We start from the raw sequence: 144,179 nt of genomic DNA, 5'->3' as shown, positions 1-144,179 counted from the left end.
GGCAGACTCCTACCCAATTCCTTGCTTGGAAGACTGTATTGACAGTTGGCAGTGCCACATTTCTTACAAAAATACATTTGTTAAAGGGATACTGGCAGACTCCTTTGGCACCCTGAGCTAAAGAAATTTCAGCCTTTGTCACACCAGACGGTCTTTTGCAATACCAAGTGATGCCATTGGGGTAAAAAATGCCCAGCCACTTTTCAGAAACTAATGAACCAAGTGGTAGCCTGCGTTCCTAACTTTGGTTTACCTTGATGATGTGCTGATATACAGTGACACTTGGAAGGTCCACTTGAAACAACTAGAAGCTCTGTTTAGAAAATTACAGTTGCCTGATTTGGTTATAAACCTAGCCAAAAGTGAATTTGCAAAAGCGTGGGTAACCTACCTAGGGCATAGAGTAGGGCAAGGACAAGTGTTGCCAAGAACATCAAAAGTATAATGTGATGGAAATCCCACATGCCAAATGAAAAATATTAATTTTGTTGTATGGAACTTTGCCTGAGACTTTTTACTGGACATCATTACAAATAACTTTTAAAAAGCAGAACAGAGCAGCTAAAGATGGCCACACAGTATTTGCATATGAGAAGCCAAAGGCCGGCTGGGAGACGTAGGTGATTACCCAGTCTAGCCAGGACAATGGGGATGCTCTCTGATTTAATCACCTAGAATGGTTTTGTCAATGTTCATCATCAAAAGCCATCGACACCCATTGACTTTGAAAGAGCCACCACTGCCCCCCCACCCCGCCATCAAGTATGTCTGAACAGCCTTGAATTTCAAAGATCATTCCAGAAAATTCTGTTTTAAACTAAGAAGTGGACACATGACATGACTACCTGTGTAACTCGGAGAGTTTGTGAATTTGTGCCTGAGAAGGCAGACAGTAACTGAACTCCAAAGAAGGAACTCTCTTTCTCCCCCTCTCCAGCAAAGTCCCAGGGGAGCCTCGGCTGTAGCTAAGCCTCAAATCTACAGATCCTCACAGTCAGCAACAAGGAGGACGGAAAAAGCCTCTCTTTCGTCTTCCAGAACCAGAGAAACAATCTCAAATTGTGCACAAGGCCCAGTGAGGACTTCAAGACTTCAATTTCACCTAAGGGCACTGGGACTACACTTCTGTATTTAAATTCCATTTTTTATTAAGGACTCTACTCCAACCTCCCAAATCTGTTTTGTCCCCTCTGTATCTATTTTTGTGTGTGTGTGAATGTGAGCGTGGCTGCAACACGTATTTTAGTAATTTTAACAGGTTTAGAGTGATAAGGTTAATAAACTTACATCTTCCTTGTTTAAACTCAAGAAAACCTGTCTGATTGGTTCATTTACAATTATAATTAGAGGAACAGGAGCAAGTACTCACTGAATTGGTAAGTTAAATCACTATGTTAAAAGGATAAACCCTATTGTGGTCAAATCAGAGGTGGGATGAAAGGGGAGCTTGAGACCCCCTTCCTCACCCATAACAGTAAGCATTGATAGAATTCCCTGACCCTAGGACGAAAAGAGAAGTCATGAGGTTTTTGGGGATGTGTGGTTTCTACTGCAAGTTCATACCAAATGTTAGTACTATAGTTGCTTCACTGATGGATTTATTACAAAAAAAAGAAAGCCAAGGTAAAGTGGTCAGAAAATGTCCAAGCATCTTTTGAGAGGCCGAAAGCCATTTTGATCAATGAACCAGTGTTGGCTGCCCCAAATTTCACTAAGCCCTTCAAGGTAGCAATTGATGCGAGTGACCTAGGGGTCAGTGCAGTCCTGTTACAAGATGATGAATCAGGCATAGAAAGGTTCGTGGGATACTTTTCCAAAAAGCTAAATCAACACCAAAAGAGATACTCAACAGTGGAAAAAGAAATCCTGGGCTTACTACTAGCTCTTAAGCATTTTGAAGTATATGTCCACCAGGACTGCAGACAGACACTGGTATATACTGATCATAACCCTTTGTGGAAAAATTCAAAAACCAGAATGCCAGACTATTTCGATGGAGTTTACGATTGCAGCCCTATCAGTTAAAGATTGTTCACACTGCAGGGAAAAATAATGTAATTGCTGATGCTTTGTTTACAATTTAACTTTGCTTTGAGTAATCTGAGTACAAAGATGGTACAAAGCAGAACTGTATTAGTTACAGGTAGTGAATGAATGTGTAAATGTGTTTTAATATTTTTCATCTTCTATTTTTCCACACTTTGTAATGAAATGTATTTAAAAAATGGTGTTTCATTCCTCCAAGAATGGAGGTGTTAGGAAAGTCCGTCTATATTTTTTGAGGACTCTTGTTTTAGAATTGTGAAGATGGATTCAGTGGAGGACTGAAAAATAGATGCTGGACTTTTTTTTTAAAGGGTCACTGGAAGGACTCTGTTTAAAAACATTTATTGGATGTCACATGTCTTCAGCTAAGTAAACAACAGATGCCTTCTGACTATGGGAGTTGTTTGCAAGAGAAGTGATATGTCAAGATTTATGGTGCTCAAGAGTGGGTTTCATTTTTGAATACTGTTTTGAATCAGTTTGGAGCTCAGCCTGCTAAAAGAGAAGACCAGTTCATCTTTTCTCCACCTCTTTGAGAAGCCCTGAGAATCAAGTGTAAGAAGTAGAGAAACTGAAGCAACATTTCTCCTGAGAAGCTTCTGGAAGATTTCCTCTCGACATCCTCTGAAAGAACTGCTTCTGAAAAGATCCCAGTGATCAGTCTAAGTGTACTCAGATGCCAGATTGTATGCCATCTGGAACATAACATATCTTATCCTTTTTCTTCAAGAATGAACAGGTACTTTGGCCAAAGAATCTTTATATTTCCGTTAACTGGTGTGTGTGTGTGGGCTATTTAGAAGGGAATATATATATTTACTGTCATATTTCAAACTGTGTTAAAGCTTTGCATCTTTATTGACTAAATCTTGTTTTATAATAAATTAATACTTCTGTTGTTTATTAAAGATACCTAGTTGGTGGATTTTATTCTGAATCTAAAAAGATAGAGTATATAATTGGCCGCATTGGTAACTGGGTACACATTTAAATATATGTTGTGACCAGTGGAGAAGTGGAACTAGAGAATGACAGTTCAGTCCTCTGCCTTGGTTGTAACAGTTCCCACATTCCTTTGAGGGCTCAAATAAAAGCAAAAAGCAAAATGACAAGTAGAGCGAGGCGGTGACTTACTGGTATTATCACTGGACTGGTGACCCAAGGTATTGCTCTGGGGACATGGTTTTGAATCCCACCACAGCAGAAGGTGGAATGGAATTTTAATTCAATTAATAAATCTGGAATTTAAAAAAAGCTTGTCTAATGATGGCCATAAAACCATTGTCAGTTGTTGTAAAACCCATCTGGTTCACAAATGTCCCTTAGGGAAGGAAATCTGCTGTCCTTTTCTGGTCTGGCCTACATATGACTCCAGACTCACAGGAATGTGGATGGCTCTTAAATACCTTCTGAAATGGTCTGGCAAGCCACTCAGTTGTATCTAAACGCCAAGAAGTCAATAAGGAATGAAATCGGACAGACCACCTGGCATCAACCTAGGCACTGGAAACGACAACAGCAAACCCAGTCCTGCAAAGTCCCCCTTACTAACATCTGGGGGCTTGTGCCAAAGTTGGGGGAGCTGTCCCACAGACTAGTCAAACAACAGACTGACATAATCATACTCACGGAATCAGACCTGACAGACAATGTCCCAGCCACCGCCATCACCATCCCCGGGTATGTCCTGTCCCACTGGCAGGACAGATCCAGCAGAGGTAGCAGCACAGTGATATACAGTCAGGAGGGAGTTGCCCTTGGAGTCCTCAACATCGACTCCGGACCCCATGAAGTGTCATGGCATCAGGTCAAACATGGGTAAGGAAACCGCTTGCTGATTACCACCTACTGCCCCCCTCAGCAAGATGAATCAGTACTCCTCCATGTTGAACACCACTTGGAGGAAGCACTGAGGGTGGCAAGGGCGCAGAGTATACTCTGGGTGGGGGACTTCAATCTCCATCACCAAGAGTGGCTCAGTAGCACCACTACTGGCCAAGTCTGCTAGACTGGGTATGTGGCAGGTCGTGAGGGATACATATATTTGACCTCGTCCTCACCAATCTGCCTGCCACAGATGCATCTGTCCATGACAGTACTGGTAGGAGTGACCACCACACAGTACTTGTGGAGACGAAGTCCTGTCTTCCCATTCAGGATACCCTCCATTATGTTGTGTGTCACTACCACCATGCTAAATGAGATAGATTTTGAATAGATTGAGTAATGCAAAACTGGGCATCCATGAGGCGCTGTGGACCATCAGCAGCAGCAGAATTGTACTCAACCACAACCTGTAACCTCATGGCCTGGCATATCCCCCACTCTACCCTTACACCAACACAGCTTCAATGAAGAGTGCAGGAGGGCATGCAAGGAGCAGCACCAGGCATACCTCAAAATGAGGTGTCAGCCTGGTGAAGCTACAACCCAGGACTACTTGCAGGCCAAACAGCATAACCAACAGATCAGATCTAAGCTCTGCAGTCCTGCCACGTCCAGCCGTGAATAGTGGTGGACAATTAAACAACTAACTGGAGGAGGTGGCTCCACAAATATCCCCATCCTCAATGATGGGGGAGCCCAGCACTTCAGTGCGAAAGATAAGGCTGAAGCATTTGCAACAATCTTCAGCCAGAAGTGCCAAGTGGATGATCCATCTTAGCCTCATTCTGAGGTCCACCAGCATCACAGATACCAGTCTTCAGCCAATTTGGTTCACTCACGTGATATCAAGAAATGATTGAGGGCACTGGATACTGCAAAGGCTATGGGCCTTGACAACATTCCGGCAATAGTACTGAAGACTTGCACCCCAGAACTTGCCGTGCCCCTAGCCAAGCAGTTCTAGTACAGCTACAACACTGGCATCTGCCCGGCAATGTGAAAAATTGCCCAAGTATGCCCTGTACACAAAAAGCAGGACAAGTCCAACCCGGCCAATTACCGTCCCATCAGTCTACTCTCGATCATCAGTAAAGTGATGGAATGTGTCGTTGACAGTGCCATCAAGTGGCACTTGCTTAGCAATATCTACTCAGTGATGCTCAGTTTGGGTTCCGCCAGGGTCACTCAGCTCCTACCCTCATTACAGCCTTAGTTCAAACATGGACAAAAGAGCTGAACTCAAGAGGTGAGGTGAGAGTAACTGCCCTTGACATCAATGCAGTATTTGACCGAGTATGGCATCAAAGAGCCCTAGCAAAACTGGAGTCAATGGGAATCAGGGGGGAAACTCTTCGCTGGTTGGAGTCATACCTAGCACAAAGGAAGATGGTTGTGGTTGTTGTAGGTCAATCATCTTAGCTCCAGGACATCACTGCAGGAGTTCCTCAGGGTAGTGTCCTAGGCCCAACCATCTTCAGCTGCTTCATCAATGTCCTTCCTTCCATCATAAGGTCAAAAGGGGGGATGTTCACTGAAGATTGCACAATGTTCAGCAGCATTCACAACTCCTCAGATATGGAAGCAGTACATGTAGAAATGCAGCAAGACCTGGACAATATCCAGGCTTGGACTGATAAGTGGCAAGTAACATTCACGCCACACAAGTGCCAGGCAATGACCATCTCCAACAAGAGAGAATCTAACTATCTCCCCTTGACATTCAATGGCATTACGATCGCTGAATCCTCCACTATCAACGTCCTGCAGGTTACCATTGACCAGAAACTGAATTGGAGTAGCCATATAAATACCATGGCTACAAGAGCAGGTCAGAGGCAAGGAATCCTGTAGTGAGTAACTCACCTCCTGACTCCCAAAAGCCTGTCCACCATCTACAAGGCACAAGTCAGGAGTGTGATGGAATAATCTCCACTTGCCTGGATGGGTGCAGCTCCAACAACACTCAAGAAGCTCAACATCACCAGGACAAAGCAGCCCGCTTGATTGGCACCCCATCTACAAACATTCACTCCCTCTATCACCAATGCACAGTGGCAACAGTGTGTACCGTCTACAAGATGCACTGCAGCAACGCACCAAGGCTCCTTAGACAGAACCTTCCAAACCTGTGACCTCGACCACCTAGAAGAACAAGGGAAGTAAATAAGCAAATGCATTGGAACACCACCACCTGCACGTTCCCCTGCAAACCACACACCATCCTGACTTGGAACTACATCGCGGTTCCTTCACTTTCGCTGGGTCAAAATCCTGGAACTCCCTTCTAAACAGCACTGTGGGTGTAACTACCCCACATGGACTGCAGCAGTTCAAGAAGGCAACGCACCACCACCTTCTCAAGGGCAATTAGGGATGTGCAATAAATGCTGAGCTTGTCAGTGCCAACCACATCCCATGAACAAACAAAAAAAAGTATAACCTTCCTTAGCTAAGGAGATCAAAACCGTACACAATACTCCAGGTGCAGTCTCACCAAAGCTCTATACAATTGCAGCAAGACTTCTTTACTCCTGTACTCAAATCTTCTTCCAATAAAGGCCAAAATACCATTTGCCTTCCCAATTGCTTGCTGCACCTGCATGTTAGCTTTCAGTGACTCATGAACGAGGACGACCATCACCCTTTGGACATTGACACTTCCCAATCTCTCACCATTTAAGAAATACTCTGCATTTTTGTTTTTCTGACCAAAATGGATAACTTCACATTTTTTCACATTAGACAAGAACATGGCCGATGGAATATAATCACTTAGCCTGTCTAAATCCCCTTGTGGTCTCTTTGCATCGTCCTCACAACTTACATTCCCACTTAGTTTTGTGTCATCAGAAAACTTGGAAATATTACATTTGGTCCCCACATCCAAATCATTGATATGCAGTGGGAATAGCTAGGGCCCAAGCACTGATCCTTGTGGTCCCCACTAGTCACAGCCTTCCAACCTGAGAATGACCCGTTTATTCCTACTCTCTGTTTTCTGTCCATTAACCAATTATCAATCCATGCCAGTATATCACCCCTAATCCGATGTACTCTAACTTTGTTTACTAACCTCTTGTGTTGGACCTTATTGAAAGCTTTCTGAAAATCTAAATACACCGCATCCACTGGTTCCCCTTATCTATTCTAATCGTTACATCCTCAAAAACCTCTAACAGGTTTGACAAACATGATTTCCCTTTCATGAACCCAAGTTAACTGCCCAATCCTACCATTATTTTCTAAGTGTCCCGTTATCACATCCTTTATAAGGGATTCTAGCATTTTCCCTACTATTGATGTCAGGCTAACAGGTCTGTTGTTCCCTGTCTTCTCTCTCCCTCCTTTCTTAAATACTGGGGTTACCTTCCAATCTTCAAGAACCATTCCAGAATCTATAGAATTTTGGAAGATGATCACCAATGCATCTACTATCTCTACAGCCACCTCTTTCAACACTCTGGGATGTAGATCATCAGGTCCAGGGGATTTATGAACTTTCAGACCCATTAATTTCTCTAGTACTACTTTTTTACAAATAGCAATTTCCTTCAATTCCTCATTCTTGCTAGTCCCTTGTTTCTGTAGTATTTCTGGGAGGTTTTTCGTATCTTCCTCTGTGAAGACAGACACAAACTGTTTGTTTAGTTTTTCTGCCATTTCCATATTCTCCATCATAAATTCTCCTGTCTCTGCCTGCAATGGGCCCACATTTATCTTTGCTAATCTTTTCCTTTTTACATATCTATAGAACAGGGTTGTCCAACACATGGGCCAGGATCCGGCCCGCCAGAGATTTCCATCCGGCCCACAGATGTATTTCAGAGATGAGAAATTTCCCATTGTCGTCTTGTTTCGGACCGGCTTTTTAAAACGTCATGCTGTCAGTTTCTGAACTTTGGACAACTTCCGGGCTTTCAGACTTTTTCCAAAAGGCTGCCTGAAAACCCCGAGTCTGTCTGAAATTGGGGAACGGCTATTACCGCTTTCATGCAGCACCTGTCAGCTGTGATACTGACCGACCACAAAGCTATTGTGCTGAATGCTCCTGTGCCCTGCAACTGTCAGAGAGACAGACGGGGGCGCGCATGGGGGGGTAAGAGAGAAGGGGACAGAGAGAGAGGAGGACAGAGAGAGAAAGAGGGGGACAGAGAGAGAAAAAGAGTGGAGCAGAGAAAGGGGAAACACAGAGTGAGGACAACAAGGGGTAACAACACAGAGAGGGGACAACACAGGGAAAGAGAGCATCAGAGAAAGAGAGTCAGAAAGAGAGAGAGAGAGAGTGATCAAGATCCCTCCTGACAGATGGACATCTATATGGAATATTCCACATTGCTACAATAAGTGTGTGGGCAAGGAACAAAATGCCAGATATCTCACTAAGTCAGTGTCCAATATAGTGATGAGAAAGTGAGTCAATATGTTAATCTTATTTAAAGCTTCTTCACAAAAATGTACATTTGTTGTTTTGATTAATAGTAAGATAATTTTTTAATGCCTTTATCTTTCTGAAATTGTCTCACTGGCCCCACCATATAAGACAAAAGTTGTAATTGTGCCCCCCATACAAAAAGGTTGGACTACCCTACTACAGGAGCTTTTACAGTCCATTTTTATGTTTCTCGCTAGTTTACTTTCAGTTTCTTGGTCCTCATTTGCTGAATTCTAAAATGCTCCCAATCCTCAGGCTTGCTACTTTTTTGGCAACTTCATAAGTCTCTTCCTTTGATCTAATGCAATCTTTAACTTAGTCACAGTTGGATCACTTTTCCTGTTGGGTTTTTGTGCCTCAAAGGAATGTCTATTTGTTGTAAACCATCTATTAATTCTTTAAATGCTAGCCTGTTTACTGTCATACCTTCTAATGTAGTTTCCCAATCTACCACAGCCAACTTTATAGTTTCCTTTGTTCAGATTAAAGACCCTAATTTCGGATTGAACTACATCACTTTCAAACTTAATGTAAAATTCTATCATATTATGGTCACTCTTCCCTTAAGACACCTTTACAACAAGATTATTAATTCGCTCTTCCTCATTGCACAATACTAGATATAAAACAGCCCATTCTCTGGTTGGTTCTTCAACATACTCTTCTAGAAAACCATCTGTTATACATTCCAGGAATTCACCCTCCACAGCATTAGTGTTAATTAGGTTGACCCAGTCTATATGTAGATTGAAGTGTGATTACGATGTTACCCTTTTTACATGCACATCTAATTTCCTGATTTATACCGTGTCCTACATTACCACTACTGCTTGGTGGCCTATAAGCAACTCCCACCAATATTTACTGCCCCTTGCTGTTTCTTAGCTCCACCCAAACTGATTCTACATCTTGAACTTCCATAGGAGGCACATTCCACTTGGCCGAGCTGCCCTGCCATATCTTAACTTTTCAAACTAAATGTTGTTAGTGTATTAAGTAGAATAGTTTACCAGTTACTTGCCAATCAGCTTCTTCCCCTGTACAAAAATAAGAACCAAATAGTGGAGGCTGAAAAGGCAGAAATGTAAAGGATGAGACAAAGGAAAACCTCCTTCTCCTTGTCATTGAACTCCCTCACACACAAACTCTCAGCTTCACACTCTGTCCAAACAGCACTTTCTTTTTAGTAATTAGTAATAAATTACATAGAAGTATAGAAAATAGGAGCAGGAGTAGGCCATTTGGCCCTTCGAACCTGCTCCGCCATTCATTATGATCATGGCTGATCATCCAACTCAGTAACTTGTTCCCGCTTTCCCCCCATATCCTTTGATCCCTTTTGCCCCAAGAGCTATATTTAACTCCTTCTTGAAAACATACAATATTTGGCCTCAACTGCTTTCTGTGGTAACGAATTCCACAGGCTCACCACTCTCTGGGTGAAGAAATTTCTCCTCATCTCAGTCCTGAAAGGTTTACCCCATGTCCTTAGACTATGACCTCTGGTTCTGGACTCCCCCACCATCAGGAACATCCTTCCTGCATCTACCCTGTCAAGTCCTGTTAGAATTTTATAGGTTTCTGAGATTCCCCCCTCAATCTTCTGAACTCCAGTGAATATAATCCTAACCAACTCAATCTCTCCTCATACGTCAGTCCCGCCATCCCAGGAATCAGTCTGGTAAACCTTCGCTGCACTCCCTCTATAGTAAGAACATCCTTCCTCAGATAAGGAGACCAAAACTGCACACAATATTCCAGGTGTGGCCTCACCAAGGCCCTGTATAATTGCAGCAAGACATCCCTGCTCCTGTACTCGAATCCTCTCGCTATGAAGGCCAACGTACCATTTGCCTTTTTTACTGTCTGTTGCACCTGCATGCTAACCTTCAGCGACTGGTGTACGAGAACACCCAGGTCTTGTTGCATATTACCCTCTCTCAGTTTATAGCCATTCAGGTAATCATCTGCCTTCCTGTCTTTGCTACCAAAGTGGATAACCTCACATTTATCCACATTATACTGCATCTGCCATGCATTTGCCCACTCAACATGTCCAAATCACTCTGAAGCCTCTCTGTATCCACCTCACAACTCATCCCACCCAGTTTTGTGTCATTTGCAAATTTGGAGATATTACATTTAGTTCCCTCATCTAAATCATTAATATATATTGTGAATAGCTGGGGTCCTAGCACTGAATCCTGCCATTCGGAAAAAGACCTGTTTATTACTACTCTTTGTTTCCTGTCTGCCAACCAGTTTTCTATCCATCGCAATACACTACCCCCAATCCCATACGCTTTAATTTTACATGCTAATCTCTTATGTGGGACTTTGTCAAAAGCCTTCTGAAAGTCCAAATAAACCACATCCACTGGCACCCCTTCATCAACTCTAATAGTTACATCCTCGAAGAATTCTAGTAGATTTGTCAAGCATGATTTCCCTTTCATAAATCCATGCTGACTCTGTCCAATTCTACCACTGTTCTCCAAGTGCTCTGCTATAAAATCTTTTATAATGGACGCCAGAATTTTCCCCACTACCGACGTCAGGCTGACTGGTCTATAATTCCCTGCTTTCTCTCTACCTCCCTTTTTAAATAGTGGGGTTACATTACCTACCCTCCAATCTGTAGGAACTGTTCCAGAATCTATTAGAATCTTGGAAGGTGACCACCAATGCATTCACTATTTCCAGGGCCACTTCCTTAAGTACTCTGGGATGTAGATTATCAGGCCCTGGGGATTTATCAGCCTTAAATCCCATCAATTTTCCCAAAAAGAAAAAGGAAGCATTTGGAAATCTGGAAGGCGAGGAACAGATGAAGCACTTGAGGAATATAAAGACAGTAGGAAGGAACTTAAGCAAGGAGTTAGGAGGGCTAAAAGGGGTCATGAAAAGTCATTGGCAAACAGGATTAAGGAAAATCCCAAGGCTTTTTATACATATATAAAGAGCAAGAGGGTAACCAGGGAAAGGGTTGGCCCACTCAAGGACAGAGATGGGAATCTATGCGTGGAGCCAGAGGAAATGGGTGAGGTGCTAAATGAGTACTTTGTATCAATATTCACCAAGGAGAAGGACTTGGTGGATGATGAGCCTAGGGAAGGGAGTGCAGATAGTCTCAGTCATCTCATTATCAAAAAGGAGGAGGTGTTGGGTGTCTTGCAAAACATTAAGGTAGATAATTCCCCAGGGCCTGATGGGATCTACCCTAGAATACTGAGGGAGGCAAGGGAAGAAATTGCTGGGGCCTTGACAGAAATCTTTGCATCCTCATTGGCTACAGGTGAGGTCCCAGAGGACTGGAGAATAGCCAATGTTGTTCCTTTGATTAAGAAGGGTGGTAAGGATAATCCAGGAAATTATAGGCCGGTGAGCCTTATGTCAGTGGCAGGGAAACTATTAGAGAGGATTCTTCGGGACAGGATTTACTCCCATTTGGAAGCAAACGAACTTATTAGCGAGAGACAGCATGGTTTTGTGAAGGGGAGGTCGTGTCTCACTAATTTGATTGAGTTTTTTGAGGAAGTGACGAAGATGATTGATGAGGGAAGGGCGGTGGATGTTGTCTATATGGACTTTAGTAAAGCCTTTGACAAGGTCCCGCATGGCAGACTGGTGCAAAAGGTGAAGTCACACGGGATCAGAGGTGAGCTGGCAAGATGGATACAGAACTGGCTCAGTCACAGAAGACAGAGGGTAACAGTGGAAGGGTGCTTTTCTGAATGGAGGGATGTGACTAGTGGTGTTCCGCAGGGATCAGTGCTGGGACCTTTGCTGTTTGTAGTAGATATAAATGATTTGGAGGAAAATGTAGCTGGTCTAATTAGTAAGTTTGCGGACGACACAAAGGTTGGTGGAGTTGCAGATAGTGATGAGGATTGTCGGAGGATACAGCAGGACATAGATCGGTTGGAGGACTTGGGCGGAGAAATGGCAGATGGAGTTTAATCCGGACAAATGTGAGGTAATGCATTTTGGAAGATCTAATACAGGTAGGAAGTATACTGTAAATGGCAGAACCCTTAGGAGTATTGACAGGCAGAGAGATCTGGGCGTACAGGTCCACAGGTCACTGAAAGTGGCAACGCAGGTGGATAAGGTAGTCAAGAAGGCATACGGCATGCTTGCCTTCATCGGTCGGGGCATAGAGTATAAAAATTGGCAAGTCATGTTGCAGCTGTACAGAACCTTAGTTAGGCCACACTTAGAATATTGCGTGCAATTCTGGTCGCCACACTACCAGAAGGATATAGAGGCTTTGGAGAGGGTACAGAAGAGGTTTACCAGGATGTTGCCTGGTCTGGAGGGCATTAGCTATGAGGAGAGGTTGGAAAAACTCGGATTGTTTTCACTGGAACGACAGAAGTGGAGGGGCAACATGATAGAGATTTACAAAGTTATGAGCGGCATGGACAGAGTGGATAGCCACAAGCTTTTTCCCAGGGCGGAATGTCAGTTACTAGGGGGCATAGGTTTAAGGTGAGAGGGGCAAAGTTTAGAGGGGATGTGTGGGGCAAGTTCTTTATACAGAGTGTGGTGAGTGCCTGGAACTTGCTGCCGGGGGAGGTGGTGGAAGCAGGTACGATAGCGACGTTTAAGAAGCCTCTTGACAAATACATGAATAGGATGGGAATAGAGGGATACGGTCCCCGGAAGTGCAGAAGGTTTTAGTTTAGATAGGCATCAAGATCGGCCCAGGCTTGGAGGGCCAAATGGCCTGTTCCTGTGCTGTACTGTTCTTTGTCCTTGCAAATACCGGGGCCAATACTTCATTGAGTGAGTGGACAATCAATGAAACCAATTCCCTCGGGATAGGATGGAATATAATATTAGTTAATTCAAATGCAAATTTGATAGGTTTCTTGCCAAAGTATCATTTTGGGATCAATAGAAGAGTAATTTGAGATATGACATGGTAAGTGGACAATGGTTGGGAGGGACAGGTGACCTCAGACCTATGGTTCCCAAAGCTTTCCACCACGGGGCTTTTCTCAACTCATGTCTGGGTCTGTTGTCTACTAATTGTTAGAGATTGATTGCCAGGATTAGTCAATAACTCCATTATTGTTGGATCACTTGACGAATGCACCTTGCCCTTTTCTCATCTAGCAATTCCTATGTTCCTAAGATCTTACAGCTCAATGCCAGCTATGTTGTAATCAAAGTGTGGATTTTATTTCGGTGACGATGGTCCTGGCAACAGACTGGAAGGCGGTGAGCGGGGGCGTCAATGGCAGACAGGTAATTAACCCACTGCCGGGGATGTTATCCCTTTAAGTGACAAGATCCCGACCTAAAAGCTTCCAGCCAATCAGCGGCCAGCAGCTCAGCAGTCCCAGCAGCGCCACCAGGAGCAATGGCCATTGTTGGAACTGCAGGAGGAGGCCATGGGACCAAGGTAAGGTGGGGTTGGGGTCGCCAGGGCCAGTCAGGCAGGCCCCAGTGAGGGGGTGGATGGGTGGTTGGTGAGGACGGGTTGGGGGGGTGGTCATGCTGCAGGAGTGACCTTCGCCGACGGTGGGGGGGGTGCCCTCAGTGGACCGTGGATTGCCCTAGAGGAGGGACCCATTGAAAGCAGATCAGAGAAGGTTTACTAGACTAATACCTCAAATGGGCGGGTTGCCTTATGAGGAAAGGTTGGACAGGCTAGGCTTGTATCTTCTGGAGTTTAGAAGAGTAGGAGCTGACTTGATTGAAACATATAAGATTCTGAGGGATCTTGACAGGGTGGACGTGGAAAGGATGTTTCCTCTTGTGGGAGAATCTAGAATGAGGAGATCACTGTTTAAAAATAAGGGATGAGGAGAATTTTTTTTCTCTCAGAGGCTTGTGAGTCTTTGGAACTCTCTTCCTCAAAAGGCAGTGGAAGAAGAGTCTTTGAATATTTTTAAGGCAGAGGTAGATAGATTCTTGCTAAGCAAGGGGTTGAAAGGTTATTAGGAGTAGGCGGGAATGTGGAGACGAGGTTACAATCAGATCAGCCATAATATTATTGAATGGCAGAGCAGGCTCGAGGGGCCTAGTGGCCTACTCCTCCTCCTAATTTGTATGCCAGGTCTCACTTGGCAGTGTCTCCACGAGGCAGCAGGCCTCTCTGATGTTGGCTAAATGCCTTAATGAGCCACTTAAGTGGCTTAATTGGCCTCCCAATGGAATCCACCACAATGCCAGCTGTGGACAAAATGGCATGGCGGCAGAACAACATCGGGCACACCATCTGACACCACCCTACAACATTTTGTCTGCACCCCTACCGCCCTGCCTGTCTCTAAGGGCTGGATTAAATCCAGCCCCATATATCAGACTCAAGCCCACACATCATCTGATTGGCTGCCTGTTTTACACCTGACATGTCATTTTCCACTGAAAGCTCAGTCAATCCCATCAACTTTCTGCAGGGTGGGTTATTTAAAAATTATCCCCATGGATGCTGCAATGGTGGGATTGTAAGGTCCCCTCCCTCTGAGGGATGGACTAAGAAGGGTCAAATGTTCTTCCTTATTCGTCATTGTCTTTTTTTTTGTTCATGGGATCAGGGCGTCGCTGGCTAGACCAGCATTTATTATCCATCCCTAATTGCCCTCGAGTAGGTGGTGGTGAGCTGCCTTCTTGAATCGCTGCAGTCCTTGGCATGTAGGTACACCCACAGTGCTGTTAGGAAGGCAGTTCCAGGATTTTGACCCAGCAACAGTGAAGGAACTGTAATATAGTTCCAAGTCAGGATTGCGTGTGGCTTGGAGAGGAACTTACAGGTGGTGATGTTTCCATGCATCTGCTGCCCTTGTTCTTCTAGGTGGTAGAGGTTGCGGGTTTGGAAGGTGCTGTTGAAGGACCCTTGGTGTGTTGCTGCAGCAAATCTTGTAGATGGTACACACTACTGCCACTGTTCGTCAGTGGTGAAGGAATGAACATTGAAGGTGATGGATGGGGTGCCAATCAAGCGGGCTGCTTTGTCCTGGATGGTGTCGAGCTTCTTGACTGTTGTTGGAGCTGCACCCATGCAGGCAAGTGAAGAGTATTCCATCACACTTCTGAATTGTGCCTTGTAGATGGACAGGCTTTGGGGAGTCTGGAGGTGAGTTACTTGCCACAGAATTCCCAGCCTCTGACCTGCTATTTTAGCCACAGTATTTATGTGGCTACTTCAGTCCAGTTTCCTGTCAATGGTAACCCCCAGGATGATAATATTAGAATTAGAATTAGAACATTACAGTGCAGTACAGGCCCTTCGGCCCTTGATGTTGCGCCGACCTGTGAAACCATCTGACCTACACTATTCCATTTTCATCCATATGTCTATCCAATGACCACTTAAATAGTGGGGGATTCAGCGATTGTAATGCCATTGAACGTCAAGGGGAAATAGTTAGATTCTCTCTTGTTTGAGATGGTCATTGCCTGGCACTTGTGTGGCGCAAATGTTACTTGCCACTTATTACCCCAAGCCTGGATGTTGTCCAGGTCTTGCTACATCTGGACACGGGCTGCTTCAGCATCTGTGGAGTCTTGTGGCCCACAAGTGGCTTCTATGATCACTAATCTCTTCAATTCATCACCTTCACCACTTCCTAATAATGTTCGATAAACATATATCAAATTGAAGCACTAATGTGACTATTTTCATTTATATTTCACCGTCGAAGGGTTCATTCATACGAATATTTCCCTACGCCGCAAGGAGAAGGATAACGATATCTGTAATTCTTAGCAACAGCAGTTTAGGTTTCTGTCATGCTCCTCACGTAAAGAGATGTATCAGACACTCAGTAGCAGGAACACTTATACATGCACACACACATTGCCTTGATTCCCAATAATAGAAAATAGAAGTTTATTGCCGATTTCCAGCTTAAGGTTGTATGTTCTCTCAACTTCCTCGGCACCCCGATTGAATCTGTCATTGTACAATAGTTTCAGCAACTTAAATTTATGCATTTTGAACCAAATCGCTTACTAATTTAAGCAAGTCATTTGCATTGCATCAAAATATCATTTCAGTGTATCAGGGAAATGTTTTAATTGGATATAAGAACTTACAGGACAATATTTTAGTGCTCATTTTTTGCCACGCAGCTTATTACAATAAATTAAATCTTTTATCATCGCGTTGCAAATATAAAGCCATAGCAAGTACATTGCCTATTACCAAGACTGCTTCTCAAAGCTTTACATTGGATTATACATCTTACAGAAAGAGTGACAATGCTGTCTTTTGGACCAGCTCAATTGGTAAAGGAGCAAAGTGCATTGTAAAACACTGGGAAATTAAAGTGTCTAAAAATATTGCACCACAGGTTTGTGAGTCCAACAAAAGCATTCCTTCACTCTCTCATTTCAATGCATTACAAAAGGCTTGTGTAGTACAAAGTCCACAGTAACATAGAGAATTGACAGACTACTGGAGATAAACATATTATGAACAGCCATGTTTTGCTTGTTAATGAGCGTAGTAAAAACAATACACTTACATAGGGCCTGATTTTACATGACCTTTTTCAAACTTGTACTTGCATGATGCCATTGACACATTTTTGCACTGATTTTGCATATTATATCCATCCATAGAGTTGTGTTGGAGCATTTTCCAAATACGATCCCAACAGGATAACATGTTTTATTACTTGTTTTGAGTCCAATTGGAAAAATTGCGAGTAGTAGCCATTCCCTTTTGAGATTTTTTTTGTTGTTGAACAATTTGATGAAATTTGTGCGAATTATCGTGGAACACCCAGGGATCAATTTCAACTTCAGGCAGGTTTTGTTTTGGTGGGAATCTGGGGTGAATGTAATATGCATTTGCAGATATAAGTTTCAGGGCTGAAGTATTTTAATTTCCAGGCCTAATTTAAATGTTGCCCTTCCACTGTCCTGTCAGGAATGGAAAAAGGCGACCCACCAGCATGCAGATAAGTGGAGGGGCTTTTGGGACAGTCTCATGAAGAGGGGAAAGGGTTGAGTCTGGGGAACGGGAGGCCACAACCTTCTTTGTGGTACCTGGAGGAGCATAAACTGATGGACCTTTTCAGCCTGCAGACCTGTTTCAACCTGGGAGGAACGTCATGGTGGTTTCCGTGCTCAGGCCCCGGTCAAAAGGCAATCAGGGTCCCATTGAAGTAATAGGACTCCAATTTGCATAGCGTCACAAAGCCCTGGCCTGCTTTAGCCAGCAGCCTGACCCTCCTGCAGAACCCTGTAACTTAACATCAGAAATGGTGGGCAAGTGTCCAGTTCTAAGTGGGTAAACTGTTCATTTTTAATTGCCCCTCCCCTACCCAGTTCCTGCCGAGTGGATAGGGATTAACTCAACCACCTCGCAGTGTCAGCATCATGCCACCCCTGGTTAGGTATGGTATAGATACCAAGCTCCCTTGACTATGTTACATGCATTGCGACATTTCTGCAGCTACTGATCTGACACCCCCTCACCTCCAGCTTCACTGCTGTCATCCCCATTAAAACCATTACTCTCACCCTGGCCATTCCCCCGGTGAAGCCCTCCTTTCCCCTTCCTTAAGTCCAAGGGAAGCAAACTTGAACAGATATGTTGGACAACTTGCTTAGTCATTCGCTGTCAGATCTGGATGGACCGCATAAAGCACTATTGGGTCCTGCTCTCATCTGCAAAAACTGCTCACTATTTCAGGATCATCCTAGAATGCAAAGGTAACCCCCAGCCTCTTGTCTCTACTACAAACAGTCTTCTGAAACCCCTAATCCCTGTCTCCTCCACTCTTACCTCAAACAACAAGTGCAAGAAACTCATGGATTTCTTTGTCACTAATATTGAAACCATCCAATCAGCTCTCTCTGCCACTTCCCTCCCTTTCCCTAGATTGCCAGGACAAACTTCCTCTAAGGCTACCCCCTGCCCTACCCATGAACTTGTGTCTTCCTCTAGTTTCTCTCCTACCTCCCCTATTCCCTCTCTGCTCTATTCCCACTAAACTGCTAACAACTCAACTTCCCTTCCTGGCTCCCATGATATTGTCAATGGTTCTCTCTCCTCAGGTTCTGTCCCTCCTTCAAAACTGCTGTCATCATCCCTCCTTGAACCCACCGTCCTTGCAAACTACTGCCCCATCTCCAACCTTCCTTACTCTCCAACGTCTTTGAATGCATTGTCACCTCCCAAATCACCTTTCCTGGAACGCCATGCTTGAATCTCTCCAATTAGGTTTCCACCCCTGCCACAGTACCAAAATGGCTATCAAAGTCACAAATGACATCCAATGTGACTGTGACAAAGGTAACCTATCCCTCCTTAGTTTCCTCGACCTGACTGCAGCTTTTGGTCACACCATCCTCCTCATTGTCCAGCTGGGTGGGACTGCACTTGCCTGGTTCCTTTTTTACCTATCTAATCGTAGCCAGAGAATCACCTGCAATGGCTTCTCTTCCCGCTCCCCCACAGTTACCTCTGGTGTCCCTCAAGAATCTATCCTTGGCCCTCTCCTATTTCTCATCTATATGTTGCCCCTTGGTGACATTATCTGAAAACAGGTCAGATTCCACATATACGCCGATGACTCCCAGCTCCATGTCACCACCACCTCTCTCAACCCCTCCACAATTGTCAGACTGCTTGTCTGAAATCCAGTACTGGATGGGCAGAAATTTCCTCCAATTAAATATTGGGAAGACTGAAGCCATTATCCTTGGACTCCGCTACAAATTCTGCTCCCTGCCACCGATTTCATCCCTCTCCCTGGCAACCGCTGAGGCTGTGCCAGACTGTCTGAAAACCTGCTGTCATATTTGATCTCAAGATGAGCTTCCAACCATATATCCATGCCATCACCAGGATTGCCTATTTCCATCTCTGTAACATCACCTAACTCCGTCTCTGCCTCAGCTCATCTGCTGCTGAAACCCTCATTTTTAGCCTCTGTCATCTCCAGACTTGACTATTCTATTGCTCTACTGGCTGGCCTCCCACATTTTGCTTTCCATAAACTTGAAGTCATCCATGTCCTAACTCTCACTAGATCCCATTCACCCATTACCCCTGTGCTCACTGACCTACATTGGCTCCCGGTTAAGTAACTCATCAATTTTAAAATTCTCAGCCTTGTTTTCAAATCACAACAGGGCCTCACCCCTCCCTAGCGCTGTAATCTCCTCCAGCTCCACAACATTCCAAGATATCTGCGCTCCTCTAATTCCAGCCTTTTGAGCATTCCAGATTGTAACCACTCCACCATTCCTGGCCGATGCTCTGGAATTCCCTCCCAAAACCTCTCCACCTCTCTACCTTGCTTTCGTCCTTTAAGACGCTCCTGAAAACTTACATCTTTGACCAAGCTTTTGGTTATCTGACCTAAGATCTCCTTAAACAAAAACAAGAAATGCTGGATTCACTCAGCAGGTCTGGCAGCATCTGTGGAAAGAGAAGCAGAGTTAACGTTTCGGGTCAGTGACCCTTCTTGGGTCCTTATGTGGCTTGGTGTCATATTTTGTTTTATAATGCCCCTGTGAAGCACCTTCAGATGTTTTATTACTTTGAAGGCACTTTACAAATACAACTTCCTGTTGTTGTTCCAATGCCATGCCTTAAACGCAGTCTTGGAAAATCATTCTATACTGTACCAGTGGGATTTTTCCTTTTCTCGTACTGACCATAGCAATAACAACAACTTGCAGTTATATAGTCTGGCGAGCTCACCTCCAACAGGCTTGGAAGCCACACTGTGATTTTACATGGCCCAGGCCCTTAATTGGCCTCAGGCAGGACTTCCACCCCTCTCAGGCAGCAAATCCCACCTCCAAGAGCTGCTGGCCAATCAGTGGGCCGGCAGCTCTTCAGTCCCAGCAGTGCCACCGGGAGCAGTGGCCACTACTAGGATTGCATCCAGCCAGGACCGACAATATGGATGAGGCCTCGGAATACAGGTAAGTGTGTGGGGTCTCACCAGGGGCAAATGGCTGGATCCCGGTGAGGCAGGGTGGGGGTGGTTTGCTCAAGGGGGGGAAGGTGCTCCAGTGGGAATAGCTTGTGCGGTGGGGGGAGCCCTACATAGGGCATAGTATGCCCGATCAGGAGGGCCCCTCCACAGCCCGCAAGGAGGCCGCCAGGTTTTACTGGGTGACCTTTTGAGCTACTGAACTGCCCACCGACTGCTGGTAATATACCTGCAGCGGTGGGAGGAGGCCCTTAAGTGGCAATTAATTACAGTGTAAACCGGGAATGACACCCCCCGCCTCCCACTCAATTTCACGCCCCCCCCCCACCCCACCCCACCTCCAGCCCATTCCTGCGGGGGCATAAAATTCCGGCCATAGTGTCTTTATCATCATAGAAATGTCTCAAGACAGTTCACAGGAGCATAATCAGACAAATATTGACACTGAACTAAAGAAAGAAACATTAGGACAGGTGACCAAAAGCTTTATCAAGGAGGTCAATTTCACCGAGTGTCTTCGAGAACTAGAGAGAGATGGACAGGCAGAGTGGTTTAGGGAGGGAATCACAAACCTTAGGGCCTAGACTGTTGACGGTGTAGCCACCAAGGCAGGAATAAATGAATTGGGAAATGCACAGTGCAGAGAAATATTACAGTGTTTGGTGAGAAAATGACCGCAAGCAGCGTATTGCTTATTCTTGGGTCATGCAACTCTGCAACGGCAGATCACAGAAAGGGTGCAGCTTTCCAATTGTAAAGGTAAAGGTCAATTTATGTGAATTACTGTTGAAAGAGAAAATAATTCAACAAAGTGACTGAAATTGTCACTCTCTCGCTCTACCTATGACGTGCTTCTGTAAAAGTCTGTACAGAACAATAGAAATATTTATTTTTTACTCTGTTATGGAATTTATGTTCCTTTCATTTTATTCCAAAATATTGAGATTGTAGGAGTTTTGAGCCATTGAATGAAAAACAAGGAACATCCTTTGGTGCTGATTAAAAGCAGTTTTGGCATCCCTTATCACAATATTCTACAGAGCATCACAAAGGTGATTCCCTAATCCAATGTTTCCCAATGAGGGACTGGCAATTGTTGGGAGACTGTAGGCTGAGAGATTGCACCCCACGATTTTCAATATATTAGTTTTAATGGCTGGAAAGTCCCAGGCTGTAAGCATGATGTATCCTGATGTGCATTCCCTGGGTGCAGTACAGCATGGAGTCATCTCCAGACTCCCAAATCATAAGGAGAACTAGTACATGAAAAATAATGGCTTCTGTTATAAGTGTTAGCCTGAGTTCTGGTATGTCAAAAGGTTGATGAGGTGATAGCTAAATTCTGCAGTTTTTATAAATGAGTGAGAGAACTAATGATCTTTCTCACCATGGTCCATTTAATCTCCACCCTAAAATGAACAAGGTCTTTGGCCTCCTTCCATAGATAGAGATAGAATACACACAAGTGTTAGGTAAATTTGTCGGAGAAAGCTTTCAGCTAAATCCTAACCAGTGATGCCTGTCTCCAGACACTGTGAGGAAATTCAATGTTCGTTGCTTAATGCTACAACATGGAAATAGGAGCAGTACTTTTTAATACCATGTTTTTCTCCATTAAGACGAACAATGCCAACATTAAAGAATGGAACATTCTACAGTTTATTGCACCCAGTGCTAATATCAAACATTCCCAAACAGACAGACCCTGAGATAGATGCTGAGCAATAATTCCTATATTTTCTCTACTCTGCCTACTTTAACAACAGCCTCAGAACAAACCCCTTCCCCTCACCTCAGCACATGTGTAGACACACACTCACACATATACATACATGCACAATCATACACACACATGCACACAACCTTTTCATTCATATAAGAGCCATCAGCTTGGTCCCTCTGAGTGAGATTGCCAATTTAGGGTCAACTCATACCAAATGATAAAGAATTTTGTGGCATGACCTAGTTCCCTCTAGGAATTCGATTGAAAACCCTGAAACATGTTAATCCTAAAATCTTATAGCCAGTGGTGAGAAGAAATTTTCATCCGAATACAATGGGCTGAATTCAAAACTCAGTTCTACAGGTGAAAGGTCAGTAATTTAATACACTGTCTATTACCTCTATATGATGAGTATGGAACTCAATGGAACTCTTGAATTACCAATCAGTCGTCAACAGTTATACATCAACATCCAAATATGACGTTGCCTTGCATCAGTTCTGATTGGCTGGCACTGGCCACATGACTTATAACAAAGAGTTATATTGTAATACACACTTGTCTGCAAGGGATGGACTCAGTGCAATGTAACGTACTTGCCACAAAATTCCATATATTTTGGGTTTTTAATTGCATTCTCTCATGCCCACAATCATTACAAATACTGTTTTCTATTGCAAAGGTGAATCACTTGAAAAGCTGAGTCAGACAGAAAACCCTAGCAGTCAGTGTGGTACACTGCTGTGCCATGAGTTTCACACTTAAATCATCTGATCTTCTGCTGCATGCATCTTCAGAGGCTTGCACAAAGGTTTTATAAGTCATAACAACCTCTGTCAAGTTACTGACCACTTCCGCATGATGCTCTGCACAATGCATGCAGGTTGTGAACTGTAAGCATGTCACTGTTAGCTGAATGAGGGCCTGGAAACTTTCTGAAACTCCCAGGAGCATCTCCGCAGGGGCCTGGTCCACTTTTATGCCCTTCTGGCAGGCGGACATCAGCTTTCTGCATTCGGTGTAGAGTTTCTGCTTTGTTGATGAAATAAGTATTGCACATTCTTCCTCTATGTGACTTTCTCTGGGGCATTCTTTCAAAACACTGAGTAGCTCCACGATATCATTCTGTACTAGCCTGAATCCATTTGGCATCTTGTATCTTTTATCCTTGAATTGTGACAGAACAGGACATTCATGCTTTGGTGTAACATCAGTTTTAGGAACACCCAAGCTGTCGCTGGTGAGCATGGTTTCATCACTTTGCCGAGTAAATGTGGTGAGGAATTGAGACAAGGGACTTCCTGAAACAGGTGGAGTGGTCTTTGGTGAAGATCGCTGTGTGGAATTTTCTATATCTTTGTTTTCATCACTAACATCAGTGCCCAATGTTCTAAAACAGTTCCCATATACTATCTGGCAGCCACACGCTTCCTTTCCACCCATTGAGAGCTGTGTATTCATTTGCTCACCTGTGTCAGTTTTAAGAACTGCTGAGATTCTGGAACCAACATTCAGATCTATTTTGTCTTTTGTTGGTTTGATACTGCTTGATTTGGTAGATGGACATTCATCTTGTTGAGTTGGGGTTGGAGATTCCTGAGTCACTGAGTTGTCTACTTCATAAAACAGCTTTGATGTATTTATCAGTGAAGATAATTCCAGAGGAGGGTTTTTGTCTTGTGGGCAAAGTGTCATTACACTGAGCTCATTTATATTTTTTTGTGTGGGAGACACAAGTGGCTCAATCTGGTCAGTGTTTTGTTTTGGTTTTGATAAGGAATCGTTTGAGCTGTCTTTTTCAGGTTCCATATGAAATTCTGAAATATTCGGGGACTTCACTGAGAAAACTTCCATTTTTGGTTCTAATGTTGGTGATGCCAAATGTTTAACCATGCCAAATGTCTTAAAGGACACGCGATTTAAATTCAGGAGCACCCTGCACATGTCAAGAGAGTAAGTGTCTTTGCTTTCTTGGTCTCCCTCAGATGAGTTCCTCCTGCTGGAGATCTCCTCTTCCAGAACTGAGTTTTCTGGGAACGCTGCCTGATCCCCACTGGGCATCACCGAATATATTTGTGAAGTTATGCTGCCGTTGTCATCTTGGTAACATGATCCTCCTCTGTCACAGTTTTCAATCTCTTCTTTGAAGGTGAATGTGTTCTCTTTGGAGTCTATTTGACATGAGGTTTGCCTGAGTGCAGTTCCATTTTGATCTATGTCCACCCATTGAGCACACTTAGGTCCCATTTCTAAGATAGTACTATTTTCAACAATTGCTTCATCTTGCTCTTTGACTTTCATGCTAATGGTGTTCAGGGTTTGTTGTTCATCAGTGCAAGACACAGTGGTAACATTATACGTCTTATCTTCTGTTGGATTCTGTGAGCATGTATATCTAAGCTCCTGAATTACTCCTGAAGGACTGGAACACTCCTCCATATTGGAACAATCTGTTCCAGGCAGCTTTGCATTAAGGAGAGGTTTGTTTGTGTTCTTTCCTCCTTCAGAATAATCTGCTTTTGAAGCATAGCCCTCTATAATGTCTGAGTCACATGGGTAACGGGTAGCTGAAACAGGAGTAATGACTGTTATTGCTTCAGTGACTGACTTAGTTTCCATGGTATCAGGCTCCATCTCCATTAAATCTGATGTGACCTTTTTATTGGCACAGACAGAGATGGACTTTAATGGACCAATTGGCTTGGTTTCCAACAAGGCAGGTTCATTCTCAGTACTCGTCAAAGAAGCAAACGTTGGTGATTGCTGCATTCCTGATGCAAGATTCTCCCTTTCATAACAACAAATGTGATCTTCACCTTTACTTGAATAACACTGGGATAGAACAGCTTTTACATCATACAGGTTTTTGGGTATGAAATGGCCTTTTTCTGTATTTGTTGCATATTTTACATCTTCAAATTCATCTTTGAGGTTTTCAGCAGACTTGCTGTCTATTCCAGTGCCATAAAGGTTTAGACTTGTCCGCGCATTCCATTTCTTTTCAATCCCCTTATTATAGGCAGACTCCAAATCTGCTGAGAAAATGAAAAATATTTAAATTGTTGATGTAGTTCAAATGTTTTCCACCAATGTCAAACAACACATTGATTTTCTGCTAGTTAACACACAGCAGTTTGATTTTCTTCTGCACAACTCCCTTTTTTCATTCTTCCATGGGATGTGGGTGTCGCTGGTAGGCCCAGCATTTATTGCTCATCCCTAATTGCCCTTGAGAAGGTGGTGGTGAGCTACCTTCTTGAACTGCTGCAGTCCATTTAGTGTAGGTACACCCACAGTGCTGTTAGGAAGGGAGTTCCAGGTTTTTGACCCAGCGACAGCGATATAGGTCCAAGTCAGGATGATGTGTGACTTGGAGGGGAACTTGCAGGTAGTGGTGTTCCCAGGCATCTGCTGCCCTTGTCTTTCTAGGTGGTAGAGGTTGCAGATTTGGAAGGTGCTGTCAAAGGAGGCTTGGCAAGTTGCTGCAATGCATCTTGTAGATGGTACACACTGCTGCCACTGTGTGCCAGAGGTGGAGGGAGTGAACATTTAAGGTGGTGGGTGCAGTGCCAATCAAGCAGGCTGCTTTGTCCTGGCTGCTGTCAAGCTTCGTGAGTGTTATTAGAGCTGTACTCATCCAGACAAGTGAAGAATACTCCACTAGTTACACCCTGACAACTTGAAAATGCTCTGTTTATTTCATGTCTGTTAACTAATTCACCAGCCATGCCAATAAATTGCCTCCAACTCCATGAGCCCTTATCTTGCATATTAACCTTTTTTATTTTATTTCGAGAAACAGGACTGAAATAGGCCCTTCGGCCCAATGTGTCTGTGCTGACCAACAACCAACCATTTATACTAATCCTACATTAATCCCATATTCCCTACCACATCCCCACCATTCTCCTACCACCTACCTACACTGGGGGCAATTTACAACGGCCAATTTACCTATCAACCTGCAAGTCTTTGGCTGTGGGAGGAAACCGGGGCACCCGGCGGAAACCCACGCGGTCACAGGGAGAACTTGCAAACTCCGCACAGGCAGTACCCAGAACTGAACCCGGGTCGCTGGAGCTGTGAGGCTGCGGTGCTAACCACTGCGCCGCCCTTTTGCAGGGTATCTGATCAAATGCCTTTGGGAAATCCAAGTCTACTACATCTACTGGCTCCCCTTTATCTACCCTACTTGTTACATCCTCAAAAAACTCTAATCAATTTGTCAAACACGATTTCCCTCTTGTAAAACCATGTTGACTCTGTCTGACCATACTATGATGTCCTAAATGCATTGTTAAGACATCCTTAGTAATAGATTCCAGCATTTTCCCAACAACTGATGTCAGGCTAACTGGCCTGTAGTTCCTTGTTTTCTCTCTCCTGTTTTTCTTGAATCGCATTATTACATTTGCTAGCTTCCAATCCACTGAGACCATTTTAGAATTTAGGGAATTTTGGTAAATCATAACCGGTATCTCTGCAGCTACCTCTTTTAGGACCCTAGGGTCTAGGCCATCAGGTCTTGGGATTTGTTGGCTTTTAGTCCCTTAAGTTTCTCTAATCCAATTTCCCTGCTGATATTAATTACTTTAAGTTCCTCACTCTTATTAGCCCATTTATAACCCTCTATTTCTGGTATGTAATTTGTGTCTTCTACTGTGAAGACAGGCACAAAATATTTGTTCAATGTCTCTGCTATTTCCTCACTGTCCATGATAATTTCTCCTGTAACTGACTCTAAGAGACCAATGTTTACTTTATCTACACTCCTCCCTTTATATACTTATAAAAGCTCTTACAAACTGTTTTTATATTCCTGGCTAGTTTACTCTCATGTTCTATTTTTTCCATTTCTATCAACTTTTTGCTTGCCCTTTGCTAGTCTCCAAAACTCTTCTAATCCTCAGGTTTACTGTTGTATGTCACAATTTTATAAGCCTCTTCTTTTATTCTAATACTGTCCTTAACTTCCCTTGTAAGCCATCGATGGACCTTTATTTCTGAGTTTTTGTTTTTAAATAGAACATATTTTTGTTGAACATTTTGAATCGTTTCTTTAAATGTTTCCCACCGCCTATTTACCACCATACCTTTCAATCTATTTATCCAATCAACCTTAGCCAGCTCTCCCCTCATACCTACGTAATTGGCTTTATTTAAGTTTAAGGTTCTTGTTTTGGGCTGGAGTATGTCACTCTCAAACTTAATATGTATTCTGATCACTTTTTCCCAGAGGATCTTTTACTATGAGACTAATAATTGACCCTGCCTTATTGCACAACACTAGATCTAAAGTAACTTTATCGTAGTTGGTTCCACAATGTATTGTTCCAGGAAAATGTTGCAAAAGCATTCTACAAACTCATCTTCCAGACCACCTTTGCAATTTGATTTTTCCAGTCTACATAAAGGTTAAAGCCTCCCACAATTATTGCATTGCCTTTGATACAAGCTCCAATTATTTCTTGCATAATACTCTGTCCAATGGTACAACTACTGTTAGGGGGCCTACAAATTACTCCCACCAACATTTTCTGACCCTTGTTATACCTAATCTCCACCCATACTGATTCTATTTATTTGTGTCATCCTTTACTATCAGGGCTACTCAACCTCCTTTTTCATTCTCGCTTTCTTTTTGAAACATTGTGTACTCTGGAATATTTATTTCCCAAATTTGGTCCCCTTGTAGCCACTTCTCTGTAATGACAATTAGATCAAACCCATTTATCTTATTTGTGCCACTAGTTCGTCTATCTTATTACGAATGCTTTGTGCATTCAGATAAAGAGCCTTTAATTTATTTTCTTACTACTGTTCTTTGCATGGACCTTATTCGCTAATGCACTGTTACTGTTAAACTCCCTGTTCCTTCCTGTCCCACTCTGCTTGTCTTAACCCAAATTGCAACACTGCTCTATTGTCTCAACTTTTCTCTTTAGATTTCTAAATTTTCCTTCACTTGACCCCCACCCCCCACCTTTTAAAGCCCCATTCACAGCTACAGTCATATGATTCACCAGGACAGTGATCCCAGCTCGGTTTAAGAGGTGCCCACCCCAATGGAAGAGTTCCTTCTTTCCCCAGTACTGGTGCGAGTGACCCATAAGGTTGATAGGTAAATTGGCCATTAGCAATTGCCCCTAGTATAGGTAGGTGGTAGGGAAAATATAGGGACAGGTGGGGATGTGGTAGGAATATGGAATTAGTGTAGGATTAGTATAAATGGGTGGCTGATGGTCGGCACAGACTCGGTGGGCCGAAGGGCCTGTTTCAGTGCTGTATCTCTAAACTAAACTAAACTAAACTAAAAACCTCTTTTTCCCACGCCTCTCTTTCAACCACCCATTTACCTGTCTAATCTACTTGACCCTATGCCAATTTGCACATGGCTCATGTAACAATCCAGAGATTATTACCCTTCAGGTTCTGTTTATTAATTGGCAACCCAGTTTCTCAAACACCCTCTGCAGAGCCTCATTCTTAGTTCTACCTATGTCGGCGGTTCCTACAGGGACCAAGACAACAGGATCCTCCTCCTGCCACTCCATGTTCTTTTCCAGCAGCGAGAAGGTGTCCCAAACCCTAGCACCAGGCAGGCTATACAACCTTCGGAACTCCCGGTCTCAGCTGCAGAGAACAGTATATATTCTCTGACTATACTATCCCCTACGACTACCACATTTCTTTTTACTCCTCCCACTTGAATGGCCTCCTGCACCATGGTCACTTTGCCCATCCACCTTGCAGTCCTTGTTCTCATCTACACAGGCAGCAAGTACTTCATATCTGTTGGACAAAGATATTGGCTGAAGCTCCTCCATCGCTACATCTTGGATGCCTATACCTGTCTAACTCACAATCACACCCTCCTGTCCCTGAACATTGACCAACTCTAAAGTTCTACTTAACTGCCTCCCAGACAAAGTGTCCAGGTAACTCTTCCCCTCCCTGATGCCCTGCAATGTCTTCAGCTCAGACTCCAGCCCAACAACTCTGAGCCAAAGCTCCTTGAACTGTAGACATTTAACACAGATGTGGTTTTCTGGGACTGGCATGTTCTCCACAAACTCCCATATGCTGCAGTTACAGCGCACTATCTGCTCTGCCATGTCTATCTGAACTTTATTTATTTAATTAGTTAAAATTATTGTTCAATAAATTATTTTAGTTCTTGACTAATAATTCATTTATCTAGTTTATTAATTTAATGAAGTAATAGCAAGAAAAAAAATTCTCAGCTCTGAATTTGACATAGCTCTCTAGCTTACAATTCTATAGTACTCAGATTGAGTACAGTTCCATGGGCAATCATATTGGATACAGATCTATGGGTTCACACATTGTTTCATGATTAGTCACTTTGGGTATAGTTCCATGGCTGATCACATTGGATACCTGACCACAGGTATTTATACTGGGGACAGTTCCTTGGGTGTGTGAATACAGTTCTATAGGTATTCACATTGGGTACAGTTGCATGGGTATTTTCATTAGGTACAGTTCCGTGGGTAATTACATTACGTACAATCCCATGGCTACACACAACAATTATAGTTCCATGGATAGACACATTGAGTAGAGTCCAATGAGCACTCATAATAGGTACAATTTCCTAGAACCTAAATTATGTGCAGTTCCATAGCTACTCATGTTGACTACCGTTCCTTGGGTGAGTGAATACAGATCCATGCCTGTCCATGCCTGGGTAATATAAGAACATATGAACATAAGAAATAGGAGCAGGAGTAGGCCATTCAACCCCTCAAGCCTGCCCCACCATTCAATAAGATCATGGGTGATCTGCCCCAGACCTCAACTCCTCTTTCATGCCAGCTCCTCATAGCTCTCAACTCCCCGATATTTCAAAAATCTATCTACCTCCTCTTTAAATGCGTTCAGTGATCTAGGCTCTACAACTCTCTGGGGCAGAGAATTTCATACATTCACTCTGAGAGAAGAAATTCCTTCGCATCTCCGTTTTCAATGGGTGTCCCCTTATTCTGTAACTATGTCCCCTAGCTCGAGATTCTCCCTCTAGTGGAAACATCTTCTCAACTTCTACCCTGTCAACCCCATCAAAATCTTGTACGAATCAATAAGATCACCCCTCATCCTTCTAAACTCTAATGAATAAAGGTCTAACCTGTTTAGTCGTTCTTGATAAGTCAACCCCTTCATCCCAGGAATCAACCTAGTGAATCTCTTTTGAACTGCCTCCAACGCCAGTATATCCTTTCTTAAATACAGGGACCAAAACTATACACAGTACTCCAGGTGCGGCCTCATCAACACCCTGTACAGTTGTAACAAGACTTCCCTATTTTTAAACTCCAACCCCATAGCAATAAAGGCAAAAATTCCATTTGCCTTCTTAATTACTTGCTGCACCTGCATGCTAACTTTTTGTGATTCATGCTCAAGAACATGCAGATCCCTCTGTGCTGTACTTTTTTGAAGTCTCTCTCCACTTAAATAATAGTCTGTCTTTTGATTCTTCCTACCAAAGTGCATGACTTCACACTTTCCCACATTAAACTCCATCTGCCAAGTTTTTGCCCACTCACTCAACCTATCTATATCCCCTTGCAGATTCCTTATGTCTTCATCACAACTTGCCCTCCCACCTATTTTTGTATCATCAGCAAATTTGGATATATTACACTCTGCCCCCTTCTCCAAGTCATTAATATCCAAAGTAAATAATTGAGGCCCCAGGACTTGATCCTTGTGGCACTCCACTAGTTACATCTTTCCAACCTGAAAAAGACCCATTAATCCAGACTCTCTATCTTCCATGTATTAACCAATCCTCAATCCGTGCTAATACATTACCCCCAATACTGTGAGCTCCTATCTTGTGCAATAATCTTTTATGTGGTACCTTATCGAATGCCTTCTGGAAATCTAAATACACTACATCTACCGGTCCCCCTTTATCAACTCTGCTTGTATTATCCTCAAAGAACTCTAGCAAATTTATCAAACATGATTTCCCTTTCACAAAACCATGTTGACTCTGTTTGATTGCGTTAAGCTTTTCTAAATATCCTGCTATTTCTTCCTTAATAATGTACTCTAGCATTTTCCCAATGACCGATGTTAGGCTGACTGGCCTATAGTTTCCTGATTTTTGTCTCCCTCCCTTCTTGAACAGGGGCGTCACATTAGCAGTTTTCCAATCCACTAGGACCCTCCCAGAATTCAGTGAGTTCTGGAATATTTTGACCAATGCCTCCACTATCTCTGCAGCCACTTCCTTTAAAACCTTTGGATGTTGGCCATCAGGTCCTGGTGACTTGTCTGCCTTTAGTCCCATAGTTTGTCAAATACTTTGTCCCTCGTGATTGAGACTGTTACAAGATCTTTCCTCCCATTAGCTCCTTGCTTATCTGATATCTTTGGGATGTTTATGGTGTCCTCCACCATGAAGACTGATGAAAAATATTGGTTTAAATTATCTGCCATTTCCCTGTTCCCCATTATCAATTCTCCAGCCAAGGGTCCCCTGCTCACTTTAGCTACTTTCTTTCTTTTTATGTACCCGAAGAAGCTCTTGCTGTTTGTTTTTATATTTCATGGCAATTTACTTTCATAATCAATTTTCTCCCTCTTTATTAGCTTTATAGTCATCCGCTGTTGGTTCCTAAAAAATTCCCAATCTTCCGACCTACCACTAGTTTTTGCCACATTGTATGCCTTAGTTTTTGATTGGATACTCTCCTTGACCACCTTTGTTAACTACGGATAGTTCATCCTCCTCATCGAGTCCTTCTTTTTGACCGGGATAAATTTTTGCTGAGCGTTAAGAAATATCTGGTTAAATGTCTGCCACTGCTCATCCACTGACCTTCCCCTTAGTCTATCTTCCAAGCCCACTTTAAACAACTCTTTCTTCATACCTCTGTAATTGGCCTTGTTTAAGTTGAGGACATTCTGCCATGTTGTGATCACTACCCTCTCGAGGATCCTTAACTACGATATCTCTTATTAATCCTACCTCATTACACATTACTGGATCCAAAATAGCCTGTTCCCGGGTAGGTTCTGCAATGTATTGCTCGAAGTAACAATCCCTGATGCACTCTACAAATTTGTCTTCCATGTTACCTCTGTCAATCTGATTTGTCCAGTCAATATGCAAATTAAAATCACCCATGACAATTGTAGCGCCCTTCTTATTTCCCGATTTATACTTTGTCCAACAGTGAGACAACTCTTCGGAGGCCTATAGACGACTCCCACCCGTGACTTCTTCCCCTTGCTATTCCTTATTTCCAACCAAACTGATTCCACATCATGGGTAGTCATACAGATGTAATTCCATGGCCATTCACACATAGTTACATTTCCATGTGTTGTCAAGTTGGAGCAAAGAAATAAATCAGACAGAGATCAATATTTGTGATGTATGGAACAATAGAGTGTAATCATTGAGGAGAGTCAGATGGACAAAAGGTATTTCGGGGGAGATCAGGAGAGATATAGGCAAAAGAGCGATCAGCTCATAGAAGGGAAAGAGACTGAGTACACAAAGGGAGAAAGAGATTTAGTTAGGGGAAAGTTTGCACATATACCTCAATGGGAAGAGAGCAGGAGTGGTTCAAAGACCAATTAGGAGAGAGATGTGGGAAAGAGAAACTGAAACAGGTCAGTGACAGAATGAGGTAACACAAAGAAGAGGCAAAGGATTCACTGTAGGGTAGGCAGTGGCGTAGTGGTATTATCACTGGACTAGGAACCCAGAGACCCAGGGTATTGCTCTGGGGACATGGGTTCGAATCCCACCACAGCAGAAGGTGGAATTTGAATTTAATTAATAAATCTGGAATTGAAAGCTAGTCTAATGATGCCCATGAAACCATTGTCGATTGTTGTAAAAACGCATCTGGTTCACTAATGTCCTTTAGGGAAGGAAATCTGCTGTCCTTACCTGGTCTGGCCTACATGTGACTCCAGACCCACAGCAATGTGGTTAACTCTTACATGCCCTCTGAAATGGCCTAGCAAGGCACTCAGTTGTACCCTAACCACTACGAAGTCAACAAAAAGGAATGAAACCATCCGGCATTGACCTAGGCACCGGAAACGATAACGGCAAACCCAGCCCTGTCGACCCTGCAAAGTCCTCCTTACTAACATCTGGGGGCTTGTGCCAAAGTTGGGAGAGCTGTCCCACAGACTAGTCAAGCAACAGCCTGACATAGTCATTCTCACAGAATCATACCTGACAGACAATGTCCCAGACACTACCATCACCATCCCCGGGTATGTCCTGTCCCACCGGCAGGACAGACCCAGCAGAGGTGGCGGCACAGTGGTATACTGTAGGGAGGGAGTTGCCCTGGGAGTCCTCAACATCAACTCCAGAACCCATGAAGTCTCATGGCATCAGGTCAAACATGGACAAGGTAACCTCCTACTGATTACCACCTACCGCCCTCCCTCAGCTGATGAGTCAGTACTCCTCCATGTTGAACACCACGGAGAAAGCACTGAGGGTGGCAAGGGCACAAAACGAACTCTGGGTGGGGGAATTCAATGTCCATCACCAAGAGTGGCTCGGTAGCACCATTACTGACCGAGCTGGCCAAGTCCTAAAGGACATAGCTGCTAGACTGGGTCTGCAGCAGGTGGTGAGGGAACCAACACGAGGGAAAAACATACTTGACCTCATCCTCACCAATCTGCCTGCCGCAGATGCTTCTGTCCATGACAGTATTGGTAGGAGTGACCACCGCACAGTCCTTGTGGAGACGAAGTCCCGCCTTCACATTGAGGATACCGTCCATCATGTTGTGTGGCACTATCACCGTGCTAAATGGGATAGATTTCGAACAGATCTGGCAATGCAAAACTGGGCATCCATGAGGCGCTGTGGGCCATCAGCAGCAGCAGAATTGTACTCAACCACAATCTGTAACCTCATGGCCCGGCATATCCCTCACTCTACCATTACCATCAAGCCAGGAGACCAACCCTGGTTCAATGAAGAGTGCAGGAGGGCATGCCAGGAGCAGCACCAGGCATACCTCAAAATGAGGTGTCAACCTGGTGAAGCTACAACACAGGACTATCTGCATGCCAAACTGCGTAAGCAGCATGCGATAGACAGAGCTAAATGATCCCATAACCAACGGATCAGATCTAAGCTCTGCAGTCCTGCCACATCCAGCCGTGAATGGTGGTGAACAATTAAACAACTAACTGGAGGAGGTGGCACCACAAATATCCCCATCCTCAATGATGGGGGAGCCCAGCACATCAGTGTGAAAAATAAGGCTGAAGCATTTGCAACAATCTTCAGCCAGAAGTGCCAAGTTGATGATCCATCTCGGCCCCCTCCTGAAGTCCCCAGCATCACAGATGCCAGACTTCAGCCAATTCGATTCACTCCGCGTGATATCAAGAAACAACTGAAGGCACTGGATACTGCAAAGGCTGTGGGCCCTGACAATATTCCGGCAATAGTACTGAAGACCTGTGCTCCAGAACTTGCCGCGCCCCTAGCCAAGCTGTTCCAGTACAGCTACAACACTGGCATCTACCCTGCAATGTGGAAAACTGCCCAGGTATGTCCTGTACACAAAAAGCAGGACAAGTCCAACCCGGCCAATTACCGCCCCATCAGCCTACTCTCAATCATCAGTAAAGTGATGGAAGGTGTCATCAACAGTGCCATCAAGCGGCACTTGTTTAGCAATAACCTGCTCAGTGATGCTCAGTTTGGGTTCCGCCAGGGCCACTCAGCTCCTGACCTCATTACAGCCTTGGTTCAAACATGGACAAAAGAGCTGAACTCAAGAGATGAGGTGAGAGTGACTGCCCTTGACATCAGGCAGCATTTGACCGAGTATGGAATCAAGGAGCCCTAGCAAAACTGAGGTCAATGGGAATCAGGGGGAAAACCCTCCGCTGGCTGGAGTCATACCTAGTGCAAAGGAAGATGGTTGTGGTTGTTGGAGGTCAATCATCTGAGCTCCAGGACATCACTGCAGGAGTTCCTCAGGGTAGTGTCCTAGGCCCAACCATCTTCAGCTGCTTCATCAATGACCTACCATCAATCATAAGGTCAGAAGTGGGGATGTTCGCTGGTGATTGCAATGTTCAGCACCATTCGTGACTCCTCAGATACTGAAGCAGTCCATTTAGAAATGCAGCAAGACCTGGACAATATCCAGGCTTGGGCTGATAAGTGGCAGGTAACATTCGTGCCACACAAGTGCCGGGCAATGACCATCTCCTACAAGAGAGAATCTAACCATCTTCCCTTGACATTCAACGGCATTACCATCGCTGAATCCCCCACTTTCAACATCCTAGGGGCTACCATTGACCAGAAACTAAACTGGTGTAGCCATATAAATACCGTGGCTACATGAGCAGGTCAGAGGCTAAGAATCCTGAGGTGAGTAACTCACCTCCTGACTCCCCAAAGCCTGTCCACCATCTACAAGGCACAAGTCAGGAGTGTGATGGAATACTCTGCCCTTGCCTGGATGAGTGCAGCTCCAACAACACTCAAGCTCGACACGATCCAGGACAAAGCAGCCCGCTTGATTGGCACCCCATCTACAAACATTCATTCCCTCCACCACCGACGCACAGTGGCAGCAGTGTGTACCATCTACAAGATGCACTGCAGCAATGCAACAAGGCTCCTTAGACAGCACCTTCCAAACCCGCGACCTCTACCAACCAGAAGGACAAGGGCAGCAAATGCATGGGAACACCACCACCTGCAAGTTCCCCTCCAAGTCACACACCATCCTGACTTGGAACTATATCGCTGTTCCTTCACTGTCGCTGGGTCAAAATCCTGGAACTCCCTTCCTAACAGCACTGTGGGTTGACCTACCCCACATGGACTGCAGCGGTTCAAGAAGGCAGCTCACCACCGCCTTCTCAAGGGCAATTAGCAATGGGCAATAAATGCTGGCCTAGCCAGCAACGCCCACATCCCTGAATCAATTTTTTAAAAAACTGTGGAAAAACACCATGGAAGAGTTCATAGCAAATTATAACCCCTGTTCCCATTACTTTTGCAATGATCTCAAGTTCAGAGGGAGAAACAAAGCTGGAAATGGAAGGCAGGAACTTAATAAGTGAGTATGGAGAACAGAGAAAATAAAGGCTAGAAAATAGACAACAAAGGAGTTGTTCAGTGATTACTTCAATGCAAGGAGTCTAGTGAATAAGGTAGATGAGCTGAGGGCATAGACAGACATTTGGAAGTATGATGTCAAAGCTACTGTTATTACTGAAACATGGCTAAAAGAAGGGCAGGAATGGCAGCTCAATATTCCTGGTTACAGGGTTTTCAGACGGCATAGAGAGGGTGAAAAAAGGAGAGGTTTTGCAATATTGGTTACAGAAAGAATCACAGATGTGAGGAGGGATGATGTGCTAGAAGGATCATTAAATTAGGCCATATGAGTTGAACTGAGGAACAAAACTGCTGGGTATATAATATAGACTCCCAGACAGTCAGAGGGAGATAGAAGAGCAAATATGTAGGCAAATTGCTGAGAAGTGCAGAATCAAAAACTACTCTAATATTAACTGGGATAACATCAGTGCAAAAGGTATAGAGGGCACAGAAGTCTTAAAATGCATTCAGGAGAGCTTCTTTTGCCAGTCTGTAGCAAACCCAACAAGAGAATCATAGAATGGTTACAGCACAGAAGGAGGCCATTTGGCTGGATGAACCTGTGCCAACTCTCTGCAAAGGCAATTTAGCTGGTCCCACTCACCGGCCTTTCCCCATAGCCCTGCAAATTTTTTCACTTCAGGTGCTTATCCAATTCTCTTTTGAAAGCCATAATTGAATCTGGTTCCAACACCCTTTCAGGCAGTGCATTCCAGATTGAAGCCACTCGCTGCATAAAAAATGTTTTTCCTCATGTTGCCTTTCGTTCTCTTGCCATCACCTTAAATCTATGTCCTCTGTTCCTCGACCCTTCTGCCAATGGGAACAGATTCTCTCTATCTACTCTGTCTGGACCTCTTTTGATTTTGAACTATCAAATCTCCTCTCAACCTTCTTTTCTCTAATAACAACATCCCCCGCTTCTCCAATCTATCCATGTAACTCGTCCCTGGGACCATTCTCATAAATCTTTTCTGCACCCTCTCTAAGCCTTCACATCCTTCTTAAAATGCAATGCCCAGAATTGAACACAATACTCCAGTTGAGGCTGAACCAATGTTTTATAAAGGTTCATCATAGCTGCATAGGTGGAAGGGCATTTTGATGGTAGTGATCATAATTCAGTGTAGTTATGGAAAAGAAGAAAGATAGACCAAGAGTAAATGTTTTAAATTGGAGAAAGGCCAATTTTACTAAGTTGAGAAGTGATTTGGCATAAGTGGACTGGAACAGCTACTTGAAGGTAAATTAGTGTCAGATCAGTGGGAGGTATTCAAGCAGGAGATAAAGAGGGTTCATAACAAATATGTTCCCAGAATAAAAAGGGTTGGACTCCAAAATCTAGACACCCTCCCTGGAAGTCAAAGGGCAAACAAAGGAGAATAAGGTAAAAAACGGAAGCTTATATCAGATGCCAAAAGCTCAATACTGTAGAAAGGTCACAGGAGTACAGAAAATTAAAAAGGAAATAAGGAATGCAAAGAGAGGGCATGCAAACATATAGAATCACAGAATGGCTACAGCACAGAAGGTGGACATTCAGCCTGTTGTGATCGTGCCAGCTCTCTACAAGAGCAACTCAACTAGTCCCACTCTCCTGCCTTTTCCCCATAACACTGCAATTTTTTTCTCTTCAATAATTATCCAATTCCCTTTTGACAGCCTCGATTGAATCTCCTTCACAACACTCTCAGGCAGCGCATTCCAGATCCTAATTACTCGCTGTGGAAAAAGGTTTTTCCTCATGTCGCCTTTGCTTCTTTTGCCAATTACCTTAAGTTGGTGTCCTCTGGTTCTGGATCCTTCTGCCAAAGGGAACAGTTTCTCCCTATCTACTCTGTCCAGACCCCTCATGATTTTGAACACCTCTGTCAAATCTCCTCTTAATTTTCTCTTCTCCAAGGAGAACAGCCCTAGCTTCTCCAACCTATCCATGCAACTGAAGTTCCTCATCCCTGGAACCATTCTTATGAATCTTTTCTGCATCCTCTCTAAAGCCTTCACGTTCTTCCTAAAGAGTGGTGCCCAGAATTAGACACAGTACTCCATTTGAGGCTGAGACAGTGTTTTATACAGATTCATTATAACTTCCTTGGTTTTGTACTCTATGCCTCTATTTATAAAGCCCATGATCCCAATGCTTTTTTAACTACAATCTCAACCTGCCCTGCCCCCTTTAATGATTTGTGCACATATGACCCCAGATCGCTCTGCTCCTGCACCCTCTTTAATTTTTTACCCTGTATTTTATATTGCCTCTCCTCATCCTTCCTACCAAATGAGTCTCTGTATTAAATTTCATCTGCCGCTTGTCCGCCCATTCCACCAGCCTGTCTATGTCCTCTTGAAGTTTATCACTATCCTCCTCATAGTTCACAATACTTTCAAGTTTTGTGTCTTCTTCGAATTTTGAAATTGTGCCCTGTACACCCAAGTCTATGTCATTAATATATATCAAGAAAAGCAGTGGCCCTAACACCAGCCCCTGGGGAACCCACTATATACCTTCCTCCAGTGCGAAAAACAACCGTTTTCCACTACTCTCTGTTTCATGTCACACAGCCAACTTCATAACCATGCTGTTACTGTCCCTTTTATTCTATGGGCTTTAACTTTGCTGACAAGCATCTTACGTGGAACTTAATCAAATGTCTTTTGCAAGTCAATGTACACGACATCAAGCACATTACCCTCATCAACCCTCTCTGTTACCTCATCAAAAAACTCAAGCAAATTAGTTAAACATGACTTCCCCTTAACAAATTTGTGCTGGCTTTCCTTAATTAATCCACATTTGTCCAAGTGACTGTAATTTTGTCCCAGATTATCATTTCTGGGAGCTTTCCCACCACTGAGATTAAAATGTAGTTGGTGGAAGTATCCTTACACCCTTTTTTGAACAAAGGTGTAACATTTGCAATTCTTCAGTCCTCTGGCACTACCCCTGAAGAGGATTGGAAGATTATGGCCAGTGCCTCTCTAATTTCCACCGTAACTTCCCTCAGTGCCCTTGGATGCATCTCATCCAGTCCTGGTGACTTATCAACTTTAATTACAGCCAGCCTTTCTAATACCTCCTCTTTGTCAATTTTAGGCCATCCAGAGTCACAACTACCTCCTCTTTCACTATGACTTGGGCAGCATCTTCTTCCTTGTTAAAGACAGATGCAAAGTATTCATTTAATACCTTAGCCATGCCCTCTGCCTCCATGCGTAAATCCCCTTTTTGTTCCCTAAATGGCCTCACTCCTCCTTTTACCATCCTTTTACTATTTATATGCCTATAGATGACTTTTGGATACCTTTTTATGTTAGCTGCCATTCTTTTCTCATTATCTGTCTTTGTTTTTCTTTTTTCACTTCTCCTTTGAACTTTCTATATTTAGCCTGATTCTCAATTGTATTATCCACCTGACATATGTCATATGCACCCTTTTTCTGCACCCTTATATCGTCAAGTCAAATCAAGGAAAGCCCAAGGATGTTTTAGAAATACATAAAGAGCGAAGAGGACAAAGGAAGGAGTGGGGCGATTAGAGACCAAAAAAGATAACTTGTGTGTGGAGGCAGAAGATGTGGACATGGTCCTTAATGAATACTTTGCATCTGCCTTCACAAAAGAGGGGAACAATGCAGACATTGTAGTTAAAGAGGAGGAGTGCGAAATATTGGATGGTATAAATATAGAGAAAGAGGCTGGAACACTCTATTTTGGCTGGTACCGATGTGATGGGCCAAATGGCCCCCTTCTGTGTTGTAGACTTGCTACGCTTCCATGAATAAATCTTCAGTGAATGATCCATGGGTTTATGGTGAATGGGCAACTAGAGAACTAAGTGAAGTAGGTGGTGGGTCAATGGTCGTGATTTTAACCCACCTCGTCCAGCACGAATGGTGCAAGAGAGAGGCAGGCCGAGTTAACTAACTAAGGCCTCCTTGCCGATCACCCGTTCCTGCCCACTGGTCCTGATATCAGTCCTGCCAGTTTTGGGAAGGAGACTGTTTACGTTATGTCACAGACTTGTATTATTTTTTCTCCTCGGATTAAAACTGTGTGTGTGCCTTTAAGACTGCTAAAAAAAAATGCACTTTTAAAGGAGGAGAACATTCTGGAGATACAGTATACCACAGCTGCATTTTTGGTTACCCTGAACAACAGCAGGTCACATGGTATGATGTGTCCATTTTGACTGTGTGTGGAATGGGCAGAAACTGGTTCGAACCAGTTGGTTCTGAGACACTTGCCAGCGAGGAACTGAGGAGAAAAGGAGCTGTTTTATTCTTTCTCAAGGAAAATTCTACAAAGCTACATTCTAAGTTAATTCCCTGAGTAAGGAAGAAAAGCTATTCTTTTTCAACAAATTATTTGTATTGCTGTGCTCATCATTGAAAGAACTGTTTAATGCTACTGCAGCCAAACTGTTTGCCTAACAAGAACAGAGTATTTTCATCAATTCCAGATAGAGAACTTTGATTATCTTCACCTTAGAAGACCTCATTCACCAGGAACATAAAATGAAAAGACTTTCTCATTTTAATTTATTCTTTACAGACAGCTAATCTTAAAACTATCTTTTTAAAAAACAATTAATTGTTATTTTTGAATGTATGTGCATGAATGTGGGAGTTAGATTAAATTGAGAAGTTATAAGGTCTTTAGACATAGGTTTATCTTAATAGTGTTTAAGATTTAGTTTTTTTAAATAAATAGTTAATTGGTTGTTGTCTAAAGGTACCTGGTTTGGTCTGTTTCATTCTGGAGATACTAATGTTTAATTTGGCTGTTTCTCAGATTTCGGTAAAATTAATAAATATGCTGCGACCTGTGGAGTGACGGGACTGAATTAACAGTGCGTTGCTCCTGCCGCGGTCATAACAATTATTTGACTGAGGCCTGGGCCTGACACCAAGATCCCTGTGGGAAGTTCCTTCTTACCCACACCCCCGCCTGTGTCAAACACACTCCTAGTAAAAATCAAGGCCAAGATTCATTATCTCAATGTTCGTTATCCGATTTCACAACTTGCAATAGTGAATTTTGAACTTAACAGATCTATAGAGTACATGTGCAGTGCCAAGGGTTAACCTTGGCTCAGTAGCAGCATTACTACTGCTGTGTCAGAAGGTCATGGGTTGAAGCCCCACTCAAGAGAGTTAAGCACATAATTGACTCCAGTTATAGCTTCACAATAAGCCATCTTTTGATTTAAAGATTTCTCAGTTACCAGTTATAAATTTGGATTTAATTTTTTTCAGTTGAATATAATTTTCTTGTTTTACATGATCTGTTTATTCCTTTTGAATTCAAGTGACTTTACCAGGGACTATTGGTGCTAGATTAGAATGTTAGCAATTCTCAGACAAGATTCATTTTTTGAGTTTCACTCTTTTTCCAACATTGTGAGTAAATTGATTTCACATCACCCAAGATATAGGTTTTAACTAGGAGGACTTATATAATTTCAGCTGCGCATGTTTAATTCAGATCCTTCAATTCACCCAAACACGGTACATGTCCCTCAGTAGTATCATCACCAGTCACTACTTAAAGGGGAGTTAGTAACATTTAAAGTGAATTAAAAATAGACATAAAATATGTTGTAGTTAATCATAACTCATAATTTTTTAAAAATGTTTAAATATATTTGCTGTTTCAAATCACTTTGCCCTGTCGAGTAAGTGAAGGTAACAGGCAGAATGGATAACTGGTTGTCAGCAGTCAAACCCACCTGTTCCAGTTCCATTGAATTTGACGCCAACTGGACATTCAATCTCAGTAAATTTTTCTGCTGCATCAAAAAATTCATCCTCAGAACTGCTGTCCCGAAAGCCAGGGGGAGGGTCCAGAATAGGGATAGTTAGAATCTTACTGGATAGATCCTCATCAGCTGCTGCTTCCTCTGGAACAGGAATGGGCGGTAACTCAGTGAGCAAGCCAAGACCTGTTGAATTCCAAGACCCATTCCCTTGTGCACTGCTCCCACTGACATATTTGGGGCACTGGCCGCAACTTTCCATGGTGTAAGAGTTCCCGCTTTGGCTAAGGTCAGGTGAAGAACAAGTCACCCGTTCCTTTATATCACTGATACAGTATTCAGAGAGGGGCTGGATGGAGGTCTGAGACTCTGCTGAAGACTGATGAAAGCTGGCATTAGATTCCACCATACAGTGCTTCTTTATAACTGGCTCACTTTCACTCGCTCCAGTGACAGAATCTTTGTCATCCTCTTCAGAAGTCTCACCGTGCGATTGTGGACATGATGTGCTGCTCATTGAAGTCTCTGTTTGCAGTTCTTCCATTGAGTCGGCAGAACAACTTCTTTCACAAGTGACTCCTCCCTGACTTGTTGTTTCATCGTTCAGGTCAGATACATCCCCTGTACTACAACTGGTCTCTTCCTGGACATCCTCCCTTAAGCAGTCACTGTCTGTAGCCTCGCTTTCAGTGTTCTCAATATCTTCATCTTCTTCAGTCAGAGGCTGTATGAATCCATTTCTCAGTTTGTGGAGCTCTATAGACATGTCCATCGATGAGTCAATGTCTGACGATGATTCAGAATCACTCAATCCTCGGGACTCATCACCTGTACAATGGGAAGTTACATCTCATGTCAGAGGAGGGCACCAGATAAAAGTTCGTTAAAGACTGTTCTGTATCAGAAATACTTATAGACATATATAAATTGCAATGATTGTGATTAATTTTTGCACCCTTTCTGTCTATTTTATATATCTTGGTTGAAAATTTTTGTTTAGATGAGTGGTGATTAGGAAGACAAATGGCATGTTGGCCTTTATTGCACAGGGATTGGAGTACAGGAATAAAGAAGTCTTGCTAGAATTCTACAGGGTTTTGGCGAGACCACATCTGCAGTTCTGTGTGCAATTTTGGTCGCCACGTTTAAGAAAGGATATACTTGCATTGGAGGCATTGCAACGAAGGTTCACTAAATTGGTCACTGGGATGAGGGGGTTGTCCTATGACGAGAGGCTGAGTAAATTAGGCCTATATTCTCTGGAATCTAGAAGAATGAGAGGTGATCTCATTGAACCAAAAAAGATTCTGAAGGAGATGGATAGGGTAGACACTGAGAGATTGTTTCCACTGGTCGAAGTATCTAAAACATGGAGGCACAGTCTCAGGATAAGGGGCCGATCATTTTGGACTGAGATAAGGAGAAATTACTTCCGTCAAAGGGTTATGAATCTTTGGAATTCTCTACCCCAGAGGGATGTGGATGCTCCATCGTTGAGTATATTTAAGGCTGAGATAGACTGATTTTTGGTCTCTCCAGGAATCAAGGGATATGACGAGCAGGTGTGAAAGTGGAGTTGAATTCTAAGATCAGCCTTGATCATACTGAATGGCAGAGCAGGCTTGTTGGGTCATATGGTCTACTCCTGCTCCTAGTTCTTGTGTTCTTGTGATTTTTGAAGGAGAAGTGTTACTCTCTGGATGAAGTTTGTCTGAGGAATTACCCCAAGGTGCAGCCTTTAACTGGGAGAGCTTCAATAATTATGTCATGTCAACTGTGCATGTTAAATCAGCTCCTTCATGCCACTCAAATTCAGTGCCTGACCCAGGCAGGTCCATCATGCACTGTTTAAAGGAAAATTAGTAACTTTTAAAGTAAATAAAAATAGACACAAAAAAAAGTTAGAGGCTCATCCTAATTCTTGATAAATGTTTGATTTTTGAAAGGTGATTGTGAGATTCCTTCCATATGCTTTCTAGACTGATCCTATATTCCCTAGGGACATGCATCATGAAATGTATGTCCTTACAATCTGGAACATTGTCACATCTTATCGACAATTAGCATTCACTTAATTGGCACTAAATGCAGGGTGAGCAATGTTATTGGAAAATATTTGCCATGTCAGAACAATAAGTGGCTCAACTCTGTCAGACTTGCTTCATCTTGCTGCTGCTGGTATCACTCTGAGTTGGCTACATGTTCAAATTGACCTGAGTTTATTTTCTATCATAACTTCACTGCAAATAGTCACTTTCTGAAAATGATACCAAGGAAACACAATATTGCAAATGTTCTGCAGATCTGATTTGTCTAATGAAAAGATTGCCATGGGAATGGAAGGTATCCATATTGGCATTGTGTTCTCAGTGGTTTAGATCACTGCTGTACTTTGGTTACAGTACTTACAGGAGTTAAATGGTCTGTTCACCCTGATTTCTAATAATCTAGTAAGTATTCGTTAAGAGTCTGACAGAAGTGTTGCCCTAACACTCCTCCAATCTTCGACTTTGTGCCTTTTACTGAATGTGTGGATCAGAAAATGTACACTTAAACTGAAGACTTAACTATCGAGGTGCAGAATTTACAAACCGACCCTTTCTGCCCAGGAAACGGATTGGTTCTAAAGCAAATAGAAAGAGTACAACAGTGAATACTGGAAATCTATAATAAAAATAGAAAATGCTGGAAATACACAACAGTTCTGTCTGTATCTGAAAAGAGAAAAGACAGGCTAGTAATATTTAGACGGCAATGAGGTTCTGATGAACCTCCGCGGTAGAACTCTGAGTCAGAGGGTCATGGGTCCAAGTCCCACTTCAGAAACTTGAGTCTAGGCTGGCAATTCAGTGCAGTACTGAGGGATTGCTGTACTGTTCGAGGTGCCGTCTTTTGGATGAGATATTAGACTGATGCCCCATCTGCCTTCACAAGTGGAAGTAAAGGATCCCCTAGCTCAGTGTTGTCCAATAGAAATAGCTGACTAGTCACAGGTCTGGCTAAGGTAACACTGGTTTAGCCATATGCACTAACTTTAATAAAAAAATCTCTTCCATACAATGCAAGTAAATGTACTTCACATATATTTATTTATGTAACAACCATCGACCACCATTCAGTAACGAAGGAAGTAAAACACTCACAACTGTGCAAAAATATTAGCAAGTTTGCTTTTCATCTTACTGTTTTACCAACAAACATACAAAAAGATTGAAGTTCACATGCATAAGCCGTGCAAATAAGCTACTGAAATCACATGCCCAACGACAGTGTCTATTAGTATCTTTTTATTTAGTAATCAGAATTGCAGTTAGCTACATCTGGATTCCCAATTAGCCACATATGGCTGTTGGCTACCAAATTGGGCAACAGCAGTCTGAAAGTACCGGAAGAAATGCAAAGAATATTCCTGGGCATTAATTATCCCTCAACCCATATAGTTTAAAAAAGAGATTATCTGTTCACTTCCTCATTGCTATTTCTGGGAAAATGTATGCAAATTAGCTACCACATTTCCTACATTATAGTGACTACACTTCAAAAGTACTTCATTGGCTGTAAAGCAATTTGGGATGTCCTGAGGTTATGCAAAGCTCAATATAAATGCAGGTACTTTATTTGTACATTAGGTGGTGTTCACTGATAGCCTGTTATAGTGCTTCTCCCACACCCCCTCTCTCAAAGGCCCATCCAAATGATCATTCGATGTGCATGAGGCCAAATAGTGATTATTAGGATGTTATTTGGACATGGAAGGCATCATAGCAAAGCCTAATTTTGTCCTTGGCCAATGTCGATATGTACATACATTCATTGGGAGGGGGAGGGGTGCGGGGAGGAACCTTGGCCAATTATTTTCCACTCCCTAAACAGAAATTATTGGACTCAATTTCAATGCCTCTACTTCTACATCAGCTAGGATGAGCAATGCCACGCACCTCAGGTTCACTCTTGAGACATTCCTCTGGTATTCTAAGAGGTGACCTGTGCATCTCAGGCCCCCTGACCAGCCAGGCACCAAATTCTTGGTTTCCTCCAATTTTCATCCCTTGGCTGCTGAACGATATCAGGTGTCCTCCAGTACCCAACCCCTCACATTAACAAGGCTAAACAGTGAGTAGAGGCAGGTTATCCCACCATGGGTGGCATCACAACCAAGTCCACTCCATTACCCAGTTGATGATCTCACACATATGTGATTTCAATGAACAGCAGGCATTCTGGCTAAAACAAAAATACCTTCCCAATTACCAAGAAGCCCAAGTCTCTGCCTGACTGAGAACAACTAACACAGCACAGATCCAGAATGGAACACGAAGCCTTGTGGTCTATATGGGTTGTGCTGTAATGAAAGGTGCCTTCATTAGGCCACTATGGGAGTTGAGGGCATCAATCCTAATGCAGTTTGCTTTATATTTTATTTTCCATCTTGCAACAATTATTTTTTGGAATGTAAAATTAATCACTGTCAGCAGTTTCATGCCACTAATACTATTGAAGAGAGAACTTGAAGTTATATAGCAACTTTCACATCCTCAGGACCTCACAGCCAATTGATTGTTTTGAAGTGTATCACTGTTGAAATGTAGGAAAATGCAGAAACCAAAATTATGCACAGCAAGCTCCCACAAGCAGCAATGAGATAAATGAGCAGTTCATCTGGTTTAGTTGAAGGATAGATGTTGGACAAGATACCAGGAGAAACCCTTGCTCTTCAAATAGTGCCATGGGATTTCTAAAACTGCTCAAAAAGGACTTCAGCTTAACATCTCATCTGAAAGACGGCACCTCAGATAGGAGAGCAGTCCCTCATTACTGCACTAAGGTGCCAGCTTAGATATGTGTTCAAGTGGGACTTGACCCCGCACTTTCACAAAGATGAAAGAGCTACCATTTAGCCAAGGCTAAGCAAGATTGCTCAGGGATGCGGTCATCTTCTGCATACATTGAGAACATCCCTGTCCAATTTTCAGTGCCAAAAAATACCGTAAGAAGAACAGTTCTGACTGGGGACAGTGACAATGGAAACAAAATTCACCTTTGGAAGTTTACTTTCTTGGGCAAAAAGAATGGCAAGAATAAAGCTGGAATTACAGTTTAAAAATAAATAATAACCTAAGTATTACCTTCTTCACTTGTAAGCTGCTGACTTTGATAATTGCCAGGCCAGGTGAATATAGAGTCTGTGGAGTTCACATACAGCCTGTGATACCCAGCGATCAAACACACGAGGTCTTTGGCATGGTGAGATTCCAGTAACAATGCCAGGGACTGTAAATAGAAGCATACAGTCAGTAGTTTGTTATGAAAGTGCTTCACTTTTAATATTTTTTGGAGGACTCATGGTTGAAGATAGTGGAGATGGATTCATTTGGGACTTTGTTTTTTTTTAAAAAAGGTCACTGGAAGGACTTGAGCTTTCTGTTTAAATACATTTACTGGGTGTCACATGTCTTAAGTTAAATAAACAACAGAAGCCTTGGTGAGTAGGGTGAATTGTTTACAGATAAGTGACATGTCAAGATTTATGGTGGTCAAGAGTTGCTTTTATTTTGAAATATTGTTTTGAGTCAGTTGGGTTTGTAGCCTGCTGAGATAAGCATGCAGCTCATCTTTTCTCCATCTCTCTGAGAAACCCTGCAAAATCCAGTGTGTGATAGCTGAACCGCCCGATGCTGCATTTCTCCTGGAAAGCCTGCCAGACTAATCCTCGATGTCACCTGAAGAGAACTGCTCCAAAAAGATCCCAGCGACAACCGTCTACGCGTATTTGAGATGCCAGAATAAAGGGAAAACTGATATCATTCCATATCTTCTCCTTTTCCTTCAAGAATTAACAAGTATTTGGCCAAATAATTTTTTTGTCTTTTTTATAAAAGATCTCTGCAGAGAAAACTTTTCCCCGTTGGGCCCAATTTTCTGCACAGGGTAAAGTGCTGTGTGTTAGCTGGGGAGGAATCTCACGGTTTTCATTTAAAAGGCTGTGTATTGGATTCTGAATTACCTAACCAGGATTTTCTCCCTGTGTGTAAAAAGCTGAGATATAAATACAAATAAAAAGCTTGTTAAACACTTTTTGACTGATTGTCAGTGAATCTTGTTGGAAGTCTTGACTATAGATGTCAGCCGTGGCTCTGTGGTTCTGAGTCAGAAGGTTTATGGGCTTGAATCCCACTGCTTTACAGTTTGAGTGATCTTGCTATGTGCAAATTTGCTTCTACATTTCCTAACATTAAACCAATGATTTTTACATTTCAAAAGTACTTCATTTATTGTGAAGCACTTTGGGATGTTGTGAAATGTGCTTTATAGATACAAGCACTTTCCTTTAGAAACAGTTCACATTTTTCTCAGGGAAAAATCAGTTAGAAGATATTCTCAACTATTCATAATAAAAGCAAAATACTGCGGATGCTGGAAATCTGAAACAAAAACAAGAAATGCTGGAATCACTCAGCAGGTCTGGCAGCATCTGTGGAAAGAGAAGCAGAGTTAACGTTTCGGGTCAGTGACCCTTCTTCGGAACTGACAAATATTAGAAAAGTCACAGATTATAAGCAAGTGAGGTGGGGGTGGGGCAAGAGATAACAAAGGAGAAGGTGCAGATTGGACCAGGCCACATAGCTGACCAAAAGGTCACGGAGCAAAGGCAAACAATATGTTAATGGTGTGTTGAAAGACAAAGCATTAGTACAGATTAGGTGTAAATACACTGATTATTGAACAGCAGCAAGTGCAAACCTGAAAAAAACCTGAAAAAAACAGTGGGTAAGCAAACTGAACAAACTAAGATGAAATGAAATAAATGCAAAAAAAAAGGATTGTAAAAAATGTAAAAAAGAATGTAAAAAAAAGAAAAAAAGGAAGAAAAACTAACTAAAAATGAAAGTAAAATGGGGGGCTGTCATGCTCTGAAATTATTGAACTCAATGTTCAGTCCGGCAGGCTGAAGTGTGCCTAATCGGTAGATGAGATGCTGTTCCTCGAGCTTGCGTTGATGTTCACTGGAACACTGCAGCAATCCCAGGACAGAGATGTGAGCATGAGAGCAGGGGGGAGTGTTGAAATGGCAAGCAACCGGAAGCTCAGGGTCCTGCTTGCGGACTGAGCGGAGATGTTCCGCAAAGCGGTCACCCAGTCTGCGCTTGGTCTCCCCAATGTAGAGGAGACCACACTGTGAGCAGCGAATACAGTATACTACATTGAAAGAAGTACAAGTAAATCGCTGCTTCACCTGAAAGGAATGTTTGGGGCCTGGGATAGTGAGGAGAGAGGAGGTAAATGGGCAGGTATTACACCTCCTGCGATTGCAGGGGAAGGTGCCCTGGGACGGGGACGAGGTGGTGGGGGTAATGGAGGAGTGGACCAGGGTGTCGCGGAGGGAACGATCCCTTCGGAATGCTGACAGGGGAAGGGAGGGGAAGATGCGACTGGTAGTGGCATCACGCTGGAGGTGGCGAAAATGGCGGAGGATGATCCTTTGGATATGGAGGCTGGTGGGATGAAAAGTGAGGACAAGGAGAACTCTGTCACGGTTCTGGGAGGGAGGGGAAGGGGTGAGGGTAGAGGTGCGGGGAATGGGTCGGACACGGTTGAGGGCCCTGTCAACCACAGTGGGGGGAAATTCTCGGTTGAGGAAAAAGGTCATATCAGAAGCACCGTCTCAACTATTCACCCTGCTGTTAATTTGTGAATAGAAGGGAAGCTACAAATCTCAGTGAAAGACTGTTAACTTCAGCATAGCTACTCAGTTCATCCTCTCAGGGCGACCCTCAAAATATCCTCCAACGTCAAACCATACATTCTCATCTCAGTCCACAGAGCTCCATAGCGTTAAGGGCAGAGTGGGGGTGAAGGGGAGGGGGAGGAATTCATGGAAAGTGTACAAGATAACTTTCTTGGTCTGTATTTTTTCAGCTCAATAAGGAAGGAAGCCGTGTTAGAGCCAGTACTGGTGAATGAAATGGGTCAAATGGAGCAAGTTTCAGTGGGGGAGCATTTGGTGAACAGTGATCAAAATATCATTCAATTTTGAGTAGATATAGGAAAGGACAAGAAACAAATAAAAGTGAAAATGGTCAACTGGAGGGGGGATAATTTCAGTGAATTGAAAAGGGATCTAGCAGAGGTAGATTGGAATCAAAGATTGACATTTTTAAAAATGACCAATAGGAGGCCTTCAAAGAGGAGATAGTTTGGGTACAGACTAGATACATTCCCATGAGTGGGAAAGGAAGGGCACCCAAAGCTAGAGCTCCCTGGATGGCTAAAGACTTTGGCTGCAAAATTTGGCTCCGTCGTACCTGTATTTTTGGCCTTACAGGTGCTGTTTTGATTGTAAAATGGCATCCGCACTGTGTGCACACAGTTCCGCCATGAACATGTGTTCAACAGCAGAAAGCAAGCGTAATTTAAAGGAATCGTCAATGATTTTCAGGTTAGTTTTCTATTGGCTCTGTCTGAGTTTGTAGAAGTGCTGTGATTTTTTTTTTACTGCTATTTAAAGTTGTTGAAGTCAACAAGGGGTGGTGTTGCACATGGTGAAGGCTTTGATCTGACTTCAAGGGTTCTGTTCAGATCACTTGTTCCCAGTCATGGGTGCTGTAGTTACCATCCCCCTTGGCCTGCAGCATGACAGGGAGAATTAGCAGAGGTGACACAGAGGAGGACAAGCTGTTCACAGAGGGAGGGGGAGGGGGAGAACAGCTCTCAGCAGGGGGCCTTATCCACCCAGGGTCATCAGGGAGCATTTCTTTTACCTCAACCTCACAGAGGAACAGGGTGTGCGACTTCTCTGTTTTATGAAAGAGCTGCTCACAGAAATCTGCCGCCTTTTGCAGGCAGACCAGCAGCCTCAGAGCAGGGCAAGGACGGCGCTGCCAGTGGCTGTGAAGGTAACTGTAGCCATGACTTCTTCGCTTTGGGATCCTTCCAGGCTGAAGCAGGTGACATCTCTCATATCTCCCAGTTTGCCATCCATTGTTGTATAAAAGAAGTCACTGGCACCCTTTATGCCAGGAGAAGGAAGTAGATAGCATTCTCTCTGGCCAAAGAGAAGCAGGCAGGGCACGCACATGGCTTCAGCAGGATGGCAGGCTTCTCCGTGATGCAGGATGCCATCAACTGCACACACATGACGTTGCAGGTGCCGCATCTAAATTCAGAGATGTACCGCAACCGCAAAGTGTTCCACTCCCTGAATGTGCAGTTGGTGTGCGACCATGCTCTGCTCATCATGCAGTGAATGCCCAGTATCCTGGCAGCAGTCATGGTGCCTTTACTCTACATCAGTCCGCTGTTCCTCAGTACTTGAGACATCACATCAAACGAGTGTGGCTGTTGGGCTCCGGTGCACAACCGAAACACATATTGACAGCATATATATAATGAGAGCGCAGACTGCCACATGAAACATCATTGAGCAGACAACTGGGGAGCTCAAGCAATGTTTCCGTTACCTGGACCGCTCTGGAGGAGTCCTGCAGTACTCGCCAGAGCGTGCGTCATGATCTGTCATGAACTTCTGCATCCTGAACAACCTCACCATCATGAGGGCACAGCCCTTGCCACCAGGTATACAGTGGCCTGCTGAGGGGCAAGAGGAAGGAGGAGGAGCAAGAGTAGGAGCAGAAGGAAGGGAACAGGCAACTGACACATCTGCTTTCCAGCTGGGCTGTCTATGATCAGCTCATCTGACTGTGGTACCAGTGAACACAAGCCCAAAACTACATTCTACAACAGTCCCACACCTTATCTTCCCTCTTTCATTGACCATCACAGCGTCCCCTTGGCCACAATGCTGAAATAAAAGTCACCGCAAAACAGCCATTCCAAACCAACTTCATCCAACAAACCATCCAATATTCTGAACAAAGGCAACTAATCACACTTGTACATTCCCTTAGTGCCTGTCTTCCTGGTGCTTTTGCCTGCCTAGTGCTCCTGTGCTATGCGATCCCAGTGGCTGTTGCATGGCTGGCAGAGGTTGCTGGCTTTCAGTGGGTGACACCGCAAATGGCTTTGCAGGACAACCACGAGCAGGTATGGAACTAGAGGCTCAGCTTTGGACTGCAATATTTTGGCATGACGGCAACAGTCTGGGCTGGCTGGAAAATGGGCAATGGCAAGAGGTCTGGCGGAATGGCAGTGGTGAGTGCATGACTGTTGTCATCCTGAGACAGGACAGCAGATGCGTGCTCCACAGAGCCACTGCCAGTCAACAGGGGCGGCGCTTCAACAATCAGTAATCTGTTGGAGGACAGATTGCTGGACTGTCATGAGATCCTGCAAACCCCTTTGAGCACTGGTTTCTGCAGGCAATAGTAGCAGCGGTCTGAGCCTGCATGGCATCATGGCAACAAGCAGTGATTGCATGACTTTAGTTTGAGCTTTCACTGCAGCACTCGGATGTCAGGCAGCTTCTCCTTGTGTTGCAATGGAAGGTGAGACACTGGCCATCAGATACTTCATAATTTTTGGCCACCACTTCCATGCTAGAAAGGATGGGCTCCAAGCTCTACGCAGAGGACTGGACAATTACAAATGTTGCATCCCTATTCAAAAAAAGGGAAAGGGATAAACCCTGTAACCACAGCCGGTCAGCCTAACTGATAGGGGATAAAGCCTGGCTACCTGACCTGAACCCGACTAGACCCGACTATATGTGTCAGGTTCGGGTCGGATCGGATCGGGTTGAAATTCTGAGTCCAGCATTCGGGCTCGGGTCGAGTCGGGCTGAACACTGCTTCCGGGAAGTCACGGGATCAGGCTTACCCATGATTCCCCACAACTCCAACTGCAAGAATAGTCTGCTGCCAGAACAGATGAAGGAGATTCGTGTCGGGTTGGGTCGGGTGTGAAAAAAAATTAAAGGGCTCAGGCTCGGGTCAGGTTCGGGTTGGCTGTGGTCGGGTCGGGCCCACGTCGGGTTTTAATTTTATACCCAAGCCAGACTTTAGTGGGGGAGCTTTTAGAAACAATAATCCAAAATAAAATTAGTCGTCACTTGATAATATGTAGATTCAATTCTGACTTACTTGATTGAGTTCTTTGATGAAGTAACAGAGAGGGTTGATAAAAAGTAGTGTGGTTGATGTTGTGTATATGGACTTTCAAAAGGCGTTTGATAAAATACCACACAATAGACTGGTAAGCAAAATTGAAACCTATAGAAATAATGGGGCACTGGCAGCAAGGATACAAAATTGGCCAAGAGACAGAAACCAGAGAGTTGCGGTGAATGGCTGTTTTACAGACTGGAGGGAAGTATACAGTGGTGCTCCCCAGAGGATGTTATTAAGACCACTGCTGTTTTTGACATATATTAATGACCTGGACTTGGGTATACAAGTTTAAAATTTGCAGATGGCATGAAACTCAGAAATGAGACATCCTGGATGACAGTAAGTTGCTGCCTTATGCACCTTCGCAACCAACTCCTCACCCTCATCCTGAAAAGTGCCATGAAATGGAAACTGCTGATGGAGTGACTATGTGCCTCCTGATTTCCTCCACCCCTTTCCTAACCCCTACCCTCTCTTTATGCTTTTGTGCCTTCAGATGGCCAAGAACTGCCAGCTGCTCAGCCCATGCAGGAAGGGCGAGAGGAGGAAGATAGCTTTGAGGAAGAAACACTGTCACTGGATCTAAGACTTGCAGACATCAGCTCAGATATTGGCACAGCTTGTACTTTAGCGGCTAGTTTCGAGTCAGGATCTGCATATGGTTAATCACCAGGCACGAATGGGGCTGCAGCCAGGACAGGGGGAAAAGCAAGCTCGTGTGTGAGCTCCCTGGAGGGCAAGGTCACACACGAGTTTAACTGCAGGGGACTCAGATAAGGACCTTGTTGGGGTGAACTACACACGCTCACCAACACTAAAGCAAAATACCACGGATGCTGGAAATTCGAAATAAAAATAAATAATGTTGGAAATACTCAGCAGGTCTGGCAGGATCTGTGGAGACAGAAAGAGTTAACATTTCAAGTCATTGTGTCAGTTCTGATGAAAGGTCATCGACCTGAAATGTTAACTCTGTTTCTCTCTCCACAGTTGCTGCCAGACCTGCTCAGTATTTCTAGCATTTTCTGTTTTTATTTTATTTTACATGCACACCAAGATGCTTGGTGCATTGGCAGACCTGCTAGATAGCCTCCAGTCACTGGTTAGGAGTATGGAGAAGTCCAGTTCTACCATGGCACAGGGCATCGCGCAGAGCTTGGAGGTCAGCCTTTCTGGTGTGGAAGTGATGGGCATCTCCATGGCAGCACTGCCAGACCGACCCATGATGGAGCGTCCTAAGATAACTGTCTCAGCTTCCACTGCAGCACAGGCAGAATCGTGCTGATGTATCAGTGCTACAATGGAAGCTTAGACAGGTCATGAAATCCATGGCTGCTGCCCTCCAGTCTGCATCTGCTGCCAACCAGGCACAGAGAGCTGGCTTCGTGGATATGAATCTCAGTGCTCGATGGGGCATGCTGGTGCTCATGGCAGTCCAGCAATATGTCCTCCAGCAGATTATGAGGATTGCTGAGGAGCCATGCCATGAGAGTGGCAGTGTCTCAGTGGAGTACAAACCTGCTGTCCTCTCTCAAGAATGACAACATTCATCCTCCCACCACTGCCACTCTGCCAATGTCCTTGCTGGTGCCTCTCAGCCAGCCAGCCGAGACTGCTGCCATTCAAGCCAAATTGGTGCAGTCCAAAGCCAGGCTCTCAAGTCCCAGAGCTGCTCGAGGGCCTCCTGCAACACCATCTGCTGCCTTCCACCAGTCATGCTGTAGCCATTGGGGTAGCACTGTGTAGAAGCACTAGGACAGGCAAAGACACCAGAAGAATGCACTGTTATTGTATTATTCATGTATTTCTGGATAAAATTGTTGCCTTTATTGAATGATGTAGGCAAAGGGGACCTGGCCATGGGGAGCCTGAAATGGATGCACTCTAAGGGAATGGTGAGTCCATGTTGGGGTGGGGAAGTTTACATAAGAACACAAGAAACAGGAGCAGGAGTAGACCATACAACCCGTCGAGCCTATGATAACTATGATGTCATTCAATACAATCATGGCTGATCTTTGACCTCAATTCCACTTTCCTGCCTGCTCCCCATGTCCCTTGATTCTTTGAGAGAACAAAAATCAGTCAACCTCAGCCTTAAATATACTCAATGATGGAGCATCCACAACCCTCTGGGGCGGAGAATTCCAAAGATTCACAACTCTCTAAGTAAAGTGGTTTCTCCTCATCTCAGTCCTAAATGTTCAGCCCCTTATCCTGAGACTGTGCCCCAGTGTTCTTGATTCTCCAGCATCTATCCTGTCAAATCCCTTCAGAATGTTTCAATGAGATCACCTCTGATTCTTCCAAACTCTAGAGAGTATAGGCCCAATTTACGCAGCCTCTCATCATAATCTTCAGCGAAGCGAAGTCTTACTATGTGGTCCCTCTCGCTCCTTCCAGTTGTAGCTAGTGAATGTGGCCTCCTCCCTTCTTCCTCTTCCTTCTCCTCCTCCTCCTTCTCTGCCTGAGATAGCTTCCAGATCCCAGGAGGGGCTGGGCCCTCATACTTGCAAGAGTGTGGAGGACATAGCACACCATCACAAACACGGAGACCCTCTCAGGCAGGTACTACAGAGATCCCCCCGAGCGATCTAGACAGCGAAAACTCTGCTTTAGCAGACCGTGTGGCTCCATGGCTCTCATTGAAGGCCCTGCGACCTTGCAATGTGGGATGGTGGAAGGGGGTCATGACCCATGTGTGGAGGGGGTATCGTTGTCTTAAAGCAGCCATCCTGCTATCTGTATTGGAGTTCTGAAGATGGTGAGTACTGCAGATTGTCATTGTGGTGCTTCCAGGAAAGCGGGTATTCACCGACATGAATTTCTTGGAGTGATAGCCCTTATGGTTGTGATTCACTCCCTGTAGAGGTAGGGACCCACAGAGGCACATGTGTGCAGTCGATAGCGCCCTGTAGCATCGGGAAGCCCGCTATCCTGGCGAACTCATGTGCCCTCCCTCTTCAGAGAGAAGAGGATGAAGTCCACTTTCCTCCTGTAGATTTCCTCTGTCACCTCCCTGATGCTTCTGCGGATGCGAATTGCACACGTTGTTAATGTGGCCAGCTGCCAGCTGGAAGGAATTGGTTGCTAAGAATGAAAGGGTGAGGGTAATCTTCACAGCCAGTAGGAAAGCCATCCTCGCCCTGGTTTAAGACTCCAGGTCTTCGTGAAGGAGGTGCCACAACTCTGTCACCACCTCCTTAGTAAAGGGGAAGCATCCCGAGGCACTGCTCCTGGTTCATTCCAACATAAGGACTGGTGCTCCCAGAAGACCCTCTCGGGGTAGGGCCTTCTCAGGAATGCCCACGTTCTCCTCCCTCCTCGCAGAGGTTCCCTTCTCTGCCTCCTCCTCTGTCTGTCCTGCTCATGCTGCTAAGCAAGTGAGACTGCAGTGACTGCCCCCATACTTGTGAAAGGCTATGCAATTCTCTTGCCCTGTCTGTGGTCAGCAGAAACCTTCAAACTCCATGAGCAACTCACCACAGTGATCCCAGCAATTTTGCCTGAGCACAAGTAAGTCAAAAGCACCTCAGCTACAACTTGCTGAACGGCCCTTTAAATAGCCCCAGAACAGGTCCATCTTGCTTATTGTTTCAGGAGTGAATAAGGAAGGCATTCCCTGCACATTTATTGGCCAATTTTAATATTCGTGGTTTGCATCAGCCTGTTGACAATGATCTTGCCCTTTCAACCTCTTTGGGCACATAGAGGGATGTACCTGCCTGCTGCCTCACAGCCAACCGCACCTCCTGCATTTCTATGATGGAGGTATATCCACTAGAAGCAGCACGACACATTTGAATTTCACAGCCATTAAGTACAAAGGAAGGAAGTTTTGCTGAAATTTCAGAAATCACTCGTTAGGCCCTAGCTGGAGTATTATGGCCAATTCTGGGCACCACACTTTAGGAAAGATATCAAGGCCTTAGAGAAGATGCACAGGAGATTTTCTCGAATAGGAGCAGGGGTGAGAAACATCAGTTATGTGGAGACCAGAGAAGCTGGGCTTGTTCTCCCTAGAACAGTGGAGATTAATGGGGGATTTAATGGAGGTGTTCAAAATCATGAAGGGCTTTGGCAAAGTAAATAAGGAGCAATTGTTTCCAGTGGTGGAAGGGCTGGTCACCAGAGGGTAATTGGCTAAAGAACCAGAGGTGAGATGAGGAGAATTTTGCTCATGCAACAAGTTGTTATGATCTGGAATGCACTGCCTGAAAGGGTGGTAGAAGCAGATTCAATAATATCTTTCAAAAGGGAATCGGATAAAAACTTGAAGGGGAAAAATTTACAGGGCGATGGGAAAAGAGCAGGGGAATGAGATTAATTGGACAGCTCTTTCAAAGAACAGGTATAGGTGTGATGGGCTAAATGGACTCCTTCTGAGCTGTATTATTTGTCATACAGGCCCCCGCCTGTCAAGAATGAGGCAGATTAATTTCACCACATGGACATTAAATTTCAAATTGTTGCTGGGAAGAAGCGAAGGCCTATTACAAGGGGTTGCCAGGCCCCTGGCTGGAAAGAGATTGTTGCATATTAACAGACAGTTCCAATTCAATCCACAAACATATTGGTCAGACTAGTTAGTCACATGACTAACTGGCTATTGTACAGTTTTAAATTGAAAGTTTGGGCAGAAAGTTCTTTGCTTCTGGATTGAAAAGACCTTTCCTGGCTAGCTCGCCACAGTCTCTCCTGTCTGCTCCCATCTCTTTCTCACGGAACTCCAAAACCCACTGAAGCCACATGAACCCCAAGAGAGAAAGGTCTCCTACAGTGAACAAGGTTTAAGAAGAATACTGGGCCCCAATGAAAAGCAAGATCCACCGACAATCAAGGACTCTACAGTGAACTTGAAGAACCGTAACAACTCTTCATATATTGCCTCAAACCTTTCCACTTTATTTTTTCTACTGCTCTTTCTGTCCCTATCTGCATGTGTGCATCGCCTATGCATGCTAGCGTGGGCATATCCTGTAACCATAGGCATTAACCGAATTAGCGTTTAAGTTTAAGTTTAATAAATTTCAACTTTTATTCTTCAAACCTGAGAAAGCCTGTTTGTGCTGGTTTCTTTGTCTTATAATTGGAAAGCAGTGAACAAGGATTCACCAAGGGGGCACTAAAAACACTGAGTGTTTAAAATTAAACCCTGTTGCAGAAAGACCAGGTGAAGGCTGAAAGGGAACCCTAGACCTCTTTGTCACCTGGTCATAACACATTCTATGATTCTATATTAGCCCGCACTGCCCCATGTCAGTCCACACCACCTCATATCAGTCCACACCACCACATATGAATCCACACCACCCCGTATCAGCCCACACCATCCACATCAGCCCACACCACCCCATATCAGTCCACACCACCCCATATCAGTCCATACCACCCAATATCAGTCACACTACTCCACATCAGCTCATACCATCGCATATTAGCCACACCATCCTATATCAGCCCCACACTATCCCATATCATCCCACACCACCCCATATCAGCCCACACCACCCATATCAGTCACACTACTCCACATCGGCCCACACCATCCCATAACAGTCCACACCACCCCATATTAGTCACACTACTCCACATCAGCCCACACCATCCCATATCAGCCCACACTATTCCATATCATCCCACACCACCCCATGTCAACCCACACCACCCCATATCAGTCACAATACTCCACAACAGCCCACACCATCCCATATCAGTAACACTGCTCTACATCAGCCCACACCATCCCATATCAGCCCACACTGCCCCATGTCTGTCCACACCACCACCCATATCAGCCCACACCATCCCATATCAGCCCATACCACCCCACATCAGCCCATACCACCCCATATCAGTCACAATACTCCACATCAGCCCACACCATCCCATATCTGCCCACACTATTCCATATCATCCCACACCACCCCATGTCAACCCACACCACCCCATATCAGTCACAATACTCCACAACAGCCCACACCATCCCATATCAGTAACACTGCTCTACATCAGCCCACACCATCCCATATCAGCCCACACTGCCCCATGTCTGTCCACACCACCACCCATATCAGCCCACACCATCCCATATCAGCCCATACCACCCCACATCAGCCCATACCACCCCATATCAGCCCACACTATCCCATATCAGCCCATACCACCCCATATCAGCCCACACTATCCCATATCAACCCACACCACCCCATATCAGTCCACACCACCCCATATCAGCCCACACCACCCCATATCAGCCCACACCACCCCACAGCAGCCCACACCATCCCATATCAGTCCACACCACCCCATTTCAGTCCATACCACCTAATATCAGTCCACACTGCCCCATATCAGCCCACATTGCTCCACTACAGAACACACATCCCCATTTCAGTGGGTGGCTGGTTCATGTTCTGTGGCATTTTATGTTCAGGAAGATGGAACTGGGCTGTCTAGGACAGGGAAGGCCAAAGCTTTCCTAGTGGGATCTGGAGGAGCAGTCCTCCTGCTCTTGGCCCCACAAGAACAAATAGCATTTACTTTTACTGGGCTCGATCCGCTTCACTTCCGGTGTTGGCCTGGCAGGAAATATGCAGTGGCTTCCCCAGGCCTGAGTTAAAATTATAGTTGGGTCTCGTGACGTTGGGATCCTGGCAGCACAGGCGGGTAAGTTAATTGTAGCCATTTTATCTGCCAGTTGCCTGGTTTCTGGCAGTAGGCAAGGGTAAGAATCACCCTTGAGTAGCTTTAATTCAACACGTTGGAGAACAGAGGACAGGAGTAATTAACAAGCGAATCTTAGTGCGGCACAGGGTGTAGCAGCTGAGTTTTGACCAAGTCAAAGTTTATATGAGATAAAGCACAGCACCCTTGTCTGGGCAAGGAGTTAACACACACATCCATTACCTTGCATTCCACGAGGTAGATGTTCACCATGCTGACCTTGTCACATTCGAAGGTCAACTCCAGTTTCCTGATGTTGTTGAAGTTTGTTAGCTGATTTATAATATTGAGCTTGCTGTTAATAACCTGGCTGATACCATACTTGGCTCCTACCAACAATGTAATAAATGATTCTCTGTCCTGCAGCTAAAGAAACCACATTTCATTAAAAATTTATTGAAGAAAACAAAAACTGAGTTTCAAAGGAACCTGGTTTCCCCTTTTCTCTACATACCAGTAGGGTTGTGTTAAAGGTTTTCCCTCCATATGCTCGAAGATCACCCAGTATGTTTAGGTAATTCAGCCGGACCTGTGCTGTCGATATCAGTTGCTTCAAAAAGAGTGAAGAACATCTTTTAATAAATCTTAATGCAATTATATTAAGGGGTAAATTTGAATAAAAATCTGCTCCCATCACGAAGTCACTCATGTAGGAGCATTTATCAAAAGAGGGTCAAAACACTTTGGATGGAAAACCATGGGAAGCACTCCTGCAATTTTCCAATATGTGGTCCGAGTACACGGTCATGCCAGCAGAAAACGCCTATCAGGAAATGGTGGCATGCACTCCCAGCAGGTATGGCTCTGCGATTACATGTTCCTCAAATTCACTCTTATATATTAAGATCACACAACAACAATTCTCGTCAATGCATAAAACATTAGTTCCAGCAACTCTTTCCAGACATAATTGCAGTTCTAAATTTGCAGAAATATTTTTAAATTTGTAGTCTTCACATGTTTGGTTCTGTAATTTCATTATTTTGCAAATTAATCCGGCTGAACTTAATAGCATTGCGTGGTGAGGCACGCTTCCTCTGATTTGAAAGAGCTAAATACAAAATCCACTCAATGAATACGCATTACTTTTTATCTTTATTGAATGAATTTAAATAACTGCTTTACGAATGGCTAATGAGCGAGTTTTAATAAAACTGATGTATATTCATGAGGTTCAGTTTCTCAAAGATAATCTTTATATTGTGAAGAATTGGTTGGATGCTCTATAATGTAATGTCCTGGATCCCTGCAGTATATGCTGGGGATCCCTGTACAGTGACTAGTAGATAATGACTGTCAACTTCAGGTGCTGAACAAACTTTAGTCTTTCATACACAAAAATATGGAAATGCATAACTGGGTCCATTGTCTGAGAACAATGCCCATTTTTATTAAAAGTTATGACTTAATAATAAAATTTGGGAATTATGCAGCTTGGAAACTGCAATTCCCAAGGACGCAATTTGTTTACAACAGAAAAAGCAGCCAGTACGACACAGCTGCAACTTACATCGTACTGTTAACAAGGCAATTTCCCACGTCGCTTCACAGGTGTGGGTCAACCTTGAGCAGGAATAGGAGAGGGTCTGGAGAGGGGCAGCAGTGGCTGGAGAAATGGGGGAAGCAGATTCTGGAGCAGTGTTGTCCAACATACGGCCTGCGGGCCAGGATCCGGCCCGCCAAAGGTTTCCATCCAGCCCACGGATGTAAACTGTACCCGGGGCCGTTCCTTATCCTCATCAGGGGTCCGTGACGAGATGTGAAATTTCCCATTGTCTTCTTCTTACGAAGAAGTTTTTTAAAAACATTGTGCTGTCAGTTTCACAGCTGACAGCTGCTGAAGCAGGAACATGCTTCCCAACTTTGACAGATTTTTTTAAAAGCCCGCCGGAAAACCCCGAATCTGATCAATGTTGGGATGCGTGTTCCTGCTTCACCAGCTGTCAGCTGTGAAACTCAGCTTGATGTTTTTAAACAAACTGACCAACCACAAAGCTGCTGTGCTCCGCGCTCCCGCTCAGTGCAACTGTCAGAGAGGTGGGGAGGTGGGGTGGGGAACAAAGAGAGAGAGGGAGACAGAGAGAGAGGGGGGAATCAGAGAGAGAGGAGAAAACAGAGGGGGGGGGGGGACAAAGAGAGACAGGGCGAAAGAGAGAGGGGGGGGAAATCAGAGAGAGAGGGGAAAACAGAGGGGGGAAAACAGAGAGAGGGGGGGAAACAGAGAGCGAGAGGAAAACAGAGAGAGAGAGGAAAACAGAGAGAGAGAGAGGGGGAATAAAGAGAGACAGGGTGACAGAGAGAGAGGGGGGAAATCAGAGAGACAGGGAGACAGAGAGAGGGGAAAACAGAGAGAGAGAGTGGAACAAAGAGAGACAGGGAGACAGAGAGAAGAGGGGAATCAGAGAGAGAGGGGGAATCAGAGAGAGAGGGGGAACGATGAGAGAGAGGGTGACACAAAGAGAGAGAGGGGACAGAGAGAGAGGGGGGTAAACAGAGAGAGGGGGAACAGAGAGAGAGGAGGGAACAGAGAGAGAGGGGGAACACAGAGAGGGGGGAATAGAAAGAGAGGGACAGGGGGGCAGAGAGAGAGGGGGGAAAAAGGGGGATAAAGGGGGGGAGCACAGAGAGCGAGGATGACACAGAGAGGGGGGAAACAACACAGAGAGGGGGAACCCAGAGAGACACAGACAGAGAGAGAGATCAAGATCATTCCTGACAGATGAATATCTATCCAGAATACTCTGCATCACTACATCAAGTGTGCGGGCAGAGACTGACTACTTATGCAAGCAAAAACAATGCCAGATATGTCACTAAATCAGTTTTCAATATAGTGACGAGAAAATAAGTCAATAAATTAGTCTCATTTAAAGCTTCACAAAAATGCACATTTGTTGTTGTTTTTATTAGTAAGATAAATTTTTAATGCCTTTATCTTTCAAAATTTGCTCACAAGCTCCCCCCCCCCTCCCAAGCCAAGCAAAAATCATAATGTGGCCCTCCACCCGAAAAAGTTGGACAACCCTGTTTTAGAGAGACTTTCGGATTGGGCAGGAGGGGTAGGGGGATCAGAAAACAAGAGAGTTGAAGTCTCTTAATGGACAGTAGAGCAGCAGGAAGAAGGAACACATGACTGGGCCAAGAGGATGTGTGTTGGAAGGTCTAGCTGGTGGACGTCCCCAAGCTAGGGAGGGATGAGGCCATAAGCGAGACAAGGGTAGGGACTTTGAAATCGATGCACTGGGGCTGGGTTGCTGATGGAGGCCGGCATGGATCGTGGTGATACAGCATTGGGATTTCACATGGGATAGGATATAGGCAGGCTGGGTTAATGTCAATTCGGAGTATATGTAGGGCAGAGCTCAGGGGGCTGATAAAGCAGAAAAGCCATGTCTGAAGGTGACAATGTGAGTTTCAATGGATGAGGTAGACACCGAGATGGGTGATATATTGTAGGTGGGTGTAGGAAACCTTGATGATAGACCAGATGTGAGACTTGAGGCTCAGCTGAGAGGCCACTGAGGTTGCTTATGCTAGATTTGAACATGAGTGGACTTCGGGAAATGGAGCATGAGATTAGGGTTCAGCTAGAGAGCGTGATGTTGGCCATACAGGTAGGCTTGGGTCTTGCCAATCCAGAGCTGCAAATGAATCTGGCCATCCACAACACTATAATGGACAGGCAGTGGTTCAGCTTAAAGGGTGGTAGTGGAACCGAGGCTAAAACTGTCTCTTACCAGAATTATCAAAAAGCAATATATAGATCAGAAATGAGAGTGTATAGAGCTTTTGGAGATGAGTCTGTGAATACAGGAGAAATGCTGCACTGCTGATAATGTTAGGATAGGATGAACTGGACCATGAAAGGGCGGTGCTACAGTGGTAGACCACTGTGGAGAAGCGGATGAAAGGAATGGTTTGGTCAATAATGTGAAAGGAGGAGGAGGAATAATGCACCACAGTCACATTCACAGCATGGACGACTGACTATCACTGTCAATCTTCATGGACTAGGTGATACACTGCAAACCCCAGACCTCTCCATTCCACCCACTGTGCAAAGAATAAAACTGGATGGACCACCCAGCATTGACATAGGCACCGGAAATGACAGTGGCACGCCCTGCCCTGTCAATCCTGCAAAGTCCTCCTCACGGGATGTTGGCGTCACTGGCAAGTCCAGCATTTATTGCCCATCCCTAATTGTGCTTGAGAAGGTGGTGGTAAGCTGCATCCTTGAATATAACTGAAGGTCTTGCTAGGCCATTTCAGAGGGCAGTTAAGAGTCAACCACATTGCTGTGCATCTGGAGTCAGACTGAGTAAAGACAGCAGATTTCCTTCCCTAAAAGACATTAGTGAACCAGATGGCTTTTTACAACAATCCAGTAGCTTCATGGTCACCATTTCTGATGTTAGCTTTTTAATTGCAGATTTATTTAATTAACAGAATCTAAAATCCCCAGCTCCCTAGTGGGATTTAAACTCATGTTTCCAGATCATTAGTCCAACCTTCTGGATTATTAGTCCAGTAACATAACCACTATGCTACCATGCCACCAAAATAAAATAAAATAAAATCCTGCATAGTGCTGTGCCAACACTTCAAGATCTGCTCCTATGCACCACCAGTGGCTCAATGAGCTTATCCAGTGAATAGCTGAGCCTTACAAACCAGGGTCATATCCTGGTCTGTGCTAATCTATCTGATCTCAGCACAACGGCAATAGGTGGGCTACATAGCTGTGTCTCAGTGGTAGCACGCTTGTCTCTGTGTTCAAAGATCACGGATACAAGTCCGACTCTAAAAACTTGAGCATATAATCCAGGCTGGCGCTTAGTGTAGTACTGAGGAAGTGATACCATTGGAGGTGGTGTCTTTCAGATGAGATCTTAAATCGAGGCCCCATCTGCTGCTGAGGAGAACATGAACGAACCCTTAGCACTATTGAAAGAAAAGCAGTGGAGTTATCTTGGTATCCTGGCCTATGTTTACCACTCAGCCAACATCTAAAAGAGATGTTCTGGTCATTTATCTCATTGCTATTTATGGAGGTTGCTGTGTGTAAATTGGTTGTTGTGATCCCTACATTGCAACAGTGACTACATTTCACAAGTACTTCACTTGCTGCAAAGCATTTGGGATATCCTGAGTGAAAGACGATATATAAATGTAAGTCTTTCTTTCTTTGCAACGAGCCTCAGTGACCTTGGGTTAAGGGGTAAAAAATTGGATCCTGCTCCTGATCACCACCCACTAACTCCTGATGGATTCCAGGTGAGGGTAAGTTTGGGCTTGGTTGTGATGCCACTGCAGTTGAATAACCAACAGACACTCACTGCCAGGGCTCACACATGAGTAATGGTTACTTAGACAAGGTACCAAGGAATGCTCAGCAGCTGCAACCATACCCTAGAAATGAGTGAACACCTTCAAGAGATAGAAAGGGAGAAAACTGAGAAGAGAAAGATTTTTATGTTATCTGCCCCTTTGAAAATTTACCAACTCAGGTCTGACCTGGAGTGAAATCCTAAATTTTTGACCTGACTGTGCCACTGTGGAATGCAGCATAGATTCATCATTAATTAAGTTAATGAGGCTTTAATAAACAACAAATGAACATTTCACTGATTCTCAGTTACCCATTGTTGGAGGGCAAGGAATATTCAGGCTCATGGTAAAGATGGATAAATGGTCTTCTCATACTTCCCACTGATGTTGCACACTCCTGCTTTTTCAATAACTTTAAAGCAGTGAGGGAAACAGCTTCCCTTGCATATAAAACTAGATACTTGTGCACTTACAATAATTACCCCTGCCCTGCATTAAATTGCAGTCGTATAATGTTCAATAGACCTTGCTTTGTGCCCACTTTTTCACAGAATGGAAGAAATAGTTATGCAGAGCGTAAACCAAGGTAAGTAACTATTTCTCTTATTTATCTCATTGCTATTTATGGAGTCAGTATCTGGCCCACCCCACCCTGAAATTGGCTGAACTTCAATCCTGACAACAACTGCAGTCTGTTTCTTATTAAAATTGGCCCTAAAGTCCAAGTACACATGGATCAGGGGCTAAAGGAGGTTAGGGCAGATCTCAGCGACTGCTCAGAGCTGACACAAAGACTTAGCAGCAGCCCAAGGACAGACTCCCAAGTTGATTGCATCTAGTTCTGTAGAAGGTGCTGGTGGACTGAGATTTTGCATATTCCGAAGAAAAAGGCCACTGTCTGCTTTCACGCTTTACAGACGGAGGTCATGGGTCAAAAACTTTGCCGTTTCCACATACGACACAAATTGGTCAAATTAATCTCGGTTTTGTTTTGCGGGTCTATCAGTGGGATGATGGCCCTTTTATTTCAGAAAGCATAGCTCACATCTATATAGTGCTTTATCACACTCCCAGAAGCATCTCAAAGTGCTTCTTGTACAACCAATTATTCATATTCTTGAGATGTGGGTGTCGCTGGCAAGGCCAGCATTTATTGCCCATCCCTAATTGCCCTTGAGAAGGTGATGCTGAGCCATCTTCTTGAACCGTTGCAGTCCATGTGGGGTAACTACACCCACAGTTCTGTTAGGAAGGGAGTTCCAGGATTTTGACCCAGCGACAGTGAAGGAACGGTGATATAGTTCCAAGTCAGGATGGTGAGTGACTTGGAGGGGAACTTGCAGGTGGTGGTGTTCCCATACATCTGCTGCCCTTGTCCTTCTAGTTGGAAGAGGTCATGGTTTGGAACATGCTGCCAAAGAAACCTTGGCGAGTTGCCACAGAGCTTCTTGTAGATGGCACAAACTGCAGTAACAACGCACTGGTAGTGGAGGAGTGGATGTTTAAGGTTGTGGATAAGGTGCCCATCAAAAATATTCTCTGTGTCCTGGATGGTGTTGAGGTTCTTGACTATTTTTGCAGCTGCATTCATCCAGGCGAATGGGGAGTATTCCATCACACATCTGACTTATTTTGAAAAGGAGCATTAATTGCAATATATGTAAACAGACGACAAACTCCAACTGAGAACCCTGTGTACTGGCAGACTGTCTAAAGCAGTGTGTCATTGAGGTGACTATCACCAAAGGCAAGTGTTAAACAAAACTTCAAGGGCTGACAATGTACAAGATTGGAACTCAATGGGTAGGAAATTATTTTCCCACATTTGCTAAGGTTAATGATAGTCAGCCAGAATATGAAGCGACAAACCTCATTTTAAATTCTCACTGACATTAGCAAAGAGAAAGAAAGGCTGACTTGCATTTATATAGCACTTTTCACAACCTCAGGACGTCCCAAAGCACTTCATAGCCAATGAAGTACTTGTGAAGGGTAACCACTGGTGTAATATAGGAGGAAATGTGGCTGTTAATTTTCACACAGCAAGATCCCACAGACAGCAAATTACCATTATTCTTTTTAGTGATGTTGATTGAGGGATAAATATCATCCAGGACACAAGGGAGAACACCCTTGGGGAGGCAGTGGCATAGTGATAGTGTCACTGGACTAGTAATCCAGAGACCCAGGCAAATGCTCTGGGGATGTGGGTTTGAGTCCCATCACGGCAGATGGTGAAATCTGAACTCAATTAATAAACCTGGAATTAAAAGCTAGTCTAATGGTGACCACGAAACCATTGTTAATTGTTGTAAAAACCTATCTGGTTCACTAATGCCCTTTAGGGAAGGAAATCTGCCATCCTCACCTAATCTGGCCTACATGTGACTCCAGACCCACAGCAATGTGGTTGACTCTTAAATTCCATCTGAAATGGCCTAGCAAACCACTCAGTTCAAGGAAAGTTAGGGATGGGCAACAAATGCAGGTCTAGTCATCGACGTTCACATCCCAAAAACAAATAATAAAAAAACCCTGCTCTTCTTCAATATAGTGCCATAGGAATATTTTTTTTTATTATTCATTCATGGGAAGTGGGTATTGCTGGTTAGGCCAGCATTTATTGCCCATCCCTAATTGCCCTTGAGAAGGTGGTGGTGAGCTGCCTTCTTGAACCGCTGCAGTCCATGTGGGGTAGGTCAACCCACAGTGCTGTTAGGAAGGGAGTTCCAGGATTTTGATCCAGCGACAGTGAAGGAACGGCGATATAGTTCCAAGTCAGGATGGTGTGTGGCTTGGAGGGGAACTTGCAGGTGGTGGTGTTCCCATGCATTTGCTGCCCTTGTCCTCTTGTTGGTAGAGGTCGCAGATTTGGAAGGTGCTGTCGATGGAGGCTTGGTGTGTTGCGGCAATGCATCTTGTAGATGGGACACACTGCTGCTACTGTGCGTCGGTGATGGAGGGAGTGAATGTTTGTAGATGGGGTGCCAATCAAGCGGGCTGCTTTGTCCTGGATGGTGTCGAGCTTCTTGAGTGTTGTTGGAGCTGCACCCATCCAGGCAAGTGGAGGGTATTCCATCACACTCCTGACTTGTGCCTTGTAGATGGTGAACAGGCTTTGAGGAGTCAGGAGGTGAGTTACTCGCCACAGATTTCCGAGCCTCTGACCTGCTCTTGTAGCCACTGTATTTATATGGCTACACCAGTTCAGTTTCTGGTCAATGGTAGCCTTTAGGATGTTGATAATGGTGGATTCAGCGATGGTAATGCCATTGAATGTCAAATGGAGATGGTTATATTCTCTCTTGTTGGAGATGGTCGTTGCCTGGCACTTGTGTGGCGCGAATGTTACTTGCCACTTGTCAGCCCAAGCCTGGATATTGTCCAAGTTTTGCTGCATTTCTACACGGATTGCTTCAGTATCTGAACATTGTGCAATCATCAGCGAACATCCCCACTTCTGACCTTATGATTGAAGGAAGGTCATTAATGAAGCAGCTGAAGATGGTTGGGCCTAGGACACTACCCTGAGGAACTCCTGCAGTGATGTCCTGGAGCTCAGATGATTGACCTCCAACAACCACAACCACCTTCCTTTGCACTAGGTATGACTCCAGGTTTTCCCCCTGATTCCCACTGACCTCAGTTTTGCTAGGGCTCCTTGATGCCATAATTGGTCAAATGCTGTCTTGATGTCAAAGGCAGTCACTCTCCCCTCATCTCTTGAGTTCAGCTCTTTTGTCCATGTTTGAACCAAGGCTGTAATGAGGTCAGGAGCTGAGTGGCCCTGGCGGAACCCAAACTGAGCATCACTGAGCAGGTTATTACTAAGCAAGTGCCGCTTGTTCGCACTGTTGATGACACCTTCCATCACTTCACTGACGATTGAGAGTAGGCTGATGGGGCGGTAATTGGCCGGGTTGGACTTGTCCTGCTTTTTGTGTACAGGACATACCTGGGCAATTTTCCACATTGCCGGGTAAATGCCAGTGTTGTAGCTGTACTGGAACAGCTTGGCTAGGGGCGCGGCAAGTTCTGGAGCACAGGTCTTCAGTACTATTGCCGGAATATTGTCAGGGCCCACAGCCTTTGCAGTATCCAGTGCCTTCAGTCGTTTCTCGATATCACTCAGAGTGAATCGAATTGGCTGAAGTCTGGCATCTGTGATGCTGGGGACTTCAGGAGGAGGCCAAGATGGATCATCAGCTCGGCACTTCTGGCTGAAGATTGTTGCAAATGCTTCAGCCTTATTTTTCGCACTGATGTGCTGGGCTCCCCCATCATTGAGGATGGGGATATTTGTGGTGCCACCCTCTCCAGTTAGTTGTTTAATTGTCCACCGCCATTCACAGCTGGATGTGGCAGGATTGCAGAGCTTAGATCTGATCCATTGGTTATGGGATCACTTAGTTCTGTCTATCACATGCTGCTTACGCAGTTTTGCACGCAGATAGTCCTGTGTTGTAGCTTCACCAGGTGGACACCTCATTTTGAGGTATGCCTGGTGCTGCTCCTGGCATATGCACTCTTCATTGAACCAGGGTTGGTCTCCTGGCTTGATGGTAATGGTAGAGTGGGGGATATGCCGGGCCATGAGGTTACAGATTGTGGTTGAGTACAATTCTGCTGCTGCTGATGGCCTACAGCGCCTCATGGATGCCCAGTTTTGCATTGCCAGATCTGTTTGAAATCTATCCCATTTAGCACGGCAGTAGTGCCACACAACACGAAGCAGGGTATCTTCAATGTGAAGGCGGGACTTCATCTCCACAACAACTGTGTGGTGGTTACTCCTACCAATACTGTCATGGACAGATGCATCTGCGGCAGGCAGATTGGTGAGGACGAGGTCAAGTATGTTTTTCCCTCTTGTTGGTTCCCTCACCACTTGCCGCACACCCAGTGTAGCAGATATATCCTTTAGGACGTGGCCAGCTCGGTCAGTAATGGTGCTACCGAGCCACTCTCAGTAATGGACATTGAAGTCCCCTACCCAGAGTACATTCTGTGCCCTTGCCACCTTCAATGCTTCCTCCAAGTGCTGTTCAACATACAGGAGTAATGACTCATCAGCTGAGAGAGGGCGGTAGGTGGTAATCAGCAGGAGTTTTCCTTGCCCATGTTTGACCCGATGCCATGAGACTTCATGGGGTCCAGAGTTGATGTTGAGGACTCCCAGAGCAACTCCCTCCCTACTGTATACCACTGTGCCGCCACCTCTGGTGGGTCTGTCCTGCTGGTGGGACAGGACATACCCAGGGATGGTGATGGCAGTGTCTGGGACATTGTCTGTAATGTATGATTCCGTGAGTATGACTATGTCAGGCTGTTGCTTGACTAGTCTGTGGGACAGCTCTCCCAACTTTGGCACAAGCCTGCAGATGTTAGTAAGGAGGACTTTGCAGGGTCGACAGTGCTGGGTTTGCCGTTGTCGTTTCCGGCGCCTAGGTCGATGCCGGGTGGTCCATCCAGTTTCATTCCTTTTTATTGACTTTGTAGTGGTTAGATACAACTGAGTGGCCTGCTCGGCCATTTCAGAGGGCATGTAAGAGTTAACCACATTGCTGTGGGTCTGGAGTCACATGTCGGCCAGACCAGGTAAGGACAGTCGATTTCCTTCCCTAAAGGACATTAGTGAACCAGATGTGTTTTTTCAACAATCGACAATGGTTTCATGGTCATTAGACTAGCTTTTTAATTCAAGATTTATTAATCAAATTTAAATTCCACCTTCTGCTGTGGTGGGATTTTTTACCCATGTCCCCACAGCAATACCCTGGGTCTCTGGGTTACTAGTCCAGTGACAATACCACTACGCCACCGCCTCCCCTGAGAGGGCAGACAGGTCCTCAGTTTAACAACTCATCTGAAAGATGGCAGGTTGACCAGCATTCCCTCAATACTGCACTGGAGTGTCAGCCTAGTTTCTCCTGCTCAAGTCTCTGTAGTGGGACTTGACCCATAACGTTCTGACGCAGAGGTGAGAGTGCTACCCACTGAGCCACGGCACAAGAGCAAACTACTGCCAACACTGGAAATCTGAAATAAAAACAGAAAAATGCTGGAAATACTCAGCAGGTCTGGCAGCATGTCTGGCGAGAGAAACAAAGTTAATGGTTCAGATCAGTGACAATTCATCAGAACTGAGAGTATATAGGGATGTAACAGCTTTTAAGCCAGCCAGGGAAAAGAGACAGTAGGATTGGGAAGAACAAAAGGGAAGGTCTGTGATAGGGTGGAAGGCAGGAGAGATTAAGTGACAAAAATAATTTTTATCTCTGGATATTTGGTTATAAATAATCACCTTTTGTCCAGGTGCAATCAAGCTGTGGTTGTTCTTAAGATGATAGTTAATGGCTTTTCTGATATCTTTTTCCTTCATATTATGAAGCAGAGTCGGTGAGACAAAGTTCTCAATTCCCCAATCCTTCCTGCAAATAATAATGTCACTTAAGATTGCAACTTTATTAAAAAAACTAGTAACTATCCCGCGGTCAATTAATCAGTAGTAATTTCCTTACATGCACGATTGTGGCAGAGTTGGGAGAGAAACATGCCCCACAGAGTCACCTCGCGACCTGAGTGTACAACTACACTGTCACAATTGACATAACAATTTACAATGGGAAATGTTGACTCAAAAGTGTGACCAAATATCCTGTCCACAGGCAGTAAAGTTTGTGGGACTGGAAGTGAGAGGTCTGTGCATCAAGAACTCCCAGATCAGTTATAGCATGGGCTGCTGTGGAGTAAAACTCTCTCTAACCTCAGTTTACCACCTGTTCAGTATTGGAGCACACAAGCCTGTTTGTTATCTTTAATAGTGACTGAGTTGGTGATCCACAACCTCTTTTCATACAAGAGCAAGAGCGAAGGGAGAAGGACAGAGACAGACAGAGAAATGGGGGAGAAAGGGGAGAAATCAAGTGAGAGGAGAGGAGAGACCAAGAGAGGGAGACAGAGAGAAAAAAAGAGAAGACTTGCATTTATATAGTGCCTTTCACAACCTCAGGACGAACCAAAGCACTTTACAGGTTATGAAATACTTTTGAAGTGCAGAAACTGTTATAATGTAAGAAATGTGACAGGTAATTTGCATACAGAAAACTTCCACAAACAGCAATGTGATTGTGGCCTGATAATCTGTTTTAATGATTTGGTTCAGTGATAAATATTGGCTAGAACACCCCTGCTCTTCTTCAAAACAGTGCCATAGGATCTTTTACATCTCCCTGACAGAACAAGCAGGGCCTCAGTTTAATATGTCTCACCTGAAAGACACCATCTCCAACAGTGCAGATTTCTCCCTGTACTGCACGAAAGAGGGTGGTCAAGAGTGAGAGAAAGGAAGAGACAGAGAGGGAGAGAGACAGACAGATGGACAGAAACAGAGAGATGGAGAGAGAAAGAGAGAGAGAGGAGATTTGCAACAGCTCGGGTTGCTAAAATTCCTTACTACCCAGTCCATTTAGTGAATGCTGCTTTTGAAATCTATTTACAAATTGTTGACAGCAAATTAAGCTAGTTAATTCTGTAAGCTCGCAATCCCAACAGGTGCTGTCTTGCAGGGACAGCAGTTCAGCAAATCAGGGCTGTAGTTGTAGTTCTACATTCCACCCATGCTTTCTTAAGATGCAGCCTCCCTGCTCAGAGTGCCGGATCATGGAATTAACAATGTGGATCCTTATTGTTAAACAGGATGCCATCATGTAGACAAAATCGCTTTCCTTGCTCATTCTCATTGAAGAACATTCAGCTAAAAGCACAGAGGATTCGAGTTTCTTTTGCCTGCCTCAATGTGCTCTAAATAGCTTTTGCTCACCTGAGGGAGAAGTGAAGGCCCCTCCCTCAACAGGTAGCTGCTACTAGCATGTAAAATAGGCATGAGATTGTAAAGCCCACCTAGCCAATAAAACACCCCAATAATGTCATGAGTGCACCTTGTTAATAAGAGGACTGTGAATTCCCTCCCTTCAACATCTGTACCTGATATTTCAAATATTTATTGTGAACTTGATTGTCTGATTGATGACGCAGGGCCATTATTAGTCAATGGATGAAACATCGATCTGAAGTCAACATGGTGAGTGTAGCATGCGTGGGAGGAGCAGGTAATTTTGGACCTATGGTTCCCAAAGCTCCCACCACTGAGGTTTCCTCACCTTATACTGGGTCTGTTGTAGACTAATTGATAAAGATTGATTGTTATAATTATTCAACAACTCCATTATTGTATCATGTGGTTACGAGGATAGTAGAAGGTGAATGAGATAGATGGCACTTGGTCTTTTTTTGTCTTGCAATTCCTTTGTTCCAATTGGACACAAAGGAAACATAAATATTTAACGTCCCCTTTTGCATTGCATTGTATCCATATCCTGCAGTCTGGAAATTTAGCTCAGTAGGGTGCTTCTTTGAATATGCAGATTGGGCCCCGAAGACGTCATCAGGGTCCAACTGTTATTGCAATCTGTGGCCTGTGTGGGAAAGCTGTTGTGGACTTCCTGCTCAGGTGAGGACAGGGGGAAGAGGAGCTGGTGCCACAAGAGATCCAAACAGGTAAGTGTTTTCTTTAATTTTAACTTTCTTTGTTGGGTCAGGAGGACTATAGCCCAACATTGCGTTTCCGTTCGCCAGCCGGCTACTGCTTCAGGTGGCAGCTGACCGAGGTCATGCCGACTACATATGGGAGTGAAGAATGCCTGAGCCTCACAGTGTTGAGGTCAGAGGGGTTTAGTGCTTGCCTTGGCTCCCTGCCTGCTTGATTCCTGCCCCAATTTGCACCTACCTTCTGGGAGAGCAGCGGAGAGGAAGAACACGGAGTGATAAGCGGATAAATATAGCCGAGGATCACGGCCTAGAGCCCTTACCTTCCAGGAGGGCAGTGGACCTATGAGAAGAACACGGAGCAAGGAGCGGATAAATTCAGCCCGAGAATCGCGGCCTAGAGCACTTACCTTCCAGGAGGGCAGTGGACCTATGAGAAGAACACGGAGCAAGGAGCGGATAAATTCAGCCCGAGAATCGCGGCCTAGAGCACTTACCTTCCAGGAAAACAGTAGACCTGCAGGAAGAACACAGAGCGAGAAGCGGATAGATATAGCCCGAGGATAACGGCCTAGAGCACTTAACTTCCAGGAGAACAGCGGAGGGGAGTCCAGGCACGCCGGAGTTTGAAAACAAAGTGAATAGTGATGGCACAGGAAAGCTGCAAGGTGATTGGTTGGTGAGTAACTGCTGTTAGGAAATAACTCTAAATAGCTGGGTTAGTACACCAGTGTTAGGGTGTGTGTGTAAATAGCTTAATAATAAAGAACAAGTGAGTAGCTGGTTTTTTTGAGTAAGGTTTATTTTAACTAGTGATCTGTATTGATTTTTAGTAGGATTTATCAGTGCTAGTAAGGTTTTATTAATAATTCTAAGCTGTTTTAGTATTGGTAAGGTATTTTTAGCAGTAGCAAAGGGTCAACTAATAAATAAAGGAATGGCAGGATTGCTTCAACCTCAAAAGTGCACCTCCTGTGCTATGAGGGAGCTCCAGGATGCTTCCTGTATCCTGGAGAACCATCTGTGCAGGAAGTGTCGCCAATTGAAGCAGCTTGAACTCCGGCTTTTGGAGCTTGAGCGGCAGCTGGCGACACTGTGGTGCATTCATGAGGATGAGAGCTACGTGGATAGCACATTGATAGATGTGGTCACCCCACAGCTTAAGAGTATGCAGGGAGAGAGGGAATGGGTGACCACCAGACAGTCAAAAAGAATCAGGCAGGTAGTGCAGGAGACCCCTGAATGCATCTCACTCTCCAACAGGTATTCAGTTCTGAATACTGAGGAAAGTGATGCTTCACCTGAGGAGTGCAGCCAGAGCCAAGTCCATGGCACCGCGGATGGCTCAGCTGCACAGTGGGGTACAGGGAAGACTGAAAGAGCCATAATGATAGGTGATTCAATAGTCAGGGGAACAGACAGGCATTTCTTTGGCCACAGATGTGAATCCAGGATGGTGTGTGGCCTCCCTGGTGCCAGGGTCAAGGATGTAATTGAGCGGCTGGAAAGCATCCTGAAGGGGGAGGGTGAACAGGCAGCAGTCGTGGTTCACATTGGAACTAACAACATAGGTAGAAAGAGGGATGTGGTCTTGCAGTCAGAATTTAGGGAGCTAGGTAAGAAATTGGCAAGCAAGACCTCAAAAGTAGTAATCTCTGGATTACTCCCAGTGCCATCGGCAAGTGAATATAGAAATAGAAGGATAAGACGGATGAATGCTTGACTGGAAAGATGGTGCAGGAGGGAGGGATTCAGATTCCTGGGACATTGGGACTGGCTCTGGGGGAGATGGGACCTGTACAAGCTGGACGGGTTGCACCTGAACAGAGCCTGGACTGAGTTCCTTGCGGGACATTTTGCTAGTGCTGTTGGGGAGGGTTTAAACTAGTTTGGCAGGGGGATGGAGACCTGAGGGTAGACTCAGCTGGGACAAAATCAGAAATTAAAATGGAAGGTGGAAAATTAATGGATGAGTCTGGAAGACAGAGGAAACGAGGGTTCGAAAATAAAAAAAAGAGTTTGGCAGCGCTCAAGGGTATCTATTTCAATGCAAGGAGTACAGCAAATAAAGCAGATGAGCTGAGGGCACAGATAGACAGATGGCAGTATGATATCATAGCTATTACAGAAACATGGCTTAAGGAGGGACAGGAATGGGAGCTCAACGTTCCTGGTTACAGTGTTTTCAGACGCAATAGGGAGGGGGATAAGAAAGGAGGGGTGGTGGCAATTTTGGTCAAGGAAACTATTACAATTGTGAGGAGGGATAATATGTTGGAAGATTCATCAAATGAAGCCATATGATTTGAGCTTAGGAACAAAAATGGGACAATCACACGACTGGGAGCGTACTGTAGACCCCCAAACGGTCAGAGGGAGATAGAAGAGCAGATATGTAGGCCAATCTCTGAGAAGTGCAACAACAATAGGGCAATAATAGTAGGGGATTTTAATTACCCCAATATAAACTGGGATAGTTTTAATGCGAAAGGAACTGAGGGAGCGGAATTCATGAGGTGCATTCAGGAGAACTTTTTTGCCCAGTATGCAGCAAGTCCAACAAGAAAGGGTGCAGTTTTAGACTTAGTTTTAGAAAATGAAGATGAGCAGGTGGAAGGAGTGGCAGTGGGAGAGCATTTTGGTGGTAGTGATCATAATTCAGTCAGTTTTAATATAATTATGGAAAAGGACAAGGATAGAACTGTTGCAGTTCTCAATTGGGGCAAGGTCAATTTTACTAAACTGAGGAGTGATTAAGGGAAAGTGGACTGGAAACAGCTACTTGAAGGTAAATCAGTGTCAGAACAGGTGAGATTCAAGGGGTTCAGGGTAAGCATGTTCCCACAAAGAAAAAGGGTGAGGCGGCCAAATCTAAAGCCCCATGGATGTCAAGGAGCCTACAAGGTAAGATAAGGAAGAAAAGGAAAGCTTATGTCCGACACCGAGAACTCAATACTACAGAAAGCCAAGAGGTGTATAGAAAGTGGAGGGGTGAAATCAAAAAGGAAATTAGGAAAGCAAAGAGAAATCATGAAAGAATATTGCAAGCAAAATCAAGTTGAACTCAAAGATGTTTTATCAATACATTAAGAGTAAGAGGATAACTAAGGAGAGAGTAAGGCCCATAAAAGACCAAAAAGGTAACCTATGTGTAGGAGCGGAAGATATTGGTATGGTTCTTAATGAATACTTTGCTTCTGCCTTCACAAAAGAGGGGGACAATGCAGATATTGTAGTTAAGGAGGAAGAGTGTGAAGTATTGGATATGATAAACATAGGGAGAGAGGAAGTATTAATGGGATTAGCATCCTTGAAAGTTGATAAATCGCCAGGGCCAGATGAAATGTATCCTAGGCTGTTAAAAGAAACAAGAGAGGAAATAGCAAAGGATCTGACCATCATTTTCCAGTCCTCACTGGATACAGGTGTGGTGCTGGAGGATTGGAGAATTGCTAACATTGTACCTCTGTTTAAAAAGGGAGCGAAGGATATACCGAATAATTACAGGCCAGTGAGTTTAACCTCAGTAGTGGGCAAGTTATTGGAATCTATTCTGAGAGACAGGGTAAACTGTCACTTAGAAAGGCATAGGTTAATCAAGGATAGTCAGCATGGATTTGTTAAGGGAAGATCTTGTTTGACCAAATTGATTGAATTTTTTGAAGAAGTAACAAGGAAGATAGATGAGGGTAGTGCAGTTGATGTAGTCTACATGGATTTTAGCAAGGTTTTTGACAAGGTCCCACATGGCAGACTGGTTAACAAAAAAATCCTCTGGGATCCAGGAAAATGCAGCAAGGTGGGTACAAAATTGGCTCAGTGGCAGGAAACAAAGGGTAATTGTTGATGGCTGTTTTAGCGACTGGAGGGCTGTTTCCAGTAGTGTTCCACAGGGCTCAGTGCTGGGCCGCCTGCTTTTTGTGGTGTATATTAATGATTTGGATGTAAATGTAGGGGGCATGATCAAGATGTTTGCGGACAACACAACGATTGGCCGTGTGGTAGATAGCGAGGAGGATAGCTGTAGGCTGCAGTTAGATATTGATGGTCTGATCAGATGGGCAGAAAAGTGGCAAATGGAATTCAACTTGGAGAAGTGTGAGGTGATGCATTTGGGGAGGTCAAACAAGGCAAAGGAATACATGATTAATGGGAAAATACTGAGAAGTGTAGAGGAAGTAAGGGACCTTGGAGTGAATGTCCACAGATCCCTGAAGGTAGCAGGACAGGTCAATAAAGTGGTTAACAAGGCATATGGAATTCTTTCCTTTATTAGCTAAGGTATGGAATACTAGAGCAGGAAGGTTATGCTGGAATTGTATAAATCATTGGTTATGCCACAACTTGAGTACTGTGTACAGTGCTGGTCACCTCATTACAGAATGGATGTAATTGCACTAGAGAGGGTACAGAGGAGATTTTCGAGGATGTTGCCAGGACTGGAAAATTGCAGTTATGAGGAAAGATTGGACAGGCTGGGGTTGGTCTCCTTGGAACAGAGAAGGCTGAGAGGAGATCTGATTGAAACGTACAACATTTTGAGGGGCCTGGAAAGAGTGGTGGTGAAGGGTCAGTGACGAGGGGGCATAGATTTAAAGTAATTGGTAGAAAAATTAGAGGGGAGATGAGGAAAAACTTTTTCACCCAGAGAGTGGTGATGGTCTGGAACTCACTGCCTGAAAGGGTAGTTGCGGCAGAGACCCTCAACTCATTCAAACGGAGTCTGGATATGCACCTCAAGTGCCGTAATCTGCAGGCCACGGACCAAATGCTGGAAGGTGGGATTAGAAAAGGTGGATTGTTTTTCGGCTGGCACAGACATGATGGGCTAAGTGGCCTCTTTCTGTGCCTTAAACTTTCTATGATTCTATGAAGTCTGAAGAACTATGGAGTGCCAATGAGGAGGTCCTCAAGTGCAGAAATCCAAGGTTGACCTCACTTTAAAGGGAGTAATGGGCTAATTCTGTGACAAGTTAGTGAGGTGACTCACAATTGAGATGTTCCTCTAACCAGGAGTCTCACGAACAATGAGTGCTGTTAATGAGGAGTCTTGCTAATGAGGTGTCTGGCTACTGAGGTCTTGTGGACTATAAGTCTCGCTAACAATGAATTCCTCTAACCAAAAGTCTCGCTAACAAGGAATCTCATTAATGAGGAATCTTGCTAACTAGGAGACTAGCTAATGAGAGGTCCCACTAAGAAGAAGACTGGCTAACGAAGAGTTTTGCTAATGAGATGTATCAAGGGTCTTGCTAACGAGCTATCAGTGTCGTGTGAACATAGTTTGGTATGACGTGCAGCTTTTAAATATAGCTGAAGCAATGCACAGTTCAATGCTGCGAGCATGTTGACTCACTCAATGTACTTCATGGAGATTCTCTGAGACTGCTTGGAGCTGAGGATGCACTCCTGAATCTGCAGTGCTGCGAGACGAATAGCAGTGTTGCATTTCATCTCCATAGCAAACTTTTCCTGCAGCACATCATTGCAACTCTGTAAAAGAGAAGACCACTAAAGTCACCACACACAGCTATCTAGAAAATGTCTGATGCATTTTACCACCATTTATAAATGCTTTCATAAAATCATAAGATTATACAGCACAGAAGAAGCCCATCGTGCCTGTGCTAGTTTCTTGAAAGAACTATCCAATTAGTCCCACTCCCCTGCTCTTTTCCAATAGCTCTGCAAATGTTTCCTTTTCAAGTACTGTAGATTGCAGCGTATAAGTTGACCTTTGAAGCCTCCAAATATCATTCCAAAAACAGGGGTCAACTTAAATGCCGAGTATAAAATGTGATCCACCGTTGTGGGTGTGAGTGTGGGTGGTCACCATATTGAAATGTGAAAAAAAACACCAGTAATTCATATTAAATCAATGTGGCACAGTTTATTGAATAAATTAATTCTACAAAGATACCTTTAACCACAATCCAAGTATCTTAAAATCCATCAAATTCATTGTTTTCGGCATCAAACACAAAGACTTAATCGAATACATTGAGTCACTTTGGCTATGACATCATTGTAAGGATCTCACTCTGGATCAGATGTGGCACTTTCAGATTCATAATCATCCCTCCACAACAAATCATCTTCCTCTCTAGCCAATGAATTGGATATTCCATATTCTTTGAACAATCTGATGACAGTTTGTGCACTAATAGCATCCCACGATTTGATGATGAAACCATACAAAACATCAACCAGGCAGCCACACATTTCCACTCTTTGTGAAGGTTTTTTCTCCAACAACCATCCACCTATTCCATTCAAAGCGAACATGGTCCTTGAATGGCTTGTTGAGGCACACATCCAAAGGTTGAACTATGGACATTAGACCCCCGGTATAACTGCAATGTGGATGTTATTTCTTCGCAGGCACTTCTTGATCTCATCGGTTATATGGGATCTGAAAATGTCCCGCACCAATAAGCTGTATCCATTACATAGGTCACTGGGGTGCCTATTCCAAACATTGTCGATTCATAACGTCACTTTATCCTCATCCATCCAACCCTTGTCATAGACATGCACAAAAACTCCTGCAGGGAATGTGATGTTCGGCATTGTTTTACATTTGAAAATTACCGTAGGCTTTAATTTTGTTCCGTCGGCCATGCAGGCTAGTACCACCGTGAATCTTGTCTTCTCGTGTCCTGTAGTTTTCACTAGAACTGTTTTCAAACCTTTCGACTCCACAGTGCAGTTGCTGGGCATATTGAAATTCATGGGTATTTTATTCATGTTGCCAATGTAGCATAATGGGTACTTGTGTTTTTGCCACTGTCTGATGATGAATCGCTGGAAACTGGTAATTTTGGCATCAAGGTCTTTTGGTAGTCTCTGAGCAATCTTGGTGTTCTGCCACAAATCAAGACATTTTCGTTCCATAAAGCGGCTATGCCAAATAGCCGTTGCTCTGAAATCTTTCCTGGACTCAGGGTTTGATTTGGCCCACTTAAATGTTTATATGCTCATTGCATTTCTGGTGATGATGTAACCATTGTGACGACTTTCGAGGACCCATTCTGATACCTGCTTCTCAAGATCAGGCCAGTGACTGGTCCCTGATCTCATGGTGCATTGGGTCTTGGGCATCTTCTTCAGATCTGATTCCTTCTTCCGTTCTCACACAGGTTTTTCACTGACGCCAAATACCCTCGCTGCAGCACAGCTATTTGACAAGTTAGCAAGTGTTATGACTTTTAGCTTGAAACCAGCTTCAAACTTTATTTGTTTTTCTGGAGGACCCATTTCTCTTTAGGTAGTGCATTTGAGATCATAACAACACGCTACATAAAAAATATTAATCTCATCTGCCCCCCAGTTCTTTTGCCAATTACCTTAAATCTGTGTCCTCTGGTTATTGTCCCACTGCCAGTGAAAACAGTTTCTTCTTTTTTACTCTATCAAGACCCCTCATGATTTTGGACACCTCCATTAAATCTTCCCCTAACTTTCTCTGCTCTGCAGTGAACAATCCCATCATCTCTAGTCTCTCCACATAACTGAGGTCATTCATTCCCACAGGTCGGCTATAGCTTTGTCCATAAATATAGGACATCAAAGGAACATAGGAATTGGTAGACATTGGTACAACCGAGGTAAGAGGAATGCACTGTTTATTCTAGTTCCACTTCTCCATGGGTCACAACATATATTTAAATTTTTTTTCTCGCTTACAGTCAATCTTATACTCTATTTGTATCCCAGAATAAAACACGCCAACCCAGGTTTCTTTAATAAACAACAAAATTATCAGTTTATTATAAAACAAGTCTCAACCAGTAATGAAGTAAAGCATAAACACACAGATTGAAATATTAAAGTCCCCTTTTCAGCTTAGCCCCTCACACTCACATACACCGGTTAACCAGAAAAATAAAGGTATTTTTGTTTTTAGAGCTCTATTACTTGGGCTGAATACTTCCTCATTCTTGAAGAAACAGCAGATGAGAAATGTTGTATTCCAAAACTGGCATACAGTCTGGCCTCTGAGTACATGTAGATGGGTCACTGGGATCTTTTAGGACAGTTCTTTTTAGGCAATGTTGAGAATTAATTTAGCAGGCTTTTCTTCAAAGACAGGAGATGAGATGAGTTGACACAGTGGACTTCTCAGGGTCTTTTAGAGAGGTGCTGGAAAGCTAAGCTGGGTTGTGGCCTTCTCTCCTCCTTTGGGAATTCTCTTCTCTCCTTAGAAGTTCTCTTCTCTCCTTGGAAGTTCTCTCCCTTTTTATACAGTTCAACCCGAATTCAAAATAATTCAAAAGCAAAACTGACTACAGGAGGTCAACCTTTTGACCTCCATCAATCTTGACCTGTCACTTCTTTGTAAACAACTTCTCCAGGTGTCCAAAGTTCTCTGCTATTTATTGAGCTGGAAGTCAGGTGGTTTCCCGCAAAGTCTTGTTATTGCTGGAAGTCAGGAAGTTTCCCAGAAAGGCTTGTTTTCCTCACAAGACCTCTCAGTGTCTCAGTGCCCCTTTTAAAAATATTACCAGGGACTGTTTCTCAATGTCAAGTGGCCTTTACATGACCCCCTTTGAAAACCCCAAAGTTTAAAATTTCTTCAATCTTTCAAAAATTAATCCTCAAAAAATATATTTAACAAAACAGAGGCACTTTCGTAATAACATAAAAAGATCAAGATCACAGACTTGATGTGTTAACTCTGTTTCTATCTCCACAGATGCTGCCTGACCTGCTGAGGATTTCCAGCACTTTCTGGTTTTATTTATTAGAAAAAGATCAAGGTCTGTCTAGTTTGCCTTCTACAATCTTGATAGTTCAATGATACAATGATAATGGGATTATTGACTAATCATAGCAGTTAATCTCTATCAATTAGTTTCCAACAGAACCAGACATGGGTTGAGGAAAACCAAAGTCACCTGTTCCTCCCAAACATGCTACACTTACCACAAGTCATGTCTCAAATTACTAATATACAGTATTCCAAAATGTTGTTTTCTGAAAGAAATTTATCTAATTTTTATTTGAATCAGCCAATACTAGCTGCTTCCATCAACTCCCTTGGGAGTATCTTCAATAGATTGGCCACTCACTCATTGAAATATTGTTTTTGCAGATTAGTTTTGAATCTACCCCAAATTAAGCACAGGCTGTGTCCTCTGGTTCCACTGTTCTGGACAATGTGAAGTATTTGGTCCTGGTCATGATCTTTATAAAGGGGTTTACTGTGATGCTTCAACTCAAACGGATACCTGCAAGTAGAGGTATTCAAAAGCAACTGGATCATCTTGTAAAAGCACGAGCGGATCTCTTGGCAGGAAACACACCCTGAAGAGACATCTATAGTCGTGGGGTTCTCGCTTCTGAACTACCTGTGACAAGGGTAGAAAACATTTACACCAATAATTAATTTATTACTGTCACATCTTGGAAATAATTAATACATCAATTTCTTTAAGCTTATCTTTTAACTGGAAGCATCCTCTCATTGGGTGATGTTGGGGCCAGGAGGAATGCATCGTTCCTGGATAAATTTTGTGACATCAACCTAGCAGGCTTCCCTTTGTCAAGAGAGGTCCAGATCCCCTTGATATAGTGTGCTCTTTAATTGTTTTAGATCCAACGCTATTTTTAGTAGGTTTCCAAAAAAACACTGGATTTTGAACTTTGAATAGGTTTCCATATGTTTATTGCAGTTCAGCAGATTAAACATAAGAACAGAAGAAATAGGAACTGGAGTAGGCCATTTGGCCCTTCAAGCCTGCTCCCCCATTCAACAAGATTAGGGCTGACCATACCTGAATTCCAGCTTCCCACACTATCCCCAAAATCCTTCAAGCACTTAGTACCCAAAAATCTATCAACCTATTACTGGAATTTACTCAACAACTGAACATCCACACTCTCTGGAGTAGAGAATTCAAAAGATTCACAACTCTTTGAGTGAAGAATTTTCTCTTCATCTCAGTCCGAAGAGCCCTTATTCTAAGACTGTGACCCTATGTTCTAGATTCCCCAACAAGGGGAAATATTTTATCAGCATCTACCCTGTCAAAACCCTTAAGAATTTTATATATTTCAATTAGCTCACCTCTCATTATTCTAAACTCCAGGGAAAATAGACCTAGTCTACTCAATCTCTCCTCATTGGACAATCCCCTCATCCCAGTGAACCTTTGTTGTACTCCCACTAGGGAAAGCGTATCCTTCCTTAGGTAAGGAGACCAAAATTGCACACAGTACTCCAGGTGTGGCCTCACCAGTGCCCTGTATAATTGTAGTAAGACATCTTTACTCTTATCTCTTTGTAACAAAAGCTAACATACTATTTGCCTTCCTAATTGCGGTACCTGCTAGTTAACTTTCTGTGATTCGTGTACAATGACACCCAGATCGCTCTGAATGCAAACATTTCGCAGTCTTTCACTATTCAAAAAACAATCTGCTTTTTTATTTTTCCCACCAAGGTGATAACTTCACACTTTGCCATTGCGTATTTCATTGGCCATATTCTTGCCCACTTGTCAAACTGTTTATATCCCTCTGGAGACTCTGCGTCCTCCTCACTGCATACTTTCCCACCTAACGTTGTATTGTCAGCAAACTTGGATACATTACACTCAATCCCCTCATCTAAGTCATTAATATAGATGATAAATAGCTGAGGCCCAAGTATTTGTGGTACCCAGCTAGTTACAGCTTGCCAACCAGATAATGTCCCCTTATTCCTACTCTCTGGTGTCTGCCCATTAACCTATCCCCAATCCATGCTAATATATTGCCCCCAATCCTATGAGTCATAATTTTGTGGAATAACCTCTTGTGTGGCACCTTATCGAATGCTTTTTGAAAATCCTAATACACTAAATCCACTGGTTCGACCTTATCCATTTTACTAGTTACATCCTCAAAAAACTCTCACAGATTTGTCAAACATGATTTCCCTTTCATAAATCCGTGTTGACTCTGCTTAATCATATTATGATTTTCTAAGTGCCTTGTTACCATGTCCATGTCCCTAATAATAGATTCTAGCATTTTACCTACTATTGATGTTAGGCTAACTGGCCTTTAGTTCCCCTTTTTCTCTCTTCCTTCTTTCTTAAATAACGGGATTATGTTTGCTATCTTTCAATCCTTGGGAATTGTTCTAGAGTCTTCCTAACAGCACTGTGGGTGTACCTACCCTACATGGACTGCCGCAGTTCAAGAAGGCAGCTCACCACCACCTTCTCAAGGGCAATTAGGGATGGGCAATAAATGCTGGCCTAGCCAGCGACGCCCACATCCCATGAACGAATAAAAAAAAACTAAGGAATTCTGGAAGATTAAAACCAATACATCCACTACCTCTGCAGCTACCTCATTTATAACCCTAGGAGGCAAGTAATCAGGTCGTCCAGTCTGGAGAATCTGTTACTACATAGCCCTAATAATTTCTCCAGTACTATTTCTTTACTTTTACTGATTTCTTTAAGTTCCTCATTCTTGGTAAATCTTTGGTTCCCTATTATTTACGGAATGTTTTTGTGTCTTCTATTGTGAAAGTATTTGTTTAATGTCTCTGCCATTTCCTATTCTCCATTATACTTTCATCTGTCTTGGCCCACTTTTACTTTCGCTAATCTCTCCCTAGTTACATAACTATTGAAATGTTTACAATACACAGTAAATGGTATCTTGTTAAATGTGCCATTGGGATTGAGTGACTATAATACAGTCTGATATTGATCAGCAACATTAATGCCGCACCTGATTTTGATAAAAACAAGAGATGCTGCTTTTATGCAGACTTCACTACAAAGCCTCCATGAATCAAACAGTTTTTCCAGGCTTCTGCAGAAGGAATGAAATTTTAAACAATGCCTGACTTGGTGAAATCAGCAGCAGACCAACGTAAGGTAATACAGTAGACAGATATAGTGGGTAGCTAAGGGTTTTACTCTGTAGATGTAGAGGATGGGTAACTTAAATTTCACAAGAGCTTGCAAATTCTCATGACTATCATCCCCTCATGTGCCCAATGCACAGAATACTCATCGTACCTGCTCAATGATCTCATCATCATGTAAGAGATGGACCTTGGTGACACTGTACCGCTCCTTCAAAGCAAGAGCGAAATGTTCAATACAGCGGATGGACAGCTTTGACTTCAGAGTTAGGATGATATCCTGTCAATTACAGAAGAAAGGGGTTAAGTTCAATTCTCATTGCCTTTCTGGATTTCCACATGACCCAACTGAGGACTCATGTTACAGTTATCCATGTGCAGCCTGCAGTCACACAGCACTCCTCCTTTATAAGAACACTCTGGACGGAATGTGATTAAAGGCACTTTCCAGAAACACAAAAGCATCAGTATGGCCCTAAAACATTTCTAACATCCTGCACTATCCATTGTTCTCACTCCGTGTAATAGCCACAGTCTGCACACCCTGCACTATTCACTGTCTGGACTATGCAAACCCCGTGCACTATCCACTGTCCACACACAGTCCCTGCACTATCCACTGTCTGAACTCCCTGCACTATCCACTGTTTGAACTCCCTGCACTATCCACAGTCCACACACACTCCCTGCACTATCCACTGTCCGAACTCCCTGCACTATCCACTGTCCAAACTCCCTGCACTATCCACTGTCCACACACACTCCCTGCACTATCCACTGTCCGAACTCCCTGCACTATCCACTGTCCAAACTCCCTGCACTATCCACTGTCTGAACTCCCTGCACTATCCACAGTCCACACACACTCCCTGCACTATCCACTGTCTAAACTCCCTGCACTATCCACTGTCCGAACTCCCTGCACTATCCACTGTCTGAACTCCCTGCACTATCCACAGTCCACACACACTCCCTGCACTATCCACTGTCTGAACTCCCTGCACTATCCACTGTCCACACACACTCCCTGCACTATTCACTGTCTGAACTCCCTGCACTATCCACTGTCCAAACTCCCTGCACTATCCACTGTCTGAACTCCCTGCACTATCCACTGTTTGAACTCCCTGCACTATCCACTGTCTGAACTCCCTGCACTATCCACTGTCTGAACTCCCTGCACGATCCACTGTCCACACACACTCCCTGCACTATCCACTGTCTGAACTCCCTGCACTATCCACTGTCTGAACTCCCTGCACGATCCACTGTCCACACACACTCCCTGCACTATCCACTGTCCAAACTCCCTGCACTATCCACTGTTTGAACTCCCTGCACTATCCACTGTCTGAACTCCCTGCACTATCCACTGTCTGAACTCCCTGCACTATCCACTGTCCACACACACTCCCTGCACTATCCACTGTCTGAACTCCCTGCACTATCCACTGTCCACACACACTCCCTGCACTATCCACTGTCTGAACTCCCTGCACTATCCACTGTCCAAACTCCCTGCACTATCCACTGTCCACACACACTCCCTGCACTATCCACTGTCCAAACTCCCTGCACTATCCACTGTTTGAACTCCCTGCACTATCCACTGTCTGAACTCCCTGCACTATCCACTGTCCAAACTCCCTGCACTATCCACTGTCCAAACTCACTGCACTATCCACTGTCCAAACTCCCTGCACTATCCACTGTCTGAACTCCCTGCACGATCCACTGTCCACACACAGTCCCTGCACTATCCACTGTCCAAACTCCCTGCACTATCCACTGTTTGAACTCCCTGCACTATCCACTGTCTGAACTCCCTGCACTATCCACTGTTTGAACTCCCTGCACTATCCACTGTCTGAACTCCCTGCACTATCCACTGTCTGAACTCCCTGCACTATCCACTGTCTAAACTCCCTGCACTATCCACTGTCTGAACTCCCTGCACTATCCACTGTCTGAACTCCCTGCACTATCCACTGTCTGAACTCCCTGCACTATCCACTGTCCACACACACTCCCTGCACTATCCACTGTCTGAACTCCCTGCACTATCCACTGTCTGAACTCCCTGCACTATCCACTGTCCAAACTCCCTGCACTATCCACTGTCCAAACTCCCTGCACTATCCACTGTCCACACACACTCCCTGCACTATCCACTGTCTGAACTCCCTGCACTATCCACTGTCCAAACTCCCTGCACTATCCACTGTCCAAACTCCCTGCACTATCCACTGTCCACACACACTCCCTGCACTATCCACTGTCTGAACTCCCTGCACTATCCACTGTCCACACACACTCCCTGCACTATCCACTGTCCAAACTCCCTGCACTATCCACTGTCTGAACTCCCTGCACTATCCACTGTCCACACACACTCCCTGCACTATCCACTGTCTGAACTCCCTGCACTATCCACTGTCTGAACTCCCTGCACTATCCACTGTCCAAACTCCCTGCACTACCCACTGTCTGAACTCCCTGCACTATCCACTGTCCAAACTCCCTGCACGATCCACTGTCTGAACTCCCTGCACTATCCACTGTCCAAACTCCCTGCACTATCCACTGTCTGAACTCCCTGCACTATCCACTGTCCAAACTCCCTGCACTATCCACTGTCCACACAAACTCCCTGCACTATCCACTGTCTGAACTCCCTGCACTATCCACTGTCTGAACTCCCTGCACTATCCACTGTCTGAACTCCCTGCACTATCCACTGTCCAAACTCCCTGCACTATCCACTGTCTGAACTCCCTGCACTATCCACTGTCCAAACTCCCTGCACTATCCACTGTCCACACACACTCCCTGCACTATCCACTGTCCAAACTCCCTGCACTATCCACTGTCCACACAAACTCCCTGCACTATCCACTGTCCAAACTCCCTGCACTATCCACTGTCTGAACTCCCTGCACTATCCACTGTCCAAACTCCCTGCACTATCCACTGTCCACACACACTCCCTGCACTATCCACTGTCCAAACTCCCTGCACTATCCACTGTCCACACAAACTCCCTGCACTATCCACTGTCCAAACTCCCTGCACTATCCACTGTCTGAACTCCCTGCACTATCCACTGTCTGAACTCCCTGCACTATCCACTGTCCACACACACTCCCTGCACTATCCACTGTCTGAACTCCCTGCACTATCCACTGTCCAAACTCCGTGCACTATCCACTGTCCAAACTCCCTGCACTATCCACTGTCCACACAAACTCCCTGCACTATCCACTGTCCAAACTCCCTGCACTATCCACTGTCCAAACTCCCTGCACTATCCACTGTCCACACACACTCCCTGCACTATCCACTGTCTGAACTCCCTGCACTATCCACTGTCCAAACTCCCTGCACTATCCACTGTCCAAACTCCCTGCACTATCCACTGTCCACACACACTCCCTGCACTATCCACTGTCCACACAAACTCCCTGCACTATCCACTGTCCAAACTCCCTGCACTATCCACTGTCCAAACTCCCTGCACTATCCACTGTCCAAACTCCCTGCACTATCCACTGTCCACACACACTCCCTGCACTATCCACTGTCTGAACTCCCTGCACTATCCACTGTCTGAACTCCCTGCACTATCCACTGTCTGAACTCCCTGCACTATCCACTGTCTGAACTCCCTGCACTATCCACTGTCTGAACTCCCTGCACTATCCACTGTCCAAACTCCCTGCACTATCCACTGTCCGAACTCCCTGCACTATCCACTGTCTGAACTCCCTGCACTATCCACTGTCCAAACTCCCTGCACTATTCACTGTCCAAACTCCCTGCACTATCCACTGTCCGAACTCTCTGCACTATCGACTGTCCAAACTCCCTGCACTATTCACTGTCCAAACTCCCTGCACTATCCACTGTCCGAACTCTCTGCACTATCCACTGTCTGAACTCCCTGCACTATCCACTGTCCACACACACTCCCTGCACTATCCACTGTCTGAACTCCCTGCACTATCCACTGTCTGAACTCCCTGCACTATCCACTGTCCACACACAGTCCCTGCACTATCCACTGTCTGAACTCCCTGCACTATCCACTGTCCAAACTCCCTGCACTATCCACTGTCCAAACTCCCTGCACTATCCACTGTCCGAACTCCCTGCACTATCCACTGTCTGAACTCCCTGCACTATCCACTGTCCGAACTCCCTGCACTATCCACTGTCCAAACTCCCTGCACTATCCACTGTCCAAACTCCCTGCACTATCCACTGTCCGAACTCCCTGCACTATCCACTGTCTGAACTCCCTGCACTATCCACTGTCCGAACTCCCTGCACTATCCACTGTCCAAACTCCCTGCACTATCCACTGTCCGAACTCCCTGCACTATCCACTGTCCGAACTCCCTGCACTATCCACTGTCCGAACTCTCTGCACTATCCACTGTCCAAACTCCCTGCACTATTCACTGTCCAAACTCCCTGCACTATCCACTGTCCGAACTCTCTGCACTATCCACTGTCTGAACTCCCTGCACTATCCACTGTCCACACACACTCCCTGCACTATCCACTGTCTGAACTCCCTGCACTATCCACTGTCTGAACTCCCTGCACTATCCACTGTCCAAACTCCCTGCTCTATCCACTGTCCAAACTCCCTGCACTATCCACTGTCCACACACACTCCCTGCACTATCCACTGTCTGAACTCCCTGCACTATCCACTATCCACACTCCCTGCACTATCCACTGTCTGAACTCCCTGCACCATCTACTGTCCAAACTCTCTGCTCTATCCACTGTCCACACACACTCCCTGCACTATCCACTGTCTGAACTCCCTGCACTATCCACTATCCACACTCCCTGCACTATCCACTGTCTGAACTCCCTGCACTATCCACTGTCCAAACTCCCTGCACTATCCACTGTCCACACACACTCTCTGCACTATCCACTGTCTGAACTCCCTGCACTATCCACTGTCTGAACTCCCTGCACTATCCACTATCCACACTCCCTGCACTATCCACTGTCTGAACTCCCTGCTCTATCCACTATCCACACTCCCTGCACTATCCACTGTCTGAACTCCCTGCTCTATCCACTATCCACACTCCCTGCACTATCCACTATCCACACTCCCTGCACTATCCACTGTCGAACTCTCTGCACTATCCAGTGTCCACTCCCCACTGAACTGTCCACTGCCTGAACCCCCTGCACTACCCACTGTGTTGACCTTTAATGAATCTTATTGTCTCTCACAGTTAGCAGTAGAAAGCTCCATTTGATAAATAAACAGTAATTATTGCTTCCATGTCCTGATATCCATCGCTGTGCTGTTCTGTCAATGTATAAAAGCTCTTGAAAGCTTTTTTTAATCGCTGAACACATTAGCTTGAAAAAATGGAAAAGCATTTTCAGAATTGGTTTATTTCAGTGATAAAATATGAATCTTGACAAGAATGAGTTCACTGCAGAGGTTAGCCACTCAATCTCTTTATCCTTGTGGATAAATGCTTTTATCCACTTATGAAGTGAATTAACAAGTCATTGGATATTACCTTCAAAATCACATTTAAAAATAAATGTTGACCAACAAACCTCCCTCTGTATAGGTAATTTTTGTTCAGTGTTTTGTTAGGTGTTCAGCTCATTTGACTGCTCTTGTTTAGTGTTCATTGATCATTAAAAATAGAAACAGCATTTATGTAGCACCTTTCATGACCACAGGATGTTCCAAAGCACTTTAATACCAACGATGTACTATTGAAATGCAGTCAACATTGTCGCCTCAATGTTAGCACATTTCACAATTCAGCTGATGGCTACAGTCTAATCAATCCTTGCTCTTGCAATTTATGACATAGTTTAAATTGCTGAAAAAAGCGACATGGTGTTGAAGCTTTTCGTCTTGCACTCATCAGGATGGACGCAAGAATGCTAAATTTCAGAGGGTGCAACAATTTATACTGCATGAGAAAAGGTTGCTGATTGGTTGGCAAGTCAACTCTGATTGGTCGAGACATTGCCATGGAGAATGCACCAAGGAACTACTGTCCCCATACTTTTGTTTAATTCAAAAAAGGCGCAATGCCTGGACATGTTCCTTTTGTCTGCAGAAGGCAGGTCCCTGCTTTTGAATATATGTAGCTTCTAGCAAGCATAAGTGAGCCACATTGCAAGCCCAACTGATAATATAAGTTGACTGTTAGTGTAATTCTTAGCACACTCGGGATTGTTCATACACAGGGACCTGTCCTCTGCAGACAGAAGGAACTTGTCCAGGCATTGCGCCTTTTTTGGATTAAACAAAAACGTAGGGGACAATAGTTCCCTGATGCATTCTCCATGGCAATGCCTTGATCAATCAGAGTCGACTTGCCAACCAATCTGCACCCTTTTCTCATGCAGTATAAATTGTCCCTCCCTATGAAATTTAGCATTCTTGCATCTGTCCTGATGAGTGCAAGATGAAAAGCTTTGACTGCATGTATCTTTTTTCTGCAACACTCAAGTTCTGTACGACCAAATGAATCGTTTACATTATAAAAGAAGCTACTGACCTGCAATTCTCTTCCATCTCTAAATTGTCAAATTGCTGGTCTGACTTCCCAGTACTGGATGAGCAGAAATTTCCTCCAACTAAATATTGGGAAGACTGAAACAATTATCTTTGGACCCCGCTATGAACTCTGCTCCCTAGCCACTGACTCCATCCCTCCACCTGGCAACTACCTGAGGCTGAACCAGATTGTTTGCAACCTTGGTGCCACATTTGACCTTAGATGAGCTTCCAACCACATATCCATGCCATCACTAAGACCGCCTATATCCACCTCCATAACATTGCCTGACTCTGCCCCTGCCTCAGTTCATCTGCTGCTGGACCCTCATCCATGCTTTTACCGCTGGACTTGACTATTCCACTGCACTCCTGTCTGGCTTCCCATCTTCCACCCTTCAGAAACAAAACCCTGCTGTCCATATCCTAATCACCAGTTCCCATTCGCCCATAATCCCTGTGCTCGCTGGCCTTGTTTTCAAATTCTTCCATGGTCTTGCCCTTCCCTCTCTCTGTAACCTCTTCCAGCCCTACAACCCTCTGACATATCTGCGTTCCTCAAAATCTGATCTTGAGCCTCCACAATGTTAATTGCTCCACCGTTAGTGGCCATGCCTTCAGCTGCCGAGGACCTAAGCTCTGGAATTTCCTCTCTAAACCTCTTCACCTCTCTCCTGCTCTTTCCTTCTTTAAGAAACAATGTAAAACCTACCTCTTTGACCAAGACTTTTGTAATTTGCCCAAATATCTCCTTATATGGTAGGGAGTCAATTTTTTTGATAACTCTCCAGTGAAACCCTTTGGGATGTTTTACCACATTAAAAATGCTAGATAAATGCAAGTTATTGTTATTGTTGTTGAGAAGTAATAAAAATTAACTAATGAAATTAACTAAACGGTGCTAAATTGGGGGAAGGCTAATTATAACAATATCAGGCAGGAACTGAAGAATTTAGACTGGGGGCGGCTGTTTGAGGGTATATCAACATCTGACATGTGGGAGTCTTTCAAATGTCAGTTGATTAGAATCCAGGACCAGCATGTTCCTGTGAGGAAGAAGGATAAGTTTGGCAAGTTTCGGGAACCTAGGATAACGCGGGATATTGTGAGCCTCGTCAAAAAGAAAAAGGAAGCATTCGTAAGGGCTGGAAGGCTGGGAACAGACGAAGCCCTTGAGGAATATAAAGACAGTAGGAAGGAACTTAAGCAAGGAGTCAGGAGGGCTAAAAGGGGTCATGAAATGTCATTGGAAAACAGGATTAAGGAAAATCCCAAGGCTTTTTATACGTATATAAAGAGCAAGAGGGTAACCAGGGAAAGGGTTGGCCCACTCAAGGTCAGAGGAGGGAATCTATGTGTGGAGCCAAAGGAAATGGGCGAGGTGCTAAATGAGTACTTTGCATCAGTATCACCAAGGATAAGGACTTGGTGGATGATGAGCCTAGGGAAGGCAGTGTAGATAGTCTCGGCCATGTCGTTATCAAAAAGGAGGAGGTGTTGGGTGTCTTGCAAAGCATTAAGGTAGATAAGTCCCCAGGGCCTGATGGGATCTACCCCAGAATACTGAGGGAGGCAAGGAAAGAAATTGCTGGGGCCTTGACAGAAAGCTTTGTATCCTCATTGGCTACAGGTGAAGTCCCAGAGGACTGGAGAATAGCCAATGTTGTTTCTTTGTTTAAGAAGGGTAGCAAGGATAATCCAGGAAATTATAGGCCAGTGAGCCTTACGTCAGTGGTAGGGAAATTATTAGAGAGGATTCTTCGGGACAGGATTTACTCCCATTTGGAAACAAACGAACTTATTAGCGAGACGCAGAATGGTTTTGTGAAGGGGAGGTCGTGTCTCACTAACTTGATTGAGTTTTTTGAGGAAGTGACGAAGATGATTGATGAAGGAAGGGCAGTGGATGTTGTCTATATGGACTTCAGTAAAGCCTTTGACAAGGTCCCTCATGGCAGACTGGTACAAAAGGTGAAGTCACATGGGATCAGAGGTGAGCTGGCAAGATGGATACAGAACTGGCTCGGTCATAGAAGACAGAGGGTAGCAGTGGAAGGGTGCTTTTCTGAATGGAGGGCTGCGACTAGTGGTGTTCTGCAGGGATCAGTGCTGGGACCTTTGCTGTTTGTAGTATATATAAATGATTTGGAGGAAAATGTAGCTGGTCTGATTAGTAAGTTTGCGGACGACACAAAGGTTGGTAGAGTTGCGGATAGTGATGAGGATTGTCAGAGGATACAGCAGGACATAGATCGGTTGGAGACTTGGGCGGAGAAATGGCAGATGGAGTTTAATCCGAACAAATGTGAGGTAATGCATTTTGGAAGGTCTAATGCAGGTGGGAAGTATACTGTAAATGGCAGAACCCTTAGGAGTATTGACAGGCAGGGAGATCTGGGCGTACAGGTCCACAGGTTACTGAAAGTGGCAACGCAGATGGATAAGGTAGTCAAGAAGGCATACGGCATGCTTGCCTTCATCGGTCGGGGCATAGAGTATAAAAATAGGCAAGTCATGCTGCAGCTGTACAGAACTTTAGTTAGGCCACACTTAGAATATTGCGTGCAGTTCTGGTTGCCACACTACCAGAAGGACGTGCAGGCTTTGGAGAGGGTACAGAAGAGGTTTACCAGGATGTTGCCTGGTCTGGAGGGCATTAGCTATGAGGAGAGGTTGGTTAAACTCGGATTGTTTTCACTGGAATGACGGAGGTGGAGGGGCGACATGATAGAGGTTTACAAAGTTATGAACGGCATGGACAGAGTGGATAGTCTGTAGCTTTTTCCCAGGGTGGAAGAGTCAGTTACTAGGGGACATAGTTTTAAGGTGCGAGGGGCAACGTTGAGAGGCGAGGTGCGAGGCAAGTTCTTTACACAGAGGGTGGTGAGTGCCTGGAACTTGCTGCCGGGCGAAGTGGTGGAAGCGATGTTTAAGAGGCATCTTGACAAATACATGAATAGGATGGGCATAGAAGGATACAGTCGCCGGAAGTGCAGAATATTTTAGTTTAGGCAGGCATCAAGATCGGTGCAGGCTTGGAGGGCTGAATGGCCTGTTCCTGTGCTGTCCTGTTCTTTGTTCTTTGTTCTTTGAAAATTAATTTAAATATAAGGGGCAAATCTTACTAATACAAAAGCAAGATATTGCAGATGCTTGGTTGCAATCTTCCAAAATTCCCCAGAATCTGGAAAGGTCCCAGTAGATTGGAAAACCACAAATGTAAGGTCCCTATTCAAGAAAGGAGGGAGACAAAAAGCAGGAAACTATAGGTCTGTTAGCCTAATGTCTGTCATTGGGAAAATGCTGGAATCATCATTAGGAAATAGCAGGGCATTTAGAAAATCATAATACAATCAAGCAGAGACAACATTGTTTTTATGAAAGGGAAATCTTGTTTGACAAATTTATTAAAGTTCTTTGAGGATGTAACCAGCAGTGTGGATAAACAGGAACCAGAAGATGTGGTGTATTTGGATTTCTAAAAGGCATTCAATAAGGTGCCACATAAAAGGTTACTACACAAGATAAGAGCTCATGGTGTTGGGGTAATATATTAGCATGGATAGAAGATTGGCTAACTAACAGGAAACAGAGTGTCAGGATAAATGGGGCATTTTCAGGTTGGCAAACTGTAACTAGTAGGGCGTCACAGGGATCAGTGCTGGGGCCTCAACATTACGAGCAAGGTGGACAATGGGGACCCAGTGGATGTGGTGTACCTAGATTTCCAAAAGGCCTTCGACAAGGTGCCGCACAAGAGGCTGCTGCATAAGATAAGGATGCATGGCGTCAGGGGTAAAGTATTAGCATGGATAGAGGATTGGTTGACTAACAGGAAGCAGAGAGTGGGGATAAATGAGTGCTATTCTGGTTGGCAATCAGTCACTAGTGGTGTGCCTCAGGGATCGGTGTTGGGACCACAATTATTTACAATTTATATAGATGATTTGGAGTTGGGGACCACGTGTAGGGTGTCAAAGTTTGCAGATGACACTAAGATGAGTGGCAGAGCAAAGTGTGCAGATGACTGTGAAACTTTGCAGAGGAACATAGATACATTGAGTGAGTGGGCAAAGGTCTGGCAGATGGAATACAATGTTAATAAATGTGAAGTAATTCATTTCGGTAGGAGTAACAGTAAAAAGGATTATTACTTGAATGGTAAAAAGTTGCAGCATGCTGCTATGCAGAGGGACCTAGGTGTCCTTGTGCATGAATCGCAGAAGGTTGGTCTGCAGGTACAGCAAGTCATTAGGAAGGCAAATGGAATTTTGTCCTTCATTGCTAAAGGGATTGAGTTTAAAAGCAGAGAGGTTATGTTGCAGCTGTATAAGGTACTGGTGAGGCCGCACCTGGAGTACTGTGTGCAGTTTTGGTCTCCTTACTTGAGAAAGGATATACTGGCACAGGAGAGGGTGCAGAGGAGGTTCACTAGGTTGATTCCAGAGTTGAGGGGGTTGGCTTATGAGGAGAGACTGAGTAGATTGGGATTATATTCATTGGAGTTCAGAAGAATGAGGGGGAATCTTATAGAAACATATAAAATCATGAAGGGAATAGATAAGATACAAGTAGAGAGGATGTTTCCACTGGCAGGTGAAGCTAGGACAAGAGGGCATAGCCTCAAGATTAGAGGGAGCAGATTTAGGACTGAATTAAGAAGGAACTTCTTCACCCAGAGGGTTGTTAATCTATGGAATTCCTTGCCCAGTGAAGTAGTTGACGCTTCTTCAGTAAACGTCTTTAAAGCTAAGGTAGATATCTTTTTGAACAATAAAGGGATTAAGGGATATGGTGGGAGCGCGGGTTAGTGGATCTGAGTCCACGAAAAGATCAGCCATGATCTTATTGAATGGCGGAGCAGGCTCGAGGGGCCGGACGGCCTACTCCTGCTCCTAGTTCTTATGATCTTATGATTCTGCACTGATTGCTGCTTGAGTGCAAAGAGTGTGAAGAAGGGGGTTAGGTGAGTGATGGGATTTTAAGGGTTAATCTCTCTAAAGTCTAGTTTTTGTTTACATTTAGCACTTAACTAAAATTACTGTTTAAGTTAAGAAGCAAGTTAAGTTTCTTACAGTTTTAAACAGGGATATACAAGCTCTCTGAGAGTAGCTGTTAATTCTCAGCTACTGTTGAGAATTAATAGCTGGTTAATTAGGTAGCTAGATTAAACTGGTTTCTGAGCTCCAGAAAAGCTGATTCATCATTGCTCTTCAGAGAGTATAAATTCAGGGGTCTCTGAGTGCTGCTTGAGTGCACAGAGGGTGAAGAAGGGAGTTTGGTGAGTTATGGAGTTTGGTGAGGAGGGGAAAGTAGTGGTATTGTCACTGGGCTAGTAACCCAGAGACTCAGGGTATTGGTCTGGGGACATGGGTTCAATTCCCACCACAGCAGAAGGTGGAATTTGAATTCAATTAATGAATCTGGAATTAAAAAGGTAGTCTATTGACGGCAATGAAACCATTGTCGATTGTTGTAAAAACCCATCTGGTTCACTAATGTCCTTTAGGGAAGGAAATCTGCTGTCCTTACCTGGTCTGGCCTATATGTGACTCCAGACCCACAGCAATGTGGTTGACTCTTACATGCCCTCTGAAATGGCCTAACAAACCACTCAGTTAGGGTAATTAGGGATGGGCAATAAATGCTGGCCTGGCCAGATCCCATGAATGAATAAAAAAAAATTTTAAATGTAATTAACACAATATAGATGGCAGGGCAGGTGATGTGTCACAGATGCAGTGGGATCTCCTGGATGCCAAGGCAATCTATGGCAACCACGGCTGCAGTGTCTGTGGCTTTAGGAGCTTCGGCTCAGAGTAGATGAGCTGGAGGCCAAGCTGCAGACATTGCAATGCATCAGGGAGGAGGAAATTTACTTGGACACTTTGTTCCAAAATGCAGTCAGACCCCTTAGGATAGGGTCGTCTGTTTTGGTCAGTGGTCAGGGACAGAAGGGTGTGACAGCGAGTCAGGCAGGTAAGGGGATCAAGAAGGTGGGAGTGGAGCAGCCTCACAATTGAGCAACAAGTTCAAGGTTCTTGCAGCTTGTATGAACAAGAGCAAGGGCTGTAGTGTGGATGAGCAAACTGACCATGGCACCATGGTATAGGAAGCCGTTCAAGCGGGTGAGCAAAAAGGAAAGTAGTGGTAGTAGGCGAGAGTATAGTGAGGGGGATTGACACATTCTCTGCAGAAAAGATGGACAGTCCAGAAGGCTGTGTTGCCTGCCCGGTGCCAGGGTTCAGGACATCTGCTCAGGGCTGGAGACAAACTTACAGTGGGATGGGGAAGATCCAGTCATCATGGTCCATGTAGGTACCAACAACATAGGCAGGACAAGGAAGGAGGTTCTGCATACTCAGTATGAGGAGCCAGGCACCAAATAAGAAGCAGAACCTCAAAGGTAATAATCTCTAGATTATCACCTGAGCCATGCGCAAATTGGCATAAGGCAAATAAGATTAGTGAAATGAATGCATGGATCAAAGACTGGTGTGGCAGAAGTGAGTTCTGGTTCATGACGCACTAGTACCAGTACTGGGGAAAGTGGAGCCTATACCGTTGGGACAGTCTACATCTGAACCATGCAGGGACCAGTGTTCTAGCAAACTGCATAACTAGGGAAGTAGAGAGGGTTTTAAACTGAATAGTGGGGGCAAGGGATCAAATTTGGGAAGATGTGGTAAATCAACGAGTACAGACTAGGCAAGAGAGAAAGGTATTAATATGGGAAAAGATAAACAGACCGTGACAGGAAGAGACAGTGCATGAAAATCTAATAGTAAATCAGCAGACAAGGCTAGATGTTACAAAATAATAAAAGGACAAAACTAAAGACTCTGTATCTGAATGCACATCGGATTCAAAACAAAACAGATGAACTGATAGCACAAATAGAAATAAATAAGTACGATCTGATAGCCATTACAGAGACATGGCTGCAGGATGACATAGGTTGGGACCTGAATATTGAAGGGTACATGACATTTAGGAAGGATAGGAAGCTAGAAAAAGGTGGAGTGGATTTGTTAATAAATAATGGTATTAGCACAATGGAGAGGGATGACCTAAGTTCAGGAAACCAGGATGTAGAAGCGGTTTGGGTAGAGATGAGAAATGATAAAGGCAAGAAGTCACTTGTGGGAGTGGTTTATAGGTCCCCTAACAGTAACCACATGGTAGGACGGAGTATAAAGGAAGAAATAATGGGTGCTTGTCAGAAAGGTACAACAATAGTGATGGGGGATTTTAATCTACATATAGACTGGAAAAATCAGATGGGCAAAGGTAGCCTAGATGAGGAGTTCATAGAATGTTTTCAGGATAGTCTCTTAGAATATCATGTTCTGGAGTCAACCAGAGAGCAGGCTATACTCGACCTGGTATTGTGCAACGAGATGGAATTAATTAATGACCTCATAGTGAAGGTGCCCCTAGGCAGCAGTGATCATAATATGACTGAATTTTACATTTAGTTTGAGGGTGAGAAGAGTGGGTCTAAGACTAATGTTTTAAACTTAAATAAGGACAATTATGAGGGCTGAAAGCAGAGCGAGCTAAAGTGAACTGGCAAAGTAGGTTAAGGGATAGATCAATAGAGATGCAGTGGCAGACATTTAAGGGGATATTTCAGAATGTACAGAATAGATACATTCCAAGGGGAGGGCCCACCATCTGTGGTTAACTAAAAAAATTAAAGATAGTATCAAAATTAAAGAAAAATCATATAATTGCACAAAGATGAGTGCCAGGTCAGAAGTTTGGACAGGATATAAAAAAACAGCAAAGAATGACTAAAAGATGAAGAAGGAGGGAAAAATTAGAGTACGAGAGAAAGCTAGCTGGAAATATAAAAGCTGATAGTAACAGTTTCTATAGATAATTTTAAAAAATGTTAACAAAAGTGAGCATTGGTCCAATAGAAAGTGAATCTGGGGAACTAATAAAGGAAAATAAGGAGATGGCAAATGAATTGAGCAGGTATTTTGCATCGGTCTTGACCATAGAGGATACAAGTAACATCCCAGAAATAGCTGTAAATCAGGAAATGGAAGGGAAGGAGGAACTCAAGAAAATTGCAATCACCAGGGAAGTGATGCTGAGCAAATTGTTGAAGCTGTGGGCTGACAGGTCTCCAAGTCTTGAAGGACTTCATCCTAGGGTCTTAAAAGAAGTGGCTAGTGAGACAGTTGATGCATTGGTTTTAATTTTCCAAAATTCCTTAGATTCGAGGAAGGTTCCATTAGATTTGAAAATAGCATTTATTCAAAAAGGGAGGGAGACAGAAAGCAGAAAACTACAGCCAGTTAGCTTAACATCTGTCTTAGGGAAAACGTTAGAAGCTATTATTAAAGATGTTATAGCAGGGCACTTAGAAAAATTCAAGGGAATCAGGCAGAGTCAACATGGTTTTGTGAAAGGGAAATCATGTTTAACCAATTTATTGGAGTTCTTTGAAGAAGTAACATGTGCTGTGGATAAAGGGGAACCGGTGGATGTACTGTATTTAGATTTACAGAAGGCATTTGATAAGGTGCCCCATCAAAGGTTATTGCAGAAAATAAAAGGTCATGCTGTAGGGGGCAACATATTGGCATGGATAGAAGATCGGCTAGCTAACTGGAAACAGAAAATAGGCATAAATTGCTCATTTTCTGGTTGACAAGATGTAACAGGGATCAGTGGTGGGGCCTCAACCTTTTACAATTTATATAAATGACTTGGATGAAGGGACCGAAGGTATGGTTGCTAAATTTGCTGATGACACAAAAATAAGTAGGAAAGTAACTTGTGAAGAGGGCATAAAGGGGGCTACAAAAGGATATAGATAGGTTAAGTGAGTGGGAAAAGATCTGGCAAATGGAGTACAATGTGGGTAAATGTGAAATTGTTCATTTTGGCACAAAAAATAAAAAAGAAGCATATTATCTAAATGGTGAAAGATTGCAGAGCTGTGAGATGCAAAGGGATCTGAGTGTCCTAGTGCATGAATCACAAAATGTTAGTATGCAGGTACAGCATACTAATTGTCGTGTCTCCCACCCGCCCTCCTCCTCTAACCAAAAAAAAAGGACTCGGTGGGGTGTTTATAAGGTAAGGCTTTTTCGATTTCTCTGGTTTTATTGTGATTGGTAAAAACTTTTCGTTCCTTTTTCATTGAACTAAGTTAAGCTTAAGATTAAAAATGGCAGGAGATCTCAGACCCGTGTCATGCTCCTCTTGCTCAATGTGGGAGCTCAGGGACATGGCTGATGTCCCTGACTCCTTCACGTGCAGGAAGTGTGTCCAACTGCAGCTCTTGTTAGACCGCATGACGGCTCTCGAGCTGCGGATGGACTCACTTTGGAGCATGCGCGATGCTGAGGAGGTCGTGGATAGCACGTTTAGTGAATTGGTCACACCGCAGATTAGGATTGCTGAGGGAGAAAGGGAATGGGTGACCAAAAGGCAGAGAAAGAGCAGGAAGGCAGCGCAGGAGTCCCCTGCGGTCATCTCCCTCCAAAACAAGTATACCGTTTTGGATACTGTTAAGGGAGATGGCTCACCAGGGGAAGGCAGCAGTAGCCAGGTCCATGGCACCGTGGCTGGCTCTGCTGTTCAGAAGGGCGGGAAAAAGAGTGGAAGGGCTATAGTCGTAGGGGATTCGATTGTAAGGGGAGTAGATAGGCGGTTCTGTGGTCGAAAACGAGGCTCCCGAATGGTATGTTGCCTCCCAGGTGCACGGGTCAGGGATGTCTCAGATCGGCTGCAGAACATTCTAAAAGGGGGAGGGTGAACAGCCAGTTGTCATTGTGCACATAGGCACTAATGATATAGGTAAAAAACGGGATGAGGTCCTACAAGCAGAGTTTAGGGAGTTAGGAGCCAAGTTAAAAAGTAGGACCTCAGAGGTAGTAATCTCAGGAGTACTACCAGTGCCACGTGATAGTCAGAGTAAAAATGAAAGAATAGTCAGGATGAATGCGTGGCTTGAGAGATGGTGCAGGAAGGAGGGTTTCAGATTTTTGGGACATTGGGACCGGTTCTGGGGGAGGTGGGACTATTACAAATTGGACGGTCTACACCTGGGCCGGACTGGAACCAATGTCCTTGGAGGTGCTTTTGCTAACGCTGTTGGGGAGGGTTTAAACTAATGTGGCAGGGGGATGGGAACCAATTGAGGTCAGTTGACAGTAAGGAGGTAGTAACAAAAGCCTGTAAGGAACTAGATAATGAAGTCAGTGTGACTAAGGGGAAGAGCAGGCAGGGAGCAGATGATGAATATAAAGGGACTGGTGGTCTGAGGTGCATTTGTTCTAATGCAAGAAGTGTAGTAGGTAAGGCAGATGAACTTAGGGCTTGGATTAGTACCTGGGAGTATGATGTTATTGCTATTACTGAGACTTGGTTGAGGGAAGAGCATGATTGGCAACTAAATATCCCAGGATATCGATGCTTCAGGCGGGATAGAGAGGGAGGTAAAAGGGGTGGAGGAGTTGCATTACTGGTCAAAGAGGATATCACAGCTGTGCTGAAGGAGGGCACTATGGAGGACTCGAGCAGTGAGGCAATATGGACAGAACTCAGAAATAGGAAGGGTGCGGTAACAATGTTGGGGCTGTACTACATACAGGCCTCCCAACAGCGAGCGTGAGATAGAGGTACAAATATGTAAACAGATTATGGAAAGATGTAGGAGCAACAGGGTGGTGGTGATAGGAGATTTTAATTTTCCCAACATTGACTGGGATTCGCTTAGTGTTAGAGGTCCAGATGGAGCAGAATTTGTAAGGAGCATCCAGGAGGGTTTTCTAGAGCAGTATGTAAATAGTCCAACTCGGGAAGGGGCCATACTGGACCTGGTGTTGGGGAATGAGCCCGGCCAGGTTGTTGAAGTTTCAGTAGGGGACTACTTTGGGAATAGTGATCACAATTCCGTAAGCTTTAAAATACTCATGGACAAAGACGAGAGTGGTCCTAAAGGAAGAGTGCTAAATTGGGGGAAGGCCAACTATACCAAAATTCGGCAGGAGCTGGGAAATGTAGATTGGGAGCAGCTGTTTGAAGGTAAATCCACATGTGATATGTGGGAGGCTTTTAAAGAGAGGTTGATTAGCGTGCAGGAGAGACATGTTCCTGTGAAAATGAGGGATAGAAATGGCAAGATTAGGGAACCATGGATGACAGGTGAAATTGTGAGACTAGCTAAGAGGAAAAAGGAAGCATACATAAGGTCTAGGCGGCTGATGAAAGACGAAGCTTTGAAAGAATATCGGGAATGTAGGACCAATCTGAAACGAGGAATTAAGAGGGCTAAAAGGGGTCATGAAATATCTTTAGCAAACAGGGTTAAGGAAAATCCCAAAGCCTTTTATTCATATATAAGGAGAAAGAGGGTAACTAGAGAAAGGATTGGCCCACTAAAGGACAAAGGAGGAATGTTATGCTTGGACTCAGAGAAAATGGGTGAGATTCTAAACGAGTACTTTGCATCGGTATTCACCGAGGAGAGGGACATGACGGATGTTGAGGTTAGGAACAGATGTTTGATTACTCTAGTTCAAGTCGGCATAAGGAGGGAGGAAGTGTTGGGTATTCTAAAGGGCATTAAGGTGGACAAGTCCCCAGGTCCGGATCGGATCTATCCCAGGTTACTGAGGGAAGCGAGAGAGGAAATAGCTGGGGCCTTAACAGATATCTTTGCAGCATCCTTAAACACGGGTGAGGTCCCGGAGGACTGGAGAATTGCTAATGTTGTCCCCTTGTTTAAGAAGGGTAGCAGGGATAATCCAGGTAATTATAGACCGGTGAGCCTGACGTCAGTGGTAGGGAAGCTGCTGGAGAAGATACTGAGGGATAGGATCTATTCCCATTTGGAAGAAAATGGGCTCATCAGTGATAGGCAACATGGTTTTGTGCAGGGAAGGTCATGTCTTACCAACTTAATAGAATTCTTTGAGGAAGTGACAAAGTTGATTGATGAGGGAAGGGCTGTCGATGTCATATACATGGACTTCAGTAAGGCGTTTGATAAGGTTCCCCATGGCAGGCTGATGGAGAAAGTGAAGGCGCTTGGGATCCAAGGTGTATTAGCTAGATGGATAAAGAACTGGCTGGGCAACAGGAGACAGAGAGTAGCAGTAGAAGGGAGTTTCTCAAAATGGAGACGTGTGACCAGTGGTGTTCCACAGGGATCCGTGCTGGGACCACTGTTGTTTGTGATATACATTAATGATTTGGAGGAAAGTATAGGTGGACTGATTAGCAAGTTTGCAGACGACACTAAGATTGGTGGAGTAGCAGATAGTGAAGGGGACTGTCAGAGAATACAGCAGAATATAGATAGATTGGAGAGTTGGGCAGAGAAATGGCAGATGGAGTTCAATCAGGGCAAATGCGAGGTGATGCATTTTGGAAGATCCAATTCAAGAGTGAACTATGCAGTAAATGGAAAAGTCCTGGGGAAAATTGATGTACAGAGAGATTTGGGTGTTCAGGTCCACTGTTCCCTGAAGGTGGCAACGCAGGTAAATAGAGTGGTCAAGAAGGCATACGGCATGCTTTCCTTCATCGGATGGGGCATTGAGTACAAGAGTTGGCAGGTCATGTTACAGTTGTATAGGACTTTGGTTCGGCCACATTTGGAATACTGCGTACAGTTCTGGTCGCCACATTATCAAAAGGATGTGGATGCTTTGGAGAGGGTGCAGAGGAGGTTCACCAGGATGTTGCCTGGTATGGAGGGCGCTAGCTATGAAGAGAGGTTGAGTAGATTAGGATTATTTTCATTAGAAAGACGGAGGTTGAGGGGGGACCTGATTGAGGTGTACAAAATCATGAGAGGTATAGACAGGGTGGATAGCAAGAGGCTTTTTCCCAGAGTGGGGGTTTCAATTACTAGAGGACACGAGTTCAAAGTGAAAGGGGAAAAGTTTAGGGGGGATATGCGTGGAAAGTTCTTTACGCAGAGGGTGGTGGGCACCTGGAACGCATTGCCAGCGGAGGTGGTAGATGCGGGCACGATGGAGTCTTTTAAGATGTATCTAGACAGATACATGAATGGGCAGGAAGAAAAGAGATACAGAACCTTAGAAAATAGGCGACATGTTTAGAGAGAGGATCTGGATCGGCGCAGGCTTGGAGGGCCGAAGGGCCTGTTCCTGTGCTGTAATTATCTTTGTTCTTTGTTCTTTGTTCTTTGTTATCATTTATTGCAAGGGGAATTGAATACAAAAGTAGGGAGGTTATGTTTCAATTATACAGGACATTGGTGAGACCACATCTAGAGTACTTACACAGTGTACTGTGTAAGAAAGGATGTAAATGCATTGAAGCAGTTCAGAGAAGGTTTACTAGACTAATATCTAGAATGTGCGGATTCTCTTATGAGGAAAGATTGGACAGGCTAGGCTTGTATCTGCTGGAATTTAGAAGAGTAAGCAGTGACTTGATTGAAACATATTAAGATCCTGAGGGGTCTTGACAGGGTGGATGCGGAAAGGATGTTTCCCCTTGTGAGAGAATCTCAAACTAGAGGTCACTGTTTAAAAATAAAGGGTCGCCCATTTAAGAGAGAGATGAGGAGAAATTTTTTCTCTCAGAGGGCCGTGAGTCTTTGAAATTCTCTTCTTCAAAAGGCAGCGGAAGCAGAGTCTTTGAATATTTTTTAAGCAGAGGTAGATAAATTCTTGATAAGTAAGGGGATGAAAGGTTATCGGGGGTAGACAGGAATGTGGAGTTGAGGTTACAATCAGATCAGCCATGATCTTGTTGAATGGCAGAGCAGGCTCGAGGGGCAGAATAGCTTCCTTCTGAGCTGTACAATTCTATGATTCTATGATCCCTATGGCCATGCAGTTGTTTTTCTCCAGTACTTTAACTGCAGGCTGGCATGGCCTTGCTGTGGGACCTATCCTCTTATCCCCAACTCCGGGTGCAAACTTGCTATTTTTACATAAATACTGAGCATAAAGGGATACAAACTGGTATCAATTGGCCTACTCCTGCTCCTAATTCATAAGTTCGTATGGATATTCATAAGTAAAGGAACAGAAGAAGGGTCTTACTAATTTTGCACTGCTAGTTCCTTGATTTTGAAACCATTCATCCACTGGATATATCAATCCTGCTCCCTGAGGAGAGCTGTGCTCTAAGGGATCATAGAATTGATGAATCTAGCCTTACCAGCACTATAAATCCAATTCAGACGCAGTATTATTTATATATGTGTATATGGTTAGTTAATGAATCTGAGTCTTCGATATACATTATATTGGGAGAAACACATTACTCCATAGAACCATCTCATGGCCAGAGCCTGTAAACACACTGTGAATGGAAATGTTGACATACCAATTTAGATTGTTAAACATTGACAGAAAAGCATGACCAAAAATTGTGACAAGAAGTAAGGTTTGTGGACAGGAATGCATGGCCTACATTAGATTTTCTGTACTATGTAGTTATAGATATAGAAACAGATAGCATGGAACTAAAAGCTGTTGTGCCTCTGCTACTTCGACATCAGGTATGCTATTTGAGCAGCAACAGAATTAATGATACAGGCGAGACACTTTATCATCTCCTAGGCTCATTGACAACTGTCCTGAGATTTTCTGTTCTGTTTTTCCCAGGGTCGATCAATGAATAATAGACATTTTACTGGGCAAAATCGACAAAGGGAAAACTTCACAACAAGGAGCAAAGAAAACCAGTAGAGTCTTCACTACCTTCACCGTTGTATTTTTCTCATATCTAAAGGCTTTGGTCTGTCCATTTTCTAAATACACCTTGAGAACATTGGGCATGAAAAGAAGCGAGTTACCCTGTAGGAAGCACAAAACACAAAGTTCCAGGATTATTTACTGCAACGAAGATGCAAAGTCACAACACAACAATCTCCACCTCACCTTCAGTGCAAATGCTGGAGTGGGGTTGGGGGAGAGGGGGCAAGAAATGGGGCAGAACCCAGTACTGCCAGAATTCCACCCTGTTCCGAGCAGAAATAGGAACTCCAGTAGGAGGCGGCAGACAATCATCTGTCCTCCCACATCAAGGGGGCTGGAAATTCTACCCAGTTTGCCTTGAATGGCACCATGCCAGCTGACAGCTGAGCACAGTAAGTACGGTGTACTGGTAGACTGGGCATCTTGGAATTTTGGGCTCCCTCTCCTTCCCCATCACATATTCATTAAGTTTCTGCTGTCATATTGTTCCAAAGTTCACTCGCACACATGCACCCCTGAAAATGCTCAGCTATCCCGGCATAAAGCTGGCAGAGCAGCCAAAAAAGCTTGACTAGGCCCAGAGGTGTGCTGGGGTTTCCTGTGGCCTTGTCTGGAGCCATCCCAAATAAGGCCACTGACTATGAGAGGACAACGCTGAAGACAAGGAATGTGAGGGGAGGGGCTCCCTGTGCCTGATGTTCCAGCATTTCCAGCCTCACAGGGGCCTGACGTTAAGTCTGGAGGTTGGCAGATCTATTGGAAGACACGCAGCGGCTTCCTGATACGTGAAAGTGGGCCCCACAAGTTGGGGGAGTGAGGGGGGTAAATCATGACCTGGACACCCGAAGAAGAAGTAATAGAATAAATGAGAGCGGGCACCTTAGCATGAGACAGCAGAGGACCCAACACTCATCCTATGTGTGGTGCATACTACATTTTGTGACCTCAAGGGGAGGAGAGAGGCACAGACCACTGCCAGGCCCATGCAGATAGGTGACCACCCAGCAGTCTCATAGACTCTGATGGGGCCAATGGCAGAGATCACTGGACAATATTTACCAAGGTCATGTCCTCGAGCAATTTCACATCAATTTAATCTTACCATAAATGTTAAATCACACTTCTTTATTCTAACCCAGTCATATCTTTAAACTCAATAAATTTGTTGCCCTGCAGTGAATGGAACTTTGCAGCAACAATATGAAATTGGGGCTTACCTCTCACTGGGGATTTGTGTGAATATTAGAGTAGAATTTCCATCTGCACTGTCCCTTGTTAGGGGTGGGCAGGGGGAGAAGGTTAACAGAGGTGCTTCCTGGTAGATCCCTGCCCATTTATACAGCTATTCTGATCCTTTGGGATCACTTGTACAAAACTCTGGAACACTGGGCATATGTAAATGAGGCAGTAATTACAATGTGGCATCTTGTGGGCTGCATAAATAAAATCTCAATGGCCACCACAGGCAGTTAAATCAATACAGAACCATTATTGGAGGCAGCAACATATCTCTTTCTGGAGGGTGCCCAGCACTTTAAACTGTGAAAGGAATCAGGCTGGGGCAGCCAATGTCCACCTCTGCCAGTGGTGAGTGCCCTGGTGCAGGAAGCAATACCACCAGCAGAAAATCTCATTCTCATCCACTGCGTCCCACATGAGCCAGAAGCCCTGTCATCCCACCCTGGCTAAGGTCACTGGACCTTTATCAATTCTTCTTCAGTTTTATATAATCAGCAAGAGGAGAGAACTTTAACCAACAGTGCAGTCATTCGTCTCCATGTCCAAGCGGGATACAGGCATGGTCTAAGTGTTCTGAAATCGGCTCCTGGTGGAGCTTATATGTCACCTACTGGAGCCAAGCAAACTCGTAAAAACAGCACAGGGCTCAAGGGTGGTGGAAAAATGCTTTCATAAGACAAAGCAGAAAAAGTCACTGGTTGTTGTCATGAAAAGCACAAGCATTTTTTTTTGTATAATTCTTGCCATTCTGGATAATCACTAAGATTTATGGCTACACTGCACCTACACAGAGGAAAGCACCACCCTCCCGCCCTCCCCACACTTCTTGGTATCGCTGTCAAGAGAAATGGGTATCTCTAATGCGGGGGACGCTCACCAATATTCTCTCTAACTTCTGTTTGCTGTGCACGTCCGACTTGTTGCACTGTGCTGTCCCTTTAAGATTGACGTACAGCTGCACATGCGTGCATCTTAAAGGGAAAGTTGCTTGGGCACAGCCTGCTTGTTCCCTGCACGACACATTCCTAATTGCTGCTCAGCTGCACACCCGGGCAGCTTAGAGGGAACACTGATGCCCACCAATCCCTCATACGCACCCCCATCAGCCTTAGTTCTAAGCTGGCAGGGCACATCCAGACAATCAGTTGTTCTGTGTTTTATAGAAGAACAAAAGGTGCCCAGTCCAGAAATAGGTTGGTACTAAACCAGAATAATTATGGTAGTGGGCTAAATGGCTGCAGGTGACACAAACCTGTGTGTGGCCGTTGACGATCACTTCCTCAGCAAAGCGCACTTTGACAGGGTTGCTTTTCAGTCTGGCTCGTTTTTCTTCAGTAATGAACGATGACTTGGGCCCCTGAATACAAACAGAAAACATTACATTTAAACCACAGCACTGACATGGTGTGATGGCAATGCGTTATGTCTGGGGAACCCCTGAATTGAAGTTCTGAGGTCTAGACGTTCAAGGGCAACCTAAAATGCAAGTGCAGAAGATGGGGTGTATGCTGCATATGCCTGTTCATTTGGTCCCAGAGAGCATGTTCAGTTGGTGTTGGAAGCCTATTAAAATTATTCAAGAGGTCACTACTAGGAGCTTAGCTCTCAGGACATGGCTGCAATGCCAAAAGATGTTCAATGACCTCACCGGAGCTTTCAAGGTATGAATATTGCTCTCATTCTCAATGCTCACACCTTCACCACCTCCAGCCTCATGACTCACTACACTTCCCTCCCCCATTTCTCTTCACTCTCTGACAATCACTGCACTGCACTTCAATCTACATCCTTCTCCTCATACACACACACACTCACCACTTGCTGCAATTGTATACAGCCTTGGTGAGACTGCACCTGCAGTATTGTGTACACATGAACACAAGAAATAGGAGCAGGAGTAAATCATACGGCCCCTTAAGCCTGCTTCGCCATTTAATACCATCATGGCTGATCTTAGGCTTCAACTCCACTTTCCCACCTGCTCCCCATATCCTGTGATTCCCTGAGACCCAAAATCTGTCCCTCTCAGCTTTAAATATATTCAACGATGGAGCATCCACAACCTGCTGGGGTAGAGAATTCCAAAGATTCACAAACCTTAGAGTGAAGAAATTTCTCCTCATCTCAGTCCTAAATGATCAGCCCCTTATCTTGAGACTGTGCCCCCATGTTTTAAATTTCCCAACCAGTGGAAATAATCTCTTAGTGTTTATCCAGTCAAGCCATACGACCATACGAATTAGGAGCAAAAGCAGGCCATTCAGCCCATCGAGCCTGCTCTGCCATTTCATAAGATCATGGCTGATCTGTTTCTGTCTCGAATTCCACACTCCCATCTACCCCCGATAATCTTTGATTCCCTTGCCTAACAAGAATCGCTCTACCTCCATCTTTCAAAATATTCAATGATCCCGCTTCCACCACCTTCTGAGGCAGAGAATTCCAAAGTTGCACAACCCTCTGAGAGAAAACATTTCTCCTCATCTCGGTCCTAAAAGGGCGACCCCTAATTTTAAAACACTGCCCCCTAGTTCTGGACTCACCCACAAGAGGAAACATCCTTTCCGCATTCACCTTATCAAGGCCATTCAGAATCTTATATACTTCAATCAACTGTCCCCTCACCCTTCTAAACTCCAGTGAAAACAAGTCCAGTCTGTCCAACCTTTCCTCATAAGACAACCCGCTCATTCCAGGTATCAATCTAGTAAACCTCCTCTGAACCGCCTCCAACGCATTTACATCATTCCTTAAATAAGTAGACCAAAACTGCACATAGTATTCGAGCTGTGGTCTCACCAATGCCCTGTATAACTGAAGCATAACATCCTTATTTTTATTTTCAATTCCTCTCGTAATAAAGGATAGCGTTCCATTAGCCTTCTTAATTACTTGCTGTACCTGCATTCTAACCTTTTGTGACTCATGCACTAGAACACCTTGGAATTCTGCAGTCGTTCTCCATTTGAGTAATACTCTGCTTTTTTATTCTTCCTGCCAAAGTGAACAACTTCACATTTTCCCACATTATACTCCATCTGCCAGATTTTTGCCCACTCACTCAACCTATCTATATTGGTCTGCAACCTCCTTATGTCCTCTTCACAACATACTTTCCTATCTATCTTTGTGTCATCTGCAAATTTAGCTACCATGCTATCACTCCCCTCATCCAAGTCATTGATATAAATTGTGGAAAGTTGAGGCTCCAGCACAGACCCCTGCGGGACTGCACTCGTCACATCCTGCCAATCAGAAAAGGACCCATATATGCATACTCTCTGTTTTCTGTCAGCCAGCCAATTTTCTATCCATGCTAATATGTTACCCCCTACACCATGAGCTCCTACTTTGCACAATACCCTTTTATGTGGCACCTTGTCAAATGCCTTCTGGAATTCAAAGTACAGTACGACAACAGGCTCCCCTTTATCCACAGCGCATGTTACTCCTTCAAAGAACTCCAATAAATTGGTTAAACATGATTTCCCTTTCACAAAACCATGCTGACGATTCCCAATTACCTTGAGTTTTTCTAAGTGCCCAGCTGTAGCCTCCTTAATGATCGATTCGAACACCTTCCCCATGACAGATGTCAAGCTAACTGCCCTGTAGTTACCTGTTTTCTGCCTTCCCGTCCTTCTTGAATAGAGGGGTTATATTTGCTACTTTCCAGTCTGATGGAACCTTTCCAGACTCGAGCGAATTTTGAAAAATGAATGCCAACGCATCTACTAGCTCATTAGCCACCTCTCTTAAGACCCTAGGATGAAGCCCATCAGGACCCCTTCAGAGTCTTGTATATTTCAATGAGATCACCCCTCATTCCTCTAAACTCCAGAGAATAGTTTAGAAGATGAGTGGTGATGCACTGTGGAACCATCAGTGGCAGGACAGTATAATTGTAGCTTGCATTATTCATGTGAACACAAGAATTTATAATGGAAAGTGGACAGGAAGCGCACACAGATGTAATATTATTAATATATTATATGGATAGATATTGCATCTACAGCATGTTGACTTCATGACGCATTGCATTGGTTGAAACATTTTTACTCATATTTGAAATAATTTGGCAGCTGAAAATATAGAGACAAAAATTTCAGGAGTTTGAGATGCAACCGGTTGCCATAAGGAAATGAAAGGACTTTCATTTCTGTAACAGCTTTCAGAAGCACAGAATGTCTCAAATTGCATCTCTGCCAATAAATTACTTTTGAAGTGTAGTCACTGGTGTCATGTCGGAAATGCAGCAGCCCCTTTACAAACAGCACTACTCCAAGTTTCCTGTCAAGTCACACATCTTAACTTGGAAATATATTATTATTCCTTCATCGCACTGGGTCAAAGTCCTGGAACTCCTTACCTAATAACACTGTGGGAGTACCTTCATCACATGGACTACAGCAATTCAAGAAGGCGGCAGTTCACTGCCACCTTCTCAAGGGCAATTAGGGATGGGCAATACATGCTGGCCTTGCCAGTGATGCCCACATCCTGTAAATGAATTAAAAGAAAGCAATGGAATAATGACAAGTTAGTCTGTTTTAGTGATATTGGTTGAGAGATAAATATTGGCTATGACACCTAGGAGAACTTCCCTGCTCTTCTTCAATTTGTCCCATGCAATCCTTTATGTCCATCTGAGAGGGCATTTGGGGTCTTGGTTTAACCTCTCACCTCCAACAGTGCAGTGCTCCCCTCAAAACTGCAATGAAACTCATCCAATGTCCATCGTAGCATGGATCTCTAGCCAGTAATATAAAGCAGAAGTTTTAGTTGGCTATTTTGTCTCCACCTCAAGAAATGCTAAGTTTAATTATTACATCTCCACTTGCACCCTGCATAAAGCCTGGAATCCCCTTCGATTGTATGGCTTAGCACCATGTCAGATGATCCCTTTTAACATTAATAGGTCAAATTTTAGTCACTCTTGTACCAGAGCTTAGTCTCATCAAGCCTCATCAAGCGCTCACTGAAAATAAAGCACCATCCTTTTCTGGCAGAGGTGATTTGCTGCAAGTTTACATGTGGAAATCTAGAACTGTTTCCTCCAAAAAGCTGTCAATGCTGGGTCAATTGAAAATTTCAAGACTGAGCTTGATAGAATTTTATGTTAGGGTATCAATGGACATTGAGCAAAAATGGGTAAATAAAGATGAGGAACTGATGAGCCATGATCTCACTAACTGGCGGAACAGGCTTGAGGGGCTGAATGGCCAACTCCAATTTCTCTGTCCTGGCACAAGTGCCAACTGTAGATATGGAAGACACCAGCATACATGCCTGCTATTGATACATTGCATCTGCAGCTAAGAAGAGAATGAAGTCATTCAAAGCTGCCAGTGCAGATTACTGACTCCACACAGTCTGAAAGACAGAGGCTCGAATTTCTTCTGGACTTGCCCTGCTGCGCCCCAGCAACTTTGGCAGAAGTTCAGTGCAAACCCAGTTTACAACAGCACAACAAGCAAACCCCTGGGGAAATTTAACCTGATGACCACTAATAGCACTAGAAAGCTCGGCCTCTTATAGTAAAGAGGTTGTACTTACTGAGGTATTTCGAAGCACAGTGACTGTAATTGTATTACCACATTCCCTGCAACAAATAATTGGAAAAAGATTAAAGGCATAGGAGCACAGAGAAAAGACGCCTGGCTAAATCATGCAAAATTGTGCTCCTGCCATGGCATCTCATCCGCTGGGACAGCACATCAGAAGATCACAGACTCAAACTTCACAGCAGCACACACCTAACTGATTCATCCTACTCAGCCTACCTCACTCAGCCTGTCATTTAATAATGCATTTACAGTATGACTTCAAAACCAAAAAGAGTTTCTGGTTCACAATGACACTAAAGCTGCAGTATAAATCCAGAGTTTGGACCCAAATGCTGTGACCGCCCCCTTTAGGCAGTCTCCCTCTAGCCCAGATAGAAGTAAGTGAGCTTGCCTGAAGAGGACAGTCTCACAGCATTTGGATTTGCCCTGAATGCAGTATAACTCAGAGTTTAAAATGCATCTAAGTTACTTTTACATATTTCACTTGTGCGAACCCTGCCTCCCACATTTTGTATGGATTTAAATTTGGACTGCAGTGAGGACTTCTGCACAAGTGGGAGCCCAGCCACACAGCTCTCTGTTGGGCAGAATTAAAGGTCCAGGTGGACAGCACAGACGAGACGCTGTCTGACTCAGCCAACACAGTCAGCCAGATTAAATTAGACCTTCAACAGAAAGCAAACCAATGTTATTTTATGGTAAGATTTGCTGAGAGTTTCTTCCATAACCCTGCCAATCCCTGCACCGAGCCCTGGAGCTGGAAGGATTTGTCGGAGAAGTGTTCCCACAAGAGAGGCTCTGTGCTTGATGAATCTGCACACAATATAAATCTCTTTTAGGTTCAAGAAATTTACATTCTTTCACTAACACTAAAGTTTTGAAATGCTCTATTCAACTGCATATCTGATAGAATACTCTGTAATATAAATCATGAACTACTCCTACTCAATGAGGTTTCATGGAGTACGTGGCTGTGCATATAATGGAGTATTCGCCTGTGTGTGAGATGGACAATCTGACTGTGTGTGTAATGGAGAATTAGACTTTGTGTGTAATAAAGAAGTCAACTGTGTGTAATGCAGTATTAGCCTTTGTATATAATGGAGTACACTACTGTGTGTGTAATAGAGTATTCAATTTGTGTCTGTAATGGAGAACTCAGTATATATAATGGTGTATACAACAGAATATTGGTTGTGCTGGAAGTCCTGTGGGGAGTGGGTTAATTCTTGTCTAACTAAGGAGATACATGGCACCCTGTACAATCACATGTACCAACACCCTGTACAACTCAGAACAGACAGTTTCTCACACCTCCTGGATCAAAGTTGTTCTATTTTTGAGTTTGGTGCTAACAAAAACATCTTGCATTTATAAAGTGCCTGTAATGTAATAAAATCTCCCAAGTTGCTTCCCATTTTCAAAGAAAATTTAACACCAAGCCACTTAAGGAGCAAAAAACCCTTCTCCTATAGTCCTCAAATGGGGGCCGTCAATAATTTTAGTTGGTGGTAATTATTAAAACTTTCTACTTGCTGGATGTGTGAAAAGGATTTTCACCTGATAATATTATCGATGTGTTCCTGGGAAATAGCATCCAAGGGAATATTGTTAATCTTTATAATCTGATCTCCTGGGAACAGCTTCCCTTCTCCTGGACCACCTAAGGAGCAAAATAAATCATCATATTTCTGGATGTACCATTAGTTATCCCTGATATAAAGAAAAATGAAGCTGGAACTACACAGCAGGCTCATCAGCATATGTAAACAGTAAAACCAGATAATGTTTCATGCATTCCTTACAACTGGAATCTGAAGGAGAATCACACCCCTTCATAAGGTAGAAGAGGGAAAGAATCAAAAAGAGGGAACAACTGACAGAGGAAGAGAATGGGTTGGACAACCTGTAAACTGTCCCAAAGTAAGGCAGCAACTTGTTTGATGTTATAAAAGGTTTTTGACTGACCTACTGCATATTTCCAGCTGTTTTTGTTTTGTTATACTAATTATTCCTGACCCTTTTTCCAACAATCAGCAATGTCACAACTATTCAAGGTAGGTTTATTTTCCACAACTATTCCAGTCAGTAATAAGTCTGTTCAAACAGTAGTCCAACTCCAATTTGGAACCATTTGCAACTGCCTCCAGAACACAGGGGACTCAGAAATATGCTGCATTTTTCCATTAAGATATCTGCCTGCCTGAGGTTTGTCTCATTGAAATGGTTATGAAGTCAAAAGGGACTTGTGACATGCCCAGATCGTAGACAGAGGTAGATTAAACTCGATTGCGACTTTTTTGTGAACCATTGTAAACAGTGATATTGTCAATGCAAATAAGGAATGGCTGACATGTTGAATAATTACTTTGTGTCAGTATTCATGGTAGAGCACGAGGTCAGCATGCTTGAAATTCCAAGGAAACTAATATTGAATCAGGGACAGGGACTCACCAAAATTAACATAAGCAAAATAACAGTAATGAAGAAATTAATGGCACTAAAGAACAACAAATCCCTCGGACCAGATGGTTTCCATCCCAGGGTTTTAAAGGAAGTAGGTGAGAACATTGCAGATGCCCTAACTATGATCTTCCAAAGTTCTCTCTATTCAGGAATCTTTCCTTTAGATTGGATGATTGCACATGTTAATTCACTATTTAAGAAGGGTGACAGAGAGAAACCAGGGAATGATAAACTGGTTAGCTTAACATATATTGTTAAGAAATTGCTAGAGTCTATAATTAAGGACAGACTGACTGAACACCTTGAAAGTTTTCAGCTGATCAGAGAGAGCCAGAATGGATTTGTAAAGGGTAGGTCATGGTGACAAACCTGATGGAATATTTTGAACAGGTGACTAAAGTAATGGACAGGGAAATGCCTATGCATGTTATTTATATGGACTTCCAAAATGCATTTGATAAAGTCTCTCATAAAAGACTGTTAGCTAAAGTTGAAGCTCATGAAATTGAAGGCAAATTATTGAACTGGTTAGGATATTGGCTGAGTGGCAGGAGACAAAGAGTAGGAATAATGGGAAGATATTTTAATTGGTAGGACGTGACTAATGGTGTCCCACACGGATCTGTGTTATTCACCGTATTTTAGAAAGCTACATATCCAAATTTGCCAATGACACAAAGATAGGCAGCATTGTAAGCAGTGTAGATGGAAGCATAAAATTACAGAGATATTGATAGATTATGTCCACTACTCTTGAAAACCACGACCCCATCTCCAACCTCCCTTTTCTTTCTAAAGTCCTTGAATTTGTCATCACATCCCAAATCTGTGTCCATTTTTCAATGAACTCCATGTTAAAATCCCGCCAATCAAGTTTCCACCTACCACATTACCAAAACTACTCTTATCAAAGTATTCTTGACCTGTTTGCAGCCTTTGACATGGCTGATACACAATTCTCCTCCCATGCCTGTCTACTGTCATCCAGCTTGGTGGAACTGCATTTGCCTGGCTCCATTCTTATCTGTCAAATCTTAGCCAGAGTATCATTTGCAATGGTTACCCTTCCCACTCCCACATAGTTACCTCTAGTGCCTCCCAAGGATCTATCCTTGGCCCCCTCCTATTTCTCATCAACATACTGCCCCTCAGCGACATCATCTGACAATACAGCATTAGTTTTCACATGTACACTGACAACACCTGTCTCTACTTCACTGCCACTGTCTCTTGATTCCTTCACTGTTGTTAAATTATCAGACAGTCTGTCTGAAATCCAGCACTGGATGAGCAGAAATTTTCTCTAATTGGGAACAACGAAGCCATTGGCTTTGATCCCCACTATAAACTCCACTCCCAAGTTACCAACTCCATCCCTCCCCCGACAACTGTCTGAGGCTGAACTAGACTGTTCGCAACCTTGGTGTCATATTTGACCCCAAGCTGAACTTCCAACAACATATCCATGCCATCACTAGACTGTTTCCACCTCTGTAACATCGCCCGACTCGGCCCCTGCCTCAGCTCATTTGCTGTTGAACTTCATCTATGCCTTTGTTACCTGTAGATTTGACTATTCCAACACACTACTCACCAGCATCCCATATTCTACCCTCCGTAAACCTGTAATTCAAAACTCTGCTGCCCATGTCCTTACCAGTACCAAGTCCTGTCCATCCATCATCCCTGTGTTCACTAATCTACATTGGCTCCCAGTTATACAATGCCACGATTTTAAAATTCTCATCCTTGTTTTCAAATCCCTCCATAGTCTTGCCTCTTCCTATCTCTGTAATCTCCTCCAACCCTCCAAGATATTTGCTTTATAATGCTCCTGTGAAGCATCTTGGAAGGTTTTATTATGTTAATGGCACTTTATAACTACAAGTTGTTGTTGTTAAGTAAATGGGCAGAAGTGTGGCAAATGGATTTCAATCCAGGCAAATGTGAGGTCATCCACTTTGGACCTAAAAGGGATAGGACATGGTACTTTCTGAATGAGGAAAAGCTAGAAAAGCGAGAAACAGTGGAGGGCCAAAGAGACTTGGGGATCCAGGTACACAGATCATTAAAATGACATGAACAGGTACAGAAAATAATCAAAAAAGCTAATGGAATGTTGGTCTTTATATCAAGCAGAATAGAATACAAAGGGTAGAAGTCATGCTTCAGTTATACAAATCCCCGGTCGGAGCACATGTGGAGACTGTGAGTACCTTAGAAAGGATATATTGGCCTTGGAGGGAGTGCAGCATAGATTTACCAGAATGATACCTGGACTCCAAGGATTAAATTATGAGGAGAGATTGCACAAACTGGGATTGTATTCCCTAGAATTTAGAAGGTTAAAGGTGATTTGATCAAAGTTTTTAAGATTTTAAGGGGAACAGATAGGGTAGATAGAAACTATTTCTGCTTGTTGGGGAATCTACGACTAGGGGATATAGTCTAAAAGTTAGAGCCAGACCTTTCAGGGATGAATTTTGGAGACACTTCTACACAAAAAAGGGTGGTGGAAGTTTGAAAATCTCTTCCACAATCAGCAATTGATGCTCAATCAAATGTTAATTTTAAGTCTGAGATTGATAGATTTTTGTAAACCAAAGTTATTAAAGGATATGGGGCACAGGTGGGCATATGGAGTTAGGTCACAGATCAGACATGAACTTATTGAACAGCGGAACACAGTTGAGGGGCTAAATGGTCGACTCCTGTACCTATATTCCTCTGCTCCATGTGCCAGGTGTACAAGTCCCTGTACCGATGATGAGGCGCTTTGTGCTGAGTGTGCGAGTTCCTGGGCCGAGTGTATGATGCCTTATGCTAGATTTTTTTTTTATCCGTTCATGGGATGTGGGCGTCACTGGCAAGGCCAGCATTTATTGCTCATCCCTAATTGCCCTTGAGAAGATGGTGGTGAGTCACCTTCTGGAAATCCTGCAGTCCATATAGTGTTGGTACATGCACAGTACTGTTAGGGAGAGAAGTTATGGTGCTTTGTGCTGGGTGTGTGTGTCCCTGAACTGTGTGTGTGAGACCTTGTGCCTTGTGTACGAGGCAATTTGCCAACTGTGTCTCAGATGTAAGATTACAACACCACCACCCCTCCCACCACACCACCACCCCCCCCCCCCACCCCCAACCCCCCAACCATATCTGCTGTATTTTTATCCATTTTGGAGAATAGCAAAAATCTGTATATGGGAGTCAGACACACTAACAGTATTATGTACTGAGAAACAATTTAGTACAAACAACAAATTTCCAAAGAGGATTCAATGAATGTTTGACAGATTAATATTCTAGTTGGTGCCAGTTGATATAAGCCCTGAAACAGAACTGGCAGTAAAAACCTTGTCCATTTCTGCTTGCTGCATTGGCAAATGGCTACATTAGTGACTCTGGGAATTGGCAAGTGATGAAGCAGCCGGCAATCCGAGGCACAGTCGGCACAAGAGCTCCTGACACGAAGAGTGTGAGAGGGAGAGTACAGTCAGAGCCAGAGGAAGAAGGAAAATGTAGACCACTACAGGCCTTTTGTAGTCCTGCATTTCAAACACAGTTTATGTGTGAACAGGCTAATATATTCCAAGCGCCTTTGGGTGGAAATTCGCTTGGGGAGGATTCACTTATTGGAGGGTGCAGCATGTACTGCAAATTAAAAGCCAGAGGCCCACGTTTCACTTGAAATTGGGCCCCAAGCTTTAATTTAATATTAGAGCTGACTTGAGGCATTTGTTGCGCTTCCAGAGGCAGCTCAATCAATGTCGCAGATTGAATCTTGGCCCTTGAATAAGTCTAAGTTTGGGCGGAGCGTGAGGTGGCAGCCTCCTTGCAATAGTGCTGTGGAGCAAAGAGGAACACTCCTGCTCCTCCCTGCTCCACCAGAGGAGATGTAACAAAATGTTTTCCCTACAATTTCTTCAGCGATGGCCAGCAGTCCTGAAAGGGACTGGGTTTTTGCTCATCAGGTCACTGTGGAACTAGAAAAACTCAGGGGAGTTTGCACGGTGCACATTCCGCCTAGTTTTTCATGGGCTCTGCAGAAAAGTCCTGAGACAGGCACAGGACCCTGCACTGTATAGTTAAACTGATCCAACGCTGCTTTCAGGCAGCTGCCAGGGCCACCTAAAAGCACTGAGGGTCAGAATGGCAGACAAAATTTGGTATGCGTGTTACACCTGAAAAGCTGGTGCAATTGATAGCAGTTTGTATCCCTTTATGCTCAGGATGCATGGAAAAATGGCACATTTGCACCCGCAGTTGGGGATAAGGGGATAGATAGGTCCCACAGCAAGGCCATGCCAGCCTGCAGTTAAAGTACTGGAGAAAAACAACAGCATGGCTATAGGGATTATAGAATCATAGAATTGTACAGCTCAGAAGGAGGCCATTCAGCCCATTGTGTCTCTCTAGTGATCAGTGCTGGTTCAACTTCAGTGAATCCCGAGCAACATTGGAGCATGTACCCAAAATGGTCCAATTTCTAGGTTTGTTCAACTACATTACAGGCATTTTGCTTCTCATAACTTGTTCAAGTGAAGTCATAGATGAGGCCTGAACCTCCAGTCAATGTAATGGTGTAAAATTATACGTGTGGGGAGAATGACAATGGAACAACGATGCAGACGTAACAAACCCCTGGGCCACCGAAAGCAATCCCACAAAGTTTGGATGAGAACTTCTTCATTGCTGGATCAACATCCTGGCATTCCCTATCTGACATTTTTGTTGGATAAGAATATGAAGGGATTATAGGTCAAAGGCAGGTAAATGAAGTTGAGGTACAGATCTCATTGAAAGACAGAATAAGCTCAAGGGGCGGAATGGCCAATTCCTGTTCTGATGCAAGATCATTGTGGGAACACGATTAAAACTTGTGCTGGAGTAGTTCAAAGAGAAAGCCCACCATCAGGGTAATTAGAGATGAGCAATGAATATGGTCTTGCCAGCGTAGCCAGTGGCCACAGAACATAATTTAAAAATTAGTCCCATGAAGGGGACGAGAAGTAGGAAATCAGTTATATCTTGAACAAGAAAAAATGAGAGTAAAATTGATCTTGTGTGGTCATACTAGGGAATCGGCCGCCTGTTTTACACCCCACCCAATGCTCTTTGGCGTTGACTTCAATGGACTAGAAAGTCAGGCATTGAGTGAAACAAGCTGCCGATTCACTATTGCCCGTTTTGAAATACCACCCAATACTAAATGTTGACATAGTGGCAAAGTTGGTGAAGTGTTGTCGGAGCACTGTATGGGCATGGGAGAAGTTGTGACAGGACGTTGACGGTTGATGTTGGAGGTCTTGCAATGGACAAATAACTCATAAGGTATCAACTAAAAAGCCCTCTCAACTAATCCTACCCTAATCCCCTCACCATCTCAACTCTTCCCTCCTCTCCTCTCCAACCTCCCATCGCCAAGTATTTACCTGCAGTAACAGACTTCACACACACTGGTGTTTCTTCTGATACAATAAATCCATGATCCAGGAGCGGATCTTTGTTAATCTTTACTGTCACCTTTAATGGGATGCTTAGCTGCTTCGTGTTAGCAGATGCTCCATCAGCTGTGGCTTGATTCCTTAAATCAGAAAGAAAACAAGATCTTATTTAGCAATCATTTTCAGTATTTTATTAAATTTAATCCACCTCCCAACTTCTTCCTTCACAGTATCTGCAAAGTCCTCACAGGAGGCCTAATTCCTCCATTTTGCCTTCCGGACAGGTGGGGACATTGTGAAGGGGAATCCCTTGGTCAAGAGGGTGCCTGCCACAGCCAGGGTGGAGAATCCCAGCAAGAGCTGGTGAGAAACATCAAAGCTGCAGAAGATTTTTGGAGAGTGAAATGAATCGAAGGCAGCAGCCAGAAATCACAGAACACCTGCCCTGTGCTCATTCCAGGTTTTGGATGCAGCAAAATGTGAGGCCACAATCAGGATTCAAAATATTGAAATTCTTTTGTTCTTTTGGGCCTCCTTATCTCGAGAGACAATGGATACGCGCCTGGAGGTGGTCAGTGGTTTGTGAAGCAGCGCCTGGAGTGGCTATAAAGGCCAATTCTAGAGTGACAGGCTCTTCCACAGGTGCTGCAGAGAAATTTGTTTGTCGGGGCTGTTGCACAGTTGGCTCTCCCCTTGCGCCTCTGTCTTTTTTCCTGCCAACTACTAAGTCTCTTCGACTCGCCACATTTTAGCCCCGTCTTTATGGCTGCCCGCCAGCTCTGGCGAACGCTGGCAACTGACTCCCACGACTTGTGGTCAATGTCACAGGATTTCATGTCGCGTTTGCAGACGTCTTTAAAGCGGAGACATGGACGGCCGGTGGGTCTGATACCAGTGGCGAGCTCGCTGTACAATGTGTCTTTGGGGATCCTGCCATCTTCCATGCGGTTCACATGGCCAAGCCATCTCAAGTGCCGCTGACTCAGTAGTGTGTACAAGCTGGGGATGTTGGCCGCCTCGAGGACTTCTGTGTTGGAGATACGGTCCTGCCACCTGATGCCAAGTATTCTCCGGAGGCAGCGAAGATGGAATGAATTGAGACGTCGCTCTTGGCTGACATATGTAGTCCAGGCCTCGCTGCCATAGAGCAAGGTACTGAGGACACAGGCTTGATACACTCGGACTTTTGTGTTCCGTGTCAGTGCGCCATTTTCCCACACTCTCTTGGCCAGTCTGGACATAGCAGTGGAAGCCTTTCCCATGCGCTTGTTGATTTCTGCATCTAGAGACAGGTTACTGGTGATAGTTGAGCCTAGGTAGGTGAACTCTTGAACCACTTCCAGAGTGTGGTCGCCAATATTGATGGATGGAGCATTTCTGATGTCCTGCCCCATGATGTTCGTTTTCTTGAGGCTGATGGTTAGGCCAAATTCATTGCAGGCAGCCGCAAACCTGTCGATGAGACTCTGCAGGCACTCTTCAGTGTGAGATGTTAAAGCAGCATCGTCAACAAAGAGGAGTTCCCTGATGAGGACTTTCCGTACTTTGGACTTTGCTCTTAGACTGCTGGAAATACTGAGTAGGTCTGGCAACATCTGTGGAGAGAGAAACAGAGTTAATGTTTCAGGTCAATGACCTTTCATCACAACTGGGATCCACTAAGGTGAGTGCACCACACATTGTTCTCCTCAGGGGCTTACATATAGCTACACGTGAGGGTGAGAGTGGTAGAAAGGGAATGCCCACCCAATCAGTGGCAATGGCCAGGTAGCAGCATTGCCAATCATAGGCATGGCAGCATCATGGTGAATGGCCCCAGTCCACCAGAGTAGACTCCTGCACTGTTGCTTCCGAGTGGCCGTATGTAGCAGACATTCCTGTGGCATCATCGCAGACAGTCAGGCAGCCACCAGCGGTGGCATTTTGTGTGCCTTTGTCGGGCGACTAACAATGGTCATCTTTGTGATTGCAGGAGAAGAGAGCCCACAAAGCCAAGGAAAGGGCTAAGACTGGCAGTGGCATCCCGAACCTCGTGATCTTGAGCCCCGTGGAGGAGGAGGCTTTGGAACTGGGAGGCCAGCATGGGGGCCATTCCAACACAATAGTGAGACAGGAGTGGAAACATGAGAGAGTGAGTGGCCTAATGGATGGGCACAAGAGAGTCTTTGGTGAACATGTGGCATAATGCTCATGTGTACAGCACAGGTCACAAGGAGCTTCACACTAGGAGTAGTCTGAAGGATGTGACGGAATGTGCAATACCCTCTAATTAATCTTCTCTCCCACACAGGTCAAAGACAACAACAGTCAGCTCCAGAGACCAGGAGGCATATGAACATACGAACATATGAATTAGGAGCAGGAGTAGGCCATTCGTCCCCTCGAGCCTGCTCCGCCACCAGCGCAGATACTCTCACTTCGGTAGTTATCTGCTCACAAGAAGATCTGGGATCACAATCCAGTGAGCACATCACAGATGCGTCCTAGCAGCTGACGGAGGCTGTGACAGCCAAAGCCACCAACCCTCGGAAGACTGGGGGAGGGTCCGGCAATACTGAGCCTCAGGCTGATGAAGTCATCTGCAAGGCGGCAGATGCTGGAGCTGCAGTGTGAGATAAGGGAACATCTGGAAGAGCTTCCAGAGGATTATAAAACCCTGGCACTGATAATGGAGGAGTCCATACATGAGAGCCATGAGTGCCGCTATGTCTCTGGCATTTGCGTTTTTGGCTTCCTCCATCGAGAAATTGGCAACCCTCGTGGAGAGCCAGATCCAGCACGTCATCCCAGTGGATGCCATCGTCAACTCCATAAGCTTTGTGCAGCAATGGCATTGCAAGAGGGGAGTGAGGCACCTGGACTCACCGCCTGGTCCTCGCACTCCTCAGGTGAGCAGGAAGGTACAGATGTGCCTTGAAAGGGAGGAGGAGTGGCAGCCTGATGCATCTGGGAACTCCTTTCAGGCACTTCTGGTGTGGGCAGCAGTGACACAACCGCCTTACTTAGCTGCGACGACAAAGGTAGCACCTACTCTTGTGCAGGAGGCCCACAATATGCCAGGGCCCTCCAGGCCTCAGGCTGCCAGACGGTGATTGCCAAAGTCATCCCAAGCCAAGGAGCAGCAAGGTCAGCAGCCTGCCTCCACCTCAGTTGACAGCACAGGAGGAGTACAACATAGAAACATGCACAAGAGATTTAAGAAGAGCACCTAGCTGCACTTGGGACTCATGGGTTAATATGTTGTTAAAGCACGCAGCCTTGGAAATTTTTTGTTCACCAGTAAATATGAGATGTGCCAAGGCAAGCGGCCACACAAGTTGTCCCGTGGCAGATGTTGTTACTCTCCTCTGCAGCAGTGCTAGGGTTCCTCACAGGTGTCAGTATCCCTTGTTTACCCCGTATCCATCCTTGAAGGTGCGCGGGTGATCTGAAAAAGTCTGGCACCTGGGACTGCCTTAGTATGTAGGCATTGTGGCTGCTTCCTTGGAACCATGCACTCACCTGCAGGAAGCACTTGTGGTGTTCGTAGACCAGTTTTACCTTGATCGAGTGGAAGACCATCCTGTTAATGAAGGCTGCAGCCTTTATGGCTACACGCATGCAGTCGATGGCACCATGAATCTGAGGAATCCAGCTATGGCCCCAAATCTTATGGCCCTCTCAACATGACTGTCCAAATCAATGCGAAAGCGCACGTATTGGCTGGCCCTCTTGAACATGGCATTGGTGCCCATCTTGATGCAGTGATGAGCCACAGACTGTGAGATCCCACACAGATCTCCAGTGGATCCCTTGAATGATCTTGAGGCATAGAAATTCAGCGCCACTGTGACCTTCCCCACCACTGGCATTGGGGGCCACCACTTCTCATGTGTTCAGCTTGTCCTCCTCATGACACACAGCTCTGTGATGGGCTCCCTGGAGAGGCACAGACTTCAGCGACACTGCTGCTCCGACATTTGAAGGTAGCTGAGCCTCAGTCAGCAGACTCTCTGTGGCGGGTAACTTCACATTTGCCCAGGAGGCCAGTTGCATGCCGCTCTGCACCCTTCTCCTGCATTCCCCCCGCCCCCCAAGGTTGACGCTCCTGCTGCCCTTATGGTTCCTGCTGTCACGCTGCCTCTCTCCCTCTCTGATGCTCCCTCTCACTGGTGGACTCAAAACCTAAGTAAATGAGGCCCATGGCAGGTCAATGCACATTCTCCAGGGACTCTTACTCTCCCCCTGCTTTACGCACACAAGTGCCAGCTCCAAGATGGCATTCTGGCAGTATGCCCCTGCAGTTCTGGCAACTTTTCCCCTTCTCCCGACATGACAGTGCCAATGCCCACATTGTTCCACCCTCCCTGCCAAGCCACGGTAGGATTCACTATGGCTGCCATTAACTCACTGCCTGCTGATACCTGGCGAGGCTCTGAAGCCCCGTAGTTCCCATGTACTCCAGGAAAAACCTGAAAACCCTGGTAGAATTGCAGTTAATTGCCTGTTTAACAGGCTTAATTACCTTCCCGCCGTGTGCGAGCACGAGGTCCTCCCGCCATGCCAGCCACCCCTCAGAATATCCAATTACTACGTGAAGACATCGTCCCAACGCCTTCTGTCCCAATATTCCGACCACTCCCACCTCCCAGCCTGACCCCAATGGGCTGGAAAATTTTAGCTCTCCATTTTTCTCTCCACAGATGGTGCCAGACCTGCTGAGTATTTCCAGCATTTTCTGTTTTTACTTCATTACCAGAGCTGCTGTCTGCAAAAACTGAGGGCAGAGGTTACAATTTGAAAGTGTTGGGCTCAGCGTTGAATGGAGAAGGTGTAAAGTGCCGAATAGAAAGATGAGGTACTGCTCCTTGAGTTTCTGTTGAATGTCATTAGAACAGTGTAGGAGGCTCATTGTTGTCATTTGCAGCTCCTCTAGACCCATCTTTTGTTTCTTTACTTGTCCCATTACCACTCACTTTTACTTTGCACCATCAACCCTTTTGTCATTTAATCACTTCTACAGTTCACCAAATCACAGACTTTCCCTTTGGTTCTTTCCTCCTCTCCCCACCTTTCCCATTTCCCTGCCTCTGTACTTGCTTAAAACCTGTTACATCTCTAACTTTTCCCAGTTCTGATGAAAGGTCATTGACCTGAAACCTTAACTCTGCTTCTCTCTCCACTGATGTTGCTTGACCTGCTGAGTATTTTCAGCACCTTCTGTTTTTATTTCAGATTTCAATGATCCGCAGTATTTTGCTTTTGTGCAACATATTGAAGCTCGCCCAATGCATTGTTCTCCACAGTTCCCCAAAAAATGCACTTGGGATAACCTTTAAACATAAAAGCATAGAACGATGGGTATGTTGGATCATGAGAATAGGAGCTGGCCATTCAGCCCCTCGGCTTGCTCCGCCATTCAGTTTGATCATGGCTGATCTGTACCACAACTCGATTTACCCACCTTAGCCCCATATCCCTGGATACCCAAACAAAAAAAATCTATCAACTTCCGATTTGAAAGCTTCAATTAGCAGCCAGTATCCACAGCATTCTGGGGAGAATTCTGCTAACCTTTGTGTGCAAAAGTATTTCCAGATTTCCCTCCTAAATAGCCTAGCTCTAATTTTAAGATTATGTCCTCTCTTTTTTCTCTGTGAAGTCCCACCACATATAACGAGTGTGTTTGTGATGACCAGTATCACATGGTAACATTCCTGAATAAAAAATGATTTGAATAAAGTGAAAAATTATTTCAATTCAGTTAGAAGTTTTAAAAAGCACAGAGGAAATCTTCATCCTCTGTCTCTTCCACTTCCCACTCTGTGTACATTCACAGTGCTGTTACTCAATGCCTCTGTAGCTGGACTTTACACTCTCATTGAGAAAGATACCCCTTCACTCCCTTCCCCTCTGCCACTGTTCAATGTATAGTAATGGTTTAGTTATTGATGTAAAAATGTGTTAAATGACAATAAGCACGCAGCAGTAATGATTCGAACAGGAAATTGATCAAGGACGGATTTTTAAGATAATGATGATGGGGAGATGGTGACATAGTGGTAATGTCACTAAACTAGTAATCAGGAGACCCAGGCTAATGCCCTGGGGACACAGGTTCAAATCCCACCACAGTAGCTGGTGGAATTTAAATTCGCTTAATTAATAAAAATCTGGAGTTGGAAGCTAGTCTCAGTAATGGTGCTGTGAAACTATCATCAATTGTCGTAAAAACCCATCTGGTTCACTAATGCCCTTAAGGGAAAGAAATCTGCTGCCCTTACCTGGTCTGGCCTACATCTGCCTCCAGACCCACAGCAATGTGGTTGACTCTTAACTGCCCTCTGAAATGGCCTAGCAAGCCATTCGATTTAAGGGCAATTAGGGATGGACAACAAATGCTGGCCTTGCCAGTGACATCCCAAGAAAGAATTTTAAAAATTGTGGACTTTGAAATTGCACTGTCAGCTCTTCTTCAGTGATTTGAGTCAGAGGTTAAAGATCTGGCTCTGTCTAATAGGTGGTCAGAATATAATGCTGACTTTATAAGGGAGCTAGAAGGTGAAAGTCGTGAGGACTTTATCTAACCTATCAAATGCCTTTAACATTTTAAATATCTTGATCAGACCATCCCTCAACTGCACAAACCTAAGGGAATACAAGCTAAGCTTATGCAACCCATCTTCATAATTTAACCGTCTGGCAATGAAGTGCAAGAGGACATTTTACCATTTAGCATTCCTGATGCACAACTTCACATGGCTGGAAGTTGGGTGTAAAGGTCTGCAGGCCTGATTGGTGGTCTGCAGGATTTACTGCACAATGTCTTAGTTACAGTGGTTTGTTAATTATATAGTGGGGAGTGGTGGTAAAATCTGGGAGAAAATAACACTTAAATTGCATTTACCTTGGAACAGCCTGGATTGGAGAAGAGTCAGAACAAAGGAGTAGTTATTTGTGTTAGATTAAATTTAATCTGACTTCAATCTGTCGGAAGTGCTTTGCTTCCTGACTGGAAGATTGACATAGGCTTGTTGGTCAGATAAATAATTCAGAAAGGCTTTTAAAGATATGACAAAGCGTTACTATTATTGTTATATTGTAGAAAAGCGGAAATCAAAACTCTCAGCAGCTGAAAGTGCTCTATGCTTCTGAAAAGATTCATTCTTTTTATTTTCAAGATGTTTCATACAAAAAGCAGCAATGCCTTTGGTGAGGAGAGGCAGTTTTACAAACTCAGGATTGATTTGCTATGCAGCACATGGCATATATTATTATTAAAATATTATGGAAAGAACCCAGTAAATAAAAGTTTGTATTATAAAGTTGGATGCAGTATCTAAACTATTAATTTGGTGAGATAAGTGCCTAATTAGAGCCTAATTTGCCTCGCTTGCATTTTTGGACTGATTTTCCATTCTGCAGTGGTAGGTACCACTGTGAGGCCCTTATATACCTATAATATATTAAAAGATTTTCAAAAGCACATAATTCCTCCACACATCCACTTTATTTCCTATGTCACAATGTTTGCCCAGGTTTCTATTTTTATCACGAGTGTGCCAATTACCTGTTGCTACAAAGCCTCTTCCCAGACCAGAACTCCCCTGTTTTCGTTTCCCTCACAGGCTTCTTAAGCTATTAGCTTCCCATTGGTTTATTCCGCCACGTGACTGAGTCCTAAGCTACACCTCTCAACTCTATTCAAAATTATCTATCCTTCCCAACCAAGAAAACTAATTGCCAAAATTGTAAACTGCCTCTTTATATCTATACACCTAGATATTAAAAGTCATGCATTTAGCACAGTCCTCCTGCAGAGGTCATTTTCATTTCCTGTAACAATTTTCCTGTCACATTTGCTTGTCACATATTTTCATTCACATTTTGTTGATAACATCCTAATTTTATTTTATTTAACGTTCTTGTGTTGTGCATGTCACTGGCAAGACCAGCATTTATTGCCCATCCCTGGTTGCCCTTAAGAAAGTGAAGGTGAGACTCCTTCTTGAACCACAGCAGTCCATGTGATGAAGGTGCTCCCACAATGCTGATAGGTCGGGAGTTCCAGAATTTTGACCTGGTGACAATGAAAGAATGGTGATATTTATCAGCCCAAGCCTCGATATTGTCCAGGTCTTGCTGCATTTCTACACGGACTGCTTCCATATCTGAGGAGTTGTGAATACTGCTGAACATTGTGCAATCATCAGTGAACATCCCCACTTCTGACCTTATAATGGAAGGAAGGTCATTGATGAAGCAGCTGAAGATGGTTGGGCCTAGGACACTTCCCTGAGGAACTCCTGCAGCAATGTCCTGGGAACGAGATGATTAACCTCCAAAAACCACAACCATCTTCCTTTGTGCCGGGTATAACTCTAGCCACTTAAGAGATTTTCCCCGATTCCTATTGACTTTAATTTTACTAGGGCTCTTTGATGCCAGACTTGGTCAAATGCTGCCTTAATGTCAAGGACAGTCAATCTCACCTCACCTCTGGAATTCAGTTTTTATATTCATGTTTAGATCAAGGCTGTAATGAGGTCTAGAGCTGAGTGGTCCTGGCAGAACCCAAACTGAGCATCGGTGAGCAGGTGAGTAAATACCGCCTGACAGCACTGTCAGCGATAGCTTCCATCACTATGCTGATGATTGAGGGTAGGCTGATGGGACAATAATTAGCCAGATTGGATCTGTCCTGCTTTTTGTGAACAGGACATACCTGGGCAATTTTGCACATTGCTCAGCAGATGCCAGTGCCATAGATGGAACAGATTAGCTGGAGGCGCAGCTGGTTCTGAAGCACAGATCTTCGGCACTACAGCTGGGATATTGTGAGGCCCCATAGCCTTCGTTGTATCCAATACAGTCAGCTGCATGATCCTCAAAGCTTGAAAAAAAGCTATATTCACACAAGCACTCTCTGCCAAACAAATGCCATAGGGAATTGAGGCAGCAGCTGCAATAATTGAGCTTTTATTCAGATGGGGCATGGAGAAGTTTAAATACCCATTGAACTGCTGCTTAAACTCACCCCCAGTTCCCTGAGCAGTTTCCTAAGCCCTAGTAAACACATCCTGCTTAAGTAAAATTTGGAGCCAAGTTAAAACCAATTTAAAAGTACCTTGTTATTGTCTCCTAAGGATGTTATGAAGCCAACCGGTACTGCCCACATCCACTTAGGAAATCCCCAACTTTGGTGAGTAGATTTCTGACTGGGATCCAAACACACCTCTGTTAAACCCGGAATTGTGGATTGTGCACCCACGCTAAAAATCTAATTTTTTTACCTGCTCCCATCTCACTGATTCTTGTGGGTTAAAATTCCTTTAATTGGGCTGAATTTTATGAGGCATCTGGCGTCAGGGGTCTGGCGGGACAGCCCAGAAAACTCTTCCGGGACAGACCTGCCAGAACCTCCAACACCGAGAATGCCCCGCCGCATTTTATCGGCGGTGGCAAGGCCTCGGTGCGGCCTTGTTGTGGTATTTGTTGTGAACTCATTGAGGGGGGCGTGTGGGAGAGGGGATGCAAAGTTTGAATAAAATTTTATTTCAATATAAATGCAGTGGGACCTTTAAACATTTAAATTTACATGAAGGGCTTGAAGCCCTTTAAAAATGGTGCCGCGCCTGCACGTTGGGCCAGATGTCATTGCCGGGGGTGCCGGGGGCGCTGCGGCCGTCCCCTATACGTCATTGGAGGTGGCCACTGCACCCCCTCCACTTAAATGAGCCCTCATGCAAAATACCATGGAGGCTCAGCGACGGCACATCCACACAAGCGGACCACCAGGATGAGAGCGCGCCGCCATGATTTGTGGCACGCTCATAAACCTCCACCCATTATGTCAGCAGGACTTATTGGATAGGATGAGCACAGCATATGTCTTATTCAATTGTGTATATCAGGTAGAGCTTGGGATACTAGCAAGACCAGCAATGGAAAAATTGAGGTGCATGATGATTTACGTATGAGCTAATGCCACGATATTATTATAATTTCAAAACTAGCAAACAGCCTGTCACATTGCCCATGGTAAGTTGATGAATACAAGTCTTTTTATATCAAGACAGCAACAACAGAAAGAACTTGAATTTACATAGCACTAATCATAATGTCTCAAAGTATTTATAGCTAATGAATTATTTTGGAAGTGTAATCATACAAGTGCAGGGAAATGCAGCAGCCAATTAGTGCACAGAAAAATCCCACAAACAGCAATAATATAAATGGCCAATTAAACTCTGATGTTGGTTGAGAGATAAATATTGACCAGGACACTAGACACACTCCACTGCTCTTCAAATAGTGCCAGTACATCAGTTTACTGTCTCATCTGAAAGATGGCATCTCCGACAGTGCAGCATGGCCTCAGTACTGCACTGAAGCGCCAGCCTAGATTGTGTGCTCAAATCCCTGGAGTTGAGGTTGAACCTCCAATGTTCTGACTCAGCAGCACCTAGTGCTCACACCCTGCAACTACATTGTAACATTTAGCATAATAGAACAGACTGTGAGATGTACACAAAGCAATTTACAATGCTAAATATTGTCACTAGATGCGTGGCCAAAAATTATGACAACAAAAGGCAAATTATGCAGACAATATGTAAGTGGCCTCCACAAGCTTTTGAATGATTATCGCTAAGTCACAAAATTTTAAGGGTACATAAACACTACAGCCATAGTGGCAGTGCAAAACGGATTTGCAATGATGCTGAAGTTTTAAAGTACATTCAGCCAGAATCCAGACCCAGAATGTAGTGGACTGAGACTCCTTGTGGGAGGTAGTAAAACTCTGCTTCATATCAGTCATTTCAAATCATTTGCACCTGATTGGCATTCCAAGTTTAACAGCAGTATGATGCCAAAACCAGTTGAAACCTATCAGTCATCTAGACTGACAGTGTAAATCAGCTTCAAAGCATTTAGTAATGATATTTTTTAATTTATTGTATGTGCTTCATTACCCATTAGTGATCGGTGTTCCTTCAGCCTTTTATGAAGGGTACAAAATGCAACCTCTTCTCAAAGGGAAAAGATTTGCTACTTGTAATCAGGAAACATCTTGACTTCCAGGAATTTATTGCCTTTCTGTTTGTTTGGCCAGGGCCACTCAGCTCCAGACCTCATTACAGCCTTGATCCAAACATGGGGGAAAGAGTTGAATTCCAGAGATGAGATGAGAGTGACTGCCCTTGACATCAAGACAGCATTTGACTGTGTGTGGCATCAAGGAGCCCAAGCAAAATTGAATCAATGGAAATCAGAGGGAAAACACTCCACTGGTTGGAGACATATATAGCACAAAAGAAGATAGCTGTGGTTGTTGGAGGCCAATCATCTCAGCCCCAAGACATTGCTGCAGGAGCTCCTCTGGGTTATGTCCTAGGCCCAACCATCTTCAACTGCTTCATCAATAACCGTCCCTCCAACATAAGGACAGAAGTGGGTATATTTCCTGATGATTGCTCAGTACCATTCGCAACTCCTCAGATACTGAAGCTGTCTGTGCCTGCGTGCAGCAAGACCTGGACAACATTCAGGCTTGGGCTGATAAGTGGCAAGTAACATTCGTGCCACACAAGTGCCAGTCAATGACCATCTCTAACAAAAGAGAATCTAACCATCTCCCCTTGACATGCAATATCATTGCTGAATCCCCCACCATCAACATCCTGGAGATTGCCATTGACCAGAAACCTAACTGGACCAGCCATATAAATACTGGGGCTACAAGAACAGGTCAGAGGCTGGGAATTCTGCAGCAAGTAACTCACCTTCTGAGTCCCAAAGTCCACCATCTACAAGGCACAAGTCAGGACTGTGATGGAATACTTTCCACTTGCCTGAATGAGTGCAGCTCCAACAACACTCAATAAGCTTGTCAATATCCAGGACTAAGCTGCCTGCTCGATCGGCACCCCATCCACCACCTTAAACATTCACTCCCTTAACCACCGGCGCACAGAGGCTCCTTCAACAGTACCTTCCGAACCCGTGACCTCTACCACCTGGAAGGACAAGGGCAGCAGATGCATGGGAACACCACCCAAGTCACACACCATCCTAATTTGGAACTATATCGCCGTCCCTTCACTGTCACTAGATCAAATTCCTGGAACCCCCTTCCTAACAGCACAGTGGGTTTAGCTACACTACATGGACTGCAGCAGTTCAAGAAGGCAGCTCACCACCACCTTCTCAAAGGCAATTAGGGATGGGAAATAATGGCCTTTCCTAACGACATTCACACCCCAAGGATGATTAAAAAATCTACACAGTCCAAACATGAGTTAGATGGGATCAATGTTTAAAATGTAAATAAATTCCACACAGATGGGGAGATAGTCTAAAAAGTAAAACCGAGATTTCCGTTGAGTTTGACGTAAGCTAATTGTGCAAATTCTATCTGGGAGTATGACCAAGGAAATTACAAATTCTTCTTCTTCTTTGACCTCCTTATCTAGAGAGACAAAGGGTAAGCGCCTGGAGGTGGTCAGTGGTGTGTGGAGCAGCGCCTGGAGTGGCTATAAAGGCCAATTCTAGAGTGACAGGCTCTTCCACAGGTGCTGCAGAAAAATTTGTTTGTCGGGGCTGTTACACAGTTGGCTCTCCCCTTGCGCTTCTGTCTTTTTTCCTGCCAACTGCTAAGTCTCTTCAACTCGCCACACTTTAGCCCCGCCTTTATGGCTGTCCGCCAGCTCTGGCGAACACTGACAACTGACTCCCACGACTTGTGATCAATGTCACAGGACTTCATGTCGCGTTTGCAGACGTCTTTAAAGCGGAGACATGGACGGCCGGTGGGTCTGATACCAGTGGCGAGCTCGCTGCACAATGTGTCTTTGGGGATCCTGCCATCTTCCATGCGGCTCACATGGCCAAGCCATCTCAAGCGCTGCTGACTCAGTAGTGTGTATAAGCTGGGGATGTTGGCCGCCTCGAGGACTTCTGTGTTGGAGATATGGTCCTGCCACCTGATGCCAAGTATTCTCCGGAGGCAGCGAAGATGGAATGAATTGAGACGTCGCTCTTGGCTGACGTACGTTGTCCAGGCCTCGCTCATAGAGCAAGGTACTGAGGACACAGGCTTGATACACTCAGACTATTGTGTTCCGTGTCAGTGCGCCATTTTCCCACACTCTCTTGGCCAGTCTGGACATAGCAGTGGAAGCCTTTCCCATGCGCTTTTTGATTTCTGCATTGAGAGACAGGTTACTGGTAATAGTTGAGCCTAGGTAGGTGAACTCTTGAACCACTTCCAGAGCGTGGTCGCCAATATTGATGGATGGAGCATTTCTGACGGCCTGTCCCATTATGTTCGTTTTCTTGAGGCTGATGGTTAGGCCAAATTCATTGCAGGCAGCCGCAAACCAGTCGATGAGACTCTGCAGGCACTCTTCAGTGTGAGATGTTAAAGCAGCATCGTCAGCAAAGAGGAGTTCCCTGATGAGGACTTTCCGTACTTTGGACTTCGCTTTTAGACTGGCAAGGTTGAACAACCTGCCACCTGATCTTGTGTGGAGGAAAATTCCTTCTTCTGAAGACTTGAACGCATGTGAAAGCAGCAGGGAGAAGAAAATCCCAAAATGTGTGGGTGCGAGAACACAGCCCTGTTTCACGCCACTCAGGATAGGAAAGGGGTCTGATGAGGTGCCTCTATGTTGAATTGTGCCTTTCATATTGTCATGGAATGAGGTGATGATACTTAGTAGCTTTGGTGGCTTTAATTTTTAGTAACTTTTTAGTAGCTTTAATGTCCACATAAATACATGGCTTGGGGCTCCTGTAAAATCCTCTATTATATTATACGGTTTTTGCATCTGTGTTCCGCTAGTATTTGCTAATATCTGTAATAACTGTATTTCTATTTGAAATTGTATATTAGATTAGCTGAGTGTGAGGGAGACTGAGTGAGGCAGGGTGTGGTGTGAGTGTGAGGTGAGAGTGAGGGTGAGGGTGATGTGAATGTCAGGTGAGTATGAGTGTGAGCGTGTGGTGAATGTGAGAGTGAGTGTGAGTGTGAGGTGATGTGATGTGTGAGTATGATTGTGAGGAAAACAGAGTGAAGGACAGGTTAGGGTCTATGTAGTGAGAGTTGCATATAGGCCCTCTGGTAGCAGCTGTGAAGTGGCAGAATGTATTAATACAAAGATTAGACAAGGATGTACTAAAGGCCGAATGGTTATAATGCAGAATTTTCACTTTCATGTAGATTGTAATGAGAAGACTAGCTCAGACAAAAAGGTATTGAATTTTTTGAATGTGTTTAGGATAGTTTGCTGCAACAATATGTCCTAGCATCAACAAGGGAGCATGCCATATTTGATTTAGTAATGAATAATGAACCAGATTTATTTAATGACCTAACAGTGCATGAACATTTATCTAATAACAGTCATAATATGACTGAATTCAACTTTATGTTTGAAAGGGGGAAATACAACATAGATGCTGAAATTCTAGATTTAGATAAGGCAGACTTTAATGTGATGAGACAGAGATGGCCCACAGTAAACTGGACAAATCTGTTAATGGGTAAAATGTCAGAAGGTCAGTTTGAGGTGTTCAAAAAAAGATTTATTGTGATACAGAACCAGTTTATAGTCCTGTCAAGAAAATCTGCTGTATCAAACGAGGATTTTTTAATTCATCAGTTGGAAACCTGCATTAAACTTTTAATAAAAGAAAAAGAGCTGGAATCCGACAGTTAACTTTTAAAAAGCTGGCAGCCAAGCTGGCCACTGCAATTTGCATCTGAAATACCTCACATTCCAGACATTGAATTGGAGATACATGTCTAACAAGAAGCCCAGCCAGGACAATGCTTTGGTGAGCTGATAGATTATCAGGATCACCCTCGCTGGCGGGACATTCAAAGCCATCTTGAGGCATTCTTGAATGGAAACGTCCTCCAGGGGGTAAACACTAACAATGCCACCCGAGAGAGGTTTTGCGTTTTAGACTTTGGACCTCATTAAAAACAAAAGGGGATTGAGAGAACCATTTGACCATCTCCCCAGGCTGTGTAAAACTGGGTGCTTTGTTACACACAGGAGACAAGCTAACCAGGCAGAACCCCAGTGGAACTGTATGTCTCTCTCTCCCTCTCTCTCCCAATAAAATCATAAGTTTAAAAACAATCTGCCGCTGTGGACCATCCAAGCCTACAGATTGCTACAGACAGAGACCCCAGGGAAAGAAAGCTACCTGCAATTCTGTCTCAAGAAAATCCTGAGTCAGGTGGACCAGCCACCAGGCAAGACTTCAAGGTCACAACTTCAGCCGGAAGACAACAGAATCATCCAATCCCACAGACTGTGTACTAACTTTTACTTGTTCTGGACTCTAATCCAAACCAAACTATTTCTTATCACTCTGTACTCTATTTGTGTGTCTGATTCTCATGCATGTGTGTGAATGAAGGTGTAGCATAATTTTATTATTTTATCTAGATCGGGTTTAGTTTTTTTAAGTGCAATAAACTCACCTCTTTCTTATTTAAACTCAAGAAAACCTGTCCAATTGGTTCTTTACGATCACAACAAAGGTAAAAAGGTAAAACACTCTCTGAAGTGGTAAGCACATCCACTGTTTAAAAAGGAATAAAACCGGTTGCAGTCAAACAAGAGGAAGGGCAAGAGGGGAGCCTTGTGACCCCTCCTCACCTGATCATAACAGTCTTAAGGGGCAAGAGCTCTCTTGCCAAGAAAAACAGCCATGGACGACTAAAGAGACAACATGAAACTACAAGAAAAAGCATACAAAAATGCAAAAACAAAGCACAAATCCTGGTGCCTGGGAAAGATACAAAGAACAACAAAAGGTGACAAAACAGTTAGTAAGAGGTACAAAAAGGGAGTATGAAAAGAAATTTGCAATTGATATCAAGATCAAAACAAACTTTTTCAATTATATTAGGGAAAAGAGGATGGTCAGGAGTAACATGGGCCCCTTGAAAACTGATAATGGTGATATTGTAAATGAAAATAAGGAAATGGTGGAAAAATTAAATTAGTACTTTGTGTCAGTATTTATAATAGAGGAAGCATGCTGGACACCTCAAGGAAACTAATACTGAATCAGGGACAGGATCTTACCAAAATTGACATATGGCACTAAAGAGTGACAAATCCCTATGAACAAATGGTTTCTATCCCGGGATTTGAAAGGCATCCCCAACACCGAACACCTGTTCCTGCTGGGGGACTTTAATGCCAGGGTTGGGGCCGACCATGACTCATGGCCCTCCTGCCTTGGGAGCTATGGCGTTGGAAGGATGAATGAGAACGGGCAGAGACTGCTTGAGTTGTGTACCTATCATAACCTCTGCATCACCAACTCGTTCTTTCACACTAAACCCTGTCACCAGGTTTCATGGAGGCACCCAAGATCACGTCGTTGGCACCAGCTAGACCTCATCGTCACAAGGCGAGCCTCCTTAAACAGTGTTCAAATCACACGCAGCTTCCACAGTGCGGACTGCGACACCAACCACTCCCTGGTGTGCAGCAAGGTTAGACTCAGACCAAAGAAGTTGCATCATTCCAAGCAGAAGGGCCACCCGCGCATCAACACGAGCAGAATTTCTCATCCACAGCTGTTACAAAAATTTCGAAATTCACTTGTAACAGCCCTTCAAAACACTCCCACAGGGGATGCTGAGACCAAGTGGGCCCACATCAGAGATGCCATCTATGAGTCAACTTTGACCACCTATGGCAAACGTGCGAAGAGAAATGCAGACTGGTTTCAATCTCATAATGAAGAGCTGGAACCTATCATAGCCGCTAAGCGCACTGCAAGAAAGCCCCCAGCAAGTTAACATCCGTGGCATTTAAAGCAGCCAGAAGCACGGCACAAAGAACAGCCCGGCGCTGCGCAAATGACTACTGGCAACACCTATGCAGTCATATTCAGCTGGCCTCAGACACCGGAAACATCAGAGGAATGTATGATGGCATTAAGAGAGCTTTTGGGCCAACCATCAAGAAGATCGCCCCCCTCAAATCTAAATCAGGGGACATAATCACTGACCAACGCAAACAAATGGACCGCTGGGTTGAGCACTACCTAGAACTGTGCTCCAGGGAGAATGTTGTCACTGAGACTGCCCTCAATGCAGCCCAGCCTCTACCAGTCATGGATGAGCTGGACGTACAGCCAACAAAATCGGAACTCAGTGATGCCATTGATTCTCTAGCCAGCGGAAAAGCCCCTGGGAAAGACAGCATTACCCCTGAAATAATCAAGAGTGCCAAGCCTGCTATACTCTCAGCACTACATGAACTGCTATGCCTGTGCTGGGACGAGGGAGCAGTACCTCAGGACATGCGCGATGCCAATATTATCACCCTTTATAAAAACAAAGGTGACCGCGGTGACTGCAACAACTACCGTGGAATCTCCCTGCTCAGCATAGTGGGGAAAGTCTTTGCTCGAGTCGCTCTAAACAGGCTCCAGAAGCTGGCCGAGCGCGTCTACCCAGAGGCACAGTGTGGCTTTCGTGCAGAGAGATCAACCGTCTTCGTCAGATACAGGAGAAATGCCGTGAACAACAGATGCCCCTCTACATTGCTTTCATTGATCTCACCAAAGCCTTTGACCTCGTCAGCAGACGTGGTCTCTTCAGAATACTAGAAAAGATTGGATGTCCACCAAAGCTACCAAGTATCATCACCTCATTCCATGACAATATGAAAGGCCCAATTCAACATGGTGGCTCCTCATCAGCCCCCTTTCCTATCCTGAGTGGCGTGAAACAGGGCTGTGTTCTCGCACGCACATTCTTTGGGATTTTCTTCTCCCTGCTGCTTTCACATGCGTTCAAGTCTTCTGAAGAAGGAATTTTCCTCCACACAAAATCAGGGGGCAGGTTGTTCAACCTTGCCCGTCTCAGAGTGAAGTCCAAAGTACGGAAAGTCCTCATCAGGGAACTCCTCTTTGCTGACGATGCTGCTTTAACATCTCACACTGAAGAGTGTCTGCAGAGTCTTATCGACAGGTTTGCGGCTGCCTGCAATGAATTTGGCCGAACCATCAGCCTCAAGAAAACGAACATCATGGGGCAGGACGTCAGAAATGCTCCATCCATCAATATTGGCGACCACGCTCTGGAAGTGATTCAAGAGTTCACCTACCTAGGCGCAACTATCACCAGTAACCTGTCTCTCAATGCAGAAATCAAAAAGCGCATGGGAAAGGCTTCCACTGCTATGTCCAGACTGGCCAAGAGAGTGTGGGAAAATGGCGCACTGACACGGAACACAATAGTCTGAGTGTATCAAGCCTGTGTCCTCAGTACCTTGCTCTATGGCAGCGAGGCCTGGACAACGTATGTCAGCCAAAAGCGACGTCTCAATTCATTCCATCTTCGCTGCCTCCGGAGAACACTTGGCATCAGTGGCAGGACCATATCTCCAACACAGAAGTCCTCGAGGCGGCCAACATCCCCAGCTTATACACACTACTGAGTCAGCGGCGCTTGAGATGGCTTGGCCATGTGAGCCGCATGGAAGATGGCAGGATCCCCAAAGACACATTGTCCAGCGAGCTCGCCACTGGTATCAGACCCACCGGCTGTCCATGTCTCCGCTTCAAAGACGTCTGCAAACGCGACATGAAGTCCTGTGACATTGATCATAAGTCGTGGGAGTCAGTTGCCAGCATTCGCCAGAGCTGGCGGGCAGCCATAAAGGCGGGGCTAAAGTGTGGCGAATCAAAGAGACTTAGCAGTTGGCAGGAAAAAAGACAGAAGCGCAAGGGGAGAGCCAACTGTGTAACAGCCCCGACAAACAAATCTTTCTGCAGCACCTGTGGAAGAGCCTGTCACTCTAGAATTGGCCTTTATAGTCACTCCAGGCGCTGCTCCACAAACCACTGACCACCTCCAGGCGCTTACCCATTGTCTCTCGAGATAAGGAGGCCAAAGAAGATAGCCAACTATAATCTTGCAAACATCTCGCGATTCAGGAACCGTTCCTTAGATTGGAAAATTGTGCATGTCGCTCTACTATCTAATAAAGGTGAGAGAGGAAAACCAAGGAACTATGGACTAGTTACCCTAATAACTGTTGTCAGGAAATTACTGGAGATTATAACTAAGGATAGAGTGACTGAACATCTTGAACATTTTCAGCTGATCAGAGAGAGCCAGCATGGATTTGTAAAGGATAGGTCATGTCTGACAAACCTGATGGAATATTTTGAAGAGGTGACTAAAGTAGTGAACATGGGAATTTCAATGGATGTTATTTATACGAACTTCCAGAAGGCATTCGATAAAGTCTAGTCTATATCAAGCTGGGCTAAAAGGCTAAAGACTCTACACTTTAGGGAAGCCTAGACTTAGGGACCCACAATAATGCAATAAACAAATATAGATCTCACCTCTGTGAATTATCTCGTGTAAGGCGAAGCCACTTTGACACCATTTGTTCGACTTTGTGGGATTTGCGGACTTGGACCATGTTATCCTCTGGTTCTTCCATTTAACTGTGGAAAATTGACACTCGTGTTAATCTTATTATTGAATTGATACTTGTATTAATCCCAGTATCGGCATCAAATACAAACAAGACACCTCTACTCTGCCCCAACAATATACCTTAACCCCTCAGGAAGAGCACGTATGACTACACCAGTGTGATCATTTTTCTATTTCCCACCTGGGTCATCCTTTCACTTTTCTGGCTGAAATTGCCAATTAATGCCATTAGGATTGAGCCTATTAAGAACTGGTTTAAGACTGCCCAACTCATCTTACATTGGACTGTTACAGCCAACAGAACACATGTTGTGCTCCACTCCAAATGTAAACCAATTCCCTCGGTTGTGGGGGAGGGTGGAGGGCATCATTTACTGTACACGGTGGCAGCCTACCAGTACAACAGAAGGAAAGCTGACAGTGCTAGGCTACAGAACCTGAAGTAGTGGAGAAGAATCATAAAGGGGCAAAAGAGCCCTAAGAAGGAAGGAGCTTCAGCCTTTGAATGCTGGGGCTGGGAGCCACACTGGATGGGAGGAAGCCTCTACTAGGCCCTCTCTGTTGGCAAAAAGTAGGACCTTTATAACCTTAAATGTAGACCTGGTATCCATCAACTTCCACCAAATGGTCCCAGGGAGGGGTGGTATCTGGTGTGGAGGAGGGAACTGAGGCAGAGCTGGGCTCTACACCCCTCTGGTTGCAGGCAGTCCCATCGGGGGCAGGGAAAGAGAAATTGAGACACTGGTAGGCCTCACCCTTCACCCAATTTTCCTAATGTTTCCACCGCAAGCTCACTCAGGTTTGGGGGTAGCATCATCGAGGAAACCTCAGCTTTATAGCTATAATCTAAGCATACTCTAAAAAAAGTGAGTTTCATTAACAGGATACTTTTCAAAAGTTAAAGGAAATATCCAAATGGGGCATAATTTAAAATTAGAACTATGTCTTTCAGGAGTGAAATCAGGAAGTAATGTTTTACACAAAGGGTAAATCTGGAACCTGCTGTCTCAAAAGATTGTGGATGTTGGGACAAATGAAATTTTCATCACTGAGATTGGTAGATTTTTGTTGGGTAAGGGTATCAAGGGATGTGGATTGAAGGCAGGTTGGATTGAAGGCCGGTAAATGGAGTTGAGGTGCAGATCACCCATGATCTAATGGCAGAACAGACTTGATGGGTTGAATGGCCTACTTCTGTTCATACATTTCTAGCTCTCATTAACTTTTGCTTTCTTTCTTGATGTTAACATGCTCATGTTTGTTAGCAGATTAATTGAAGAGATAGAGACACCGAGTCCAACAACTGGAGTTTGAATTAAAACAAATAGTGCTCTCATCAATATCTCCTGCTATTGTGCCATTTCAGATTGGAAGAAACAAGTGAACAATAAATATCAGAGGCTTCACTCTCCGCTGCAAAAAGCTCCAAACATACAACAAAAGGTGATAGGTGTCACGCCAGGCTCCACTCACTAGTAGCAGTCTGACCTCTGAGTCAGAAGGTCATGGGTTCAAGCCTCCATTGCTAAACATAGCACATCATCCAGACTGGCATTTCCGTGCAGCACTGAGGGAGTCTTGCACTTTTGGAGGTGCCTTCGCATGAGACGTTAAACCCGGGTGCACGTAAAAGATCCCATGGCACTATTTTGAAAAACAGCAGAACAGTTCTCCCGGTCTCTTGGTCAATAATTAACCCTCAACCAACATCACTAAAAAAATTATCTAGTCATTTACATCAATGCTGTTTGTGGGATCTTGTTGTGCACAAATTAGCTGCTGCATTTCCTACATTACAACAGTGACTACACTTCAAAAATGTTTTTTGTAAAGGTTGTGAAAGGCATTATATAAATGCAAGTCTTTATTTATTCTTTGATACACAACAACTACAATAGACATCACCTTTCACCTCTCTCTCTTCTCTCCTTCATCAAAAACCATCATGGTTTTGTCCTATACATCAAATCTCCCTTCCCTTTCCCAAGCCACAACTCCAACCTCCGCTGGTCCAGTTCCTTGGGATTATCACAAACTGTAAAGATTAATATAGATCCCTTAATGTCACATTTAATTTCTTCCAGTTTCCCAATTACTTCTCTTTGGCCTCCTTGTCTCGGGAGACAATGGGTAAGTGCCTGGAGGTGGTCAGTGGTTTGTGGTGCAGCGCCTGGAGTGGCTATAAAGGCCAATTCCAGAGTGACAGACTCTTCCACAGGTGCTGCAGGTAAAATTGGTTGTCGGGGCTGTTACACAGTTGGCTCTCCCCTTACGCTTCTGTCTTTTTTCCTGCCAACTGCTAAGCCTCTTCGACTCGCCACACTGTAGCCCCGCCTTTATGGCTGCCCGTCAGCTCTCGCAATCGCTGGCAACTGACTCCCACAACTTGTGATCAATGTCACAGGACTTCATGTCGCATTTGCAGACGTCTTTAAAGCGGAGACATGGATGGCCGGTGGGTCTGATACCAGTGGCGAGCTCACTGTACAATGTGTCCTTGGGGATCCTGCCATCTTCCATGCGGCTCACATGGCCGAGCCATCTCAAGCGCCACTGACTCAGTAGGGTGTATAAGCTGGGGATGTTGGCCGCCTCGAGGACTTCTGTGTTGGAGATACGGTCCTGCCACCCGATGCCAAGTATTCTCCGGAGGCAGCGAAGATGGAATGAATTGAGACGTCGCTCTTGGCTGACATACGTTGTCCAGGCCTCGCTGCCATAGAGTAAGGTACTGAGGACACAGGCTTGATACACGCAGACATTTGTGTTCCGTGTCAGTGCGCCATTTTCCCACACTCTCTTGGCCAGTCTGGACATAGCAGTGGAAGCCTTTCCCATGCGCTTGTTGATTTCTGCATCGAGAGACAGGTGATAGTTCAGCCGAGGTAGGTGAACTCTTGAACCACTTCCAGAGCATGGTCGCCGATATTGATGGATGGAGCATTTCTGACGTCCTGTCCCATGATGTTCGTTTTCTTGAGGCTGATGGTTCGGCCAAATTACTAGTTGTCAGTGTTTAAACAAAAAAACAAATCCACAAAATCAATAGGAAGAGTTTTTTATATATAAAAAAAATGCTGATGTTCCTTCAGTAGATTTATATCCAGACAATAAACTAATACTAATATAATATTCCATACAATACACGGAAATTAAGTTGCCAAATGATGTGGATCTTTCAAGATAGGACTACCATATCAAACAGAACCAGTAGCCTTGCAAAGCTACAATGTAAAAGCTATTAAAGCTGCTTTGTAGATGTATTCACAGTAAAG

At 44.4% G+C, this 144,179-nt stretch overlaps 1 protein-coding gene across 1 annotated transcript; it reads right to left on the bottom strand.

Moving 5' to 3' along the window:
* Positions 1-22,687: 22,687 nt before the first annotated feature.
* LOC137368734 (FERM and PDZ domain-containing protein 1) lies at positions 22,688-140,908 on the bottom strand. Its single transcript, XM_068028920.1, has 15 exons — positions 140,808-140,908; positions 121,419-121,570; positions 115,081-115,183; positions 113,510-113,555; positions 109,206-109,310; positions 106,718-106,813; positions 85,599-85,724; positions 82,806-82,925; positions 78,932-79,068; positions 71,333-71,459; positions 60,152-60,247; positions 59,881-60,063; positions 47,035-47,179; positions 41,882-42,736; positions 22,688-25,032 (listed from the first exon to the last, which is right to left on the bottom strand). Exons 1-15 carry the CDS (start codon positions 140,906-140,908, stop codon positions 22,688-22,690), a joined length of 4,737 nt encoding a protein of 1,578 aa, XP_067885021.1.
* Positions 140,909-144,179: the final 3,271 nt, after the last annotated feature.

This window comes from Heterodontus francisci, chromosome 4, assembly GCF_036365525.1.
Source record: "Heterodontus francisci isolate sHetFra1 chromosome 4, sHetFra1.hap1, whole genome shotgun sequence".
In the NCBI taxonomy this organism is placed as follows: domain Eukaryota; kingdom Metazoa; phylum Chordata; class Chondrichthyes; order Heterodontiformes; family Heterodontidae; genus Heterodontus; species Heterodontus francisci.
Note: the sequence above shows the minus strand (reverse complement) of the source record. Positions and strands in the feature narration are given on the sequence as shown.

Coding starts and splice junctions, on each gene's coding strand:
- LOC137368734 (XM_068028920.1), bottom strand. CDS start 140,908: ATGGAAGAACCAGAGGATAACATGGTCCAAGTCCGCAAATCCCACAAA. Junction 113,556..115,080: donor CACATCGATAATATTATCAG/GTGAAAATCCTT, acceptor TATTTGTTGCAG/GGAATGTGGTAATACAATTA. Junction 25,033..41,881: donor ATTCAATGGAACTGGAACAG/GTGGGTTTGACT, acceptor TTTTCTCAGCAG/ATTTGGAGTCTGCCTATAAT.